We start from the raw sequence: 143,353 nt of genomic DNA, 5'->3' as shown, positions 1-143,353 counted from the left end.
CAGTGGGTGGCTCCCCTGCTTCTGGGCTGGGGGTGGGGGCCAAGCCAGTGAGTACTAGATTTGTGTTTGGGGCAATGCCAGGACACTGGTTGCTTCCTGCCACCTACAACTGCTTCTAGGAGCCCCAGGTAGTGAACACCCTGAGGAAGTCTGAATTAATCAGGACTGATGGGGCCTGCCAGCAGGGGACCTCTGACTACAGCCAAGCCAAATCCGGATTCATTTACAAAGGGGAGAGCCTCCAGCTCCTCCTCCTCCTCCCTCACATCTTTGCTCCCTGGTCTGGTCTTATAGACCCCAGAAAGTACAGATTGCCATGCTCCCAGCGGGAGCAGCTGTGTTCCCGCTCTCCCTCTGTGGCCTGGGGAGCCTCTGGTCAGGCTGGGAGCAGTCACATGCAGCTGACAGCTGGGGTGGCGCCAGGGCTCAGGCGCCCACCACATGGCTTCCTTTTGATTCTGACCCTCCCTGGGGAGGACTGCTCCTCCCCGACATCAGAGCAGCAAATGGCCAGTGGTATCCTTGGAGAAGGGGCAGGGAGGAGGGTGGGAAAGGGTTAACAACACCTGCTTCCCTCTTCACCCAGCCTCCTGTGACATTTGCTTCCAAGCCACAGGACAGAACTTCTCTTTGTTGCATCCCTGCAGATCCAGGATTCTGGTTTTCCAACTAGAAATTCAGAACTCAGTGGTTGGGATCTCAAAAAGAAGCCAGTTCAGATGGGAATTCAGGAAAGAAAGCCCAGATGGATTGAATGCCTGCCTAGCATCAAACCCACACAGCATCCCAGACCCAAGCTAGACAGCTCCAAGCCTACTCCAGGATAGAGAGGAGGGTCTTAGCCTGCTGCCCCATCCCTTTTGAGCCCCTGTCCCCCATTTTAACATCAGCCTCCCCTACTCCAGGATCCTTTGACAAGATCAGAGGTTTTTTTGTTGTTTTTGTTTTTGTTTTGTTTTGTTTTAGGAATAAAGGTTCTGCCTGATCCTGTGAAGTAGTTTTACCAACAGCCGCAGCCACAGTAAGCTCTGTGGGGCAGGAGCCCCGGAGCGGGAAACTCCAGCCAGAGGCCGCTGGGGGCAGGGAATCTTCCCTGCATTGTGGATCTGGGGCGCGTCTGGCCGGCCTCTTGTGACAGGAGAGCGCCCCCTGCTGCCCGAGCCCAGCTGGTGTCGCACATTCTGGACGCTCAGAGCGCTTCAGCGCAAAGGGACAGCTGGTTACCCAGGGAGTCTCAGCCCGGCAGAAGGAGGACGCAGTCTCTCTGTACCTACATCTGCCCTCAGTGACCACGATCTGGACCGGCTCGTCTTGTCAGGGATGGAGGGCAGAAGGTGGCAGTTCTCAAGAGCGTCTTCCTTACGCAGATGGGTCTAATTTGGAGCCTGGCTCCACCACCCACTGCCTGCTGGCCCCCAGGCATATGGTTTAACCTCTGAAACCTCAGTTTCTTTATCATTACACTGAAATAATCAATAGTACCTACATCACAGCGATATTTCACAGAGATAATTCATGGAAAGCACATACTAAACTTTCAATAATAGTAACTTGTTATCATTGATTGAACTCACACCTCTACAACTAAGTGATAAGAGAATAAGTAGCAAGGTCTCGTGCACAAAAGTCAGGGGATTTGATTTTTCAAAGCATATTCATCATTAAATGGATCTATTCTAGTTCCATGGGCATATTTGAGGGAAACAACTTTGCCTAAAGGGGAAATAAATGCCAGAGACGTTCACAGAAACATCAACAGCAAACAATTACTAAACACATTGATCAATGCTCCAAGCTGTACAATAATAGAAAAAAGAGAAAGTTATGTTTAGGGAATGTCTGTCCTGCACTATCAATTTTTCACATTTGCTAGATTATATCTATTAACTACAAACATGCAGAAGTATCTCCCATATGAAAAAAAAAAAACAACCAAACAGAAAAATCACCCCCCTCCAGCTGGCTGCCCGCCCCACATTCCTTTCTTCCCCTGTATGACCAGGTGTCTTGAGATCTGCCCAGAGACTCCACTTCTTCCCTTTCTGTTAGCTCTTGAACCTGCTCAGTCAGGTGTCTGTGCCCATTCCACTCCACCTGCCCTTGGCAAGGTCACCATGACCTCTATGCATCCCCTGCTCTATTTTCATCCAGCATTAGCAGCACTTATGTAGTTGTTGGGTCCCTCCCTCCCTGGGAGCACTGTCTTCCTTCTCCCTGCCCCTGGGTCTCCTATCTTCCTGGCCAGTCTTTCCCAGTCACCTTTGGCTAGATGGTCATCTTTGCAATCTTTGAATGTCCGGGTGCCCTGGGCTTAGTATCCAGGGCACCTCTCTAGTTACACCTACTCTCCAGTCCCATGCTTTAACTACTGTATAATGACACTGCCCACATGTATGTCTCCAGCTCCTCTTCTCCCTCACCTCCAGAATGGCCCATCCAGTGGCCTCTTCACCCTGTGCACTTGGATGACCCACAGTCCTCTAACTGGATACGTCCAGACTCAGCTCTCTATCCAGCTCTGCTCCTGCCTTTTCCAATGGCAACCTCAGACTTGCAGTAGCTCAGGCCAAAGAATGTGGTCATCCTTACTGACTCTGTTCCGCCTCCTCCATCAGCAAATCCAGTCAGTTTTACCTTCCAGATGAGCCTAGAATCTGCCTGCTTCGTGGTATCTCCACTGCTACTCCCAGTCTGAGCATATAGAATCATCTCCTGGGTGGTCTCCTAGCTCCTACCCGTGATCCCTTGTTGATATTTCCACATAGCAGCAGATGGAGTCTTAAAACAAAAGTCAAATCATGTCTGTGCTTTGCTCAAACTCTGAAGTTTCCTCTCTCCTCCTGAGAGTAGGATGCAAGAAGCTTCCCAGGTCTACTGGGCCGCCTGTGATCTTGCCCGTGGCTTCTTTTCTGACTTCATCTCCTACTCCCGTGCTCCTCACGCTCGACTCCCACCTGCCTCCTTCTGTTGCTAGAGTGTGCTGAGCAGGATTCCACCTCCAGGCCTTCACCCTTATGGTCTCTCTTCCTGGATTGCTTGGACCCCAGGCAACCTGGGGCTCCTTCCCTCACTTCATTCCGTCTCTGCCCATCTCAGCAACAGGTCTTCTCTGACCATTCTATATAAGACACAGTCTAGCTTCTCCGAGCTAGACTGATTTGTTTCTCCTTGGTGCTCTTGGACCCTGGGAATGCAAAATCCTCCCTGTTGTGGTTTGGGTGTAAGGTGCCCCCCAAAAGCCACGTGTGAGACAATGCAAGAAGGCTCAGAGGAAAAATTATTGGGTTGTGAGGGTCTTAACCCAATCAGTTTAACCCCTGAAGGGATTAACTGAGTGGTAACAAAAGACCCAAGGCCAGTCTCAGCACTGGCTTTGGAGATGTCTCATAACTGCTCTGCCTGTCACCAATGACCTATGAGACAGTCTTGCATCTAGAACAGGAGCAATAGCGCCTCAGCCTTTTTAGTCTCAAAAATAGTAAAGCTTGAGGGGCTGGGGTTGTGGATCAGTGGTAGAGCACTTGCCTAGCATGTGTGAGGCACTGAGTTCAATTCTCAGCACCACATAAAAATAAATAAAGGGCCATCAACAACTAATAAAATATTTTTAAAAAAAATAGTAAAGCTTGAAAGTTCTGATATAATATAATCTCTTCCACTTCTGCATTGGCCAATTCGATTCCATTTTTTTTCCCATCCTAGGAGCAGAGACCAACTTGTGAAAGAATCCATCCCAGATTTTCTCTCTGATGTATCGTGTCGTCCGTCTCTATCATTCACTGTTCAGTTATATGTTCAAAGAAATGAACGTTCAGAGCGACGCCAGCTGGGTCTGGGATGGTCTGGTGTTTCTAATAACACTCTTAAATAAAACAAGAGATGCACCTGACCTTGTGGGATCTTGGAGAGAAAGAGGAACAATGCTTCTAAATCTAAATCTCCTTTCTTGTTTCACCTAAAGATCAACTGCACATTGTGTGCACTACAAGAAAGCCAAGAAAATACTTAAAAATTGACAGGAGAGTGGCTGAGAAATCTCCTTTGCCACAAGTTTCTCCCTCCTCGAGTCGATCAGTTTCCCAACCATGTCGTTCTCCTGTGCTCTCGTTCATTAGGTGGATGAGGATGAGACGTCTTCAGATAAACGATGTTTCCGTCAACTCCTCACCTCCAGTTTTTTGGGTTTGTTTGCAGTCCTGATGATGGAACCCAGGGTTGCTCCACCTCTGAGCTACATCCCCACTCCTTTTTACTTTTTATTTTGAGACAGGGTCTTGCTAAGTTGCTGAGGCTGGCCTGAAACTTGAGATCCTCCTGCCTCAGCCTCTTGAGTGGCTGGAATTAGAGGTATGCACCACTGTGCCTGGTCCTTCCCTCGAGTTATTTTGGAGTATCTTGAGCTGCCACCCGACAAAGGATCCTACTCCTGATATTCACGGAACTTTTAATTTACCACATTTAGTGTTTTGTATCTTCAATTCATAGGGGCAAAGCGCTGACATCTTCCAGCAACACCCCGTTTCTAGTTCTGTCCCTAGCCTCTCAAACTAGACTGATTTGTTTCTCCTTGGTGCTCTTGGACCCTGGGAATGCAAAGTCCTTTTCTACAGAAGCCACAGGTTTATCCCTCTGGCTTCATATGCAAATTCACCATTGATGTGACCTCACTCTTTCACCCAAGGAACATTTGCCTAGATAGACAACCAAATAAATGCACAATTACCATTGATGTGCTAAATACCACATATAGGTATTTACGAAGCCCCTCAGGAAGGGGGAAGAGTACTCAGGAGCAGGTGGTGGTATAGAAGATGGGTGGGGGTGCCGGTGGCATCTTGTCAGTTTGGAGTTATGAAACAGGCAAGATGCTACTGGAACAATGGCCACAGGGTTAGTTGCTATGGACCAAAGGCACATTACCAGGAGTAACTGGAGAGGAGGGAGAGGTACAAATTCACGTCAACTCCCGAATTTGGGGTCTAGATAACATGGAGGCTTTTTTTTTGGTTTTTGTTTTGTTTTGTTTTGAGAGAGAGAGAGAGAGAGAGAATTTTTTAATATTTATTTTTTTAGTTTTTGGCGGACATAACACCTTGGTTTGCATGTGGTGCTGAGGATCGAACCCGGGCTGCACGCGTGCCAAGCGAGCTCGCTACCACTTGAGCCACATCCCCAGCCCAACATGGAGTTTTTTAAGAAAAAAAAAAAAATCATTTGCAAGACAGGCACAGTGGTGCACACCTGTAATCCCAATGGCTAGGGAGGCTGAGGCAGGAGGATGGCAATTTCAAAGTCAGCCTTAGCAATTTAGCGAGGCTGTAAGCAACTTAGTGAAACCCTGTCTCTGAAGAAAATATTAAAAGGGCTGGGGATGTGGCTCAGTGGTTAGGTGCCCCTGGGTTCAATCCATCTAACTGTCCCCAGTATACCCACAGCTCCAAACTACCAGTCTCAGCACACACCATCTCTGAGGCTCAGTCTCCTCATCCATAAATGGAGGCAATCACAGTCATTTCCACATACGTTTATAGTGAGGAATAAGGAGTTAATCCACGTATAGAGTTTTGGACCGCAGCTGGGGATAATAAGTACTCAGATGTGAGCTATAGTTATCATAGTCATCATTGTCATTGCCCTCGTCCTTGTCATCATCGTCCTTGTTACCGTCATTTATTTCCCAGTCTCCTACCCCAAATCTCTGTGCCCCTTTCTCTTCTCCAAGAGTTATTGTTGCTGAAAGCTTGGTCCTTGTCCCCGATGCCAATCCAATAATGAGAACACAGTTCAGCAGGAACAGGAGGCTTTCAAAGAGGTGACTCAGAGGCTACCTTCAACGAGTTCTCTGTTGGAGTTGTCATTCACCTGTTAATTTGGGAGATAGTCATTTCTGAGATCTGGCACCATCCCCGAAGTCTGGATTACTTCGTTCCTGTGTGTACTCTCTGCCTAATGTGGGGGAAGAAAGGTCATCCTGTTTCCCCTGAGATTAGGGAGCAGGGAGATTAGGGAGGAGCAGGAAGAGAGGAAGAGAAAGAAACATGTCCATTAAAACTAAGTTGCAGTGACAGAGCAGCAAGGGCTATGTTCAAAGCATCACGCAGACCCCTGTTACATTATCACTGTGTTCTTGGTTCCTGTCTTCAAGATCTATGTACGGTCTAACGTCATTTCAAGCTTCATTTTTTTCTGGCACTTTCCAGATCCCCCAAATTTCTGCGGCAAAGGAACTCTTGGCCCTGAGACTTTAACTTTCAATGTAAGTTGAACTAAACTTGGAGGTCCTCCCTCGCCCTGCAGCACTCCCCTCCTGAATCCACAGCAGCTCTCTGCTCCCAGTGAGCCCACAACACTACAATCAGATCAGAAATTCCCTCCCCTTGGGCGGGGGGGGGGGGGGACTGCCACCCTCCTGTGGGGCCCCCAGTGAAGCCTGCTTGTTTCTTTTTCTGCTGTCTAAGCGCTCACAGATGTCTGTCTGTTTTCCTCTATTACATGCCTTCCAAAAGAAGGAGGCCGATCAGATACTTGTAAATATTTTAATCTCTCCTTTTCTTTCTCTCTTAATATCAAAAGAAGCAGCGGGTAAGCGAGGGGGTGTTTTTCCTCTTTCGAGGTGGAGTTTAAGTTGGCAAAACCTGCAAGCAATTTCATTTCCTATCCTAGGGGGACAGGAATGGTGAATTCCTTGACCAGAGAGCTCGGCTGAGCTCTTAACCCCTTAGTGCTCATCCCTCCAGCTCCACCAAGACTCTGAAAAGCATCAGAAGGAACCAGAGCCAGGGAGTTGCCAACATGGCCAACAGACTGGAGGGGTAACTAGGCAGGGTCCAGCTCAGGCAGCTGGTTTCTAAATTGCTGCACAATCTTCAAATTAGGGAACAGTCCCCAGGACAGCAGGAAGGACCACCAGTGAGAACAGCAGAAGAACATGGATCTACTACAGGCCAAAATCACGGCCTAGGACTGCTTGACCGCATCCTTCAGGGAAGGATGAGAAGGAAGGAGCCAGTTGCCCTGTGCAAACCTATAATCCCAGTGATTCAGGAAGCTGAGGCAGGAGGATCCCAAGCTCAAGGCCAGCCCAGACAACTCAGCAAGATCTTGTCTCAAAATTAAAAAAAATATAGCTGGGTAAAGTGGCGTATACCTGTAATCCCAGAAGCTCAGGAGGCTGAGGCAGAAGGATCATGAGTTCAAAGCCAGCCTCAGCAAAAGCGAGGTGCTAAGCAACTCAGTGAGACCCTGTCTCTAAATAAAATACAAAACAGGGCTGGGGATGTGGCTCAGTGGTCGAGGGCCCCTGAGTTCAATCCCTGGTACTAAAAAAATAAAAGATGAATAAATAAAACCCGCTTTATGAAAAATATAATGGGGAATATATTTATTGTATAACCAGGCTGCAAACTATATATTCCTGGAAACTGGGGAATATAATTCAGTGGTAGAGCAACCCTAAATTCAATCCCCAGTACAACAAAAAAAAAAAAAAGAAGAAGAGGAAGGAAGGAAGGGAGGAAGGAAGGAAGGAAAGATGGACCAAAGATGTTAGATAAGAGGGGGATATTGTCTCGGGTATTGAAAGTTCTAAAGTTTATATCTGCATAGGAAAACATTTACTATAGAAAGTGTGGCACATGAGACGCTGTGGCTCCAAATTTAAAAACTCAAATGAGAGTCCCTGTGGGAGTGTAAATTCATGCAAAATCTGTGAAAAGCAAATTGGCCAAATGAGTCAAGAGTCATTAAAAATATCCCAAATTCTTGACTCAGAAATTCCGCTTCTGGGCCTGGATCCTAAAGAAATCACTCCAAATACAGAAAAAGATGTTTGCTGTGGTGTGTAATAACAAAAATGGAAACATCCCGTGTACCCATTTGTAGGGGAAGGGTGAGGAAAACCAGGAGGATCTTCCCGAGGAGCCATCTGCCAATGTGCCTCTTAGGAAGAGCATATGGAGGCATTTTATAACCAGGACGGAAATGACAATGACGTTCAAAGTCGTGTACACTGTGAATGTCGTGGTTGTAATAAGCCGTGAAGATTAAAAAAAAAAAAAAAAAATTGTGTGTACCTGGTAGACTCTCAGCCACTAGTACAAGATGATGGAGACTGCATTTTGGGGGGGGAAAAAACTAGCCAAATAAAATAGATGAAAATGTACTTATCCTTGTGTTTCCATGATGGACATGTCCCATACCTAGGTCTGTTTTCTGTTTATTTGGAGTTTTCTCTTTTTTTCCTCTTTTGTGTTTTTCAAGAGTTCTTTCATGAAGGGTTTCCCTTTTAAAGTGAAAAATAATTATAGCCCTTCCAATTAGAAAACCCATCAAGAGTTTTTGTTTTAACATCTAAATGAAAAGTTTTACATGGCAGTTTTTTTCTCAGAACTTTTTTTTTATTCCCTTCCAAAGTCTATGGGTGCTCAAATCCTGCCACCCCAAGCAGGTGAACACACCTTTGCTCCCTCAGAATGCCCATGTTCCCTTCCCTTTCAATCTCCAAGCAGGGAGGGTATCCAGTGGAGCAGAAGCAATTGTGGTACACACGGCTAAATATAGAACGCGGCTTATGCAGGAAGGCCCAGAGGAAGTTAGGATGAAACCTCCCACTGGATGACCTGATTTACCTAAAATACCACGCGCCCTTCCCTGCCAGTCCTGGGCAGGTCTTGCAGAACTTCCTGCCATCCGGGTTCTAGGGCAGGGGCTTGCAGATGCAGATGTGGGAGAACCACAGAAAAGGACAAGGAGGAGGAGTTTGAGAAACATTCCCCTCAGGCCTGCAAACAGTCCAAAACCCGTGTGCTGAGGATAGCAGGAGGAGCCAGGGTTGGGCCCTCATAACAGCCACTCAGAAGTCCCCTCCCAGGAGCCCCTGCAAAAAGGAGAAACCTCCGTCGGAAGAGACCAGTGTGCCACACACTGAATCCTGAAGACACAAGCTACTGTCAGGGATTGACCACCTGAGCCCCTGCTCAGACTTCCTGTCTCACAGGCCAACACTCCCTGAAAAAAGCAGAATCAGAGATTCTCTTGGGAGAGCCAGGGTGAGGGAGCTCCCAGCCAGGGCTCCTGTAGCTTCAAGGGCCCATTTTGCACACTGTTTGAGAAAAGCTGGGAGGCTCACCTGTTAATCAGGACATTCTGTGAAACTGAAGGGAATGAGTTGATAAATGCCTAAGGAAACAAACAAAGAAAAGGAGGCCCAGCCTCAGGAGGCCCCTCATTTTCTCAGAGCCAGCTCTGGTTTGGCAGCCTCCAGGTGACTTCTTGGAGAGTCCTGGGTCTTTGAACCTTCTGACTTTCTCCCCACTGATGTCTCTCCCCATCCTGAGCACCCAGCCCACTTCGGCTCTCCTACCTTTTATTTGTTTAGACAATCCAAGATGGAACTAATTTTTTAAATAAGGAAACAGATCCTCTCAGATTCAATAATGATCAACTCGTAGCCGGTTTTATTTCATCTGCACCCTCCCCACTTCCTCCTTCCCCACCAGTGAGTTGGAGGCACGTCCCAAACATTACATCATTTCATCTGTAAAAAGTTTGCCAAGTAGAAACTCTTTTGATAAAGTCTTTTTAAAAAACATTGTCACTATACCATACTTACCCTAAACAAAATTAATAATAATTCTTAAAGATCATCCAATATCCAGGCAGCCTTTAACTTTTCCTGATGATCTCATAAGTGTTTTCAAGTTTGTTTATTTCAATCAGAATCCAAGAAAGCTCCTTATCATGGTGATGGCTTGTTATGCCTTAAGACAAAGAACTGGACTCGGAAACCACAAAGAGCTGAATTCTGAAACCACAAAATACAAATTTAGGGCAGGTGGCAGAATGATAGTCTTAACAGGTGCCAGTTATTAAAGCCAAGCCTTGCTCATTCACTTACTCAACAAATATGGATTGAGGACCTCCAATGTGCCAGACCTGTGCCCCATATCGAGATGCAGTGATGGCAAACACATCAGAAAGGCTTGTTCGATTAATTTGCATCCAACCAGTGTATTATCATCCTTCTCCTTGAACATTATTCCAAATACCTTCTTGTGGGAAGCTAACTTCATGTTGCTGTTTTTCTTAGTAGGAGGAGTCCTTAAACAGCTCTTTGTATACCCTGACTTGGCACATGTGGCAGGCGCTACTGAAATGCCCTGCACCCTCTGGGAGCCCTTTCACCAGCTGGTGATTTTCCAAGATTGACACTGGGTACCCAAGCTGCTTCACACTGGGAATTTCACACTTTTCCCTGGGCAACTATAGCCAACCCCTGAGGAGTTTGAGAGTATAAAAGCCCAGCTCCTCGGATTCAAGATGATAAATTTCAAGGTGTCATTTATACCCCCCAGAACTCCCCAGGGGGTCAGGCTAAAGCAGGGAACCCAATCTGGCTTCTTCTCCTTCCTTATCCTGTTTACCCCATCCTACAGATTTCTCCTGAGGGCCATTTCTTTGTAAATCTTTTGCATTGGAGCTCTTCTTTTGCCGAAGTCAAAGCTTAAGAGAAAATTCCAAATTTCACCCCAGTTACTCAAAATAAATTCTTCCTACCACCCCCACACACCCGCTATCCTCTACCTTCCAAACTCCCCCAAAATGAGGGTGCTGGACTTTACAACTTGATATCTGAGCATTTAGTCTTGCTCTAAAAGAATAATAAGTTTTTATCTTCATTTCACAAAAAAAAAAAAAAAAATCCGCAACAGGGTTCTTAATATAGGGAGTCCCACTTATGTGTTTAAAATAAAATGACAAAATCTTACCCGAAAATTGACCTAAAGCAACTTTCCAGAAATAACATATCCCACATAAAGCAATGTCCCATGTAGCAACCCAATAATCGAGACTTTGAAATTCCTCAGTGTGAAAGTGGCTTTCTCCTGGACCCCCTGGTATGTCTCCTACGCTTTTTCTCAGCCCCCATGGTCATACTCTGAAGGGAGTTGCCATGGTGACCGTGTGACTGTGACCTCCAGGGTGGCTCAGGCTCAGAAGAAAGGGTTTCCCCCAGTGTGGCTGAGAAGCAGGGAGCCGAGAGGCAAATGGCATTCTCCTCGGTCAGCCGGGCAGATATTTAACTGGCTTAGCCTTGGAGACGTGAGCAAAGTGTTCAAATGCCTTCAGATGCCTGGAGCTGACACCAGCCTCACCCGCCACAGTGTGCAATGGCGCTAGCACCATGCGGCACCCTGGGCCTGGTTCAGAACCCAGTGAAAGTCCTCAGGGAGGTAGCTCAGGACTGAAGGACTCTAATTAATTTATTACCGAAGTTCACTGGTATAAAGAAAGGGTCACTACATATGTAAATGACTCTGTTTTTATCCTGGGATCTAAAAACCCACTTAACCAAGAAAAGAAAGTCATCTTAACTTTTGTTTAATTAGCTTATTTGAATAGAAGAGAAACTAAGAGGGGGAGGGAAGGACATCTAGGCCTGAACCAGGGACCTGCTCACTCTGGTCAACCCTGAGCCCTAACACAGGGGCCCTGCCCAATGCTTTCCTCACTCCTTTCCTCCAAGTTATTAATATTTGTAATTGTATAAGTAGTCCGTGTTCGTTGTAGTAAATCAAACAATACAGATCCTTTAAGTTATTGTCTCCCCTTCCTTCACTCCAATCCCAATCCCTTTAGGCAATCACATGGCCTTCCAGATCTTTCTTTGACATCTTTTATTATTTATTTATTTGGTACCCAGGATTGAACCCGGGGGTGCTTAACCACTGAGCCACATCCCCAGCCCTTCTTATTTTTTGAGACAGGGTCTCAAAAAATTGCTGAATTGCTTAGGGCTTTGTTAAGTTGGTGTGGCTGGCCTTGAACTCAGGATTCTCCTGCCTCAGCCTCCTGAGCTTCTGGGATGACAGGCCACTGTGTCTGGCTCTTTGGGATCTTTTAATCATACAATAACGATCCTGTCAGGTCTGTCCCACCCTCACCTTCTATTACATCGCCCTTGATGCTGCTTTTGTGCTTTTTTGCTACTTCATTGATACCATGGTATCTGGGGATGTCCTCCCAGGCAATGTGTGGGGGTCTGGTTCACTCTTCACTACCTCCACAACATTCTGTAATATACATGGACTAGAATTTATCCCACATTTACCTATTGATGAACAATTCAGATTCTACCCTGCTTTTTCTATGAGGAATAATCTTGCAATAAACAATATTGTGTATGTGTGTAAAGATACACACCTGTATAATAGAGAACTGTAGGCTGATGCCATTATTCCCACAGAGTACATTCCCAAAATTGGTGTTGTTGGACTAAAGACTGCGCTCATTTTTAATTCTAATAGTCACTTTCAGACTGCTTTCCCAAAAGAGTTTAAATACCCATTAGCAATGTATGAGAGCCCCTGTTTACCCACGTCCTTGACAACACTGGATGTTATCAATCTTTAATTTTTGCCTATCTGATGAGTGAAAAATGGTATTAATTGTTGTTTCATTTCACATTTCCCTGACTACATAGAGTTGAGTGTCTTTCATTTGTTTATCGGCTACTTGTATTCTATCTGTAAAATGTTGGTGTCCTGCGTCCTTTTTTTTTTCTTCTTTTTTTTAGTTTTTTTCTTTAGCAGGTTATGTATTAGGGTATTATTCCTTGTCTGTCATATGAATTACCATTAGTCTTCTGACTTAGTGAGACTTGATCATTTTTGTCCTTTCTCTGTCAGCTTCATTTGTGAATGTCAGTTTTCACTGCTTTTTTTTTTCCAATTTAATGGGAAAAGATGCGGAAATGCAAAAATAATAATAATAATAATATTATCCCTACAGAGTAGAGAAGAGGTGAAAGTAATCAGAGCAGAGGGCTGTTGCTAGGAGGCTGGGAAAAGAAAATTGAACAGCATTTAGCATCAATAATTCTTTTTTCCCCTCCAGATCAATTATTTTGTTTTATTCTATTAGTAACAACACTTAACATGAGATCTACCCTCTCAACAACTTCTCTTATTTTTGCAGTGCCAGGGATCGAACCCAGAGTCTTCATGCGCATGAGCCAAGCACTCTACCATTGAGCTACATCCTCAGCCTGTGAATGATTTTTCAAGTGTACAATACATTTTTATCAACTGTAGAATACTGTTGTACAGCAGATCTCTAGAGCTTATCCATCATGCTTGACCTATAATACTCATATCTGGTGGAGAGAGAGGCGAGTGGCTTTTCCAGAATTCGCTCTGTTTGCTGCTGCTTCAAATGTTCCGCCTCCTCTTGGAACAGAGCCCTTCTCCCTTATCTAGTCCACTCTCCCTCAGTCTTCAAAACTCAGCTCAAGCCTCACCTCCTCAGAAGAGCTTTCCTGGACCTGCAATGAGCTGAACTAGCGCATTAACTAGAGTGCCTGTCACATCCGCGACAGCAAACGCTCCTTTAGAGCAGGACCCCTGTTGGAATACATTTCTGTCCCCAGGGTCTAACACCATTTCTTCAAAGAATGACTTCAACAAATTCAGAAATGTTTCTCCAGCCCAGGTGATGTGGAAGGTGACAGAATTATAACACATGGTCCCTGACCTTGGAATGATTCAAAACTAGCTGTGACATAAGAACACACTGAAATTGAGACAGTAGCACCTGACAGCAATTATGCCTCAGTAGAATATTATGTAATTGAGAATTTTCAGGTTCCAGAAGCGCTGGGCTGGGGTGGGGATTGTAGCACGGAATCATGAAGACGCGGGACTCTATCTGGATCTTGGTAGGGGGGTGGGGAGATAGAGAGTAAAAAGCAGCCAGGCAGCAGGGGAAGGGGAAATGGGCAAAGGTTAGGGGCTAAAGGAGAGGACGGGGTGATTAAGAAACAGCAGGATGGGGGGGATAAAGTGATCCAGAGAGTTTGTGCTGGAAAGAGGAGGAAAACCAGGTTGGGCTGCATGTAGCTGCCCATCAAATAACTTCTGACTTATGTATAAATATGCCTGTTGCACCCACCCCCCAAAATCCTGATGCCCGGCCATGGCACGCTGCCATATGCCCTGAAAATGTGTTCATGTGTCTTTTCCCTTCAATTGTGAGCTCCTGGTCTGGAGTGTGGTTAGCAGAATTAGGCATCACACCCTCCACCAAAAAAAGAGAGAGAAAGGAGAGAGAGAGAGAGAGAGAGAGGTCTGTGTTCTAATCTCTGGAAACAGTGAATATGCCACATTACATGTCAAAGGGGAATTAAGGTTGCAGATGAATTTAAGGTTACTAGTTAACTGACCTTAAACAGGGAGATTACTTGGATTATCTGGGCGAGTCCAATGTTACCACATGGATCCTTAAACAACTGTCTGGTTGCAGTGGCTCACTCCTGTCATCCCAGCTACTCAGGAGGCTGAGGGTCTCAAGTTCAATGCCAGCCTGAGCAATTTAGCAAGCACCTGTCCCCAAATAAAAAACAAAAAGGGATAGCTCAGGGGTAAAGCACATCTGAGTTTAATCCCCAGCACCACACAAAACACAAAACACACACACACAAGCAGGGGAAGAGGAGCAGAAGCAAAGAGTTGGAAGGCAATATGACTAGGGCAGAAAGTCTGACAGCAGCGTGAGGAGGATCTGACATGTCCTTGTGCCTTTAAAAATGGAAAAAGAGGCCACAAGCCAAGGAATGAAGACAGGCTCTAGAAGCTGGACAAGGCAGGGAAAGAGATCCTCCCCTGGAGCCTCCAGAAGGAGAACAGCCCATCAACATCTTGATTTTAATCCTTTCAGACTTCTGACCTACAAAACCATCAGATAATAAATTTATATTGCTTAAGCCACAAAATTGGAAGTAATTTGTTTACAACAGAAACTGGAAACTAACATTGAGGGGCCTCTCTGGGCATGTGTCTCATATGTTTTTACATCCACGCACACCATGGCCCCAGTTACTGAGGTGCTCAATCAGAGCTTACTTAACAAAATTACATAATGAGTTCTTAGTGCATCAACATCCCACCCGGAAAACAAAAATGAAAGTCTAGCAATATCCATGTGCTCCAAATCAGTTTGTTCTGTAGCACGGCCTCTGCTTTTGCTATTATAGGTAACACCAAAGCAAACATCGCTCTGTTTTTGAAGCAATTTGCTTATGCAAGTGGAATTCTTGGGTCAAGATGATGCACGTATTTTATGGCCTTTTACTCATTTAGCCAACGGACTTTCCACGGTTTGTACTAATTGACACACCCACTCATGATGCAAGGGAACACCACCCTCGGACACAGCCAGGCCCTACAGGGGCCTCATGCACAGCTCCTCCCTACACATCAAACTTGATCCTGCTCCAACATCAACTGGTTCAGTTCCTGCCCCACAAACTCAAGTGGGGCCTCCAGGAGCAAAGACCCCCAGATGTGGTACTAACAGTAGCGGGAGTGACTTCTCAACAAGGAACATTCATGAGGGATAATGCTGGTCCAGGAGGGAGGATCCTGACATAATCCCTAGCTTACTTTCTTGGCAACTGCAATGAGATTTTTTTTTTTTTTTTTTTTGGTGTTGTTGATGGTGTTGTTTAAGTTGCAAGAAATGGCCTGCCGGTTTAGGAAGCTGGTAATTTTCCAATGTTCCCACATAGGTGGCCTGGGAATTGCCAATGACTGACCCAGTGGGAAAAACTGGTTTATTTAAAGGTTTGATTCTTTGTCTTCCTTTGCAATAGAGTGGTAGTTTTTTTGGCTTGTTCTTTTTGTTGTTGTTGTTGGAGTTTAGGGGTTTGTTTGGTTTTGTTTTTGTTTTTAATGAGTCCCCTGTTGACTGTGCTAATAAGAGCAGACTGGAAGCAAAAACAAGATCGGTAATTTCCCCACCTGCTTCCAGTCCACAGGACAGAGACTGGCCTAAGGCTTCAGCTTCTCTTAGGACTATCTTTCCGGTTTCAGGGAAGGAAAAAAAAAAAAAAATACATGTAATGACTCTGTTTGCCTCTGCCTCCCCTCTGGAAAAAGTCTCATTGTACTTGGGTGTGGGGGGACGCATCCAAGTGTAGAGAGGTGGCTAGGTAGGGGTGGAGGTCACTGGGCCTCCTAAGAGTCTGGAAACAGAGCATCCAGGGAGATAGGACTGTCGCTGTTCCAGGCTCCATAATGTACACAGTCTGGTGACCTTTTCCTCGCCCTTTTTCCTCTTCTCCCCCCCTACCCCAGACGGATGCTTCTACATGAAATAGGGTCATTAAGTCTAGTCCTTAAGAGGACAGAGAAATGTTCTCCAGCACTCAGAAGCACAGTGTGGGACTCTTGACAGGCCTAAAGTTCACTCAGTAGAGACTGAAAGTGTTTGACCCAAAGATTGGAAAAAGCCTTTGGACTTCGGAGATCTTCAACCGTAGTCCTGGCTTTTACCCAAACTTCCCCTGTGACTTGGGGCCTTCAGTGCCCTGGGCCTTAGGTTCTCTGTGAAACAGCCAAACAATCCTACTACCCAGGGAGCGATCATGGGGCATGCCTCAGGAAAGAAAGAGCCACAAATATTTATAAATCTATCACTGAGGTGGCCTCTGAAGCAGCTGGCCGAGCAAAACCAGACCCAATCAGGGCCTGGACCCTCCACGGGCCGCTTCCTCCCGCAGCCTCCCACCCACACCTGACAGGGAAGGGCAGGCCTCTCGCCTCCCGGTAGGGCCCCAGGCGACTTCACAGCCCGTGAATTTCCTTTGGCACTTTGAGGCTCCCCCAGGAGGATTCAGGCGACCGCAGCAGGAAATGAGGAACATATTTTTAAATCAGAAGGGGAAGCAATGTCTTTGTGTCAGATAAGTGGCCTGGATCCAGGGCTGAGAGACTGTGGCTCATTTCTCCTCGCAGACAGCAGGTGCTCTTCGAGATGTGGTTATGGCAACAAAATAAATGATGGATAATTGCTTTTGTGACAACTTGCCAATTAAATTAGACTCAGCAGAATAACATAATGACAATTTGTTATGCTCCGGTGGGCACTAACATACCAATCATAATTAAATGCTATGACTGAAATAGAATACTGCTCAACGCAGGAATATATAACCCCAATTCCCTCTCCGTGAAACATTATAGGTTGAGGCTTGATTTTAATTTCAGGAAGATAATGGCATTAGTGCATATCCGAGTGGGTTTGTGGAGAGGCCTGTGGTGAGAGGAGATGGGGGTGAGTGGAGGCTAGGCCTGTGAGGAACACCCCGGGGGCTGAACTGCAAGGTCACTGGGGAAGAGCCCAGGGGCCCTGTTGTGAAAACAGTGCTTCATGGGCTGGGGACATGCCTGCTCCTGCCCTCGGAGCTTGGGAGGCAAAGGAGGAGGCCTGTGCCAAAGGCCTCTGCAGCAGCGGGTTGGTGTTGTGGCAACTCCAAGGCTCCCAACCAGAACGTTCCGGGGGCATATCCTTGGGTGAGAAGACAGTCTCACGCCCTAGGATGAAGAGGCTTGCTTTTGCCAGGCATGTACTCACTGCTGTTCAACCATAATTCATTTTCTCCTCAGAACCCTCCAGACTCAGAGGCAAGGGTCCTCCTCAAAATCACAGCTGGGGGGTTGGGGCATATATATAGTGCAGTGGTGGGGCACGTGACTAACAGGCCAGACACAGGCCCTGATTCAATCCCCAGCACAAAAACAAACCAACCAACAAAAACCACAGGTCACCACTGGTCAATTGGAACCCAGAGTTCTCTGTGCTTCTACCTTGCTCTTCTCTCCACATTCTTGCTGCTGGTTGCATGAAGCATTATGTCAGTTAACATCAGGGAAGGAAATGCCAGGAGGGCATGGAGAAAAAGTTTTTTTTTGTTTTTTTTTTTTAATGAAACATCTGCCAAATTCACAGTCACCTGCCCTTCCTGACATCCCCTGCCCCACCTCCCTGGCCATAGCTGATTAGGCCAGGAGTGAACAGTGGACCCAAGGTGATCCAATCAAATTCTTCCTCTGGAAATTGCCCCTGAGCTGTCAAGCTAATTCCATGAAATGGTCATAAATTACACATTGATTTGTAAGAGCTTCTCTATAGTATGATTTCCATACCACAAACACAACTTGTAAAGGCTATAACAAAACCGTCAGAAACTTGACCCAACTGGATACCGTTAAGCACTAGTTACATATTCAAGTTTAATCCCAGACCGATCCATAAAAGAGTCGCAGTGAATTTTTTTTTTAAAACCAACTAACAATAATTTTGTTTCCTGTTTTTAAATCTTAAAAGTAGATTCTATTTAAATAAAAGGGATGGTTGAGCTTTCTCACTGTGTATCTTAACGGTCAGTGATGACCACCGATATCAAATTGGTATATGTTCTCTGGGCCTTTCTTCTGTCTTCAGGATCCTTTCCTATGAAGGTGGGCCTGATTACTATAGGCTCTTTGGGATTTATTTCAAAGCAATCCATGGGTGGGAAAAGCAAAGAAATAGAATACTTAAGAATACTTAAGAGTTAAAAATTGCTGCATCCAGGTGATGGGAATAGGGGGATGCAGACACTCTTTACTTTTTAAGCAGTTATAAATTTAGCTTAAATAAATAATAGCTTGTGTTTAAAAATACTCTTTTTAATATTTTTTAAAAATGGACATTTGGTTTAAGTATTATTAGTTTACTTTTTTTTTTTTTTTAAACTAACAGTGTGGCCAGGGGTGTGCAGCTCAGTGGTAAGTTGCTTGTGCCTGGCAATGCTCAGTCCCAGCACTGCCATCAGCCAATCAATAAACTAACAGCTTATTGTGAACATGGCTCCATATCTGTACAGCTATTCTTTTTAACAACTTTCCATTTTAGGGATTTTTCACAACTTTATCCAACCTTTCTTACACTGATGGATTATTTGCATTGTTTTTCTATAACACACAATATTAAAAAAATATATAATTAAACATATATCTCTTCTCTCTTGAAAGAAGGTTTCCATATGATAAAAACCCCAAAAATATTAATTTCTGAGTCAAAAGGCAAATTCATTTTAAATTAAATGCAATTGTCAAATTCTTCTTTAAAAATGGTACAGAAGGGCTGGGGCTGTAGCTCAGTGGCAGAGTGCTTGCCTAGCATGTGTGAGGTACTGGGTTCAATCCGAAGCACCACATAAAATTAAATAAAGGCATTCTGTCCAGCTACAACTACAAATTTAAAAATAAGTTACAGGAAGTTTTGGTTTTACCAGTATGTATGCCTTTTTGTCTGTATCCTTCCAAACACTGAATAGTAGCCATCTCTTTAATTTTGCCAATTTTGATAAGGAAAATATATCTTGGTTTGCTTTTATTTATATTGATTTGTTGTTGCTGAGATTGAATATCATTTTGTGCTTTATATATCACATCATGTATTTCTTCTGTAAATTGTTGGTTTGTCACCCTTGCTTGTGTATCTATATTTCTTCTTAGTAGTTTGTAGCAGCTCTTTGTATATTATGGATGTTAACCTATATTATGGATGTTAACCAAGTATATATAGTTTGGGTATATACACGAAAATACCGTTTATTCTTCAGAGAAGTAGAAAAAAAAAAAACAGTCCTAAAACAGTCATTTGAAAGAATAAAAGACCTAGAATAGACAAAGCAATTATAAGCCAATAAAGCAATGCTGGAGGCATCACAATATCTGAAATTTCAAAGTATCCTACAGAATTATAGGAGCAAAAACTGCATTGTACTGGCATAAAAACAGACTTATAGACTAATGCAACAAAATACATGACACAGAGACAACCCCACACAGATAGCCATCAGAGATGGGGCACAGTCACTGAGAAGGAAGTGGATCTGGGTAGCTACAAGAGTGGTCGTCATGGATACTGTCCACCAGATCCTCTCAGGGTCCACATACCCATCCCTCACCTGCTCAGAATACTGGTTTCTGATGGCTCAGAGCTTCCTCCCTCCAGTGGAAATTGTTTTACCCAAACTACATACTCTGCTAAGGCGGGGGTCCAGTCAGTCAACAACTGGCTGATGGGGGCCGGAGTGTGAAGACCCAGCTCTCTTACCTTAGGGCAACCATGAAGGGCCATCCCAACTCCAGAGCTCCCTGTGGGGTTAGCTGAGGTCTCCAAGCAAATTGTAGGGCAGCTTCTTCCTCTACCCACTCCGCCCTCCTTACCCCTTTGCAGGTACATATCCTGAGAACACTCCTAATTAATGTTCTGCATACAGCTTTCCAGCTGTTTTCAGGGAGCCCAAGCTCAGGCCAGGTTGTAGGGAAACCCAAATGATGCTGACTCAGCCCTTGACTCAAGGGACCCTGATGCTTATCAGCAATCTGTCATCAACAGTGGACCCTATGCCACACTTCACTGGTCACTTCCACTCATGTGTCCTTCTTCCCCACTTGAAAGCATATGACTGGAGAGAATTTTAAATAATAATCTTAAAGCCTTTGTAAGACAAGGACAAATCCAGGGACCTCTGCTAGAGAACAGGACCAAGCTTGTCCTTCAGAAGGGAAGGGAAAGGGCTATTAGCATTTATGAGGTCCACAGGATTCAGTGTTACACAAGAGTATTTTTAGTAAACGACAGAGAAAAATGTGGAAAACCGGTTGATTGATTGACAGACAACCCAATTTTTAATCTGGACATCTTTAATAAATTCTGCAATGCAGGATTATCCATCTTATCTCACCTGGATTTCTACCCTTCACAAGGAGATGGCCTTGATTTTAGAGGCCAGAGTAAGTGCATCTTTATCAAAAGGCTCAGTGTAAAGACCCAAGTTGGGCAGCTCTGAGTTCGTCCCCAGGAGCCAAGTTTCATCAACTTTTCATGGTGACTAGTTACACATGGGAAACCAGTAGCTTTCCATAAGGCCTTCCTGGGTTTAAATGCAAGCAAAATGCAAATGCCAACTTCTCCTGGATGCAGCCATGCTGTTCCAAGAAGCCAAAATCACAGTGGCGAATCTCATACTTAAGGATCACTTGTTCCTTCCCACCCTCAGAAGTAGGGGCAGTGCTATATCATCCTCATTTGGCAGATGAGCAAACTGAAGCCTGCAGAAGTTAAGCAATTTGCCTAAGGTTGCGAAATGTCATAGCTGGAACCCCAACCGAGTCTCATCTAATGCAGAGCTCATGTTCTTAACCATGCTGTCCTCCTCCAGGACCCAAAGGATTTTCAGCAATTTCTTCTACACATTACAACATCATAGTCACTTATGTTTCATACTAAATATATCAAATTGAATATTTTCTACAATGTTTTAAAATTTTATTTTTGAGTTTGTTTTTTGTTGTTTTTTAAGGTACCAGGGATTGAACCCAGAGGAGCTCTACCGCAGAGGTACACCCCAGCCTTTTAAAAATTTTATCTTAAGGGTCTCACTAAGTTGCCAAGCCCAATCTTAAGCCTGACATCCTCCTGCCTCAGCCTCCTGAGTCACTGACCTATGATTTAAATTTTTAAGGTTGAACAGTGTGGGTATGGTACCACCCTGGGGCCCAGCTTACTGTACAGAGGTGCTTCTTTCCTTGTGGCTGTCTCCTGTCTGTGCCTTCTCTTCCAGCCAGGCTGCAACCCCTTCGGGGGTCGCAACCCCTTCAGCCCACCCAGGCTCAAAGAGAAGCAACTTGCATACCCATTCCCCTCTCTGGTTCTTGCTCTTCCTTTTCTCTGTTAACCTAGTCATTTCTTACTGTCTTATGAGCAACTTAACACTATGGAAGATCTCGAAAATATTTTATGCAACTTTTATAGTTGTCTCCAGTAGAGAGTTGGTCCCAATAGTTTCACCTGCCATTGCTAAGAAGCCTTATCTACAAGCTTCTCAAGAAAGAATCACCTGCATCAAATTTGGGAACCCTAAAAACAGATGTTACGGAACACCTAAAGTTTGATTTATGTGTCTTAAAATAAAATAATCAAGTTTTCAACAAATGAATCTTTAATTGTGTTGATTGCGATCTGGAGTTCACAGAAGCTCTGCCTCCAAGAAAGGGGGGCTTTGGGGTGGAAAGAGAAGTGTCTGAGAATCACCTGCAGCATCAGGTGCACTGAGCAGCTATGCAACATCAGCCAATGAGGCCGGCTCTCAGCTGGTTTTCTCACCTGGAAAATGAAGACAATAATAATAATAATAATGTCTGTTTCGCAACATTGTCATGTGGATTAAGTGAGATTAAATAATACACGTAAAGCCGTTAGCACAATGGTAGGTACCTGTTAAGCATTCAATAAACATTATTACCCCTAAGATCCTGATGTCCTGACACACTGTGCCCCTCTCTTCTGCACACGTGCTCACAGATCTAGTTGATTAGTTGAGAACCTCCACCTTAGTTAATGACAATTTGAATAAATCACTTGGTTCTAGTGGCCCAGTTGCTAGGGACATTATTCTAAAGACCTGAAAGGCAGGCCTCCTGGATTTTATCTCCCTTAACTCATTCCGTGACCTACAAATTGAAAGGAGGACAATAATTCAGATGTGGAAGGGGACTGGCGATCTCCCCTGATAAAAGGTATCCCCGCAGCCACATGGCAAGTTGTGCTGTTGTGATAAAGCGGGAGGCTGTTTGAAAATAATCAAAAATTCTCTCGGGAAGCCCAATTATATTTTTACATCAAGAATCAAAATGCTGGTGCTGCAGACTTCAGCCTATCATTCACAAACCTTTTATCCTGTAATTAAGCCAGATCTGCCGCTGGGCTAATTCTTCCCTGAATGACACCACCCTTTGAGCCAGCCCGTATGTCGGGAGAAGACTTCACTCTGATGATCTATTACACCAATACATCACCGCGGTGAGCTGCCTCCTTAATGATTTATCCATAACACATCATCAGAGTGAGGCACACTCATAATATATTGCTCAATAAGTCTGCGGTGGCCAAGGGAGAAAGCCAGCAACAGCCGCCGAGTCTGTGCCCCGACATGGCTGGGGTCAGAGCATGGGCCCATGCTGGGTTCTCCTTTCCTAAACAAATGTTTTTATAGGCAGGAGGGCTCTCATGCCAACAGGCTTTTAAAACATGAAGAACCATGACCTTAAGAAAGTCCTATAAATCCAAAGCAGAAAGATTCCTCCATCGTGCGGTTTATCTTCTAAGCCAGCCATTTTTAAGCATTTTCTTTAAGCTCCTGCTTAGCAGAAGGCCAGGGCCACTGCTCAGTACAATCCCAAGGAGCACCATTCACACTGTAGTCTGAGCAAATGGTGCCAGTTGTGCAGGGTGCAGCCTGTGTCACCCCACAGTTCAGCCCTATGGTTAAAATAATAGACCATGGAATCAGAATGCCTCCTTTGAATCAAGGTTCTGGGAATAATCCTATTTCATGGTTTTGAAGTGAGATGGGAGAAAATGTACAGAGAGCACCTATTAGACAGTAAGCTCTCAGTCAGGGTTCGCCACTACTGATCGCTACCTTAATTTTGAGAGCCACAAAGCTTTTAGGTCAAAGGCGGGAGCAGAAGGGATCGCGTATACAGTATGTGCTTCATTCTGTAGAAGACTGTTGAATTTTTATGCATTTATATGCTACTTCATTCAATAGAAGGAGGGAGAGTGGATAAAACCATGCTTACAAAAGCACATACTAAGATACAAATAAATAGATGGGAACATTTGGGTAAAAGGGAAGAAAGAGTAAAAAAAAATTAACCAAAAGTAATACACAAAAGTGACTGCAAGAATCCGTAAGGGCGTGAGCCCCAGGCATGCTCATGGACTCAGGAGTGCAAATCAGTCAAAACACTTGGAGAGCAACTGGGCATCATCACCCAGAGAGCTAGGGGTGGGCTACCCCACATCCTAGCAGTCCCACTCCCCGGGGTATGCCCTGGCTCAGAGGAACTCCTTCCTGTATATGTGTTCAATGAAACATATGATAATGTTTCCTGAAACATCCTAAAGACAGCAAAAACCGGACACAACTTAAATTTCCACAATATCAGGAAAATAAATGTTTAATAAGGATAGTCAACTCTCAAATAGCACGTGTCCTGTACCATGAATACTTTTAATGCTTTACACCTATTAGATCCCTTAACCTTCTTATCAAGTCTACAAGGTAGGGAATAACCTCCATTTAATAACTGGAGAAACCGAAGCACAGGAGATGTCATTTTGCCCAAGGTCATAGAGCTAGGAAGAGGCAGAGCTGGAGTTTGAACCAAGGCAGACTGGCACCAGGGCTGTGCTCTTAAATCCTACATCTGCGGGATTTGGAAGGAGCTGCCCTGAGAGGACCCATTTCTTCTGCCAGCATCTGGGACATTTCAGAGAGAACATGACTTTCTGAAGCAGGTGGGAGGCAGGCCGATCCTAGGTGTGTTCTTGGGAATGTGAGACAACATAACTCTGGGCAGGACTCTCCTCGGATTCCTGGCCCTGACTCTAGGACCAGAGGCAATGGACACTCCATCAAGGCCTGCTACAAGGTCAGAATAGGAAGGCCAGGGCCACAGCTACAGCCCTGGGATCTGAAGGAATCCACTGTTTAGTGCTTCTTGGGATCACTCTAACTTCTCAAAGAACCTTTGCTTTAAAATACTTCAAAAAATAGGGCCAGGGATGTGGCTCAGTGTCAGAGGGTTTGTTTAATATATGCAAGGCCCTGTGTTCAATCCATGGCAGCAGCGTGCGTGCATGTGCGTGTATATACACACACACACACACACATGCAAATACTTCAACAAAAAAATAAATACTTCAGAAATATACAGATATATAAATATTGATGAGAAAACAAAATAGTTACAACTACAGGCTAAACATATGGAAAATCATCATACTTTTCTCTCTACCTTTGAGTGTTCATTCCCATAATCAAATTTTTAAAGTGCAAAGATTTTGTTATTTTTATTTACTAAGTCTTGGAATATTCTTGTTCTCCCAATCTTTGCAGTGCTTCTTAAACTTGCAGACTCCCAAAAAACAGGCTCTTATAGCTAGACAATTTAATTTTTTTAATTGCTTTTATTTTTTAAATACATGACAGTGGAATGCATCACTATTCTCATTACACATACAGAACACAAATTTTTTCATATCTCTATTTGTATATAAAGTATGTTCACACCAGTTCATGTCTTAATTCATGTACTTTGGATAATGATGTCCATCACATTCCACCATCATTGCTAACCCCCTGCCCCCTCCCTTTTCCTCTCACCCCTCTGCCCTATCTAGAATTCATCTATTCCTCCCATGCTCCCTCTCCCTACCCCACTATGAGTCAGTCACTTTAATCAGAGAAAACATTCGCCATTTGTTGTTTTTTTGGATTGGCTAACTTCACTTAGCATTATCTTCTCTAACTCCATCCATTTACCTGCAAATGCCATGATTTTATTCTCTTTTATTGCTGAGTAAGAAATATTCCATTGTGTATATATGCCACATTTTTTTAATCCATTCATCTACTGAAGGGCATCTAGTTTGGTTCCACAGTTTAGCCATTGTAAATTGTGCTGCTATAAACATTGATGTGGCTGTGTCCCTGTAGTATGCTGTTTTTAAGTCTTTTGGGTATAGACGGAGGAGAGGGATAGCAGGGTCAAATGGTTAGACAACCTAATTTTACAAGCAGCTAATAAAGTATAGCCAATTAGTGGATGAGTGGGGGCCTGGACCCTCATGCAACATCCCAGCTACTGCTTCATTTTGGACTAAAGGACTTATTTTTAAATGTCAACGAGTAACAGTGGCACACCCAGTTCAGTTCCTTTTTTGGTTTTTGGCTGGTTTAAGGCAGACATTGCCCATGTGTCATTGGGTTCTCATAAGAAATCTGGTCAGGTGAAGTCGTGGGCACCTGGAATCAGAGCTACTTGGGAGGCTGGGGGAGGAGGATTGCAAGCTGGAGGCCAATCTGGGCAATTTAGAGAGACCTTGTCTCAACAAATAAAAAGGGCTGGGGATATATATCAGTGGTAGAGCACTCCTGGGTTCAATCTCTGTACTACAAAAAAAAAAAAAAAAAAATTTATTTAAGAAAGAAATCTTGATTATACCCCAAAAGTTTTATTCTCTTCAACATAACTACCAAGTACATGCAAATCCTTTAGATCTTAAAGTAAACCCTTTGGGGTTTGGCAATACATGTCAGCTAAGTAATAAATATGTCAACGATCTTTTATTAATATTAATTATAAATAGCCAATGGCTCAGAGGACCTAAGCCCTACAGGTGAGATTTTTCCTAAATTTGAACTTCGTAGAATTCACAGGTGTTCAAAGTGGTTCTTTTAAGAAGCCAGTCTAGCTACTTCATTAAAAAATAGAGAAGAAATAAAACAGTTCCAGCCCTGAGAACATGCTGTGATGGATTTTAGGTTGCTTAGCAGGCCAGGAATGACACTGCTGGAATGTCACAGGACAGTGGATCCTTCAGGCACCCTTTGCCTGCCTGGAACTCAGGTTAGCTGACCCCTCCTGCTCATCTGGCCTTTGTCCCTCAGCCTCTTTCTCTTCTCTCACATCCTAAAGTAAGACAATTAGAATGGCACAGAGCTGCCAAAGACAAGCTTTACCTTCTTAGGATTTGAACTGGAGTTTTTCAGGGATTAAGCCGGCTGCCTGTTGCTCCAGCCTCAGGGAACCCATCCCTGGGAGATGTGGCCAGACACACTGAGGGGAACCAGCCCCGGGCACTGAGTGTGAAGATGGAGATTCTGCTCATGCTATGTGAGATGGCCTGGGGCGCCTGGCAGTAATGTCAAAGTAAGTCCATTGTCCCTGACATTGCATCCTTAGAGGGCTGGAAGTGATATCCATGCCAGGCTGGTTCAAGGCAGGAAGCCGGGCCTGAGGAAGGCGATGATGAGCTCCAGGAGGCTGAAGGAGGCCACGGGCAGCTGGAAGGATGGAGATGCAACAGGGCTTTTGCCTCTCACAGCAGGAACCAGAAGAAGCTGGTGATAAAGCGCTGGATCTCCTATGGAGGCAATTAATATTCAAGAGATAACCCTGAGCATTGCTGGGGTTTTAAATGGGGCACCCCAGAGAGAGTCTAAAGAGCAATAGGCCTTTCCTGCAGAATTCCTTAGTAGATAGAGACCCGAAAGCTGATGTTCTCACCAGTGGGCCCTGGCTTACCCCACTGGTCCACCTTTCCCAGGCCTCCATCCTGCATCCTGTCCCATCACCATCAGCTCCATTGCATTTTCTTCTTCCTCACATCTTTAGGTTTAGAAGTCTTAGGAGTTCACAAAGCTCTGCTGCAGCCAGTATCTTGTGCCGGTTTGTACCCCAAAATATACTTGTGCTGATACTATCATCCCCCTATGATGGATGATGGGGAGCCATTCATTTATTCATTTATTCACTAAGTAAATGAACTTTCAAGAATCTTTTAGGTGCACCCTGGCATGATGGTTCATACCTGTCATCCCAGCGGCTTGGGAGGCTGAGGCAGGAAGATCAAAGCCAGCCTCAGCAACTTAGTGAGGCCCTAAACAACTTTGCGAACCCTGTCTCAAATTTTTTAAAATTATTTTTAAAAAGTGCTAGGGAGGAGGCTGGGGTTGTGGCTCAGCAGTAGAGTGCTCACTTAGCATGCACAAGGCCCAGAGTTCAATCCTCAGCACCACATAAAAATAAATAAATAAAGGTTTTAAAAAAAAAGGTACTAGAGATGTGGTTCAGCGATTAAGCATCCCTGGGTTCAATCCCTAGTACCACCACCACCAAAAAAAAAAATCTATTTGCTTCTACATTCTGTGCTGGAACTGAATGACTAAGGCTCAGAATAACTGACTTGTTCAAAGTCACAGCCACACAGTACCAGCATCAGGAATCAAACCAAGCTCTTTCAACTAAGATTTACAGAAGAGGCCAGAACTCTCCCTTTAAGTGGTAGGAACCACTTGAACCAGCCTAGCATGTAAGGTCACCCCTCTAAATGATACCCATAGCTCTTGTACTCCTATGGCCTAGCATCCCAAGTAACTGGTCAGAAGGTCCTACCACCCACCTGCAGGTCAACCAGGGTAAAATGGAGGAAGAAGGGTAGGAGATAATGGGAAGAATAAGAATACACCTTTCTGAGGCAAATATGAGACAAAAAGTTAAATGCTGTCCAGTGGTTGCCAGGGGCCAGAGGTGGGCTGTAGAGATCTTATTGGAATGCTAAAACACTATAAAGCTAGTTATGTAGCAATGTAGTAAATGAATTAAAAATTGTACATTTAGAAGGAGTGAATCTTATGGTATGTAAATTATATTTCAATAAAGCTATTAAAAAAATAGAATAGACCTTTCTGGGCATCCAAGCCTCACCCCCACCCTGCCTACCACTACAGCCCTGGTAGCCCATGGCGTCCTTATTCCCTTCATAGGCAGAATGATCAGAGGGGTTCCAGAAATTCCTGCCTCAACTGCTGACCAGCTCTAGGCCCTAAGGCTAGACCCACTTTCTTCAGCTAGGCCTCTAGGTAGTGACCTTCCAGCTTTCCTCCATAATCTGGGGTGTAGGGTAGGGAGAGAAATTTTAAAAAAAAAGGTATACAAATATGGAGGGGGGAGAATTATAAGAAAGTAAAGGAGGGGCGAGGGAGTGCCACTAAGATATTGATGTCTACACATGTAATCTAAGAAATAACTAAGTAAAAGCAAGTTTGTCAGTAAAACCCACCAGTATTGGGTAAGTTCCAAGAGTAGAAAAGTTCCTAAGATGCTTGATTTTCTCCTTTGTTCTTTTTGCTTTTCATCTTTTAAAACGTTAATTAATTAATGTATTTATTTATTATTTGGTGCTAGAAGGAGATAGTAACTACTACAATGGGGGATTGAGAGAGTGGCCGGTGAAAGGGGACAAAGTGCCATTTTTGTTTCTCTCCATGTTAATCTAATGCCTGGTCCTCCCCCATGAAGCAGGATCACAGTTGCTGAGAGCCTTTGGGGCATGGAGAGCAAAGACTGACGACTGCCAAGAACTCAGTTCATGTTCTCATCTGATTCTTACAACTTGATGAGACAGATATTATTATTCCTATCTTAGATAAGCCCATTGAGGCTCAGGTTTTTCACTAACTCCCCAATATCACAAGACAAAGCACTAATGAGGGTTTCTGTTCCTCCCAGGCCTGGGTTTTTTCCAATGCTCCTCACTGCACTGTTCTCTCCCATCATCCTCCACTGCAAATTTGCAGATGTGTCATTGACTGGAGGTTAGGAAACACTGCTCTGGGCAGAGTCTCCAGGGGCTCAGCACAGTTAGTTCCTTCCTCTCCTGCTCCTATTAGGGTACAAAAGCAAGAGTACTGATACCACCTGCCCTCACCACACACACACACCAGCAGGCCTTTGTCATTTGTCCTATGGCCTGTCCCCTCCATCTTACCCCATCTCAAAAACACCCCAGGACCTCTGCTTCCTAAATCTCAGCCAGAATGTTATTTTACAAGGACACTCGCCAACCTTGAAAGGCAAGGTACCCTGAGGCAAGGAAATAAAATACTAGTTGAACAGCAGGAGTACAGTGCCATCTAGTGGTGCAGGAGCTGGATACTCCCAGGCCGTGACATTCTCAGATAATCAATACCTCATTATTAACCATAATCACAACCTGATGTTTACTTTTGGAGAAATGTTCAGCAGCAAGGGATGCACATGCACTTTTCTGCATGTTTCCAAGGCCTGCGATCCTAAATGCCACAAATGACTATTAAACAGTGTCCTGCCCGTGAGCAAACAGGAGGGAGCTGAGATTGATTGTATATCTTTTTCATCTAAACTGCTCACCAAAAACAAAGCATCCATTGAAGCCACTGACCTTTCACTAACTGCTGGAAGGAAAATGCTTGATAAATAATAAATAGACCACTACTTGATGTTGCTTAGAATCATCTTTTAATTAAAAGAACTGAGCAATTAGAAGGTCAGGGGACTGATGTTTACTTAAGTTACAGTCCAGGAAAAGCGTCAATCAAGGGTAAAAAACTACACTCGAAATGTAGTTTCATTGTCAGCTAGCAATGAAACTCTCTTTATTCATGGAAGGAAGGTGGTGATGGTGGTGACATTTTTAGGGGACATAACACCTTGTTTCCTGTTTCCTTCGCCCTCCCCTAGCAACCTTCTCATTATTGTGCCACAGTAACCACCTGCCTGGTTCAGCATCTCCACACAAACTGCCTCAGTGCAGGACTCATCCAATCAGAGACCTGCCTGCCACACTGAGGGCCACCCTAGGAGTGATATGAATGCCATTTCCTGTATTTCCACAGGAGGGCAGGTGCCCTTCCTCTGCCAGCCAAGGTGACCTGAAGCAAGTTGCTCTGAACCTGCTCAGAGCCTTCATCTCACTGAGCAGTCAGAGGCTGGAAACACGACTCACCAAGCCACAGCCAGTCTTCCACCTTTGGTTATTGTGGAATAGAGCTCGGAACACAGTAAAGGACCCATTTCCCTGCCCCACCCTGACCTGACTCACCTTTCCTTGTTCCTAGCTCCACAGTGCTCTGTGCTCTGGCTGCGACAGTGCCAGCTCACTTTCACTTTTATGTCTTATGTCCCAACCCGCATGGAATCAGCTGCCATCCCGGCTCTGAGTCAGCAGGCTTGGTTATAGCCTAGAGCTGAGGAGGATGCACGAGGCCCAAGGACTCCTGTATGCCACATCTGGACCCTCAGGAGCAGAGGCGGGCACCAGTACTAACCTCAGGTACTTTTATCATCCCTCTTGAATTTGTTTCAAAACAGGAAATCTGCTGGATGCTTTTAAGGGGCAAGTCATCATTTATTTAAAAAGAAAGGCATAATTTTAACAAAATTAAATCCTCTGGATTCAAAGAGTACAACACAATTAAAGAAAACTAAACTACATGGGCTGGGGTTGTAGCTCACTGGCAGGGTGCCTGCCTAGCACATGTGAGGCACTGGGTTCGATCTTCAGCACCACATAAAAATAAATAAAGCTATCAAAAAAGAAAGAAAGAAAACTACAAACAGGGCCTGGGGATGTGGCTCAGCAGTAATGTTTACCTGGCATGCACAAGGCCCTAGGATCAAGCCCCAGTCCTGGAGGGAAATTTTTTATTCTTTAATTGGACTAGTTTTCTAAGGACCCCCAAGCAAGAATCAGGTCTACCCAACGAAAGCAAAGACAGAACTCTGTACAACCCAGTGGATCCAGAACCACTTAAACAAGCGTTGATATTGGGATGATGGAAGATGTAGGAGTCGTTTTCTTTTGCTATTTTTGTCCTTCCTATCCTTTAATTAAGAGCACTCACCTGGCCAATCCCTATATCCTGTGTCTTTCCACCCTCCTTAGAGAGTTCAATCATTCTCCTTGCTCCAAACCTGACCCCCATATGAGAATTTCCTCCCTCTCTCCAGACACCTGTCCCATAGCTCGTCTGTCACTTGGACATTGCTGCATCATCACCTCCAACTTAGCAGAACTGAAGCTCTCTTCCTGAAAGCTCAGATTCCTCTTCCCTGTCTGATAATGACACTGCTAGATTTCTGGTCATTTGGGTTTGTAACTTGGAATAGCTGTCTCCTCCTTGGCCTCCCTGCCCACTCCCCCAACTGCATTCTTTATCCCAACTGAACTCCTCCATGTGTCTGTCAAGGCCACCATGATCTGATCCCACCTTATCCATCAAACCCGTTTTCCACTACTCAAAATACTAATGAAAGCACCAGTTACACGTGATGGGTGAACTTCGTACCCCTTATCTCAACCCTCACAACACTAACTGGTCACCAACAAAGCAATCACTCTCCTTATTTCATAGACTGAAGACTGACAGGGGCTACACCAGTAAAAACTGGATATCCACAAATACCCAGATTTTCTGACTTGTGCAAAATTCACTATAACCTGGATACACACTTCCTCTGCTTGGAGGAGGGTGTGTTCCTAAAAGACTGGCTGAGAATCTCTGCCCCTATTTATGCTCTTGATACGGAATGAAGGCCACAGTACATCAGGCAGGAGTAGAGATAGCAGACCAGGTCTACTAAGGGAAGTGCCTATGAGTGCTATCTGTGTGGGAGTTCAACAGGGACTTGACATTGGATACAAACAAGAGAAGGTTCTGAACAGACACCAACTGAAACACCACTTAAGTTACCCTCTGAAGTCCTTGGTGGCAAGGAGAGTGCCTCTGGCAGAAGAGACAGTGCACACACTTCATCCCCGCCCACCCTTCCCAGCTTACATGCAGGACACCTGGACTAGTGCAGGGCTGGTCTCTCGCCCAGGAGCCTCTACAGTATATTTATATCATGATTCAAAAGGTTCCCTGCTCGTCTTGCTGTTCTCAAGTCACCCTTGTCTTCCCAACTTGATTTTCAGCTTTTTAAAGGCAAGAATGTCACACTTGCATTCCCTTCAAGAACACTGTAGGGACCAGATAATGGCTTTTGCCCAAACTGTGGAAAAGGTTCTCAATTTCCCAAGTAAGCTTCATACCTTTCACACATTTCCACCACTGAGACTCCACGGGAAGAAGGCAGTATGTGACAGGAGCCTTCTTCCCCTCCAGAGGTTTGCTACCAGTCAGCCTCTCACCCCTCTACAGGCCCAGGCCCTCCTCATGAGCCCATCTCATTTAACAAGATCAGAATGTGGGGTGAATGAGCATTCTCTTAAATTGCTGGTAAGGACAGAACTGAGCACAGTTTCTATGAGAGAGATTACAAAAATTGAAGATGGGCTTTTCCTTGACCCCCGCACACTATACTACGCTGGCCCATTTGCAGTTCAGTAAAACAAACGATTATTCTCATCAGTTGGGCACTGGCTAAATCACGAAGCATCAGTGCAAAGGATCTCTAAGACATATTAACTGCAAAAACAACATACAAAACAGTGTGCATAGTGACTCCATATATACACTCAAATATTTCTGGAAGGTCACACAAGGAAATGTAGCCTGGGGAGAGGATGGGTGACTGAGCAATAGGGATGGGACTTTTTACCTTTAAATTTTATATCCCAATAATATGTAAGTTCTTAAAGAATTACATAACAACTTTTAAAAAAAAAGTTTTCAGCTGGGTGCAGTGGTGCACACCTGGAATCCCAGCAACTAGAGAGGCTGAGGCAGGAGGATTGCAAGTTCAAAGCCAGCCTCAGCAATGTAACGAGACCCTAATCAACTTAATGACACCCTATCTAAAAATAAAATAAAATTTAAAAGGGTTGAGGATGTGGGGGAGTGGTTAAGCCCCTCTGAATTCAATCAATCCCTGGTAGCAAAAGTCTTCATCATTTTGGTAAAGAAACTGCTTTTTCAAAACCCCCAAAACATGGGCTGGAGTTATATATAGCTCAATGGTAGAGTGTTTGCCTAACACACATGAGGTACTGGGTTCAATCCTCAGAACCACATAAAAATAAATAAAATAAAGGTATGGTGTCCATCTACAACTTAAAAATAAAAGCAAAAAAACAGAATCATGAGTTTTAGAGACATAGTGTGACTTCCCCTACTCCCCGAAGTGTTACTACCTTGTTCACCTGCTTGTTAGATCCTCTTCCCAAGGTCTGGCCAGATATTCAGTACCCAACTGCTCAGTCTTTGAATGAATGAAATTTACTCCCCCCATCTAAAAGTGAAGTATTCCTTAAACATAAGGAATTGGAAAACAGTGACAAATGTTGCGGGGTGAGGGGAACTCGGCTGAGAATTGTTTTTGCCTCATGGACTCAATGGCCTTCATGCACTGAGCACCCATATGCAAGGAGGCATTGAAGCTGTAAGAGGCAGACCCTCTTTCAGCCTACCAAGAGAAGACCACACACAGAACAATTGGGTGGAAATGCTACACCAGTTTTAAATCAAGAAATTTTGGAAGCAACTTAGTCACAAATAACAGAGGAATGTTTCATTTATTTAGTAAAATCCAGGGAAATGAGAAAGTCAATTCATATGTCCAGCCAGTGAGGATGAGGGAGGGAGGATGCTCATGGAGTACATCTGAATTAGATGCTCCCCACCACCTGGGCGATCCAGTGACCTCCAGAGACACCGTTTAAATTCAGTCTTGAGTTGGATGTAATCATTCATTCATTCACTCATTCAACAGACATTTTCCAAGCAGTCTACTATGCGCAGGCCTAAGCCAATTGTCTCCAACACACTTAATCCATGAGATTCAAGTTTTGATCTTTGTCTAAAGACAGGTCCTCACTCTCCCCACAAAGCACAGGTCAGCTCAGACTCTTGAGCTGAAATTAACAGTTTTATGGCAAAAAGTACCAAGATTATCTGCCAACAGAAACAGCTGTCAAGGGAGCACACTACGTGTGCAGGTAAAAACCTGAAAGATCCAGACAAGATTCATGTCAGGGAATCAAATGCAGCCAGCTACATGCTAACACACACCTCTGAGCAAACCTATTCAGAACAAGGCCCGTTCAAACAATCTTTACGAAGGTTTCTTCATGTTATTTACAAATTCAAAGTAAATTTACTTTATAAGCAGCCAGGGAATCCTTTATTTAGTAATGTCCTGAAAGTTCACAAAACTGCTTCTTTCAAACCATGATACTGAGCTTATAACAATCCGGAAATAGGAACTAAGACAAGGCAAACACAGTGCCTTAGAGATCAAGAAACATTTACATAGTTCAACTGTTAAAAATAGCTCAGCACTCATCCAGTGAGCACAGTGTGTCCGTCAGTGTTCACAGTACACCAGTCCATCAGGGAGGGGAGAGGCCTTTAGACTGCACTTCAGGTGTCTCCAAATTCGGGTCCTGGGCAACGTCTTTCTGAGGCTGGTTTCCTTCTAATGCAGTTTGAGATGTGATGCTTGCATGTTCAGATTTCCAGGAAATGTGACTACCTTCCTGCTGCTTAAAAGACCAGATATAAGTAACACAGATGTTATCATTTCCACTCAATTAACTGGCTAGAGCCATATGACTAGACACAGTCTGAAAAATTTAGCACTAACAAATTCTGTAATGACAAATAGTAAACATGATAAAAATCGATACAGAATCACAATTTCAAGAGCCCTAATGACAACTCACTTGTTCTAAATGGCAGTCATTACCACAAAATTCCAGTACATTCAATCTAACAGTATTTGACCTGAAGTTTTAGAATATGAGCCAAGGTTTCAAAAAAGAAAACAAACAAACTCCCCTTTAATTTCTGTCAAACAGGAACATAACCCATTTTAACACCAGCTTCTTTTTTTCAGTGCAGAGGGTAGAACCCCGGGCCTCACAAAGGCTGGGAAAGTGCTCCACCACTGAGCTATACCCCCAGCCCAACAGTAACAATCTTATAATAAAGTACTCACAGTCTTTGTTTCTCCTACTCGTCTTAAAATGACACCTTCTGCCAATAAAGCCTTCCCCGTTTCCACAAATAATTTATCTTCATCTATTTCTCCAAGCTTCTGCAGCTCAATGTACTTCTCCACAAACCTGGAATCCCAAGCAACCACACCTGAGGTCTGTGTGCAGGGCAGTCAGGATATGTGCTACACAGCACCAAGCACTACATCTTTTTCTGAAGTAAAGTTCAACAAAACTCCTCAGATTGATGACTAAATCCTTGTAGGGGGTAACTCAAAGCTTGAAAATGGCTTACCGTTGACAGTTTGACTTGAAGTTTGGGTTGAACAGATCAAAAGCTTTTTGGCCAGACCCATAGGCAGAATAAAATTTCCTGGAAAATACAAACAATATGATATAAATCTCCAATTATAGATTGTGGACAGCAGGGCGGAAGGAATACAGAATAATTTCTAGGCCATGGGGAGTGAAGAGTTAATACCCCTCTCCCTTCTGCACCCCAATTTCCCAGTTCCTCTCTCAGGAAGCAACATGAACCAGTTTCTTGCACATCCACCCAGAAATATCCCACACCAGCATCTATCATTCCCCGTCATAGTCACATTCCCAAAGAATGGGAGATCCTGCTCTATATCTTATTTTTTTAATTGCAGTAAAGTTCACATAAAAATTTACTCAACTAAGTGACATTTAGTATAATCACTATGACCGCTTTCTAATTCCAAAACATTTTCATCATCCTTAAAAGAGACCCTGTAACCATAATGCAGTTATTCATTTCCCCCTCCTAATGTCTTGTCTTATTAACAATTACCTCAAATCAGTACATACAGAATGTTTCCAGTTCTTTGCTGCTCTAGACAGTGCTACAAGAATTATCTGTATCTATAGTTCCTCCTGCGCTGTGCACATAAGTCTGTGAAATAAATTTACACAAAAATGGTATTTTGGGATCAAGATATATGCATTTGTAAATAAGCCTTCCAAACTGCCAAATGCTTTCCAAAGCAGCTGTACCAATTTATATTCACACCAGTCGTGTAGGAGTGCCTGTCTCCCTGTATCCAGACCAAGCTATTATATTCCAACTTTTTGATCTTTGCCAGCTTAATAGCTGAGAAATCATAACTCACTCTAGTTGTTTGTTGCAGTAGGGAAGACTGAACCCTGGCTCTGTACTTCCTAGGAAGCACTCCACCACACTACACCCTCCAGGCTTGCTCTTTAATTCTTTCTCTGTTTTCTCTCTCTCTCTCTTTCTAGACAGGGTCTTGTTAATTTACCCAGGCTGACCACAAACTTGTGATTCTCCTGCCTTAGACTCTCAAGTAGCAGGGATTATTAGTTTTGTTTTTGTTTTTTAATGATGAACTTTTCAAGTTTAAAGGCAAATTGAATTTCCTTTTCTGTGAACTATCTATGCTCTTTTCTATTTGGTGGTTGCTGTGGACTGAATGTTTGTGTCCCCTAAAATTCCTAGGATAAAACCCTAATTCCCAAGGTTTAATGATGGGACCATTGAGAGGTTATCAGGCCACGGGTACAACCTGCATGACAGGATTAGTGCCCTTAGAGGAGAGGGCTTGCTTCCTCACCCTGCTTGCCTCCATGTGAGGACAGCAAGAGGACCCTCTTTGAATTGGGAAGGGTCTCACCAGAACTCTGATCTCAGACTTTCCAATCTCCAAAACTATGAGTAATAAATTTCAGTTGTCTACAAGCCACCCAGGCCACAGAATTTCTTATAGCAACCCAAACTAAAATAGTGGTCTTTTGCTCACTGGTCTATGAGCAAACCCTGTAGTTACGTAAATAGAAAATTAGTCCTTTGTCATGTGTGCTACTAAATTTTTTCCCAGTTTCTTTGCTTGTCTTTTGACATTTGCCTTTCCACATTCTCCAATGACCTGTCATCCAGTTCCAATGCCATCCATAGAGGCACAAATTATGTCAATGTATAAATGAAGCACAAAGCATCCTGTGCAAGTACATGCAATGGATCTAAGCAAAAACATAATAAAAAAATCTGATTCCCCCAAATATCTCATTCCTATCTTGAAAATTTCCATATACTTGTTCTGCCACCTTAAGAAAACACTGTGGAAAAAAAAAGTCCTCAAATAAAAGATGCCTGGATCCTGCCAGACATTGGTGGCACAGGTCTGTGACCCCAGCAACTCAGGAGGCTGCAGCAGAATCCCAAGTTCAAGCCTTGCCACTTAGCAAGACCCTGCCTCAAAATAAAATAAACAGGACTGAAAATGTAGCCTGTAGTGAGGTACCCCTGGATTCAATCCCTAGTACAAAAAAAGAAAGGAAAGAAAAGCCGAGATCCCAATTAAGTAAAGACTTTATCAATCCATTTTCTTGCACTCAGGACTAATGATTAAGAATAAAGGATGTGTATTAACTTCAATTAGGCACAAACACCAATCTCAACATTTAAAATAAACTGTAGGTACTAAAACTGACATCAGTGTTTGAGGGGAAGAGCTGTGTCAGTAAATTCTCAGTGAGTGGTGCAGTGCAGATCTATGTCTGGGAAAGCTGAATATGGCCACAGAAGTGGCTTCTGATCCACTGTTCCAGGAGATGCTTCAGGGAGCTCACAAAACTCTGTTGGCTATTCTCCAAACAATTCTAATCTTGTTTCTTCACTCTTCCTCTTCAAGGACTTTCTCTTTTATTTACTTAGGTTATTGAGGTTTGAAGGGAAAGGAGAGGGAAGGAGGAATGGAGATTAATGAACAAATATCTCTACTACTTTCAACACCTAATTTGCACTTTCAAAGTAACTCTACTAGAGTGATTCTAATTAATCTATTAATTTCATTCATTAATCTATTAATTTCTTCATCTGGGCAAAACTAATGAGCAATTTCCATGTCAAGTACTGGGCACTAATTACAAGGATAAATCAGATAGTAACTGGCCCAGTGGTAGTGCTTAATAAATGTGAATTGTTGCCAGGCACAGTAGCACATGCCTCTAATCCCAGCGGCACGGGAAGCTGAGATGGGAGGACTGCAAGTTCAAAGCCAGCCTCAGCCTGGGCGAAGCACTAAGCAACTCAGTGAGATCCTGTTTCTAAATAAAATACGAAATAGGACTGGGGGTGTGGCTCAGTGGTTGAGTGCCCCTGAGTTCAATCCCCGGTAGCCTGCCCCTCACCCCCCACAAAACAAACCTAAATGTGTATTGTTGGATAAAGATGGTACTTGGCATGCAGAACTATTAAAGACAGGCTTCAGGGCTGGGGATGTGGCTCAAGCGGTAGCGCGCTCGCCTGGAATGCATGCGGCCCGGGTTCGATCCTCAGCACCACATACAAACAAAGATGTTGTGTCCGCCAAAAACAAACTAAAAAATAAATATTAAAAAAAATTCTCTGAAAGAAAGAAAGAAAGACAGGCTTCAGACCCTCACAGGGGCAATATGAATAAAGTACTCAGAATATTCTGGAAAGACACTAACATGGGGAGGCAGCAGAGAGCAATCTCTAAGAGTGTGACATCTGAATTGTTCTTTACTAAGAAAAAATAGAGGACTTTAAAATCATTTTTAAGAAGGTTGATGACAAACCATTAACAAGTACATGCTATTTAAGCTATTCAAGCTGCAGGGGTGAGGATACTCTAGCTTCATTTGCTTTTAGTTACTTAGGTTATTTAGGGTTTGGGGGTTTTTTAAGTTTTTTTTTTTTTTTAAGATACACACAATATCTTTATTTTATTTTATTTGTTTTTATGTGGTGCTGAGGATCAAACCCAATGCCTAACATGTGCAAGGCAAGCGCTCTGCCACTGAGTATAACCCCAACCCCAGTTATTTAGGTTTGAGGGAAAAGGAGAGGAAAGGAAAAATGGAGATTAAAGAACAAATATTTCTACTACTTTCAACACCTAATTTGCACTTTGAAAGTAACTCAGAAAAAGATAATTGAATTTACTGAAAAAGATCTTCCTAAACACTCTAAAACTAAGGGCAAAGAGGCCAACAGAAAGAAAAAAAATCGGTATATTTGAATACATAAAATATCCCAGTGCTCAGCACAATGTTTGGCACAATAGTTGGCACATAGAAAGCACCACAGAAAACATTCATGGAATAAAATAATCAATTTCTATACACTAAAAAAAGCATTATGGATAACAAATGTTTGCAACATTTATCTTTGTTTCTATAAAGAACTCTAATTGAAAGCTGAGTGTGGTTGCATGCACCTATGGTACCAGCTACTTGGGAGGGTGAGGCAGGAGGAGCTCTTGAGCCTAAGAGTTAGAGGCCAGCCTGGGCAACAAAGCAAGACCTCACCTCAAAAACAAAATAAAAATGATTAAAAAAAAAAAAAAAACTCTTACTGATAAGTAGTTATAATTATTGCTGGACATGGTGGATCATGACTATAATTCTAGCTACTCAGGAAGTTGAAAGAGAACAAGTTTGAAGCCAGCCTCAGCAAAAGAAGAATAAAATAAATAGACTAATAGCAATAATTGTTACAACAGATTAAAAAAAAAAAAGGTATTTCAAACAAAAATATAATGGCAAATTAACACCAAAGTGGGGAAACTTACTAATCAAGGAAACAAATTAAAATCTCTAGACAGTATTTTAAAAATAATCTAGATCAGAAAAAAACTTTTTAAAATAATTATCAGTGCTGGCAGGTAGAAAGAAAGAACTCTCAGATACTACTAACTCTCCACCCTACAGAGTGAAAGTAGGACAATCTTTTTAAAACAAACTGGGTATCAGCAGCAAAAACTTTAAAATTTTCACAATGTTTGACCTAATCAACTCTAGTGGTAGAAACACACCTTAAGGAAACAATCAGTGTTATAAAGATATACATTCAAAAATACTGCTATTTATTATAGCTAATAATATATAAACACCATAAATATCCAACTCTAAGGAAATGTTTATAGAATATTCACAATAAGCTATGTTTTTGAAAATGTGTAATATAAGAAATCACTCACAATATTAAGTAAAAGGACACAATTTATTTGTATCACATTACTGATTAAATATATAGACTCCACATACACAAAGAAAACACAAGGAAAGGGCTGGGGTTGTGGCTCAGTAGTAGACAGCTTGCCTAGCATGTGTGAGGCACTGGGTTCAATTCTCAGCACCATAAATAAATAAATAAATAAATAAAGGTTCATTGACAACTAAAAAATATATTTAAAAAACACAAGGAAAGACCCAAATGTTCTTAATAACAACAATCATTTATTAAAGGCTTACTTTGTGCCAGATAATGAACTAAAAAACTTTTATGCATTATCTTAATTCACCTTTAATAACTCCAGAAGTACTATTATTATATTTTACTGTATGGAAACTGAAGCTTACGGGGATAATTTACCCAGGCCACAAAGGTGAGTCAAGTAACAGGGCTTGCCTTCAAATCACTGTCTCTAGATGGTGAGATTTTGGGTGATTTGTGCTTTCCTCTTTATGCTTCTCCTTTGTTTTTAAATTTTCCATAATACACATGTTTTTACTTTTTTATTAAAAAGGAAACAGAGGCCAAGTAAATAAAACATGTAAGAACTTTCCTTCAAATTTAGTGATGATTGTTTTAAACCCCTTGGACATTTTTTTAATACATATTATGTCCATGTAGATGGACATAATACCTTTATTTTATTTATTTATTTTTATGTGGTGCCAGGATAGAACCCAGTGCCTCACCAAGCACTCTAAGCCACACCCCCGCCCCAATCCCTTGGACTTTTAAGCATCATTCTGAATGACTTCAAAGATCCCAACTACTAGATCCATAGACCACATATCCCCTATCTCCACTCCCGGAGAAGCAGACACAATGACCAACATGAGCTTGGAGTCAGCGATGTGATTCCCAGAGCTGCTGCCCTCCTGTATAACCACAGGAAGTTAACCTCCTTGACTCTCACAGTCCTCTTGGATAAAATGGAGATAAGGATACCCACCTTACAGGTATAGAGTGAGGCCTACAAGATACTAATTGAAAAGAGTTTAGCTGTGTCTGGAACACAGCAAATTGGCACAAAACAAGGCCGCTACAACTGCAATGATCTGTCAGTTGCTAGGCTCCACTTCTAAGTAAGAACTTCTGTTTCTTCTCACCATAGGGAAGGGAGGGCTGCTGATGCCCTAATTTGACTTTGATATACAAGATCACCTCCGCAACTTAACTTATTTTCGTTACCAGACTGCTACCTAAATCCTCCCTTTTTAACTTCTGGTGTGTTCTGATCACTACACAGGCTGCACACTCACGCTCTTATCCGATCCTCGTGGTACCAGATGTCCTGAATGAGAGCTTTGGCTTTGCCATATCGCAAGCGCGGTCTTTGGAAGACCGGCTCCCTCAATGGTGGGAAGGCCTCGTATACGTCATACCAGAGGGGCTTCTCCTTCAACACCCCAGCCCGAAGCAGATCCCGAGTCCTTAGAGAGGGAAGAGAAACAAGGTCAGTAGATTACAACAGCCTGCCAAAGACCTTGATCAGTCTAGCAAAGTCTGGAACACCAAAGGCACCAGGCAGTCCACCGCACGTAAGGTGGGAAGGACAACGCAGCAGGTGTTCTCCACCTACAGGGAAGGCACTGCCACGTACCACATCAACCCAGCAACACCCAGGAGTTAAATCCCTTTCGCGCGTCCCACCGGGTCCATCACGGAAAACGACGGTACAGTCAGACCCATCAGCCTGGATCTTCCTCCCTTCCTCTTCCTAGAGACCTCTACTGGGAAGGGAGGCAGTTTATAAAGTCAGTTAAAAATACTCCGAACCAGGAGAGAGCATTAGCGCTCCGCCTGACTTACACTTTCTGTCTTCTTGAGTAGGGACCTCGCCCTGCTCAAGCCCATCCAAGAACGGGGATGGCCCACCGAGACCGGTGCAGAGGTCCGCATCCTCTGCCCACGCCCGGCTGCAAGTACGCACCGCGAAAAGACGCTTCCTACGGTTTCCAGCCGGCTCCCAGCCATGACCGGTGCCTGGGAGAGAGTACGACCGGCCACTACCGGAACCGGAAGCGGCGCCTGCGCCGGCGACGGCAGATAAAGGGGACAAAAGTTGCTGGTCGAAAAGAGGATCCAAAGCCTACGCCACGGCCCCAACCGCGGGGCGGAGCCAGGCGGAAGCAAATGATGGTCCGAAGCGGCGCGCTCGGGGCTCTCACCGGGTTCAGACAGGAGCACTCGATAGGCGAGCCAAAAGAGAGAGAGCGAACCAAAGGCGAGTAGATTAAGTATGGAGCGATTAAGTATGATGTTTGCTTTACCTTTTCTGGCCTTCTTAGCCAGGTTTCCATCAGAAGTTAGGGCGCAAAGGGAATATGGTGGGGGAGAGTAGGAATGAGAAGCCCCCCAATGGAATAATAAAGAGACGAAGTCACTAGCTCTAGGGCGGACTGAGCCCACTCTAGGTCAGAGGGACAGGCTACGCAGAAGGAAACCGAGTCTGGGACGGGCAGTCACTTTCCCAGGTTACTTAGACCCCAGTCCTCTTTCAGCGCACGCCACCTAAGCCTTCCTCCCTGCAGTGGGTGTGTCCTCCGCTGGAGGCGTCACCGGCTTGCAATCGGAACCTGAAAAGTGAAAGTGTCAAGCATAACACATTCTGGGAAGGAAACTCGAAAATCCGGGGGAAATAACTTCTCGGTGCTAAACTGTTAACAAATAAGTGGTCGGGTGTGTAGCTCAGTTATCAGACTTCAGTACTCCCTAGAAATTAAAGCATACTTAATCTGGATGTTTGTACAAAAATCATCATTACGGTATTTTTGTAGTGGCAAAAAAAAAAAAAATCGTCAAATGGAAAGTAAATGGAAAACTTTGGTTCATAAATTGTATGGACACTTCTGCAGCTATTGAAATAAAAAAGCTAGATCCATATGTATTTATTTATATTAATTCCTGGGGCTTATGATTAAATAAAAAAGGAAGATGCAGAAACCACCTGGGATTCCAACCTGTTAGAGGAAAAAGAAAACATCCATCTGTGTGCTTGTGTTTATATGAGGAGAGAAACTCTGAGAGGACACAACCAGGCTGTGAACATTGGGTGTCTTGAAACAGAATTGGAAGAGGGGGATGAAGACTTTTTCCTTTACGAATGTCTTAGAGTTTGACTTGTAAAGAGTTTGTATTTATGTGTGAACTTTTTAATCCAATGAATGTCTTGAATCACACCTTAAGACTTTTTGATGAGCAGTTACTACTTGGTTGTGTTATCTCACTGAATCCACAGGCCTACTCACAAGGTAACTATTGTCATCCTCATTATAGATGAGAAGCAAGGCTGAGGGAGGTTAAGTAATCTGTATGATAAGCAACTGATAGAAGCAGGATCCAGTGGGCCTGAGCCCTTTCCAGGACCCCACAATGCTATTTAAACTATCTTAATTCTGGACACTGAAGAACTGAGGGGGGTGGAGCAAAACTGGCTCCAGAATCAGGGGGTACAGTGACTAAGGGCTAGGTCCCAACTGAGAAGTGGACTTCATTGCTGCCTCGGGACCTGCAGAAAAAGCAAAGCTCTGGCCTCTGGGCCAATTGTGGAGGCTCCAGTCTCCTAATCCTAAGGAGGTCTAGGATATGTTGCTCTGGGGACAGCAAACATGCCCCTAGCTAAATATAGTTTTCCTGGGCCTCATAACTTTCTAATTCTGTCTAAGCCAGAGCTATCTGCCAGCCAGTAGTACAGACACACTTCCCTTCTCCCACCAGAGCTTGACCCTGGAGGCTAGCACAGTCTTTGCTGCTAAAGAATTAGAAGGGTTTATTTATTCCAAATTTGGGAAGGGGAGCCAAAGACCCAAACCCTCAATGGGAGAGAAATTACAAAGCAGGAATTTTCTCTCTGAATTATCCTGGGGTGATCCCTTCCTCTTTTGAGTCTTTGAGGTTTCCTTTTCCAGCTTCATATTTAATGTTTCTGCAACTCAGAGAGCAGAATATTGGTGGGCAGAATGGGGAGACCAGGGTGGGAGCATGACTGACTGGAATCCCTCTGATTTGGTTCATAAATTGTATGGACACTTATGCAACACTCTTGAAGGTGCACCCAAGAAATGTTCACACATAATGCAGTGGGAAGTTGTTGGGCAGCTGGGGACAGAAAAAAATAGGCATTTGAAGCTTTCTGTCTTCTTGAGTAGGGACCATAGTCTCTCAAAGCTGAAAAAAGCTGGGGCATATAATGAGTGCTGGTGTGAGCAATAGGCTGATGATATTCCATAGATTACCTGATTGTTTTATTTTATTTTTTTTATAAATGTTCCATTCTTATCACAAGCATTTAAATGACTCTGTGCCGAGTCCTAGAGATATCAGCTGTCCAATAGGAGAGTTGAAGAGGCAGAGACATAATTAATACGTGATGCACTGAATCACTTGTCGATTGTGTTAGGTTTTCCAGGGCTGCCCATAACAAAGTATCACAGAGCAGGTGGCTAAAACAGCACTAATGCATTTTATCACAATTCCAGAGGCTAGAAATCCAAGATCAAGGTGTCAGCAAGACTGGTTTCTTCTGAGGCCTTGCTCCTTGCCTTGTAGATCTCCCTGTGTCTGTTCATGGTCTTTCCTCTGTGAGCAAAGATATATCCTATAGGGAACCAGTCATATTGGATTAAGTTCCACCATTATGATCCTACTTCAACTTAATTACCTTTTTAAAGACCATATTTCCATATACAATCAATTTTGAGGTATTGGGGGTTAGCCCTTCAAAATATGAATGGGAGGTTAACCCCTAACATTTATTGGCAAGTGTTTGTGCTGAGCAGCCCACATTTGTCCTCAAATCCACACCCACCCTCTGCCATTCTTTTCCTTGCTCTATGCCAGAGGAGGCTGACTTCTATGATAGCATCCTCTAACCCCTATACTGTTGGACTGGAGATGTAGCTCAGATACAGTGCTTGCCTAGGGCACATGAGGCCCTGGGTTCAATCCTCAGAGCTGCAAAAAAAGAAAAAGTGCTGATCCAACTGTTTGCTCCCTGCTTCCAGATGGACTCCAGTTGGTACTGCCAGTGGGAGGAGCTGGCAGAGGGCTAGAAAGGTAGGAGGAGGATACAGTCAGCCTATATTCCCCTGGCTCCCTCCCTGCTCTGTCCAGGAATATAAAGTCTCAGCCCCTGTGGGCAGTTCTTTATGCAGAGCTCTCTCACATCAGGTGCAGCTCATGCACTGTGCCCTCCATCATTAGCCATGGGGTCTAAGCCATCTCTCCCTTCTGGCTTCCCACATCTTTGTAAACAGCGCCCTATTTAAGTAGTGCATGCTAATTTATCAAACAAAAAGAAAAGCATCCCCAATAGTGGAAAACCTCTGAGAAGTCAAAATTCCAGCATATTGAGGAAATCATGAATACTGGTACTCACCTATCAGAGAGCTAGGATCCGGGAGCAATTAACTCATTGCTTTAAAAGGGAGGAAGCAATAGTATATACGTAATACATAGTGTAAAATTATGGGTCTGATTACAGGTCTGCTGAGTCCCGGGACAAAGAGGCAGAAGTGCCTTTTCTTTTTTTTTTTTTAAATATTTATTTTTTAATTTTCGGCAGACACAACATCTTTATTTGTATGTGGTGCTGAGGATCGAACCCAAGCCGCACGCATGGCAGGCGAGCGCGCTACCGCTTGAGCCACATCCCCAGCCCAGAAGAAGTGCCTTTTCTTATAGATAGAGATAGAGATAGAGATAGAGATAGACAGCATGCCTTTATTCTTTATTTTATTATTTTTTTTATGTGGTGCTTGGGATGGAACCCACTGTCTCACACATGCTAGGCAAGTGCTCTGCCACTGAGCTACAGCCCCAGCCCAGAAGTGCCTTCTCTTTTCTCCAAGCTGTTGAGCTCTGCTCCCTCTCCTGGATGAGCACTCCCTGTGGGACACTCAGTTCTACAGCCCTCTACATATTCAGCCAAGCTGCATGAATGCCCTGACCTGCTACCTCCTTCATTCCCCCACAACTCTGTTTCTTGTCTAAGTCTGTCTAACTGAGTCTCTTTGAAAATGCAAACTAGGGCCTTTATCTCTGCCTGCCTTAACCCAGCCTGCTGGTTGGCCTGGAGCTGGCTATTAGAGTTGCCCAGTGAACAGCAAGGATGCATCAAGCCAAGTTAGGACCAATGAGGATGCAATGATCCCAACACTGACTTGGTGCCTGCCCACAGCTGGCCCACCCTCTTAGGGTTTTCCTTTAAGGGCTTCCCCAGATGCACTGCCAGAGGGAAAGCTGTGGTTGGGTGGAAATAGTCACCCACCCCACCTTGCACTGGATATCAAGGTCTGGGTCTTCTCCACTTCTCCCTGTCCTCTGTGCCTCACGGATAGATCTTTTTGACAATCCTCTAGGCCTCAGCCTTGTCATCTGTAAAATGGAGATAATCATAGCACCTAGAAGAAAGCCTTGTTACAAGAAGTCAGTGGGTTAACACCTGCAAAGTGCTTAGAACAGTGCCTGGTGTCTAATAACAGTTCAATAAATACAAGGGATGATAACAATTCTGACTATGAGCAACAGTGTCCTACAGTTAAATCCCATCTAACAATTTGCAAGGTATTTTCACATGGCTGCTCACTCTTTTCTTCACCAAACAGGGGCTTGCCTCCAAGGAGAATTCAGTTGAGAGCTCAACACTTTAAGTCAACACATGCCCTGTAAGGTCTGTATCACCTTGGCTCCTTTCTGTATCGAAGGAGCCAGCTGGGCCTGGAGCAACCATTTGACCTTTTACTGTTAGAATTAAAAGTCAATTAGAATCATTCTGTGAATCATCTTTTGCATCCCACTAAGGATGAAACCCTCTAAGACAGATAATTTGGGGTTGCTGTGGACCCTTTTCTTCCTGCAGAAGTTAGATCTTTAGGGTGCATGTGAGCCCTCTTGATATCTTGAGAAACACAGAGTCTGATTCAATAGGTCTGGGGTGAGGCCTGGAACTCTGCGTTTCTAACAAGCATCCAAGTTGACACCAGTGCTGCTAGTCTGCAGTAAGGATACTAACTCACCTAAGTTTGCATTGAAAGTTTTAAGAGACTTTTTTTCATTTTAGCATTGAAAGTTGTGCATCTGGACCACACTAGGTAGGCCGCTTACACCGAGTCTATAGTGAGCTTCACAACTACTCACTTCAGATTCCCTGGAATAATCCTCTTGACATGACAGTGACTCTTAGGGTTGGGGTGTAGCTCAATAATACAACACTTGCCTGGTATGCCTGAAGACCTGAGTTTGGTCCCCAGAGCCATTAAGGAAAACAATAAGGTAAATAAAAAGTATTTTTAAAAAAGAATAGCAACGGCGCTTTACTACCTAAAAATGATAACCAACTCCAGGCCTCAGCCTTCCTGCCAGGGTAGACATTGGTTTTGTGGGGCCTAAGTAATATTAGTCTTATTTAACCTCTTAAGTTTAAACAAATCTTCGTTTTGCAAATTTTACAAAACATGACCATGTGAACAAATTCCCTTCTGTTTGGCCTAAGGTCAAAGGGGTACTCACATCTTCCTTCTGGAAAAATGGTTTTCTTTCATTGGCTAGTGACTGCCATTTCTGCAAAGTGACCTCCAGGTGGCAGTAGATTTACACAGCCACTTTTAATCCCCACAGTCTCCAGAAATTTCCACCGTCCCCCAGCTGGCCCAGCCTGTTAATCCAACAAATTAATCTATGCTGTGATAATGGGCATAAGGAGTTCATGTGCTTCTCTCTCAATAGCATATTTGCCATTTAGTGGAAATGCTAAGAGATTGTTTTTCAAACCAGATAAAGAATGCTAATGGGGGAGTTCCAGGCACACTGTTGGATCACAGATCACTGTGGAGCTGTTTTTGAGCATATGGATCCTTTTTCTGTTCCACAAATTGAATCCATGCCGGGCTTCTGGGTCTTATCACCTGCTCCCCACTTACCCACAACATATAGCATAGTATTTGAACATCAGTTTTGGAACTCAACTGCCTGGATTCAAATCCAGGTACTAGAACTTACTGAGGATAGATGTTGAACTTGAACAGGACTTGAACATCTCTGAGCCTCAGTTGCCTGACTTAGGTGTGTGAAAGGTAATACTGATTTCACATAATTGTTGTGGAGATTATGTAAAAAAATAATATGCATGTGAAGCACCCCCAAAGGATGACTGTCATGCCACAAACCCTCGCTAAGTTATTATCTTCATCATCCCATACCTTGCCTGCCTCCTTTTTCTTCAGACCAAATTCTCCTATTTTTTTCTCTAATCCCTATCCTGTACTCCCAAGTAAGGTGCTTCTAGAGAAACAAGAAAGGGTTAAGACCCCAGCATTGTAATAGCCAGGCCTGTTCTTCTGGGCTTAGTGTTTTCCAGACCCATGATCTCCTTGGGGCTGAACCCTGGGGATACAAAAACCTATAAAGGACCAAACTGCAGAGAACTTGGCTCAGCATTTTTGCAGAAGGTAAACACCTTATGGCTACCAGGAGCCTAGTAATTGCAGATGCATGTAGGGTGCAAAGGCAGGTGACAGGCAGTCATCTGGCCCAGCCTGTCTCTACTCCTGCATCCTATCCACACCTTTCAACCTAGTAATCTCTTTTTCCTTCTCTCCATCTGTGTGGTTACCATCATCTTCAGTCTCATCTACAGTAACAGGCAAAATGGCATATGGTTCTCAAACTTTTCAATCATCTGAGATTTTACAACTGGATTCTCAGGCTAAATCCCAAATCAATTGGATCAAGAACTCTGGGAATGCAACCAGTGCATCCAAATGATTGTACTGTGCATAGAGGTCATCTGAAGAATTGTTCAAATGCACATTCTGGTTCAATAGGTCTGGGACAGAGTCAAAGATTCTGTCTCTAACAAGCTTCCAGGTAATACCGCTGCTGCTGGACCACAAACCAAATATGAGTAGCCAAGTTGTGGAACTGCAGTTCTCAGAATTGTTCATGTATCAGAATCATCGGGAGGACTCGTTACACTGCACCCAAGTTGCAAGTTCAGCAGATGTGGATAAGGCCTGATAATAAGTGGTTTTTTGTTTTGTTTTTTTGAGGTAGAGATTGAACCCAGGGGTGCTCTACCACTCACTACACACTCAGCTCTTTTTCCTTTCTTTCTTTTCTCTCCCCACCCCCATTTTGAAACAAGGTCTCACTAAATTAGCTGAAGCTGCAGTTGAATTTGTGATCCTTCTGTCTCAGCCTTTTGAGTAGCTGGGATTATAGACATGCACCACCACAACCAGTGATTAACACACTCCCAGATGATGCTACACTTTGAGCAACAGAGGAATAGAAGGTGCTACACAAGCTCTGGCAAAAACAAAAACTTAAAAAAAATAAAAAGGGTTAGGGGCATAGGTCAGTGGTAGAGCACTACTGGGTTCAATCCCTAATACCACAAAACACACACACTCCCTATCAGTTTTGGGATCAATCAAGCAAGCCCTTGGTCTCCTTTTCTGACCTAATGCAGTACTAGCTCTGTAATCGTAAAGGAGTTACTTAAGCTTTCTAATTGTTATTTCAACATCTGTAGCTGTTTGGGGCAAGCTCAATTGGGCTAATATAAACACCTAACAGAAGGGCTGGTCTTTCAGTCCACAGATTTGAATTTCCTGGGGGAATTTATTTTAAAAAACGAATTTAAAATAATCCCAAGTCATTGATTTAACTGCTCTGGGGTACTGAGCATTGGAATTTTTAAAAAAACATTATATGTGGCCAGTACTAGGACTGGCCTATTACTGCAGCCTAATCTGCTTTGGTGTTCATAAGGATCATGGCTGGGCTCCAGGCCCCTGGTATTTCTGACTCAGTAGGTCTGGAATTAGACTGAGATTTGGCATTTCTAACAAGTTTCCAGGTGGTTCTGGGATATGCTCTGGGTATTACACTAGTCCATGGCAATCATCAAACAATGTGCAAAATTAGATTGTCAGAGAATCTTGTTTTGCTTACGACACAACACAGGCAGCACCACCAGTTGTCCCAGGTATGCCATTATTCAAGCCTACCTTGCATAGTGGGTCTGATGGGGGTGCAAACAGATGCTCATGGGGAACTTCTTTGTAGGAAGGGCAGGAGGAACAGTTGTTTGTCCTGGAACATGGCATCATGAGAAAGAGGAGCCACATTGGCCCAGGTGACCCAGAACTCAGGAACAAGATGTGTGCGTGGAAGTTACAAAGAGGCCTTTGGCTCAACACAAGGAAGCATTTTTAACCTTGAGAACTGCCCTGTCTGAAAATGGCATCAGCTTCCTCTTTTGGCAACCAGTTTTCCTGTCCCTGTGTGGGAGGTATTCCAGCTGAGCTGGGGACCTGGGGTAAGCTAGAGATGCATGAACTGGAAGGCCTCTGCATTCCTTTTTAAGTCTGAGGTTGTGCTCCAGTCTGCGTCTCTTAATCCACAAACTTTCAATTTAGGAAGGTGACCCTCTGGAGGTTTCCCAACAGACTAGCTTTCCCCATGGTGTTTCTGCCACTTATCAGCAAGCGGTTTACTTTCCCAGGGGAAACCCAAAGGCTACAACGCTGGATAGAGCGGGCAGCAGGTGTCACCTCCTAAGCACTGTGGGGAAAGTGCTGGAGCCCTTTGGGCCCTAGATAATGGGGTTAATGGGGGCAGGTGAAGCAGGTGGGCTGCAGACGCGACACAGATCTCCAGAGGCCAACCCCTGTCCTCAAGGGAGAAGAGCGGGTGGGGGGGGGAGGGGCGTCCAGCCCACGCAGCTGGCCACATCAGAGCACCAAGAGAACACGAAGTCTTTATTACAGGAATTCCTATGAAACCGCTCCAAGAAAAAAACCCACACATAGGAGGAGAAAAAAAAAAATAACAAAGCAACACACACACACACACACACACACACACACGGAGTTGCGGCTTCCTTGCGTGCACTTGGCCCCCGCGTGGGGAGGGGTCAGGGTCACAGCCCAGACCTCTTCCTCTGCCGCTCAGGGTCAGACCCATCTGGGCATCCCGCTGACAGCAGGCGGACTGGGGAGGGTTGCTCTTCCTCCCAACAGAGGGCGGGCGGCCCCACGCCAGGGCCCCTGGCACCGTGCGCTGCTTCCAAACTTGGTCACCCTCCTCGCGCAGTGCTTGCTGTTCTCGGGAGCTAGGGAAGCTCCGCGCCAGGAGTCGCGCAGGGGGCAGGAGGGACGAGGAGCTATCAGGCCCTCGCCATGCACACACTGTCTCTCGGCCCCTGGATGCCACCAGGGCCCAGCCAAAGATGGAAGCTCATTCCCAAACTTCCAAACCCGCGTCCCTCCTCCAATAACAGATGGCAACTCTGAAGTTCTAAGAGTCTCGTGCCTGCCCAGGCTTCCCAGCTCCCCGGAAAGGTCAGCGCGTTCCCATGTCCAGGGAGGGGCCGAAGAGACTCACGGCCTCTTTCCCCTTGGCAGTGGTTGGTGCCGGTTAAGCATTCGTAGAATCGGAGTTTCCTTCTTAGGTCACCTTCTGGACTTTAGCAAAGGGCACCCCGTGAGCCCTTCAGTCCTATAAGCCCTCACCCAGGCTGGCAGCCTCTTTGCCAGCTTCATCCCTGCACATTGTCAAAGGGGGTTCACTCCTGACCACCCCCTCCCACCACTGCTACCCACCCTAAGAGTCCAGCTGGGGAGGCAGGGTCCCTGGGAGCCACCACTGTGGTGTGTGACTCCAGACTGGCTTTTATCTTCTGCCAAACTAAAGACCCTGCCCACCAAAAGTCCTCCAGCTCCGGGGGGGAACCACCCTCCCCATCCCTGCTGGGTGAAGACAAGGCTGGGGGGGGGGACCCTGCCAGCCCTCAACAGAAGCAGCTTGATGAGCCAGGCCTGGGCCGGTGACAGATTCCTCCTTGTGGTGACCTAGCACTCCTCAGACGGTGCCTGAGTGACTGTCCAGGGCTCTCCCACACCAAACTCTGTACAAGAGTTGTGCAGAGGGTCAGGAAAAGGGTGGGATGCAGGAGACCTTGGGAAGAAAGGGCACGAGTGCCCAAAGGGAGCAGGGAATGGGGGTAAACCAGGCAGCCCATGGCCTGGCAGGAGAAATGGGGAAGAGAGAGAGGCAGAAGCTCTACCTGCAGGCCAGAGAGCCTCTGGTAGGATTATCCTGCCCTTTCCCAAACTCCAACCTAGGCCACCTGCTGGGATTTTTTTTTTTTTTTTTTTTTTTTAAGGAAAGGTTGGTTCCTGCATTCCCCATTGCCCAGAGAAAAGCCTGGCCACAAAAGGGTCTGTGACCAGCTGCTGGCTTAAGGGGCCCCAGGTCCCTCCTCCAATAACAGATGGCAACTCCAAAGTTCTAAGTCCCATGAAAAGTGGCAGTGGCTGGGCTGGACTGTGGCCGGAGAACCACTGGGCCTCGGTATGCAAGCACCATCTGTCCGGCTGCAGCTGGGCCCTTCAGCTGGGTGCCGGTGTTGCTCTCGCTGTCCCCACCGGGTCAGAGCATCTCTGGCAAGGAGGAGCTGCTGGCATCTGGCAGGGAAAAAGGATGGATAAAGTCTCTTTCAAAGAAGCCCCCTGGTTTTTCTTGGTCTCTAGTTCCTGAGGAGTGAGTCTGGGGTAGAAACAACCAAACACAGCAGCTCCTTTCTTTCTCCAGGGCCTCTGGATCGACCTGGAACTCTGCCTGGGGTCATTCCCGCACCCAAATTCCTAGAAATTGCACAACTGTAGCTAGTGATTGGGTGGAAATATGGGACAGGGAGGATAGAGCTGTATGGGAAAAGCTCAGAGGTAGGAAACTGTCTGACTCATTTTGTGATACACTGGTAGCTCGGGTGAGCTAGACCATAGGGTCCTGGAGGGGCAGAAATGTAAACTGGGGTCAGAATTTGGTGGGCCCCAGACATTGGGCTGAGGAGGTCATAGACTGTGCTCAGAAGATCCACTCAAAGGCAAGGGAGAGGAGCTGGGGATGTGGCTCAAGCGGTAGCGCGCTCGTCTGGCATGCGTGCGGCCCAGGTTCGATTCTCAGCACCACATACAAACAAAGATGCTGTGTCCACCGAAAACTAAAAAAATAAATAAAATTCTCTCTCTCTAAAAAAAAAAAGGCAAGGGAGAAATGGAACCAAAGGGATTTTTGGTGATGGGATGAAGACAGGTGGGGCAGCAAAGAGACCAGGGCTGCTAAGTAGATGATATGTCTAGCAGAGCAGTGATGGGAGGAACGGGGAAGAGAAATGGGATGGCCAAGTCAGGAGGAGAGACTCTGGCTTTCAGAGAGTTGACATCCAGGGCTGGAAAGATAATCAAGGGTGCAGCTGAGGATACAGAGCAGATCTGGAGGAGTAAGTGTGCTGGAGATTCCGATTTTGAAGCCAACTGCACACAAGTATTGCTGATGCTGTAAAAGAGGACGGTGGTGCTGCCAGAGAGTGGGGAGGGAGAAGGCTGAAGAGGGTCAAGGACAGAGCAACAAGTGGGTATTTAGGGAGTGGGAGGAGCAACAGAAGCCTGGGAGGGAGGAAAGAAAGCCAGGGCTCCCCAGGGTTACCAGAGCCCAGGGACGGTTTCAGGAAGGACTGTGGGCACATAATGTAGACGTGAGCACACAGTGTAGATGTGTGCACACCAGAAGAATGCAGGACAGGATGGGAAAAGGGTGTAGGGGGCAGAAGTAAATGGATGCAGGGCAAGGGGCTGAAAGAGGGGCAGATGTGCTCAAGTCCTGCAGGAGGGGTCTGCATTCTCTGTTCATTCCCAGAGAGGCGCACAGGGAGACAGGAAAAACAGTCTGGGACCAGGGGTGGCAGCCACCACAAACCCCAGATCATCCAACCCAAGCAGGGGACTGGACATAGTTGGGGGGGAGGAGGGTGGCACCTAGATTTTCTTCAACTGGCATCTCAGTATGCCACGTGTGTCCTGGTCTGTCTTCTCAACTGGGCTAGAAACTATTCGAGGTCAAAAGCTGATTTTGTTTTCCTAACATCTGTCAAAGGCAGGAATGATTGCCTTTTGTCAAATGAATAAAGAGCTAAATAAAAGAAATGCAAAAGACGGGTTTGCATGCAGAAGCCCATATCCCCTGCTGCCACCCGAGGGAAGAGACCCAGGATCTGCACTATCCAGCTACTTGAACCCAGCACCTCTGGACCCCTGGGAAGACAGGGGTTGTGGGGTGTGGTGGGTTCTGCCCTTGGGCAGTCCCAGGCAGCTGTGGCTCTAGGACTTACCTCTTACTGTCCTTCTCTCAGGGCTTCTTCCACCTTGGGCACCTCCTGCCGCTTTCCCCGGAAGTCTTCATCTAAAATGCAGAGGGACTGCCTCAGCGTCCACCCTGCAGGCCTCACTCATGATGTCCCCAGGATGCACAAGAGAGCAACCCTGACTCATTCTGCCCCCTCTGTCTGATGGGACACGTGCTAATTCCCGGGTGGCCAGTGCTTGGGTCTGATGAAAGAGGCAACAGGACACCCAGGGGTTGGTCTGACTCATCACTGAGCTCAGACCTTGGACAAGTTCTTCCCACTTCTTTGGGCCTCACTTTCCTTATCCATAAAATGGGTTGGGGAAGTTGGACTATCTAGATGACCTCCAAGGTCCTCTAGTCCTTCTTTCTAAGGCCCAATGGCATGGGGTTCAGCTATGTGCAGCCTGGTAGGGTCTGAGGCAGGGTCTTCTGGCCCCTGTTGCATTTGGAAGGGACTTAGTGAAAGTTGAAAAGTCTGTGGGCCCTCAGACTAAAGCTGCCTAGTGCTCAGTTCTTCATGTGGGCAGTCCTGTCTGTTCCCTCACACTCTGGAAATACTGCCCAGAATATTCCAGTGCCTGGTGCTTTATGCTATAGGTAGAAACAGGTGGAAGAGGGGCTGGATCCCCTTTCAGGGACTGTAACAAGGGGCAGGCATTGTGCACCACTCTTTTTTGGATCACCTGCCCACCAACTTTTGATGTGTCTGTCCCCTGGTTGGGTGCCCCCTCCCTGACATGGAACACCCAGGCTCCTCTTGTAGGATCACCCAGCACAGGCAAGACAGAGCTTAAGGGTCCCCTCCCTGCCTCACCACAAGCATGGCCCTCCACGTCTTCCAGAAGATTAGCTGTTGATGCAGCAGCCCCCAGCCTGTCCAGCTGTTCAGGAACACAGTCCCAGAGACGGACAAGTACTGCCACACCCCATCCCATCCCCAAACCCCAGAGGCTTATACCTATCTCTCCTACCCCACAATACCCCAATACTGCTAGTTCCTTTCTTGGGGTCAGCTGAGCAACCAGGCCCCAACCCTCTCATTTTGTTCCCATCTCTGGGAACAGGAGAGCAACTTTCTCTCTGCTCCCCTTTTGCTGTTTAGCTTTTAATATCCTGGGCCCTGTTTCACAAGAAAGGATAGGAGTTTAGGTAAAAATGTGGAAAAAATTTTTCTTTTCCCCTAGTACTAGGGATTGAACCCAGGGACACTTTACCACTGTGCTACATCCCTGCTCTTTTTAGACAAGGTCTATGTTAAGTTGCCCAGACTGAGCTTGAACTTGTGATCCTCCTGACTCAGCTTCCCAATTCATTGGGATTGCAGGCATGCGCCATCATGCCTGGCTTGAATTACTTAATTTCTACTCAAGGAACCAAAAGTGAGAAGGCAACTAAGATGAGGAGACAGGAAGACTGTGGACCAGTTCAACTAGAGAAATCAGGAAAAGGTTTGCTCATTTCAAATGAACTCAGTGATTCAATTTTTCTCCCAAGGAGAACTTTCCACAGAGGGAAGCCCAAAGCCACTCCCCCACTCCCCACGTCTGGCCCCTGGTGTTCCAAGTGATGGGCAGCCAGCTGGCGGCCTGGCTCCCAGAGCTAAAAGGAGGCTACAAAGCCAGGGCCCACTCCCGGGGAGGGCAGAGCCTGGGGGAGTCCAGCTGGGGTCTCAATCAGGGCCTTTGGCATCCACCACACCACCCAGAGCCAGGCTGGAAGGATACGATGGATGCTTCGGCAAGTGCTTCCTCTTGGACTTCCTCATTTTGGTCTTCTCGGAGAAGGCCCGGGCCAGTTCAAACAGCTTCCTCCGGGTAGCTGGGGCAGAGAGACCGAAAGACCTGTGAGCTGTTTTTTTCTCTTGGCATCCAGACCACCATAGGGTCTCCCCCCAGGCCTGGGGGAAGCCGGGCAACACCAGGACCCCCCCCCCCCGGGGGGTGGAAGCTGGAGAGAGGGAGGTGACGAGAATCCCAGACAGGAATGCCACCTCAGGAGCAAGGCTGCCATCCCAGGTCTGCCTGCAGGGGCAGCACAGGCCACCAAGAAACAGGCCCAGACCAGCCAGCAGTCCAAGATCCGGGTATTCCTTCCCTGGCTTTGACAGACAGCCACGCATCTTGGCTTTCTTTTCTGCCCGCGGCCCCTGCGTCTGCCTTTCCACCCTCCCCTAGCCATCGCCAGAGTCGGTCCTGGAATTTCCATGACTAATCCGAGATTTTCCTTGAAATAGAGCCTGAAAGAATCTTCATTCACACTGGATGTGGGTCTGCATGGTGGGGAGGTGAGGGACACGGGGACATTCAAGATTGGCAGGACTTTGTGGAACAAGGTCTGAAGGCCTCCCACTGCCACAGAAAGTGGGCTTAGGAAGGGCCTCCCGCGCTCCGGCCCCCCATCAGACCCAGCCAAGTGGCCGCAAGCCACAGAGAATGCGAACAGTGACACTGGGTGAGGGGATGCGCAGCACATTATTTTTCTGCAGACAGCTGGCTCAAGAGGATTTAAACTTAATTTGTCTCTAGACTCAGCTGTAGAGGGAAGTGAGGTAGGAAGGCTGAGAGAGCCAGGCTGCGATTAAAATGTCACTTCAGTTCACCAAGAGTCAGCAGCACTAAAAATTCTGGTGGGGGCTCCTTCCCTCCCATTAGGCCACAGGGCCTGCCTCCAAAGAGCTGGAGATGGGAGGGGACGTGGGCTAGACTCACATTTTCCCATGTGCTTCAACTTGTCCCTGAATAAGGCATCTTCAGACACAGCAGGGTTGGCATCACTGGTTCCTGGAAGGTGGAGACATGCTGAGGGATGGGCCCCCTTGGGTTTCTCAGGTCCCACTGGAGAGGGAGAGCAAGCTGCTACCAAGGCACTGCGGAGGTGGGTCAGGGCTGTTGCAGCCCTATCCTTCCATTTTAGCAAAGATGCAGGTTTCTTCCTTAACCAGGAGGGAGTTTAAAGCAAGGAGGATTTGGGGGGTTCTCCTTTCTCCTTGTAAGCCGTGTTTTTCTCCTCTGTGAAAATGGGGGTACTCTTATGGTCTGCTGTATGTATGGAGAGCCAGATGAAACAGGGTCCTGACTATCCACTTCTCTGACAAATTCCACACTGTGAAGTCATGTTGGAAGTTTGAAATGAGCGGTGTGTGGGGGGGGGGTTTACACTATGGGGGTCACCCGGCATTGCAAACTGGGCTGCCACTGCACGCATTCACCAGCTAACTGGGGGGCTGCCTGAATCCTGGAATGGGTATGAGTCAAAGGAGGAAGAGCACAGCCCAGAGTGCCTGGGGAGATTCCCTTTGTCCTTCCAGGGTTAGCCTCTCCAGGACTTCCTCCCAGACACTAAGCAAGAATGTGAATAGGGTTGGGCCAGCGTCGGAACTCAGCTACCCCTCAGAGATGCCCACTCACTCAGGTACCAGTTGGGTCTCCCACAGCCCTTCTAAAGCCACTGTTCTCCATCCTGCAACCTGGCTAATCCCAAGTCACCTTGCCTGCTAAGTCCCCTTTGAGTCATTCTGATCCATCTCAGCAGCTCTGGTTTCTCTAGTTAATTCGGGATCAAGGACAAGAGGCTCCGTGAAAACTCCCAGATGCGCATCTGGTGGGGCCTAAGCTCCTAGACTGTTGCTTATGAATCAGTTCCGTGGGATTTTCTCTCTCCAAGCTGGGATCAGCTGAGCCCCACCCCCACCCCATTCCTGCATGCCCCACTCTACTGTGCCATGGAAGGTCTGTTCAGGCAAAAGCTGCTGAGGCTTTCTGTGAGGCAGGCAGTTTGTGGATGTGTGTGGAGCGGGGGTAGTGACTGACTAGGGCCCACTGTGTGCACAGGCACGGCATCTAGCTGTTGGGTGTGAAGGCAGGGCACCTGGGCCTCAGCCCCACCTTCCTAGCTCCAGCTCAACCCTCTAGTCTGTGGATCCCAGCAGCACTGCTGCCCAGGCCCTCGTCCCCCTCAGCATCAGGCCTCCTGAGCAGTAGGGCCTGGCCCTCTGTGAGGCAATTCCTACTTCTCACCACCTTATACTCCAAACTCAAAATTTTCTTCCTTCAACACCAAGGGCAGATATTCCCCAAATACTTAATAAATGAATGAATGAACCCTTCCCAGGTTAACCTTGCCCTCCTTCTTGGCGTACATTTGCAATAATCAATAATATGTCCTCAGCCTTGCTGGTTTGCTCCACCTATCTCTTGGACATACCTCCTTACACGACCATAAGCTCCTCCAGGGTAGATACCAAGCCTTAGAATAAGGCTGAACGGGGTGGGGCGGCCTGGGGTTGTGGCTCAGCGGTAGAGCCACTCACCTAGCACATGCGAGGACCTGTGTTCGATCCTCAGCACCACATAAAAAAATTAATAAAATAAAGGTATTGTGTCCAACTACAATTAAAAAATAAATATATTTTTTTTAAAAGAATAAGTTTGAATCTTTCCCACACCCACTTGCTACCAAGGGACATTATGTGGAGTAGCATGTCCTCTGGAAGACACGCTCCAAGAATTAATTGGGAGTTCAGACAACCCATGTCAATCCCATAGCCTCTGGGTTAGTAAAGACCCAGTGAAGGGGACATCTCACTCCATGGCCCATGTGGAAGTGCAGCCAGAGTCATCCCCTCCAGCCTGCTGAGGGGTCTCTTTCCTCATCCTCCCCCAAACTCCAAATATCCAAGGCAAAGTTGGGGTGTAAGTCCCCCCCAACACCCCCTCCAGGCTTCCTTCTCAGGAAGGCAAGGTTACCTGGGACTGAAGAGGGAAAGCCAAAGTCGTTTCCGACAGCCACGCTGCTGGATTTGGATTTCTGGGACTCATATTTCAATCGATCTGGAAAAGGACCACGTTCCTGTCAGGACAGTTAGCTCCTGGGCTCTCCAAGACATGCTGGAGGTGACAGAGGCTGAACCCCCCAAATCACACACAAGTGCACACAAGAACACAAAATATGCAAGCACACAATATGTTCCCACTCTTAAAGAACCAGAGATAGTGGGTTGGGGTTGTAGCTCAGTGGTAGAGCCCTTGCCTGGCATGTGTGAGGCACTGGGTTTGATTCTCAGCACCACATATAAATAAATGAATAAAACTAAGGTCTATCAACACCTAAAAATATATTAAAAAAAAAAAAAAGAACCAGTGATAAGCCAGGTGTGGTGGCATATACCTATCATCCCAGCTAATTGGGAGGCTGAGGCAGGAGAATTACAAGTTGCCAGTAACTTAGTGAGACCCTGTCTCAAAATACAATAAAAGGACTGAGGGGGTAGCTCAGTGGTAGAGCATCCCTAGGCTCAGTACCACAAAAAGGAAAAAAAAAAAAGAACCAGCAATAATAGAAACTTCGGTCGACAACCATTTGGAATGTTACAATGTCAGAATTCAAAGGTCCTTGAGATGGTAGAGTCCAATGCCCCTAATATGAAAGAAAAGGCCCTGAGGCCTCCACCAGCTTGGCTGAGGAGCCAGGGCCAGCCTTCAGAACCGGTGTTCTCACAGCACAACTTGCTCCTCCTTCACCGACATGGGTCAGTCACACACACAAACATACACTCTCACACTGTGACCCTCACAAGACTACTTCCACAGCCCCTTCTTTATATGTCACCCTAAATACCATGCTATCCTGAAAGGATAAGACAGCCAGGCTGAGGAGCAGGACACCCCACCCAAACACCCTAATGTGCTAACTAATGTCCTTCGCTCAGACAGCCTCCTACTCTGGCACCCATGGAGCCAGTCACTCTGTTCCTGGGGCTCTAGATCCCTCATGTCTGCCCTGTGGCTGGGGCTTGGTGAGGAAAGGCAGTGCTCTGGTCCCTGCTGCTGAACACAGAGCGGATGTGCAAGGGGAGGGAGAGGCCTACGTGGGCACACCCCTCTCCTCTGAGTCCCAAGGTTCCCCAGGCCTCTGTAGGCAGAATTCCAGCCTCCCCCACGATAACATGATGAAGGTCGTGCCTCATCAGCACAGAAAGCACCTGGCACCTTGGTCTCCATCCCAGCCCTTCCTGAGCCCCAAGGCTAAAGCCTTCGGTGCCTCCGTAGTGCCCACCTCTCTCCAGGGCGAGGAGGAAGTCACGGTTGCGCTGCAGCTCCTTCATGAACTCCTCATTCTGCAGGAAGAGCGCAATCCTCTCGTCTTCCAGGTACTGCTTCCAGCGGCTGTCCTGGGCCCCAGGCCCGGCCACGGAGGGAGGGCCTCCCTCTCCACTCACAGGTTTGGAGCCCCCGGGGTTACCCTGAGGAGAGGGCGAACATGCTGAATGCCCACTGACACATGTCCTTTCCCAGGATCCTCCAGCCCCACACCTCCCAACGGGACCTAATGGTCAGTCAAAATCCACAGGAATAGGTCAGAGCCCTCTCTGCTGTGGAAACAGAGTGGTTTAAAAATGACTTTTCCTCCTGACCTTGGACCACCTCGTTCCTTCATCCACAACCTGAGTAGTCCTGAAAAGGATCTGCTGTTCAACAGCCCACCCAGGAACTCTCCAACTCAAACCTCTTCTGCACCATCTGCCTCAGGGTGAGACCCACGTACCACAGGGACACCTTGGGACATGCCAACACCTGGGGAGAAGCTGCCCCTGGCCCTTTCCCAAGAAAGGGGAGGGAGGTACCTTGGCCCTCTGCCATTGACTGCCAATGGCTGTAGCCAGAAAGCCTCGCAAGCTGTCTCCCTCCCTGGGTCAAACAGGAAACCTCCTGGCCCAGACAGGAAGTGAGGCTTTTGGTCCAGAGTTCTTTTCCTACAAACCCAGGGCAACAGAAATAGCTCAGCCTGGGCTTAAAAACTAGGAAACAAAACTGGCCGGCACCAATTGTGTGGGCAAAGAGAGATGCTGGACAGGCCGGGGGCATGGAGGGTGGGGACAGATCATTACCTGTATGCTGTCCAGCTGCTGGGGCAAGATGCGGAGAAAGTCATCAGGGAGGTTGCCCAGCAGTGGCGGGTTCCAGTTCCGATAGCGCCTCTGGCTTGCGGAGGGTCCAGAGCAGAGTACATCGATCCTGGAGAACGGGAGGTGAGGGAGCAGTGAGGCCCAGCGACAGCATAACAGATCCTCAAGCAGGTGGGATCCTACTCAGAGATTCCAGCACCTTCCACTGCCTCTGGACAAAGCTGGTACTCTTTCTCTCATCAGTAGCCTCAACTGACTCCCAGGCTGTGGCTGGCAGTCATTGCTCTCCAATCACTCAGTGACCTCACAGTCCTAATGCAGATATTGTGTGCATTAAGTGTGCTTTTGTGAATGGCCCCTAGAGAGGCAGGAGTTCTACCCTTCTGTGCTTATATCCCTAGCATCTAACACAGTGCCCAGCTCATGGCCGCTGGGTAACAGGTATGGTCCAAATGAATAGATGCAAAAGCCACCGACAGCCTGGTTTGCCTGCTCCTTGGTTTGTTGGGGAGGGAAGACTCCAGAACCCCCAGGGGCGGGGGGGGGGAAGCAGATCTGAGCTCCCATTCTGCCTCAGCCACAAGCCAGCAGGGTGGTCAAGACACATGAGCTGAGTCTTGAACAACTTTCTGAGAAGTTGGAGATGCCAGTGGAAGATTCTTGTTCCCAGGGACGCTCAGGGTCCACTATTCCTAAGCAAGGTGTGTGGCAGGAGGTCTGTGCCAGGGCAGAGGCCAGCTGAGAGGCAGGGGGCATGAGAGGAAGAGAGCGAGGCCAGCGGCCTCCCTGACCCCCAGCCTCCTGCTCTGACGCCCATGCCTGAGGGCAGCCTGGAGCCGGGCCAGGAGCTCCCCACAGCTCTTCGGCAGCCTGCAGCGTGGCAACCGCAGGACACGTGTTCTGCTGAATCAGGGAAATGACACACTGCGAAGGGCTCGCTCGCTCGCTCGCTGGGGCTGGGGCCTGGCTTTGATTTGGCCTCCAGCTCCAGGAATCCCGCCCGCCCCCTCACTGGAGGGGAGCTTTTCCGGGCTGCAGCTGACTGTGGAAATAACTTCCTTTCCTTTTCTATTTTGGGCGGGTGGCCGGCGGGGGCAGGGGAGGGCGGGGGCGGCAGCAGACGGATAACCAGCTGCTAAGTGCTCGGTGGGAGCTCGGTGCGCTCAGCCGGGAGCCAAGGGAACCCTGAGCGCCGTCCACCCTCTCGCTGCACGGGCGGCGAGGGAAGCCTTAAGGAGGAACCTGCATCATAACTGGGACTCCCCTTGCTAGACCAGGATTCCTTCTGCATCACTCCACCACCGTCCGCTCCTGGCAGAGGCTCCACTTCCCTCCCCAGTCCTGAAAGGCAGGGAGAGGATGCCCCATCTCTCAGGGCCTGGAAGACCACCTCCAACCACAGCGGACAGAAATCCTCTTTAGGGTCATTCCCCTTCCTTGGGTCTCAGGATCTTCATCTGGGACACAGGTGCCCACCCCCAACTCAACCACACCTCCAAGTCATCCAGGAAAGCTGCAGGGGGAAAGCCCAGAGTTCTATCTGGACCCCCCCCCCCTTCCCCAGCCCTTTGTTACTAAGATACCTAAATGGGGGGGGGCATGGTCAAGGTGGAGGACCCCTGCATTGTTTTCCTTGTTGGGGTCCTGGAGGAAGGACAGAACCAGCCCCCTCCTGGCCCTGGCCCTAGCAGAGATGAGGTCAGCCCATAACTGCTGGGTTGGGGAGGTGGGGGCATGGGCAGCCCAGGCAACGCCACTGTGGTCAGAAAGGAATGTCAGAAATGAGCTGAGAGGCAAATGAATAACTTCCAAGGCTGTAATTTCAGTGGAAAAACAACAGGCAGCAGCCTGTGTGGTGGGGTCCCCTGGGCTCCAGAGACTTGCAGACAGATGGAGGGAAGGACAGGCGGGGGGAGGGGAAGGAGACTGAGGCTGGGGAAGATCTCCTGGTGCTGAACCTCTAGTCCCCAAAACTAGACACCCCCCTACATACACATTCCAGGTTAACTCACAGAAAGTCAAACCTGGCTGAGAAGGATTGCCAAGACGGGTTTCCCTGGCAGGGTTTTGGATGAAGCTGGACACTGAGGTGTATAGTGCCTATGTCAGGGCAGAGAGGTCATCCAGGCAAAACCAGGGTGCAGGGCTCTGGGCATTCCAGGCTTGCTCCCCTGGATGGCCCTGCCTCTCTGGGTCCAGCAAAGCAATGTTCAAGCTCCCAAACTCCACCCCATCCACAGGCTCTTAGGTACCCAGTGACAAGGTGGCAGAAGGGAGCCAGACCATTTGCCCCTGAAAGTCTGATCTCCCTCAGCAGCCAGGGGGAGGTTCCTAAAACACAAAACGGGACCACACACCACTCTTCAGCTGAGACCCTTTCAGGGACTCCCCACGGCTGCAGGTAAGATGAAAGCTCCTTAGAAGGCCACGAGGCCCCTGAGATCTGCTGGCTGGCCTCTGCAGGCTCATCCAGCCATGTGACACTTCCAGGAGTTCCCTACACCCCTCTTCCCTGCCTCCAAGCCTGTGCTGTTTTCTTTTTCATCAGGCTAGAGCCAAAGTGAGTGGCCTCAGGTCATAGCTTGAATTGCAGTTCTTTTAGGCAGCCTTCCCACCCTGTGTCCGTGGCTCCCCTGGACTCTGCTCTCTTATGGGGGTAAAGGGACAGACCTACCCAGATCCATCCATTGACTCCTCACCTCCCACCCCAGCACAGCCTGCAGTTTCTGGGTATCACTTGTGATAGACCCCAGCTCTGCTCTTATCCCTAACTCAAAACACTAGCTATTCCCCACCCTATAACTTCCTACCACTCCATCAGCTCCCTAAGCTACAGTCAGAGATTTCTCATTAGGGAGGCAAAAGCACACAGCAGTGAAGAGTAAGTAGCTTTGAAGTCAGAAAGAAATGTTCAGGGCACAGTGGCACAGGTCTGCAATCCCAGCTACTGGGGAGGCTGAGACAGGTGGATTGCAAATTCAAGGCCAGCTTGGGCAACTTAGTGAAGCCCTGCCTCCAAATAAAATCAAATAGAACAATTTGAATCCCAACCTTGAGTCTTGGGGAAGTTTATTAAGTCTCTCTGAGACTTAGTTTCCCTCTCTGTAAAATGGGGGTAATGACAGTGCCCACCTTCTACGTAGTTAGGTAAAGAATGATACCTGTTCGTATTAGCTGTGCCTGTACAATAACACAAGTTTTCCACCACTGGTCTGGGGTTCCCAAGATCCCCAGACGGGAAGATCCACTGTGGCAAGTCGCCTTTCCTCCTCCCCCACTCCCACCCCCTGCATTATTCTAAGGAACAGCAGCCTGAGGTCCAAGAGACAACATCTGGGCTCCAGGAAGCCCACCACAAACATGGAGCCCAGAAAAACAGGGTCCTAGACCCATGGGACCCTGTTGGTAGCCTGCTTCATTTTAAGCTTCCAAATCACAGGCTCAAACCTGGAAGAAGTCTCTAGGGACCTTGAAGACTACTCTCCTACCTCCAGTTATCAAACTGTCCCAGAAAGGGAGACATACTCCTATTGCTTAAAAATCCCCACAACATCCCTACCCTGGGATGACAAACCAACAGCCATTCTATCAGTGACTGATGACTAGTTGGGGGTGCTGTGTTGAGGAGGATGCTAAGGTTCTGTCTTGACTCAGCAGGAAAGTACGTAGTAATTAATTAGTAATGTTTCCATGAGCCAGGTGTGGTGGCACATGCCCCAGCTACTGGGGAGGCTGAGGCAGGAGGACTGTAAAAGTTGAGGCCAGCTTGGGCAACTTAGCAAGACTCTGCCTCAAATTAAAATAAAACAGGCAGCACTTGCCTAACATTCATGATGCCCTAGTTCAATCCCCAGTATTGGGGGGTGGGGAGTAATATTTTCAAGGGCTCCAGAAGGGAAGTGTCAATATGTCTCCAGTGGTGGAGAACTTGTGTTATTGTACAGGCACAGCTAATAAGAACAGGTATTGTGCTCTCCCTTCCTACTCTGCATGTACCTTGAGAATAAGTCCCAGAAAGCAGAGGTTAAGCCATACTTCACTGCGTCCCAAATAGTAGGGGACATGCTACCTAGCCTAGACTAGGAATTAAGTAAATGTTTGCTTATGCAATCCTTAAACTTGGAAAGTTCTCCTTGGTATCTAGCTACAATGTTTCATGCCGGTCCTTGGTGGATTAATATACTGAGAGGTCCAGTCAAGCTTCCCTGTCCCTTCCCTGCTCCCCTGCACTCAGACAAGATGGATTCTCACCGGGGAGGTGGAGTGGGGGGAGCGAGAGGGTAAGGCCTGTCGAACATGTGCATGTGGTAGGCTGGCGGGGAGTACACAGGCGGGGGCTCTTCATCGGAGCTATCAGGTTCCAAAGTCCTTTCCAAGATCTAAATCAGAGACAACAGAGAAAGAAATATTAATAATCCTTCCCTGAATTTAAATGGCATTCAGACAAAACCAAGAGTGGGTGAGGACTGCTAATAAGGAACTCTGTGTATTGCTGGCGGGAGTGTGAATTGATCCAACCACTTCTTTGGAAAACTGGCTTTATCTGCTAAAGCCGGACACATGGCTACCCCTGCCCCTACTATCCCAGGATCCTCAGCAGACATGAAAGTACATGTACCCAAAGGCCAGGTCAGAGCAGCACTGGCCATCCAAGTCAGGTTCAAGAACCGGAAAAACACACACAGGGACAGAAGTTAGAGCAGCAAGAACTCTGTGAGGTGGCTAAGGGGGGGAAAGGGCACCAGGGGACTCCCAGGGGCACTTAACCACTGAGCCACAGCCACAGCCTGTTTTGTTTCCTTCCTTCCTTCCTTCTCTTTCTTTCTTTCTTTTTTCCTTTCTCTTTCTTTCTTCTTTTTAATTTTGAGACAAGTTCTCAAAAGCTTGCTAAGTTGCTGAGGCTGGCTTTGAACTCAGTCCTCCTGCCTCAGCCTCTCGAGCCTCTGGGACTACAGGTATGCGCCACTGCGCCCCAAGCTGATGATGTTTCTTGATCTAGACTTCACAGAGCTGCTGCGTGCTGGAACTTTGTATCCTCTTCTTCTTCTTAATTCTTCTTTTTTTGGTACTAGGGATTGAACTCAGGAGCACTCTGCCACTGAGCTACATCCCCAGTCCTTTTTTGTATTTTATTTAGAGACAGGGTCTCACTGAGTTGCTTAGTGCCTCACCATTACTGAAGCTGGCTTGGAACTCTCCATCTTCCTATCTCAGCCTCTGGAGCCCCTGGGATTATAGGCGTGCACCACCGCGCCCTGCCCTGTATCCTCTTCTTATGCATGTGCTGCGTGTCCTTTGATGAGAACATCATTCACATCCTTCTCAAAGTACTTCCATATCTGTTGTCTTAACCTCAGATTATGACACCCACTTTATAAATGAGGAAACTGAGGCCCAGGTTGACTAAATGACATAGCAAAAGCTACTACCCATGGTTTTTAGAACCGAGTCTTCAACTTGGATCATGGACTCCACAGCCAGAATCTGAACACCCAGGTTGAATTCCCAGGATGGACAGGGCCCAGATGCCTGCTCTCCCTTTGAACTCTTCTCTTCATCCAGGAGTGAGAAAGAGGGCAGGAAGAGGCCCAGGGTTGGGCAAAGGCTGGGTTCTGTTACACAGACTGACCCAGACCTTACCCCAGAGGTCCACAGAGGCATTTGGGGCAGATCCCTCAGCATACACCCCAATTGGCTACTCCTCAGCCTCCTGCTCCTCTCTCTTCCTCCTGCTAGCTCTTTTTCCATCTCCTCCAAGACCAAGGAAACTGGGAAGGGCTCTGAGGCTGTGAATCAGCCCAGAGTCGCCAGGCCTCACATTTACCTCCAAGTGAGTTTGCAGAAGTCACCCCTAAAGCAGCCTCTGTTTCTGCCTCTGCAGGTCTGGGCTGGGCTGCACTGGCTGGCACATCTCTGCTCTAGACCAGCCATGTTCTGCACGCAGAGCCTCACAGGGACACCTTGGCAGCGAGCATGCATATGTGAGCACGCACACACACTGCAGTGCTGTACGCGCACACAGCCAGACTGACCCAAGGCGGCCTCCACCCTGGAATGCACTAGCGTTTCTTCTTTTGAGGCAGAAAGTATTTAAACAGATGCTTTTGCAGGAAAAGAAGAGTGTAGCTGCTCTGCAGGCCACTGCTTTGCTTACCCCAGATTTTCACAAGAAGGAAGACAGAGACAGATAACAAACACTCAAGGGCTGTTCCTGTTCACTGACAAATCTCCGATGCCTGGCACAGGGTAATGGCTTCACAAGAGGACCTGCTGCTGCCATGCTCAGCTCACACATCCCATTTCTCAGACCCCTCTGCTCTGTGGGGTCCATCCTGGACTATCCTAGCTGAGACTGGTCTCATGAGATAGGTGAGGACAGGAGGAGGGCTCAGGGGGACTTTTCCCAGAAGAAGCCACTTGGGTTTCCTTTGGCTGTGGCCTGCAGCAGTCAGCCCCCCAGACTCAAGGACACTGCAGCTTCCTGGGACAGCAGGCCCAACCTTGCAGAGGCTCCTGGAGAGGAAATGGGTCTGTGTGGAGCCCGGAGACAGTGGGCCCGCAAGCTCCAGAAAGGCAGATCCCCAGCCCACAGAGAGGACTCCCCGTGCCTCCCCAGCCTCCCCTGCTGCTCTCCTCCAACCCCACTAGTCACAGGAGCTTGTTCTTCTGGCTCTGAAGGTGATGGGTTTTCAGCTCTGTGGCCTCCTGGCTTAAGTCATTGTGGGTGATGGATGCCTGCCAGGTGCTCTGGGGAGCAGGGTCTGGGCCATTTATCTGACAGGAGATATTTCTCTGTGGCAAGGATACCCCTCGGGCCAGCCCACCATCCATCAGCCCCCAGAAAGGGGGCTTTTTCCAGTCAGCAGTTATTGTCATTCCAGCTGCTGCTCATAAATTTTCTGCAGCACTTTCTGCTGGCTCAGGAGCTGCCTGCTGATGGGCCCAGGCAGGGCTCCAAAGGTAGGGGCTAGGGAAAGAGCCAAGGAAGGGCAGGGGTGCTGAGCAGGGGCTCCACCGAAGGGCAAGGGTCTTAGAAAACAAGTGAACACCGAGTGCAGGCAATTTGGGGGCTGGGGAAGCCATGCAGAGGCTCACCGGGGCGGTGCACTGTGGACAAGAAGGAAGCATCCTGCCTGCCTGCCTGTCAGGACAAATGGCGCTGTAGAAAGGGTCAGAGTTTGCAGGAAACTTTCCAGCTTACACTGAAAAAAAATGTATCTGTGCGCGCATGTGCGTGGGAGCACACACACACACACACACACACACCCCTCCTTTCCAGTAGCTAATCAAGGCAGATCAAAGGAATGGTCTCCCCTGGGAAAGAGATGATAGAAAGCTGGGCGAAGACAGCAGCAACGTTTGCTCATTCAACAAACATTCCCTGTGTGTTTGTTGTGTGCCGTGGTGTTGCAAGTAATACAGGAATAAACATCACTGTCTACACAATTTCTCCTCCACTGGAGAGAGAGAAATTTCATGGACACCCAATAAGAAAGGGGGAAGCAAGGAGGATGACCTGCAGGATGGCAGTGTTTGACGGGGAGCAGGTGCCTGCAGGGCTCTTGAGGACTCTGAGGCCATATCTGGGTTGTAATAATGCTCTTCACAAAATGTGTGTGGATTAGAAGAGAAAATACCCCCGAAGCACCCAGGATGGTGCCTGGCACAGATTCAGACTCAATAAAGAGTGGAGTTAAGTCCCATCTTACATGTCCCCCCGATGCCCCTGCAGCAGTGACCCTCTCACTGACAGACTGCGTGCCTTGCCCCTTCTGCAATGAGCACTACAGATCCTTTGGAGACTGGGTGGGAAGACAGATGTGCGCTGAACTCCCAAATGAGGCTGGAGAGGGCCAGACACTCCCAGCAGGTGGCCTTTGATGTATTGTGGCGGTTCTCTCTCCCCAGTCACTTCCCTGGACAGCCAGGAGCAGAGCTGCATGGGAATGGCTCATCACCACCTCTATCACGCCTCCTCAGGGGGACTGAACTGGCAGGTCTGAATGCCATTCTCCCTCCAGGCTTCCTGTGCTCTAGGGATCCAGCTCCACTCTTCTTCAGCTGCAGAGACTTGTGGCCTCCACAGTCTCTCTCTCTCTCTCTCTCTGGGATCCTGACATGGTCCTGGGGCCACTTCCTTAGTCAGTCGGGCACTCTTTCCCCTCTGAGTGTCTGCAAAGCTGCTTCCTTTACCCACACATCCTTTCCGGGCTCTTCACACTTCCTCAGGGTGTCAGGTGGGGAGGTCAGCCTCCCTCTGCCTGCGCTTGCATCTCTCCCCTGTAGCACTCACCACTCTGGGTGGTCAATGCCCCACTCTTGCCTCCCGTCCTCTCAGGACTGTGAGCTCCAGGAGGACAAAATTTCCAAGGTCCTGGGGGGTTGACCCAGAGGTTTTACCACTAAGCTACAACTCCAGCCCTCTGTGTTTTTTATTTTGAGACAGAATCTGGCTAAGTGCCTTGGGTCCTTGCTGAGTTGCAGAGGCTGCTGGCCTCGAACTTGCAGTCCTCCTGGTCTCAGTCTCGGAGTCTCTGGGATTACAGGCATGAGCCACCACGCCTGGCCATGTTTGCATTCTTAAAATGAGCACATTGATTCTGATGACCAGGACCCAGAGTCTAGTACTGTGCCTGGCACACCCTGGGCAGGTGCTCAGCGTTGACCGCCTGCAGGGTTTCTGCCCATAACATAAGGCCCCTGCCTGACCAGACGATTCCCGGGGGAAATGGAGGGCTGCTTGCTGGGTAGAACTCAGGCAGGGGACTAACCCAGATCCTCCTAAGAGGTTCAACCAGGTGGTTGAGCTACAGGTGAGTTCCGGGGCCGCGGCCCTACCTCCGGGGGAATGCTGTCCTCGGAGTCGGAGCTGTCCTCGTAGGCGCTGCCGCTGCCCCCCTCCAGGTTCATCTGCAGCAGCTGGTCAATGGTGGCGTCCACGGCGCCGCTGTTGGCGCGCAGCACGCACTCGATGATGTCGTAGTCCATGTTGGGGAACATGGTCTTGAAGTCGTCCATGGCCTGGTTGAACTCGAGGCGGCGCACCTGGCGGGCGGGCCGGCTGTTGTTGAGCTCCTGGGGGGCCGCGCCGCCGCCCCCGGCCCCCGCCCCGCGCGCCCCCGCCGCGCCGCCGCCGCCGCCGCCACTGCCGCCGCTGCTCCGGCGGAACAGGCTGGTCATCTTGCCGAGCCGCGTGGGGAGAATGTTTCCGAGCGGCCGCGAAGCCCTGGCCGGTCCCCCTGCCGTCGGCCGCGGGCTGGCTCCTCGGCTAGGGCCGCTCACGCCTGCGCCTCCTCCGCCCCCGGGCGTCCGTCTGTCCGGGATGGATGGGCGGCCGGCTCCGGGTCAGGAGTCTGCCGGCGCCGGGCCCCAGGCGGCCCTCGGGGAGCGGTCGTCGCGGGGAGGCGGCATGCGGGCCTGGGCCGTGCTGGGGCTGGACCGCAGGTCATCCGCACCACCGGAGCATCCTGCCCCCGGCTCCACGGAGGGTCCCACCTGAAACGAGGGAGACAGTCAAGGTCAGGGGCGGGCAAACCTGAGCTCAGGGTGGTGGCCAGAGGCTATGAGAAAACGAGGGCAGGTTGGGACAACCTCTCTCCTGCTGGAGGGAGACCTGCTTTTGTGTTTTCTCTCCAGTGCGATTCTTAACAGCCACAGGACACAGGAGAGCTTCAGTTAGCAAGGACTTCCTTTGTGCCAGGTACCATCCTAGTGCTCTGTGTGGCCTAACTCATGACAACACTCTGAGGTAGTGAGGCAGAAGCTAGCATCCCAGGAAACAGGGAGGCATTGAATAAAAGGACTGGAAGCAGAGAAGCCAGGATTCCAACCAAAGTCATGTCCCACCCCCACCCCCACCCCCACCCCCACCCCCACTCCCACCCCCACCCCCACCCCCACTCCCCCACCCCAAGCCACTAGTCTCAAACACTACACATACTGCCAAGGACCCCTGAGGACCCAGCTAGGCCAGAAGGGGCTTTGTATAGGTGCCCTGCCCCTCTAGTTTTGAGCCACAACTAGTTACTGCTTTCTTCATCTTGCCACCTCACCACCATACATCATGGTCCCACCTCCTTGTGCAGAGCCCCCAAAGAATCCTGAGGACTACCTAGCATCACCAAGAGTTTCCAACCTGAGAGAGGAAATGTCATGTTCATTCTTAAAGACCCTGGGGCTGATGGGGAGCCTGCTCCCACTCTTGGAGGGATCACATAGGGCCCTAAAACTCAGCCCTTGCTTCTGAGAAATACCAGCCCAACAGAGGGAATCACAAGGCTCCAGTCCAGTGTCCACCCCTGGATTCATTCTCCTCACCCCAGTGTTACACTGACATGTTTCATTTATATCAGAGGCGCAGATTTGTTTTTATGGAACACTGTGTCCCCATATCTTACAAAAAATAAAAATAAATTCTAGAAGTATCTTCTCAAAGTTGTCTTGAGGAACCAGGTATGTCTTAAGTTCTATTCTTATCCCCCAAGGAACCAGTTACCCTGACCCAGCCAACCTGGCCTTTGGTCTCATGCCAGGAGAGTGTACCTGAGGACATGGATGGAGAGGGGGACTGAAAGTCAAGCACAATTAGGGACCTAAGTCTGTAACCCAGCCCACTCAGGACCAGGCATGTAAATCTCTGCCAGTGTCACACCCTGTTAGTGCAGACAAGGGAGAGCAGAATGTGTCTACAAACATCAATTTCTGACTCTCCTTTTTTACCTCAAGATTTACAGTAATTTTGTTAATTGTAGAAAAGTGGCGGCTCTTTTAAGGGACTGTTCCATCAAAGGATATTCTTTTTGTTTGTGTGTGTGTGTGTGTGTGTGTGTGTAACCAGGGATTGAACCCAGGAGTGCTTAACCACTGAGCCTAACCCCCCCCCTTTTTTAATATAATTTATTTAGAGACAGGGTCTTGCTAAGTTGCTTAGAGCCTTACTAATTTGCTGAGACTGGCTCCTGCCTCAGCCTCCTGAGCCACTGGAATTACAGGTGTGCACCACTACATCCGGCCCAAGGATATTCTTAAATTTGATGAAACAGGTGCAAAGATCAAAGGGATCTTCCTTACCACTGTCTCAACATCACATGGCTGAAAGTGTGAGAAACACAGGACCAGAGGGGCGCAGGAATAGCTTCTCCACCCCAGAGTCAGAAGACCCTGTTCCTTTAGGTCATTCCCTATAGGTTTGTAGGGACCTCAGTGCACAGGTGGCTTCAAGTGCACCTTGCTGAGGTTCTTAAAACTTTAACACCTCTGCCTCCTTGGAGGGCTGGGAAATTGTCTAGGGCTCCTGTTCTGGTGTCTGCCTAGTCCCAGAGAGATGGGTTGTATTTGAGAACAGAAAACTAGAGGCACATGGACACCAAGGTTAGGAGACTGAAGTCCTCTCCCACCGGGAGGAGACTTGTTAGTATAATCCTGTACCTATGTGTAGGTATTTGTTCTTTGCATATACTACCCTGTGTATGAATCTATTTTACTAAACTGTGATCAAACCATAAATCCTACCATGCCTCTAATGTTTTCTACTTAATAGTGCACTGTGACCATCTTCCCATGTCAGAAAATACAGACCTACTTCATCATGCTTAATGCTTGAGTAGTGTTCTGTTAACTGGGTGAAGCATGATTTATTTCCAACTCCCTCTCCCCAACCTCTTCCGAGGTGAACCAGTCACAGCCCAGGAATACATCACCATTTCACAAGGGAAAACAGAGATGCAAGCTCAAATGATCAGCCTAAGCATTCAGTTATGAAAATGCACACAGGAGGGGCTGGGATGTGGCTCAAGCGGTAGCGCGCTCGCCTGGCATGCGTGCGGCCCGGGTTCGATCCTCAGCACCACATACAAACAAAGATGTTGTGTCCGCCAAATACTAAAAAATAAATATTAAAAAATTCTCTCTCTCTCTACCTCTATCTCTCTCACTCTCTCTTAAAAAAAAAAAAAAGAAAATGCACACAGGAAGTCAGCCCAGTATGACACGGCTTCCTAAGCTGGCTTCAGACACCCCAGCCTCTTGATATTCCCCACCTATCCCATCACATCAGAAGGTCAGGGGATGCTGCTGTGGCTTTGCCAAAATGCCCTCTTGACAGACACTTTTGCCCTGAAGCCTCTAACACAGACCTCTGTGGGTCAGGAGGCCCCGAAGCTAATGCCCTGGTCATCACACATAGGGGTCACAGTGTTACGTTAATGCCTCTGGAGTGAAGCCGCTATCTCCCTGCCCCCTAGTAATCAGTAAGAAGGTTGGGGGACCCGACTCTCGCTTTGCTAAGGGCAGTACCCCAGAGGAGGCCGCCAGGACCTGGCCCACCCCCAGAAGAGGAAGAAAGAAAATGGTGAGGCCCATATTTTCCCCATTAACAGCCCCCTGGACAGGTCCCTCAGGCTCTGGCCCCCTTAGTGTTGAGAAGCCCCTGAGAGGCACTCAAGAACTCTCCCATCAACAATGAGCAGGCACTGGTTCAGACCCAGGCTATGGTTCACGCAGCTGTGCCACTCCCCAGCAGCAGGGTTCGTGTAAGTCTCCTGTCCTCTCTGTGGCCCAGGACCTGTCTCCCTCATCTGCCTGCAGCCCTGAGGTGGCTTCAATGAGAGTGAAGCAGCACCGGGCATGGAATCCGGCGAGATGCATTCTCGGGTCTCTGCCCCGGGAGGCCGCTGAAGAGCCTGGAGCAGTTGGTGTGCTGGCCAAGATGCTCCCCGAGGCACATGGAGCCGCTGGAAGGAGTCTTCCCCACCATCTAGATGTGAACCCCTAGAATTCCTTCTGCTCTCTGCAAGGAAATGTGGCGGGGAGGCCTGGCTGGCCCGGGCAGCCAGAGACACCACGGTTCAGGCAGCCTCTTCCATTTACTCCGGGTGCAAAGCCTTGCGTGTGGGCCATGACCTGTAAACAGTTGACAGCAGTAACCCAGCCTCGCACACCCTCTCGGTGTTAAATGGCAAAGCCTCAGCCTGTCCATCAAAGGGCAGGTGTGTGGATGAGAGAAGAGAGGTCAGAAACAGCAACGGGAAACAAGGAAACTGGGTTTGATTCTAGAAATACCATCTCTACAGACCCTACAAGCACTCAGGGACTCCCCAAAGCAGGCTGCCTATAATTAGCACCGAGTAGGACTGTGAGGGCCCCCCCAATTCTCAGAGGACTGTTCTCTCTCCTCCTTGTTAAGCTTGAGCCACAGTTGGAGCCACAGTTGGAGACGAGGGCTGAGTGTGTCTAGCCACCGGGAAAGGAGAAGGACTGTCCTTAAGGTCAGTGTCATCCTTGTCAGGCTGCCTTTGCAACCAGCACTGCTCAAATAAGAAGCAATGTAAGCCAGGCCTGGTGGTACACGCTTACCTATAATCCCAGACATTTCGGAGGCTGAGGTAGGAGGATTGCAAGCTAGTGGCCAGCCTCAGCAATTTAGTGAGGTCCCAAACAACTTAATGAGACCCTATCTCAAAATAAAAAGGGCTGGGATCTGCCTCAATAGTAAAGTGCCCCTTGGTTAAATCCCTAGTACCGAAAAAAGAAAAAAAAATTAAATACATGGAAAAATTAAGACATGCAGGTAACCTAGGTTTACAAGCTTGTGCCAGGCACTGTCAGTCTTTTTATTTTTTTATTTTTTGGTAGTGCAAGGGCTCCAACTAGGGTTTATCACACTCTGCCACTGAGCCCCAGCCCCAGCCCCTACATGTAATCTTCATTACAACTCCACGAGATAGGTGCTGTTGTCTCCACTTTAGGGCTGTGGAAACTGACTCAGATAAGCTAGATGATTTGCCCAAAGTCGCACGGCAAGTCTGTAGAGAAACCAGAATTAACAACCTACTTCCCAAGAGCGGAAAATGCCAGGTAAGGTTGGGAGGGCTAGGAGCCAAGAGCCTGAGAAAGGCAGCCCTGTGTGCTCCAGGCTCGGGACACTCCAACAGAGAACAGACAGCACAAGGGAGGGCTACTGGCTCGGCCCCAGTCCTGGCTCTGTGACCTTGGAGAAACCATGCCACCTCTCTGAACCCCAGCTGCTGAGCACTGGCAGGGAATCAGAGGAGATAACCCCTGACTGACTTCTGACAAAGGAAATGAATCAAACCTGCTGAGCCCGTTAGACCTCTCCACGGATGCATGGTTGTGGGTGACCTGAGGACCTGGAAGCAGAAACGTCACACCTGTCCTCCCCCATGTCCCAGGGAGCCAGTCTCCACCTCCCTGTGAAGGAATGCAGGCCTGGCAGGGGGCGGCACAGAGCCAATCTCCACTCCTAGTGTGGGTATCAGCCAAGCCTGAGTCACTCCCGGCCTGGCTCAGGGAGGTGGGCAGACTGCCCCAGGGAGGCTCACCCGGCCTTGTCCAAGGTCAAACCAGGCAGCCTCTTCTTGCCTGAGGAAGGCCTTGGCATCAGGGCCAGGGTCAGGTCTGTACAGTGAGTTGGAGAGTCAGAGTCCTGGGTTCACATCTGACCCTAGGAAGGCTGTGCAACTCACTTCACTGCTCTGAACCTCAGTGTCCTCGTTGGTTGAAACAGGGATAAAATCTACCTGGAAGGAATACTGTAACGGAATTTACCTGGGTGCCTAGAGTCTAGTAGGCTCGAAATGAGACAGGCTAGTGTGGCCCAGGTGTAGGCCTTGGACAGTATGCCAGGCCACACTACTCTCAAGCGATCTCACCCAGCCCCGCGGCCTTAAGTACCATCTGCACTCTGCACACTGGCTCTCATGATCCTCTCACACTTCCTGACCTCTCCACCTCGACTCTTGCCTGCTGCTGTCACATGGATGTCCGTAGCAGATCCAACAAATGGGTCCATGGCACGTTACCTTGTCCTCTGACCCCAACCTGCCCCTCCCTGCCTTCTCCATCTTTGTTAATGGCAACTCCGTGTGGCTTTGGCCAAAGCTGTGCAGTCATTGCTGAGTGTTCTCATTCTCTTATACCCTACACCCAATCCTGTCTTCTCTGACTTCAAAATGACTTCAGAACTGGCTGCTCCTTACCATCTCCATGGCTACTACCTCTTGCCTATCTCTCTGCCTCCCCCTTGCCTCCCTACAGACTGTTCACTATGTGGCCATGTCACTCCTCAGCTCCAAAGCCCCCAGCGTTTCTTGTGTCCTCAGAATACAGACCAGAGCTTTAATGTGGCCAACCAGGACCCACAGGGTCCTGCTCCTGCCACCTCTTTGACCTTGCCATCGAACGTGCAGAGACTGACCTTCCAAACTCTGTCCCACTACCCAGCATCCTTGCCAGATTATCAGCAAGCCATGCATACTCCCATTCAGGGTCTCTGACGGCACTCTTCCCCCCATCTGCCCTGTCCTTCCCTCACAAATCCATGGGGTTCCCTCCCTCTTCCTTTTGGTTGCAGTCATATTATCAGGGAGGTAGCCCCCCCATCCTCCAAACTCTGCCCTCCTTTGTCCTGTGTACCGGACCACCTCAGATGGTACATGTGCCATTGACCATCTCCTCCACTAGCTCCAAGCTCCACGAGGGCATGCTGCATGCTGCATTCACTATGAGACCCCCAGTACCTAGCACAGTGCTGGGACGATCAACAGATGTTTGGTAAGCGGATCAGTAAAGATGGAGGCCTGCAATCACTATGGCTTTTCTTCTTTTCTGCCACCGTATTAAACTACCCTGAATTACATCCAATGTGCGCATGTGCAAATACACACAGGCCTTTTCATTTTTTGAGACAGGAGGCTGCCCCACTCCAGAGCTGACCTCAACTTATTCTGCCCCCTGGAGGACCAGGGTCAACCTGAGAGGTGGGGGTTAGGATAGGAAGCCTCAAGAGGAGGTGAGGCGGGAAAGCCAGAGGTCTCAGTGGCCAGCATTTTCTGCCCCTTCTGTCCCCTCCAAAAAAAAAAATCACCCTTCTGGAAGGAGGGATGGGATTGCCCCAGACAAGCTTTATTCCTTGTGCATCCTGGACTCCCTCTTGTGAACATCACTCAGGAATGCCCCTGGATCTTGTGGTCTGTCTCTAACGCTAAAATCCCTGCCTGCAGAGGGACTCTTCTTGCCCAGGATCTGGGCCCAGCCCAGTGGCACCACTAGGCTAGGCCACTAGGTGGTGTCTGGAGCGCTGGCCCTGGCTGCTCTAGGGAAAGGGCACACAGCAGCTTCTCTCCCAAGGACCCACGGATGTGCCCTGCCCCCACCCTGGGACGGCCCAAGGGAGCAAAGAATCTGCCAGTCGCCCCAGGAATCTCAGAAACCTGAGGTGGGAAATACGTAGCATTCTGCCACCACTTTCAACCCCTTGTCCTTGGCAGACCTGGCTGATCCACCCAGGTAGTGTCCCATGGAGCCCGCGGCCTCGGGACCCTTTGCAACAGGGCGTTCTAGGTGAGCCACTGGCCGGTGACTAGAACTGGCATGTGAGATGCAGCAGCTGCCAGGGCTGTCACTTCCCATCCAGGAAGCCTGGGCCCAGGCTTACTTGGTCTCATCAGGAGTCCAGGCTGCAAAAGCCAGTGGGGGGCCAGATGAGGTCATCTGACCCCTGGGAGGCTTGTGTAACCATGGTTAAGTCCTGGGGAACCTCAAGTGGGTAATGGCAGTGTGAAGGGAGAGGCTGCTGGACCCAGACAGCTGCATCCTCGACCAATTGTCACCTCCAACGCGATGGGGGTGGGGCACAGGGCAGTCTGCAGAGCTTCTTGGCTTCTGAGCTAAAGAGGCTCCAAAAGGGAGAGAAAGGAAGGAGGGAAGAGCAAGGGACAGAGCGGGGCTATCAGGATGCGTGTGTGTGTGTGTGTGTGTGTGTGTGTGTGTGCGCGCGCGCGCGCGCGCATGCACACGGAGGGGGGAGAGCACAAGAGGACAGCCCTGACAGAGCCTCCTTGTCCTCCTGCCCCTGCACAGGCTTGTTTTCTTCCCAAGCTATTAATGTCGCTGCGGCTTCAAAAGCCGGGTGACCTTTAAATGCTGAGCCTCCTGCTCCTGCCCAAGGCGCGGAAACGGCTTAATGGAAACTCGGCCCAAATGGCCACAGCTGCTGGGGCTGCCACAAAGCCAGCCTCATTCCCGAGGCTCTCGGAGCTGCTGAGCGGCCACACCTGTGCCCACCCAGGAGTGACCATTAAGGGCAGAGAGGACCCTCAACACAGCCATTGGAGAAAGAGGATGGGCTGGGCGTGAGAGAAGGAAGAGGAAGAAAAACAGGAGAGACACAAATCTGAGTCTCTTGCTGTGTGACCCTGGATTGGCCCCTTACCTCTCTGGGCTAGGAAGAGGGATAAAGAGAAGGAGGACATATGGCTTCCATGCAAGCCGGGGAGTGACACGGCCTGCAGGGGTGAGAGGCTGGGGGCAGTACCTGTCTTCCCAGGGCTACCACCTGTTCCAAAGTTGGCACCTGTGGACACCCCCACCCCCAACATGTAGTCAGATCTATCAAGCATTCTAATGGTCTTTATTTATTCATTTTTTAAATCTTTACAAAATCTGAAGAAGAAAAAAGAGAAAAAAAAATCTTTTGCTATTTTTTTTCCTTTCTCCTGTATCAGTGCTTGTGGCCAGGTCAGTAGCTAATGAGAGAAGTGGGGCAGGGACTGAGCAAAAGGATTCAAAGGAGGTTAATGTCCCTCTCCCATGGGAAGATGGGCCCTGGATCCTCAGTGGGGTGTGTGTGTGTGTGTGTGTGTGTGTGTGTGTGTGTGTGACTAGGGATTGAACCCAGGGGCTGAGCTACCACCCATCTCCCCCACCACCTTTTTTTTTTTTTTTAATTTTGAGGCAGGGTCTCACTCAGTTGCCCAGGCTGCCCTCAAACTTACAGTCTTCCTACTCCCCTCCTGAGTAGCTGGGATTACAGGTGTGGACCCCCAGGCCCAGCTGGGTCCTCAGTCCTAAGGACATTCATCTTTGCTCCTGATACCAGAATATGGTGGTTGGCTGCCATAAAAGACAACATTAAGAAGCCAAGTCTGTCCTGGCCGTAGTGGCGCATGTCTGTAATGCCAGTGACTCCAGAGGCTGAAGCAGGAGGATGGCAGGTTTGAGGCCAGCCTGGGCAACTTTGTGAGACCCTGTCTCAAAATTTAAAATAGAACAGACTGGGGATATAGCTCAGTAGGAAAGCGTCGCTGGGCTCCATCCCCAGGCCCCAAAAAGGAGATGCCAACTCTGCTTTCCAGTTGAAAAGATCCAAGATAAAGCTCATCAGACATAAATAATCTGTCATTTGTTTGTCTCATCATGGAAAGATAATGATAAGAATAGGAATAATGACAGTAGTTAGCACTGCCTGCTTCCTTAGGAGCCACTGTTCCCAGCGTGTTACGCCTGCTGTCTTCCCAGCCCTGAGGGGTTCACGTCACTCCAGCCCTTTCCAATGTATAGATAGAAATGCGAGGCACAGAGAGTGGAGTGACGCGTTCAAGCGGCCAAACTGAAATATGAACCCAGGCAGTCTGGTTCCAGATTCAACACTCTCCATCCATCAAGCTTGGGCAGCACTCTGCTCCCTGGAGCCAAGCACAGGGCCAGGCACACAGCAAGACTCGGGACCGTGTGCTGCACTAACTCCTAAAGGGTCTGGGTCATCCAGGGAGATGCTGGGGAACTGGGTGGGAAAGAGGGGAGGCCTAGGTACCTCCAGAGTTTGAGAGCCACGGAGCACTCATGCTCAGGAAGCAGGAAAGGAGGAGTCTGCAGGTGAAACCTCACCTACCAGGACAAAGAGAAACCTTGCAAAAATCCGTTTCCTTACAAAAAACTTTTTCTCCACCCCATGGAAGTTGTCCGGTTGCCTGAGCAACAAGCTGTTTAGTACCCCAGCCTGGGCCAGTTGGGGACTGTCTCCACAATTCCTCTCTCCAGCAGCAGACACCAGCAGCTCAGCCAAGATGCCTGGGAGGAGACCGAACCTCCATGCACAGAGGGGTGTTACTCCACTGCCTCTCCCCCCAGGTGCGGCAGCTCTGGGGAGCCCTGCTGGCCTGGCAGGAGCATATACATACCTGGGACCAAGTGGAATGGCCCAGACTGGAAGAAGAGGGCCACTGGCACCTCTGGTGCAGGGCCGGGAAGCTGGGCCGGCTCCAGGTGTGAGCTCATGCTGGCCTAGGCCCAGCTTCTGAGGAAAGAGGGGCCTGCTACTCCTCCCTGGGTCTCCCCTTCAGGCAGGCAGGCAGAGGCTGGAGCTGCAGGGTCTGTGCCTGAGGTCTGAAGTCCAGACAAGAGCAGGCAACATCTCTGGGCCCCCGGGATAGGTGGGCAGTCAATGCCCCACAAATTAGAATCTGAGCCTGCTGGGGAATCCAGGCCAAGGAACCTAAGATTAGGAGGTGTGTTCAGGATGGGCAGAGGAGGGTGCTAGGAACAGAATTCCCAAGCTCTGCCCCACCCTCATTAACACAATGCACCTAATTACCCACGGATTCCTGAATTCCATTTCTGTGAAATTTACCTATCATCTATTCGTACATGTGCCAAATATGTCCATAAGGATGTACTGTGTCACACTGTGACAGCGGAAGATTAGGAAAGTTCTAAATGTCCACCAATAGGAGGCTGGTGTAGTTATGGTACATTATCATCCCCATATATACAATGGAATATTATTCAACGGTGAAAAAAAAATGAGGCATTTCAACATTTCTCCTTTGATTGAGACCTATGGGAACAATACAAGGCACATGGAGTATATTTACTATACAATAGTGCATTATGGGGTGTGTGTGTGTGTGTGTGTGTGTGTGTCTATAGAAGGAGAAAAAACATTTGAAAAGAATTCATAAGAAATGAGTAGTATAGTATAAGTTTCCCCTAGGGAGAACTGAGCCATAAGAACAGATCGGAGAAATTTTCCCTGTAAATTTTTTATACCTTTTCAATTTTGGTTCATATCCATTTATTAATTTTAGAATAAAATATGCAAATAACCTAAAGAACATTAAAGTAATAGCACTGCCAGTGATTTTTATGTTCTTTTTGCATTTGTGTATGTCTATTATCTACAATGGACATGAGTTACTTTTTCTTTCTTTTGGTGATGGGGATTGATCCCAGGGCCTTGCACATAAAAATCATTACTCTATCCCTGAGTTATACCGCCAACCTCTTGAGTTATTTTTTCTTTTTTTAAAAAATAATATTTATTTTTTAGTTGTAGGTGGACATGATATCTTGATTTCATCTTTATGTGGTGCTGAGGTTTGAACCCAGTGCTTCACATGTGCTAAGCGAGCACTCTACCACTGAGCCACACCCCAGCCCCCCTTGAGTTATGTTTTTGGTAATAATTATAGCAAATACCCTCGAGTACTTGTTCATGTTATGTACTTTCTAAGTACTTGGCACGCACTATCTCACTGAATTCCCACAGATAAGGAAACTAAGGCTCAGAGAGGTTAAATGACTTACATAAGATCACACAGTTGGTAGCAGAACTACAGTATGAACCCAAACAATCTGGCCCGTAGCCCATGTTTTTCTTAACATCCACCTTACACTGTCTCTCCAATTAAAACAAAACAACAAAGAAAGAAAAAAAAAATCCTAAGAAACCAAGTTGCAGAGCCTTCAGGGCTTACACCTGTGGCCACCCTTAGACTCCCCCACCCAGTCTGTCCTGCTGTGATTCCTTAGGCAGATGGTCCAGTCCTGCCTCAGTGGGAACCAAGCGCGTCCCTGCACTCTGCATCTTCCACCCTGGCCAGGGACCTGCTTGCTCAAGGTAGGGATACAGGGGAGGAATAAAGGCCCAGGGGCAAGGGATGGCCCAGGTCGCAGCTTTTCAGGGGCAGAACATGGCCAGAGGCAGACACCATCACAAGCCGGTGTCCACTTTTGAAGAGTGTTTGGGATAAGAGGCAGCAGAACGGCTACGAGCAGGCAGATGTCCTGATAGCTCAGAAGCCCTGATTTTTCAGCTAACTGGGTGAGGCTGGAGTCTTTCTCAGCAAGTTTTCTTATCTGTAAAACACAGACACCTAGGCAGGCGTGCTGGTGTACACCTCTAGTCCCAGCAACTCAGGAGGCTGAGGCAGGAGGATCACAAGTTCAAAGCCAGCCTTAGCAATTTAGCAAAGCCCTAAGCAAATTGGTGAGGCCCTATCTCAAAATAAATAAATAAATAAAATAAACAGGGATGCCTAAGCCCTCTCCAGTAGGGCTAGTGAGGGGATTCACTGTGGTGGATACATATAGCACCCCACAACTGGGGGCAGCTGTTAGTAAGACTGGCATGGGCCCTTCACGCCCTAAGGCCACACAGTTCTCAGGAGTTGAGACTAGAACCTGGCCCACAAGTCCAATCAGGCCAGGGGATGTGATCTTGAATCCAGCCCTGCAGGGGGAGAGTCTAGAGCACAAAGCCCTCAGTTCAGGCTGGGGATCTGGGGCCCCTGAGGGAGAAGCAAGGAGCAGGCCAATAGTCCCTCTGTCCTTTCCTGCCCATACCCTGCTCTCAGCAAAGTTTCCAAGGGGAGAAGTGATTGGAATATTATCCAGGGCGTGGGTTGCCCTCCTCTACTCCAACTGGGGAGACAGCCTGCCACTTGGGGAGGGGTTCCCAGGCCCCAGGCAGCAGGAGCACAGGCAGAGTGGCCCTCTCAGAAATCTGGCCTCTGGCAGCCCAGGAATGCAGGCTGGGGGGGAGCTGAGGTTAGGAGGCGGGTGGCTGGCCATGGCTAAGCTTCAGAAGAGCAGGCAGCAGCTGTGGCTAGGAGGGCCACCCCCTCAGGCAGCCAAGACACCATCAGAAATCCCACCCAGAGTGAGAAGGGCCTGCCCAGACAGCAGATGGGACTTTTCGGAGCCGCTTCCTTGGGGCCAGCTACTCCCCCAGCCATAGGCCGTCCCCTCCACTCCTCCTGATCCAAGTAGCAGCAGAGCTCCCCACAGCCAGGGGCACCCAGAGGCCAGCACCCAGGGACCTCTCCGCCTTCCCTCACACACACTCCCACGTGCCCACACATGCACTCTGAAGTTCTGCGGTTAGGAAGGCGAGAGAAACCTCAGGTTCTCACTTCCAGAGGGTGCAGGTGGCCAAGGGTCACCAAGCTCAGTGACTGCAAGCTGTGATTTGAACCCAGATCAGGAGACTCCTGAACCCAGGGCACCCTCCTTGTGGAGATGCACACAGCGGCATGTCCCCACACACAGCTCACGTGCTCATCGGCTCCTGCTGGCTGCCACACACCAGCTCAACCGGCACAGTGCTGCACACTCGCCCCAGCCCCTCACAGCCACTGACACAGACGCTATCTTCATGAACCCTGCCCTCCAGCCCAGGCAAGCTGTTTTGAAAATCGTCACTCTCCTACACACACACACACACACACACACACACACACACACACACACACACGGTACACTGTGCTTCCCACAGCTGCCCTGCAAGTCTGGCCCTTCACTAGGCAGATGATGGGGCCAGATGAGGCCCAGGACCCCTCCCTCTCTCTTCCCCATCTGTGCTTGTGATGGTTTATTCAGCACTGAGGTCAGGCTGACCTGACTTGCAGCAAAACAGGCCAGAGCCAGGCAGGCCCACACAGTGAAGGCTTGGCTTCCTGGCTGCCTGCAAGCCCAACTCCCGCAGGCGGGCATGCAGGGAACCTCAAGCCAGCTGCGCTGAAGCCCTGGCCCTCCAATGTGACAGTCAGGAGGAAGGGGCAGGAGCTCCCAGGGGTCCCATAATGAGCTTCCTTCACCTCCCAGTGGCCTCCATCTCTACTTCTAGCAAATGGATATCAACAATCCTTGCTCAGTCTGATCACTGAAATCCTCTGGGAAGGCATGGATATAGAAGTGGGGGTGGGGCATTGGGGAAGTGGGTCAGGGCCAGAGAAAGCTACTACTGTGCTAGGCACAAGCCAGGATGACACCTCTGCAGAAGGTCACCGAATCCCAATCCCTCAGGGCCAGAAGGTCCTGTTTACTTCTTTAGCTTCAGAATCAAACCCTTTCCCTCAAGTGAGGCCCACAGAAGTCCATTATTAGAAGAGATCGAACCCAGGGGTGCTTAGCCACTGGGCCACATCACCAGCCCTTGCCCTTGCCCTTTTTATATTTTACAAGATCTTGCTAAATTGCTTAGGGCCTCACTAAGTTGCTGATGCTGGTCTTGAACTTGTGATCCTCCTGCCTCAGCCTCCAGAGTTACTGGGATTTTAAAGCCTGAGTTTAACCCCTCCTGTTCTCTCTCTCTCTCTCTCTCTCTCTCTCTCTGTGCTGAGGATTGAACCCATGGCCTTTTGCACTCTAGTGGCATATCAAAGGGTGGTGAAGACAGCTGTCATCAGACTCCCCTGAGGGGTTTGCTAGGAATGCACTCTCCACCCCACTGTTAAATCAGAATCTGTGGGGTTTGGCCAGGGAATCTGCATTTTTAACAAGCTCCCCAGTTCATTATGGTGCATAGTAAATTATGAGGACAACTAATGCAGTTTGGAGATGGGGACACTGGTTTTAGCTCCATCACTAACTAGCCAGCCTTTAGCCCTTGACCTTAGGCAAGTCCATTTACCTCTTGGACTTTCAGATTCCCATCTGGAAAATGGGCAGGTCTAGATGAACTGCAACATTCCTTCCACCCCTGGCATATCTGTGTCTGCTCTAAATCCCTAAATGGTCCAGATGTGTAGGAACTGAGTTTCAAGGACTGTTAGGTCAACATACAATTTGGCACTCATTACAAAGAGTTCCTGTCTAAACCAGGTACAGCAGCACACACCTGTAATACCAGGAAGCTGAGGCAGGAGGATCACAACTTTGAGGCCAGCTTGGGCAACGGTGAGACCTTGTCTCAAAATAAAGTAAAAAGGGCTGGGGATGTAGCTCAACGATAGAGCACACGCCTACCATGCACAAGACCCTGGATTCAATTCCCAGAACCAGGGGGAAAAAAGTTCTTGTCTGGGGTTTACTTAGGGAAATCCACAAAAATACCTTATCTTTAGCTCCAGGACCCTTCCTCCTCCCTGAACACCTATTTTCTTCATTCCATCCACAGCCCTAAGCCAACCAGGATTCTGTAAACATTGGGTCTGCACACCTGGGCTTAGTCAACAGTCATCAAACAAAGGCACTGCCAAATCACCTCACAAGCCCAAACTTGCACCAGCTCCATCTCTCATGGGAAGCAGCCAGCTTGGGATGTGCATATGGTGAGTTCCCGTCCCCCCAGCACAGGAGAAGCATGAGGGGCTGGGCTGGATAGAATGGCTCAAATCTACCAAAGGGTTGTGTTGTTATCCAGACTGAAGGGCTATGAGAAGACAGCATGAGGAGCAGCCAGAAGCTGTTTTCAGGAATGTTCTAGAAGCAGCTGGGCACTATTCAGTCCATGGTTCTTTTAATAATCACCGTTAAAACATGACATATTCAGCTTAAACATTTCTTGCTGGTGGCAAACGTAAGACTGACTGATCCCTTCAGGTCTGTGGACCCTTGACAGTGAAGTTGTAGGGATTATCAGACATGCAACCCAAATGCTTACCATTGCCTATGGTGAACCTGTGTATGCCAAATAACTAAAAGGGAAGAGCAGACAGGAAAGGCAAGAATGGGAACCCAGTTTCCACACTGGGAAACATCTGTGAATCGTAGCCAGGATCTGCTGATCCTTGTTGTTTAAGAAAAAGAAAATAGATCATCCTCTCCCTTTGACTATGCTGACTGCTCAACATGATTGCGCTGCACTTAACAGTATGCAATGCTGTTGGAAAGTTCATGAACTCTTTCCATCAGCCAGGCTCCAGGCAAGGCACTTTAGCTACATGGAATACTCCACAACAGTCCTAGAAAGTAGAACTGCTATTTTGCAGACAAGGGAAATCAAAGAATAGAAGAGTTCAATAACTTGCTCAAGGTCTCGTCTCATAGCCAGGAAGTGACTGGGTCAGCATTCTACCCCCAAAGCCCACACTCTTAACCCCACTTACAGTAATGAATCTCTGTATTCTGCAAGGAGCAAAGAGGAAAACTTGCCCAGAAGGGCTAGGCACATGGGGTGAGCCTTGCAAAAGTCTGCCCTCTAGCCCTCCTGGAGCAGGAGAGAAGCAACTGCATGGAGCATGTGGCTCCAGTGGGTGGACCCAGAAGTGGGGAGATGAAAGAGAAATGGAGGCATCCAGCTCAGAACCAAGCAGGTCCCCCATGTCTTACATCTCTTCTGTCAGGTCTGGAGGGGGACCTTGCCAGTCTCCATGGCTACTCCCAGCAGAACCTCCCTGTCCTGGTCTGAGCCCTCTTCTTATATTTCCAGTGCAACCACATAGGGGAACAGCTAGGGTGAGTCAGGCCAGGCAAGAGGAAGTGGCCACACTTGACAATCATTAACATGCAGGGCTGAGCTTGGATCCTTTGTTCTTAAGCAAGGACTGCAGCATTTCACTTTCAGGAAGGACCTAGGAGGGTGGGGCAGGCTCAGAATTGCACAACCAAAGCACAGGCTGAGACACACACAGGTCCCATGTTCAGGTTTGCTTAGACAGGCCACCTGCAGAAAGAGCACATGGCCCCTCCCACCCAGCAGGTCTAGAGAGAGCATGAGCAACCCTTCTCCACTGCTTTTTATTTTATTATGTATTTATTTGGGAGGGGGGTGCCCAGGAGGGCTCTACCACTGAGCTATACCCCAGCCCATTGTTATTGTTTTAATTTTTAAATTTTGAGATGGACTCACTAAGTTGCTTAGAGCCTTGACAAACTGCTGAGGCTGGCCTTGTACTTGCTGTCTTCCTACCTCAGCCTCCCACAAGTTGCTGAGATTACAGGAGTGCACCACCATATTGGCTCCACTGATTTTTAAACCAGAGAGGGCTTCCAAAAGGGGATAAAGGGCTGGAGTTGTGGCTCAGTGACACAGTGCATGCCTAGCCCTGGGTTCGATCCTCAGCACCCCATAAATATAAAAAAAATAAAATAAAGATATGGAAACCCAGTTTCCACACTGGGAAACATCTGTGAATCACAGCCAGGATCCAACGAGAACTAAAAAATAAATATATTTTTAAAAAGGCAGGGGGTGGATAAAATCGGAGCTTTGGGAGCAAGTCTTCCAAGTCAGAGAGGCCAAGACAAGAGGGGCAGCAGCAGAAGAAGGGGACCAGGCCAGCAGACCCTGAGGGAGCTCTGCGTCTGAGAGAGATGGACGACATCCCCTCATCCCCCCAGCTCTGAAAATCCTGCCTTCCTGCACCCTGCTTCCCCAAAGACAGCACATGCAGGTGTCATGCACCCCGACCCTGTGTCCCAGGTGAGAGAGAAACACTGGTGATAGTCCTCCGGGCACCTGGCAGCCCTGACACACTGTGGCTAGGGCAACTTGCCAGGGCTGCAGCTGTTCCCCGGAAGAGTCACATCTTGGCCCCCAGCAGAGGCCCAAAGGCTGTGAAACGAAATAGTTCATTTTGGGGAAGAAAGGATGAAGGTTGGGGAGGTAAGAGGGAAGGAAGGGAATATGGTTACCAGGGCAGGAAAACCCGCCTGCAAGGAGAAACCTGTTTCTAAAAATGTAATACAAACAATCATAAAAATAGACTTTGAGCAAGCCCCATAAGCCCCTTGGACCCAGGACTGTATCTAGGTCCCAGGGTATGTTAACTGCCCCCCCCACTGCCCACCCACGTCACAGGGGTCCACAGGAGGCTGAGATTTTACTCTGCTTCCCTCCTGCACCTCATTAGAGCTGAAACCCTGGGGCCCTCAAGGAAATTAGGAGAAACGGGACCCTTGCCCTTTGCCAATTACAAAGTAAACAGCTCTAGGGGACTGCCCTCCTTTGAGGGGGGCAGTCTGCTCACACTCTCAGACACCCCCACCCCCGGGACTTGGCCCCCCTCTCCCTAGACTCAGCTGGGTGGCAGCCGAGAGGTGGCAAGGAAAGGGCCTGTTTAGGGAAGCTGTTACTCGGTGCTATGTGGGCTGCCTGGCAGCAGCAGGCCACCCACCAGGTCTAACTCACCCCCCTCAAAGCCGTTCTGTTTGTAAAGGGCTTTCGGGGACAGGAAGCAATAAACAGAGTCAAGCGGCCAAGATGCAGGGGCTGATTATGCAGTTGGTGGATTTTCCAGGCCTCTGTGTCCTCTCCCACCAGCTGCCTGCGGCTCTGCAGAAAAAGGTACTGGCGAAAGACCGGCTGTCCCTGGCTTCACAGGTGGCCCTCTGCCAGGCCTAACTGGGTCTTTCTGAGCACAAGAGAAAACTGTGTGCTTTTGAGGGTCCCATGAGCCACCATGAACACCCTGCCGGTGACACTCCTGGAGCCCAGCCTGCTAAGGTCTCCAGCTCTGCACACGCTGGCCTGCAGCTGGCTCTCCACCCTGCTCTAAGTTCCTAGGTGGAGGGAGACTCCCCATATAACGGGGGGGGGGGGTGCCTGGCTGTGGCTTTCTCTTTGCTAAGGGCAGGTGGGTGGCCCTCCTTCACAAGGGAGCTCAACACTCAGCCTAGTTTGGCTGCTTGGGGAGTGGAGAGCCATTGGGGCAGGTGGCTCTGGCCTACCCCACGAGAGGCCCACTGGTCCTGCATTCCCCCAAATGGACTCTGACCCCGCAAAACAGTAGGTAACCCCACATGTGCAAAGCCATAAATACAAAGTGGTTTGGGAAATCAAAAAAAGGGGAAATCACCCACTTATCTCTCAATACCAGAAACTAATAACACAGGCTATCGCCACAGGCAGCTGCACCTTTAGGCGCTGACACAGAATCACACAAAAACACCAAGTGGCAGTGCCAGCTATATACTACCCTACTTTTGTTACTATGTGTGGGTGTGTATGTGTGGTCTAGATTGGCAGGGAGGATATCTGGGTGGATATGCACCAAGCACTGAGCAACAGTTACCTAGAGGGAGGGTTGCAGGAGGAGGGGATTTTGCTGTTTACCTTCTATACCTCTGCATCCTTAATGATTTTACAATATATTTGCTTTATTTTTGTAGTTTAAGAACTTAAAAAAAAAAAGTACATTGCTGGTAGGAATATAAAATGGGCCAGGCATGGGGCACAAGACTGTAATCCCAGGGACAGAGAAGGTTGAGGCAGATGGATTGTAAATTCAAGGCCGGCCTCAGCAACTTAGTGAGACCCTGTTTCAAAATAATAAGAAAGGACTGGGGATATTGCTTAGCTGGGTTCAATCCCCACTACCCACCCCACCCCCCAAAAAAGGAATGTAAAAATTATATAGTAATAGTGAAGAAGTTCGGTGGGTCCTCAAAAAGTTAAACACAGAATTCCCACATGGTCCAGTAATTCCACTCATGTATACACATCCCAAAGAGTTGAAAGCAGGACTCCGATGATTACACACTGGCATTTATAGCAACACTGTTCTCAACAGGCCACAGGCAGAAGCAACCCAAGTGTCTATCAACAGCTGAGTGGTAAAGTGTGTATTCAGAATAAAGAAGTATTACTCAGTCGCAAGAAGGAGTAGAATTCTGATATATGCTCTAATGGGGATGAACCCTGAAAACATGCTGAGTTAAATAAGCCAGAATAAAAGGACAAATATTATAGGATTCCACTTATAAAAGATACCTAGAATAGGCAAATTCATAAAGATGAAAAGTGGAATAGAGGTTTCCAGGGACTGGTGGGCAGGGAATGGGGAGTTATTGTTTAAGGGACACAGTTTCTCTTTGGGATGATGACCAAGTTCTGGAAATAGATAGTGGTGATGGCTGTACTGCAATGTAAATGCACTTAAAAATGGTTAAAATGGTAAATTTCACTACAAGAAAGAGAGGGAGGGAGGGAGGGAGGGAGGGAGGAAGGAAGAAAGCAGGGATTAAGGGCAGGATGAGCCACTGATTGCAGAAGACACTGAATCATGGGCAGAAGGGGGCACTGCTTGGGAAATTCAGAGAGAGGCAATCAGCACACAGGAAATCCTGGTGCACACAGAGGGGCTCTGTCCCCATCTGCACGGAGTGGGCCGGGACACAATGGCTCCCCTGTTGTCGAGGACTGTTCACATGGCCTGCAGTCACACATGCCACGGGGCTGGAGAGGTGGCAGGGCAGGCATACTTTCTGGACATTTGGAAGGGCTGGATCATGATAGATTGGGAAACAGCCTTTAAAAAGGTTCATATGCTGGAAAAAGAGGACTGCAGCTGAGCACCTCGGACAGAGGGAAGGGGAGGGGGTGGCTGGGGTAGGGAGGAAAGGGCAGAGTCAAGGCAAGAGGACAAGCCCAGTGTGGCTAGAGAGCGCCCGCCTGGCCAGACTCACACATGGAGCACACACTGCAGAGCACTCCCTGCCCTAGGCAGTGGGGAGTGTGACCAGCAGGGGATACAAATATCCTCAACTTTTATGGGGTCACATCCTGATAAACCCATTGTAAACTGAAAATATCATAAGTCAAAAATGCATTTAGAACCTTAGAGCTAGCCGGGTGCGGTGGCGCACACCTGTAATCCCAGCGGCTCGGGAGGTTGAGACAGGAGGATTGCAAGTTCAAAGCTAGTGAGTTCAGCGACGGCGAGGTGCTGAGCAACTCAGTGAGACCCTGTCTCTAAATAAAATAAAAAATAGGGCTGGGGATTTGGCTCAGTGGTCGAGTGCCCCTAAATTCAATCCCCAGTACCCAAAAAAAAAAAATTAGAACCTTAGAGCTTGGCCTAGCCTACTTTAAACATGCTCAGAAAGTTGCATCAACCCACAGGTGGGCAAAATCATCAACACAAAGTACATTTTGTACTAAAGAGTTGTGTGTCTCATGTAACTTATTAAATACTGTACTAAAGGTGAAAAATGGAGCAGGTATGCTTTCACACCAACATGAATATGAAAAATCCTAACTTGAAACATCACAAGTCAGGGACCATCTGTCCTTCTGTGCATCTTCAGTCCTGCCACCTGCCTTGCTCAAAAGTACGTACATCTACAAGACAAGAAAGAAAAGGCACCCTATCCCCCCCTATACTTTTTTTTTCTTTTGCAGGACTGGGGATAGAGCCCATGGACACTCTACCACAGAGCTACAGCCCCAGCCTTTTTTATTTTTTGAGACAGGGTCTTGCTAATTTGCTGAAGCTGGCCTCAAACTTGTGATTGTCTTGCCTCAGCCTCCTGAGTCACTGGGGTTACAGGCATGCACCACCACGCCCAGCCCACCCCCACATTTTTGCAGAAGGCTAAAATCCCTCTGACTTGGGAAAAGCTCTTCCTGAGGTTTTACCCTGCTTATCTCCACTCTGCAAGAACAAAGAGACAATTAGATCCAAAATAAGATCAAACTGCCAGCGTGGGCTGAGCACCCTCGTGGCTGGGCTTACATGATCGTGCCCGTCAGCCAGTTACCAGGCATCAAGGAACATTGCTTCTTCCTTTCTAGGAGGAACAAGCACAGGGGAGCCAAGGCACACCCCAGTGGGATGCCAGACTCTGAGGCCCAGGACCACTCGGGACAGACTTCTTGGAGCACAGTTTCCTGGGTTTCACGTTGCTATCTCCATCATACACAGACAAAGAAAAGCTGTGCATGGGGCACGTTTGTGGTCAGGGGCAGCTCTACCTCACTCGAGATAAGAATATTTCAACAGAGGACTTTTTATAAAAGGACATTGTATCCAGGGACTTCCTGAAATATGCCAGATATTATTTGTGCCTGTGTGTGCGTGTGTGTGCACCCTCACACACCCATAAGAAAGAAAAGAACGTGCAGTTCTGAAAGATCTTGACATGACACTATGACCTCCTCAGAGACCCACTTCTAGAACTGTGCTGTCCAAAAATGTAGCCACTAGTCACATGTGGCAATAAAAATTGAAGTTTTAATTAAAATTAAATAAGATTTAAAAAATGCAGTTTCTTGGGCTGGAGTTGTGGCTCAGTGGTAGAGCACTCACCTAGCCCGTGTGAGGTACTGGGTTCAATGCTCAGCACCACATAAAAATAAAATAGATTTTGTGTCCACCTATAACTAAAAAATGATTTTTTTTAATGCAGTTTCTTGGTCACACTACCACATTTCAAGTGCTCAACAGCCCTGGTGGCTAATGGCCATCATGATGAACAGTGCATATTTCAGAATATTTCCAACACTGCAGAAAGTTCTATCAGCACCGTTCTAGAAGCTAGAGGAGAGTCCTCCTCCTTAGTAAAACAAGGCCTTGGTTTTCTGTACCTGCAAGGGAGAAGACCAAGGAGGGTGGACAGCAATCCCCAATTAAGGACCCTTCCACCTCCCATCCTCCTGGCCAGGCAGAGCTAAGGTGAGCTCTGTGCCTTTCACCACCCCTAACTTTGGCCTCATCCAGGATCAAAGCTTTGGCCTATTTATTGCAAGCCTGACACCCCAGGCAGAGGCGACCCACAGTCTAGCTGAGAGCCCTGATTTCAGAAAGGGCCTTCCAGATTGCCTTGTGGGAAGGGTGTTCTTAGCATCCCAACGCTCCTCCACTGGGCACCCGTGTGCATAGCCCTGGCGCTGCCTACTTGGGGTTTCTCCAGTTCAATGAATGGGAAGGATTCAGAGGAAAAGGGCCCACAGGAGATGGGGTGGGCAAGTTCTTATTAAAAATAAAAACATTGTTTAAAAGAACACAAGTCAGGCCAAGAAAGAGGACCTGAAGAGGGTCTAACCACGAAGACCATGACTGGGTGTTTGGGCCTGTATCTATAAACTAACCAGAGAGATGGAGATAGATGGAAGTCCCTCCCGCCCCTCAATACACACCATCACCCCTGACTCTGCAGATCTTCTTCTTTTTTTTTTTTAAAGAGAGAGTGAGAGAGGAGAGAGAAAATTTTTTTAACATTTATTTTTTAGTTTTTGGCGGACACAACATCTTTGTTTGTATGTGGTGCTGAGGATCAAACCCGGGCCGCACGTATGCCAGGCGAGCGCGCTACCGCTTGAGCCACATCCCCAGCCCCTGCAGATCTTCTTAAGAAAGTTCCCATTTGAATCAAAGCAGCATCACTATCTCTCCCCCAAAAGTTGACAAAAATGACCTGTAAGCCTGTTTTTGTCACAAACAACACATTCGAAGTTGCTGGCTGAGCAGACAACACACCAAGTTTGGGCACAAGGAAGAATAAAGACTTTGAGGGCTGGGATTGTGGCTCAGTGGTAGAGCACTTGCCTTGCATGCACGAGGCCCTGGGTTCAATCCTCAGCACCACATAACAATAAAGAAATAAAATAAAGGTATTGTGTCCATTTACCAAAAAAAAGAAAAAGAAGAAGAAGAATGAAGACTTTAAGGAGAGACCTGTGAACCTAGCGAATCTTGTAACAGATTCCTTTTAAATTTCAAAATTTTTACATTAAAAATTACATGCATAAAACACACATAAGCTTAATAAAGTATTAGGCAAACACCCTCTAACTACCCATGTCAAGAAACAAGACTTTGACAGGCATGGTGGCACACAACTGTAATTCCCAGGGACTCAGGAGGTCTGTCTGAAGTTCAAGGTCAGCTTCAACAACTTAGCAAAACCCTATCTCAAAATTAAAAATTAAAAAAAGGGCTGGGGTATAGTTCAGCAGTAGAGAGCCCCTGGATTCAATTCCCAGAACTGCAAAAGAAAAAAAAAAAACCAACTCTGCCAGCCGCTCCCAAACCCCCTCACACCACAAACTGACTTTTGCAGAAATCACTTCCTTACATTTCTTTATCACTCAAATGTACATCCCTGAACACACTATACTTTACTCTTGCCTACTATTTGTTCTTAAATCTGCAATTTCTCTTTCATCCTTTTTTTTTCCTTCATAATTTATGAGTTGTAGAGCCCCGGCTGTAGCCGTCCGCCCAAGTCCGTGGACCAAGCTTCCTCTCCTCTCTGAACCTATTACCTGCCCTGCCCAACTCATGGGGCACCTGTGACAACAAAAAGAGACAGCCTGAAGGCGAAAAGGGAAGTGTTTATGACACTTTGTTAAGCAAAGAATGCAGGATGCATATTGAAAAATAAACAAAGTATACACATGTACCTGTGTATGTATACACAAAGAAAAGGATATATGAAAATATATCTTTATACATATATTTTTAATGATATACTTTAAAGCATATATAGATAAAAATACTAGGAAAGGTGACTAGAAAGAAATGTACCAATATATCAAAACTTGTCCTGGATGGTGGGATTCTGTATCACCCTGTTTCTCTTTCTTATGTTTTTCCACAATTAGAATATCATAATGTGATCATGAGGGGCCCAGTGGTTTCTAAACATTAAAAAAAAAAAAAAGAGGTTCTTAAAAACATGGCACCAGGTGGAATTTGTCTCCAGGCTTGCCCATTTTCCCTTCCCAGGGCCCACTGGCTCTGCTCTGGTTTCCCACAGCCACCAAGAATCTATCTAATCAAGACCCTGGGCATCCCAAGCTAACTTCCCTTGATGCCTACTAGCTGATCTGCCATCCTACACCCATCTTCTCTCTGTACTGGGTCACTTCCCAGCATCCCTTCCTTTGTGCCAGCAGACATCTGGTCACCTGGCACCTGCAGGGCCTATTAAACATGCACTGATGGGCTCTCCTCTTAGAGCTCCTGGTTCCCCAGGTCTGCAATGGGGCCCAAGAATGTACACATCCAAGTTTTAAGGGCTGCTGCTGCCTCTGGTTCAGGGACCACACTTTGAGAAGTGAGCATCTGATTTTCACCTCTCCTCAGAATACCTAAAGAAGCCCTGCCTATCCTAGCTCAGGTTCCCCTTTTCCATGAGGCGGTCCCTGAAAACTTTGGCCATTATTGACCTCTTTCTGCCCTTCCTCCACCCTTAGCGCTGAAGGATAGTCTGGTGAAAGGAGAGGGTACTTAGGGGCATTGATGGACAATGTAGCATTTTATCATCTGCTGTCTTTTGAGGTCAGCTCCCCTCCATCATATCAGCCCCTAAAGGCAGACTCTGGGGCAGACACTTCAGTGTCTCACATTATCCAGGAAGCATTGCTCATGTCCCGAATGACATAAACCTATCTCATTCACAGGCTCTCCAGTGACATCACGCACAGACTTCGAATAATTGCACTTACTGAGCACTGACTATATGTCAGGATGCATAAGACAAAATTCTCTTTTTAGGCCGGGCACAGCGGCATATGCCTGTAATCCCAATGGCTCAGGAGGATGAGGCAGGAAGATGGCAAGTTCAAAGCCAGCCTCAGCAAGGGTAAGGTGCTAAGCAACTCAGTGAGACCCTGTTTCTAAATAAAATACAAAATAGGGCTGGGGATGTGGCTCAATCCCAGTACACACAAAAAAAATTCTCTTTTCAGGCTGGGAGTATAGCTCAGTAGAGCACTTGCCTAGTATTTTTCAAGGCCCTGGGTTCCATCCTCAACACCATGGTGGGGGGAAAAAAATAAAAGGAAAATTAAAATGGAAATAAGTAAAATTTAAAATACATTAAAAAAAACACCTCTTTTTGGCTGGCTATAATGGGATGCTAAGGCAGGAAGCTTGCAAGTTTAAGGCCAGCTTGGGCAACTTATGGTGACCCTCTCTCAATATAAAAGAAAAGGGCTGAGAGTATAGTTCAGTGGTAGAGCACTTGCCTAGCACATTCAAGGTCCCATTTTCAATCCTCAGTACCACAAAGACAAAAAACAAACAAACAAAACTCTTTTCTTCCCAGAGCCCTAGAATTACAGAGCATAAATTACAGGAGAAACCTACTGAAAACACTCTATGAGGAATCCTTCCAACTGCAGCCAAATAGTCCGACCCTCTCGGCCAGAGACTGCGACAGACTTACAACTTGGCCCCATATGCAGGTGCTTGTGCCCACCAACAAGCACACACAGTAGCAGTCACACCCTCGTGTAACCATGGTGAGGGCTTGTCTGCTGGCCGTAGGCTCCATTGTTCCCCCAGCTAAACCTCTCAGGACTGGCCGGCAGGGTTTGTGGGCAGACATTGTTAGGAGAACAGATGTCTAGGCAGATGCTGTGACTGCGCAGGCCTGGAATGCACCAGAAGGAGGCGAGAAAACACTGCCTCCTAATGACAAGACGGTGACAGGTAGACCCAGGCCCCTTTTCATCATACATCTTGGAGTCCAGACACTTAGGCCTCTGCCCAACAAGACATTCCAAGTCCCAAACAAGCCAAGTAGGCTCTAGGGTATTGCAGGCCACCCCTAGTTAAGAGACACTACCCCAGAGGTGAGGTCTGTTAGGTAGCAGATACTCATCTGAGAAGGGACAGGGGCTGCAGGGGTTGTTGAGCACAGATGGAGCCCAGAGGCCAGCAGGGAGGAGAAACAATGTCAACATTGATACATTGCTTATTTCTGGCCCCCATCCCAAAGATGTTTCCAGGCAGGAAATAGCATCCTCCTCATACAAGAAAACCAGTCCTCCAAGAACCAGCTGTTTTGGCCAATGCACGATTGAGTCCTGAGCCACTCCTCCTTCTGGCCACCACAGACTACTGACCCATCCCTGCAAATTTCCCTGCTCCTAAGCCCTAATTCCCAGGTCCCAGCAGCCTCATCGTAACCAACTGCAGTTCTATTTCAGGATTCACATTGCAGTCCTTTTCTTCCAAGAAGTCTTCCCACATGCATATTTTTTTCCCCTTTTGTATGTGTGTTGAGAGGTATTGGGAATGGAACCCAGGGGCCCTCTAGCATTGAGTGACATCTCCAGCCCCTTTTATTGTGAGACAGGGTCTCACTAAGTTGCTGAAGTTGGCCTTGAACTTGAGATCCTCCTGCTTCGGCCTCCCAAGTTGCTGGAATTACCATCGCACCTGGCTCACATGCACTTCTTGCTCATTCCCACATGGCTTTGGCCTGTCAGACCCTCTCTTCTCCACCATCCACACAGCAGCACTGATCACATGATATCATAACTGCCCTAAGGACACTAAGGAGAGAGAGTAAAACCTGGAGTAAAATAGCTGCCTCCAAAGTCCTTATTTCCTGTGGCTTAGGGTCACAGTGACCCCATAACTTCACCCTTTGGATGAAACACAGATTCAGGTTGTTGTCCACAGGAGCAGGAGCAATCTCTCTCTCCTCAAGGCCCCTCTCCATGAGATCACAGGAAAACCATTGCATGGGTCTGGTGGGGCTGGGAATCAGCATTCCTAACCTGGCACTCTGGGAGATCAATGTAGATACAGGGAAAGGGATAATGTTATGCAGGGCCTTGCAGGAGAGGACTTTTCTCTGCCATGCCCAACACTCCCAGGTAAGGGAGAAGGGCCCAAGTCTCCTAGCTACAGGTTCCAAGACACCTGTCCACTGGGCCTCTCTGGGCCCAGGAATAGGCCAATGTGGATGATGTCCCACCAGCCCAGGGTGCTTTTCTCAGGAGAGGCTGCAAAGAGAAGCAGAAGTGATGAATGGCATAAAAGTGGGCAGGAAATAAAATGTATTCAGACTCAACCAGAGTAATTGAAAATGAACCATATGCCAGGCACTTGGCAAGGTGCAGCCCCACAGTCTTTATTTGATTTTCACACCAACCTAGTGAGGCAGCTACTATTCTCCTTGTTTTACCAACAGGGAACTCAGGCATTGTTCTGCTGGAAGGAGAGAAGCTGAAAAGGCAGCCCTCAAACATTAGATGTGTTTGGCCAAGGCTGAGGGGAGGTTTAAACATCTTTGAGTAAAGCATGAAGGATACTTGTCCTTTATTAGCTATCTTCCTTAAAGACAGAACAAAATAAAATGGGATTTAGGTTAGATCCTAGAAAAACTTCTTGACTGTAAAGAGGTGTTTGAATTCACTTCCCAGGAAAGATCTGGGAAGCTGCAGCTGAATCAATTGGTCGTTCTGCGGGCAGGAGACTGGACAACTTGGCCTTTACCACCACAGGAACATCTGAGGTCTTTTGAGGCAACTTGGCTCTACCTCCAGTTTCAATTGAGGCGTTTGGATACAGTGCAAAATCCAAGGTCACACACATCCTTTGCTAAATTTAACAAGCAGGTGGGCTGAGGATTCAGATATTAAAATAAAGTCTTTTTTTTTTTTTTCAACAAATGAGCCGAGTTTGGAGGTTGCTGATTTAATCAATGAGGTTAATGTGAATGCATTAAAGTTAGTATGCTTTTCACTAAAAGCCACCATTCATTTGTTGGACAATGTAGTTCATCAGAGCAGCAGTGACCGAGATGTCTAGGCAGGCAAGGAGACCAGGCAGGAAATTGCCACCCCACCTTAGGAAGCTGCCTGGCTGCCCTCCCCACTCCTGAAGTACTGGAGGACCCCAGGGACATAAAGCAGATCTGCTGCTGCCCCCGGCTGCTCAGGCCAACTCTGTGTAGGCCTGGAACAGAAAACTCCCTGGTAGGTTATGATTATCCCAGGAAGGCTGAACATTCTGGGCAGTAGGAGAGGGCTGTCGTAAAGCAAGATGCTATCCTGAATGCTTCCTTTCCAACCCACAACTTACTGAATTAAACAGAATTTACTATTGATCACTGGATAATTGTAAGACAAAAACTGCAGATGTAGATTTTTTCCTTCAGGCAAAAGAATTTCCATCACCAAAGCCCTGTCTTCTCCGGAGATGTAAACCTCTTAGGAGAAGCCTAGGCCTGGAAAGGTCACAGGGCTTGCCCTCAAGGTCACACTGAAGAAGCAGAACTGGTGCCAGCTCACTGACCCCTACCCAGCAACCCGCCCCAGGTGGCCAGCAGCTGCCTCTATGAATACAGAGGGCTGAGAGGGGCTGAGAGAATTTATAAATCACTGCACACCCCACTCCACCTCCATGGCCTCCTGATGCCGAGGACAGACTATGCAGGGCAGGCCAGGGCAGGAGCCATGCTGCAGGGATGCCCAGCTGGAGTACTGACCCAGGCCGCCACAAGGCCTCCTGCTATCAGTCCCTGCAATGCCCCCACCTCCCCCTTTGATCCCAAAGAGAGGAGGGGTGGGAAGCAAAAAAAAAAAAAAAAGTCCCCACTAGCATCGATTTACCCAAAGCAAAGGCAACACAAAGGCTGCACCTGTTTCCATGGAGACGCGATTGGCTAAGCAAAGGAACAAAACAGAGCAAGAAACACAAGCCCGTCACCACCTTCCGGGCCAGCGTGATGGATGTTGGCCAGCCAGAGCCCCGACAGGAAGGATGAAAGGTAATCAGCAGATCTCGGAAGCCACACCAGGAGCCCTTTCAGTTGTGGGGTGGGGGGGAGGGGGGGATGCAGAGGCCTCCCCCACTCCCAGGCCCACTAACTCACCTGCCTGGGCCCCACTCTTGAGAAAGATCCTGGACAAAAATCCAAAGGGAGAGATTATTCCCTTCACAAAAGAATTCTTTGCTTGACAAAGGGATTCCTCCAAAGGACATCCCAGGGTGGGTGGAAGCCTTTGTCTCATTACTACTTCTCTGAGGCTGAGGCTGAGGGAAGGGATAACTTCCAGTGGGAGGTTTGCAAGAAAAGATGACAAAATACCTAAGGGGAAGGGATGGAAGGGTGAAGATAGGTCTCTGCTTATGAACTACCTGCTGGGAGAGACCCACAAGGAAACTGAGACATGGCAGCTTTGAAACAGAGAGTGAGCAGAGTGCCCTGGGCCATTTGACAGAAAGGACACAGGAACAGAAAGAAAGAGTGGAGGAAGCTGGGCAGCAACAGGTGTCCAACAAGGGCCCTCAGGTGGCCACAGATCTCAGCAGGGTGCATGGACATTGGGCTGAGAGGAAATGTGGGGAGTATCCCTCATCTCCCCAGGGACCACAGGGAGGAGAGAGGCTTGAAATGTGCCCAGGGTGGAGGCCAGAAGAAGATGCCAACAGTGTGCTCAGCAGATGGCAGAGGCTCAAGGGCAGTCATAAGAGCCTGTTGGCTGGCTCTAGCTATTCATCAGGTGACATATATTAAGCACTTCTTTGCACATGGAAAAGGGGACAAGGCCACACACCCTGCCCTTGGAGAATCTCTCCAGAACTTCACTCTACTGGGTTTTCCCCTTGCTATAATTCCTACAGAGAACGAGGAGAAAAAAACAAGGATAACAGCATAATATTTACAGAGCATAAATAACCATGTGTCCTTCATGCCCTCAGCCACTCCAGGAGGAAGAAACTACTACTGTTGCCTCATTTGCTGATGCAGAGACAGGCACAGGGAGCTAAGTAACTCAGTCGAGGTCATGGAACTGAAAAGTAGAAAAACCTGGCTTCAAATACAGGTCTGCCTGCCTTCAGAGCCCCTGACCACCAGCAGAACACCAGCCATATCGGCCCATTACAGACACTGAGCATTCGAGAACACAAGGGGCATGCTCTGAAGCACAAGGAGAAGCTGGGGCGCAGGTGGACGCTGAGGACCAGGTCTCCTAACCGACACCAAGGCATTTTCCCTTATGACGCCTCCCCCAGGAAGGCCAGCTGGCTTTCTTGGTAGGGTACGTGACCAGCTCTGTGGTCATGAAGTCACTCTCCTGTTCTGGGCCTCAGTTTCCCCCTCTGCAACCAGAAGCCATCACTATAGCTTGAGCCCCCTACCACTGTCTTCTCATTGAGAAGAGTAACATGGGACATGCATCCAGGATGTCACCAGGGAGCCAGCAGAAGGAGCAGGCTCAGTACTGGCTGCAGCAAATATTCCCCAAGACCCACAGGTTCTAAAATGAGCAGCGTAATGTTTACAGAGAAAACCCTGAGCACCTCTCCAGCCTCTGGTTGGATGGACTTCCCACCAGGGTACATTTGGGGGAACTCAGGGACTTCCAAAGTTGTTCCACTATGGATGGCTTCCAGGGAATCAATTTCCACCCATACTCTGTCGTAAAATTGATCTGCTGAGAACCGTCTGGGTCTGCCAGTTCTCTCTTCACAGCTGCCCTCTTAACCAATTCCCAAAAGAAAACTTTAGCCCAGTCACCCCAACTTTACCCTGGTTCCCTGCCCCGAGGTGAAAAAGCCACCAAAGAATTCCATCCTCTGGAGAGAATTCCAGTAAGACAAAGAGAGAGTCCTTAAGACACTGAGGAAGACAAGCCTGGTGTGGTCGGGCACTTGGGGCTGAGTCAGGAGGATCACATGTTTGAGACCAGCCCTGGAAATTTAGCAAGACCCTGTCCCCAAATAAAAATTTAAAAAGGCTAGGAATTTAGTTCAGTGCTATGCATTTTCTTAACATGTGTGAGGTCCTGGGTTCAATTCCCAGTACGGGAGGGAAAAAAAAACCCAACAACAAACTCATCCTGAAGAGGGACTGGTTTTATTTTTACCTTCAATTCATCAGTCATCTTCTTATTTTAGGGTTAGAATTAGGGAACAAGAAAGTGAAACAGGGACACCTATGCAACACAATTCTTTGAATAAAAAAAAAAAAATGAAGTCAGACTTTTTCTGACCCAAAGGATGACTGGCTGGCTGGTCTCACAACGAGATCCAGTTTCGCCAGTTAGGAATCACAACAGACATTTTCCATCACTGCTGAGTTTGCAGCTCTAGGACTTTAACAAAAATATATCTGAAGCAAATATATGACATATTAAAAAGTCTGGTAAATGGTCTACTTAAAATTATGATAAAAATTCTATGTCAGCTTAAAAATGTGTGAGAGGATCCAGTTTTTCAAAATTCCTTGTGGCAGTGAAAAAGTTTTAAGCCTGTTGCTTTACTTCCACGGAGCCTCGTTCAAGGGCTCTTGCTCCCTCACGGACAGAGCCACTGGGCCACAGCTGTAGAAAGTTCTCAAAAGAAGGCAGAAGCACACTAAAAAATCAAAAACAAAACAAAACAACATCAAAAATCCCAATCAATAAACGGGCAAATCAAATAAGCAGACACTTCTCAAAAGAAGACATACAAATGGCCAACAGATATATGAAAAAAATATTCAACACCTTTAGCATTCAGGGATCTGCAAATTAAAACTACACTAAAATTTCATCTCGTTCCATTCGAATGGCAATCATCAAGAATACAAATTACAATAAATGCTGGTGAGGATGTGGGGGGAAAGGAAGACACTGTTGGTGGGGTTGTACATTCGTAGAACCACTGTGGAAATTAGTACAAGTACTACAGAGGTTCCTCGAAAGATGAGGAATGGAACCAACCATGTGACCTGTTTATACCACTCCTTGGTATTGATCAAAAAGAACTGAAGGAGCGTGCTATAGTGATACATGCATACCAGTGTTCATAACAGCACAATTCACAGTAGCCAAGTCATGGAAACAGTCTAGGGGTCTGTCAACAGATAAACTGATAAATAAAATGTATATATACACACACACAATGGTGTTTTATTGAGTCATAAGGAAGGACAAAATTGCGTCATTTGCAGGAAAATGGATGGAATTTGAGAGTGTTATGTTGGGCAAAATAAAGCAGATTCAGAAAGTCAAGGGTTCTATGTGGAAGGTAGAGAGAAAAAGAGAATAAAAAGAAAGCAGGAAAAAAAATGGAAACATTTTTTTCATAAAAATAGAAGGAAGACCAGAGGAGTACAGGAAGAAGACCAGGGGCAGAAAAGGGAAGTACTGGGGAATGAAACTGACCAAATTATGTTCCGTGCATGTACAAACATATCACAGTGAATCTCACTATTATGTATGATATACCAATAGAAAAGAGGTTAAATGTTTATATATATCAGTTTTAGGTGGACACAATATCTTTATTTTACATTTATGTGGTGCTGAGGATCAAACCCCGTGTCTTGTGCATGCTAGTCGAGCACTCTTCCACTGAGCCCCAGCCTCAGCTCAAGTTAAATGTTTTTAATTAAAGAGAGAGAGAAAGCATACAATAAGTACTAGATCTAGATCCTGGGTATGAATTTGCTTCTGATGCTTCTTAACTGTGTTGATCTGAGTGAGTCCCCCAACCTCCTTGAGCCTCAACTTCCCCATAAGTACACGAGTATAATACAAGCCATGTTTAAATTCTGATGATGCCAGGTGCAGTGGTGTACACCTGTGATCCTAGGGACTCTGGAGGCTGAAGCAGAATTACTAAGTTTGAGGCCAGTCTTAGCAACTTAGCCAGACCTTACCTCAAAATAAAAATAAAAAGGGCTAAGGGTGTAGCCTTGTGGTAGAAAGCCCCTGGGTTCGATTCCCAGGACTGAAAAACAACATCGTCATCCTGGAGATGACGATGACATTAAATGAATAATAGAGGAGTGCGTCAGCACAACAGCCCCAAATAGGTAGCCAACAGCCAGGGTTCTCTGGTTTGGGCCACTTTATGTCATTGGTCTCGCGGTGATATTAACAAGGGTCTTTACTGTGCACTCACTGTGTGCCAGGCATGGAGTGAGTGCTCCATGGGTCTTTACTGTGCACTCACTGTGTGCCAGGCATGGAGTGAGTGCTCCATGGGTCTTTACTGTGCACTCACTGTGTGCCAGGCATGGAGTGAGTGCTTCTCAGGCCCCAGTGCATTTTGTTTTCCCGCAGCCCTGAGTCAGGTGCCCTTCTTATTCCCGATTCACCAGCACAGAGAGCTTGTGTACTTACTTAGCTCACTCGGCTCTCAACTAAGAGCCCATGGGTCTGTTTATTTCCAAACCCCAAGCTCTAGAAGCCTCTCTACTCGTGGCGCAGCCCTTCAACCAACAGCACACCACATCAACTCATTAGCAAAGCAGGATCCCAGGACCTTGTCCAAACATATTGAATCAGTAGCTGCATTTTAGCAAAATCTATGAGGGATTCATATGCACATCCACGTTTGAGAACTGCTGCTCCAAACCATCAGTCCGGCAGGCTAACCATCCTGGTTTTATCTTGCTGAAGGTAATATTAGAATATTTGCTTTCTCCATGCACACAAACACAGCTGGCAATTAGAGCAAGCAAGATGGTTAGGGATTATAATAATCCATCAGTAACACGCGCCAAATGCATTTTTTAAAAAGGGTTAGGAAGATTCACACAAAACTGTCCTCATTGGTTTCCTCTGAGGAGTGATATGGAATGGAGGGTGGAGGGAATTAAAAGGAGCTTTATATTATTTGAAAATTTTCATAAAAAGATGTGGCTGTATATTAGTGATACAATTTAAAAGGAAAAGTATGCTTTTATTTTATTTTATTTATTTTTGGGTACCAGGGTGCTCAACCCCTGAAATACATCCCCAGTCCTATTTTTTAAATTTTATTTTGAGACAGGGTTTCACTAAGTTACTTAGGGCCCTGCTAATTTGCTAAAGCTGGCTTTGAACTTGCAATCCTCCTGCCGCAGCCTCCCGAACTGCTGGGATTACAGGTGTGTGAGAAAGCATGTTTTAAAACACAAGTAAGATCACTGGAAATGGATCGTATGAGCTCTGTCTACCCAAGGGGGTGTTGCCAGTATCTAGCCTTAGTCCCTAGAAGGCCAAAGTAGTCAACAAGGAGATGTCAGTAAAACAAAAGCAGAGCTGTGCCTGGAGCTGGGAGACCCCAATTCAAGTCCAGGCTCTGCCCTTAATTTTCTGTGGAACCTCAAGGCTCTCACCCTGAGCCCATGTTGCCTCTGTTGTAGGAGAGGGGTCACCCGGCACCACCCTCGGCCTCATAGCGTGGGCACAGGAGCGAACAACACAGGGAAGTACATAAAAGGCCCTTGTGAACTGCACAGTGCTGTACAATGCCAAGTGCTTTCATGAAAAGAAGAGATGAAAAAAAGCAGTGAGACATTTACCCTCACTCATTCCATTCCCTAACACGGATATTCCATGACTTTATAAGGAAGACATACAGAGTAACCTGGATTTAGATTCCGTGGGAGCCTCAGGCTGATTTCCAAATCCTTATTCCAACTAAGAAGTTAGGTTTGGAAATAGTTCAAAACATGAAAAGAAAGGTCTATTTCTCAATGTCTGGCCTGTTTTCTTTGTGCTTCCCGCCTGGTCTTTCTGCAGGCTCACAGGTCCTCAGGAGTTCCATTTGAGGGTTCTGGGTACCTCCTGCTGCACTCCACGTTGCTTTCTTAACTCCTGACAGGTCACCATCTCCAGCACTGCCTCCCAGTTGCCTCTAGGTCAGTTCACTTCTGGCCAATGCCTCGATTCCCACTTTTTAATCTTAGAATTCAGATTTGCTCATGTGGGGGTGGGCGCAGAAGGATAGAGACTTGCTTGAACCCATAGAGCTAACTTAAAATAAACAGAGTTGGTTTGGGTTCTCTGGCTCCAAAGTCCATATCTCTGTATAGCCTTGGGAAATACCTCCTTCCCTTCGGACTGCTCTGTCATTTGTCTGGAACTAGTCTGTCACTGATCTCACCCCTCCACTTCTCATTCTAAGAGACATGACTCTGAGGACTAAAAGCTGCTGTACTTTTCCTCAGACTGAACAATCCTAAGACTACATTGTCTGGAGGTATCATTGCAACTGATTCAGGAAAGAATCCCCAGCCAGATTTTCCAAGGAGAACCAGACCCATCTCAACCATCATGAGCATCATTATAGGAAAGTAATGCCAAATGAAGCCTTGGAGCAGACAATTCCAGCCCCACTAACTATGCCACCTTAGACAACTCAGTTCACCTCCTGGGCCAGTTTTCTCCCTGTCTTTACAGGGAGAGCACTAGTACCTCTCACGTTTGGAATGCAGACAACAGACTAGGATAAAGTTCTTTGTGCACAGTAGGAGCTCAATAAAGAGCAACTATTACCATCATGATCATCCATATTTGAACCACCCACCCAAAACAGGGGTCTAAATCAGTTCTCCAGCCCAACTGCACATTAGAACCACCTAGGGAACTCTTTTTTTCTCTTTTCAAAACCAAAGCCAGGTGGGCTGGGGTACTGGCTCAGCGGTAGAGAACTTGCCTATCATATGTGAGGCACTGGGTTCGATTCTCAGCACTGCTTATAAATAAATGAATAAAATTAAGGTCCATCAACAACTATATATATATATATTTTTTTTTTCCTCCAGATCTTATTCTCTGATTCTGATTTATTGGTCTGAAGGTGGGTCCTAAGGAACTAGTATTTTTTTTTTAATGGTACTAGGGATTGAACCCAGGAGCACTTAACCACTGAGCCACATCCCCTGGCTTTTAAAAATTTTTTTGAGACAGAATCTTGCTAAGGTGCTTAGGGCCTCACCAAGTTGCTGAGGCTGGCCTCCACCACTTGTAAATCTCTTGCCTCAGCCTCCAAAGGTTGGGATTACAGTTGTGCACCACCACTCCTGCTGGAGACAGTTTTTTTTGTTGTTATTGTTTGTTTTTTTTAGAGAGAGAATTTTTTAATATTTATTTTTTAGTTTTCAGTGGACACAACATCTTTATTTTATTTTTATGTGGTGCTAAGGATCGAACCCAGCGCCCCGGGCATGCCAGGTGAGCGCATTACTACTTGAGCCACATCCCCAGCCCCGAGACGGTACATTTTTAAGAAACTCTCCAGGTGATTCTGATGTGCACCAGCAGCTGAAAACTGTGGTCTAAATCAGAACCCCTCACCCTTTAACGTGCACATGAATTTTCTAGGGATCATCCCAGAATGCAGGTTCTGATTCAGTAGGTTTGGTATGAAGCCCTGAGAGTCAGCATTTCCAACTAGCACCCAGGTGATGTTAATGGCACTGGTCCCTGGCCTCAGGAAGAATGGTGCCCAAAACTCCAGGTTGTAGGAGGGTGGCTGGAAAGGTTACAGGATTCTTCTTCCTGCACAGTCTCAAAGGCCAGCTCTGTCAAGCCAGACTGCAATGCCTGGAAGTCAACTCTGTGACTTCATACTGGGGCACAAAGACCCAGAACCAAAGCCTGTCCCCAGATGACTCTCTTTGGTTTCTTGTTGGCTTTTTGGCCATAAGTGTAGCCACAAAGACACACTAGCAAAGTAGGAACTGCATTCATGCAAGTTGCCTTCTGAAGATCTCCAAGGGAGAAGTCGGAGGAAAGGGCCCTAGTTACTTTCACTCTCTTGAGCAGGCTGTAGGAGATCATGGCCTGACTTGGCAGGATGTCCCAGCCAGAAGGAGTTGGAACAATAGCAACTCTGGCCAGCCAGACTCCTCTGATCAGTCAAGCGGGAAAGCTTCCTGCCTGGACCTGGCTTGGTAAAGTCACAGTTGAAGGGACTCTGGGAGGGATCTGGGTGGGCCCTGCCTTTGAGGTCGGTACATTTTTTTTTTTTTTTAGCTAATTAAATCTAATTTTATTTTTGTTTATTTTAACATTTTCTATGAGATTTTTAGGATACATATTTATTTTATTACAGAATTTTCTCAATGTTACATTATAACATTTGAGGTCGGTACATTTTGTGACACTGACTGGGCACCTACTGTATGCCAGGCATTTTAAAAAAAATAACTTCATGGCGGGTACAGTGGTGCATGCCTGTATGCCCAGCGCTTCCGGAGGCTGAGGCAGGAGGATCACACATTCAAAGCCAGCCTCAGCAAAAGCGAGGCACTAAACAACTCAGTGAGACCCTGTCTTAAATAAAATACAAAATAGGGCTGGGGATGTGGATCAGTGGTCGAGTGACCCTGTGTTCAATCCCTGGTACCAAAAAAAAAAAAAAGAATTTCATTTGCCAGGCGTGGTGCTGCACACCTGTAACCCCAGCTACTCGGGAAGCTGAGGCAAGAGAATTGCAATTTTGAGGCCAGCCTGGGCAATGTGGCAAGATCCTATCTCAAAACAAAATAAAATAAAAAGGTCTGAGGTTATTATACCTCAGTGGTAGAGCATTTAGCATGCATGAGGCCCTGAGTTCAATCCCTGATACCAAAAAAAAAAAAAAAAAGAGGAAGAAATACTTTCATTTGATCTTCACATCAACTTTGCAATTCAGGGATTGCTGTTTTCATTGTACACTGAAAAGTGAGTGAAACTGGTTGTATGACGTCAGAGACTGAGATTCAACAGGTACATGACAAGGGAACACACACAGGTCAGAGTTAGGATCACAATCTAATCCTGTCCAATTCCTGCTGCTAGAAATTCTTAAATCCCTCAGTGACTCAATTTACCCTTTCACTGGGATAGAGAAAAAAGGGGAAAAGTGTAAAATCAACAGAACTGGCAGTGGCTTTGGGTCCCCAAAAGCAAAGAATAAGGCTTATTATAATTATTATTAATCATTACCATCATCAAGTATAATTAAGAGATGCTGAGACAAAAGGTGGGTTGTCTATCCAGTGTTTAGGGAGGCTAGGCAAGACCCTGGCCCCAAGCGGTTTCCAACAGACCAGTCCCTCTGGAAAGCTGGACACCACCTGAGGCCTTCAGGGTGAACACCAGTCTTTGTGAGAAAAGTCTGTCGGTGGGATTAATCAGAAGCCAAGCAATCCAACAGCTCAAGGAAGGAGGTGGCGTGAGTCAGAGAAGCACGCTCCTGGCACCTGAGCCACCACCTAGGCCCAACACTAGGACAGCAACTCAGTCAATGTGCTGCTGGGCCCCAGGAGCCAATCTCAACCTGCATTCCATTACTCCACCTCTGCAAAAGCCACAGGAAGCTTTTTGAAGCAGTCAGAGGACACTCAAATGAGTGTCCCCTCTAAGGAGTACAGAGCTGAGGGCAAAGAGGCCATGCTTGGAACCTCTGTCCCATGATGGCCCCAGACCTATCTGTACCATAGCCCAGTCTTTCTTCCTAGTGCCTTAGCAAGAAGGGATCTTGGCAGAGGCCCCAGTCCTGGATTAATATTACACCTGTAGAACCCAACAAGTGGCTCCTGACTTTCATGCTCCATAAAGTTCTGAGGCTTAAAATGGAGAAGTGTGTGATTGTAAGAGCCTGGGGGGGAGACAAGAGTAAAGAATGGAGGAAATGCTTTACATTTAGCATAATTTTTTTCTTAAAAAATAAACTATTTAATTTTAAATGCTCATGTAGTATTACATGAAAAAAAGCTAGATTCAAAGTATGTAATCACAACTAGTTTCTTTTTTTGGTCAGTGCTAGGGATTGAACCCAAGGGTACTCTACCACTGAGCCACATCCCCAGTCCTAGTTTGTATTTTATTTAGAGACAGGGTCTCCCTAAGTTGCTTAGTGCCTCCCTTTGCTGAGGCTGGCTTTGAAATCACTATCCTCCTGCCTCAGCCTCCCAAAATGCTGGGATTACAGGCGTGTGCCACGATGCCCAACTATTTTTTTTTCCTTCAATTTTGAGACAGGATTTTGCTAAACTGCCCAAGCTGGCTTTGAATTTGTGATCCTCCTGCCTCTGTCACGTGAGTTGCTAGGATTAGAGGCAGGTGCCCCCACATCCAATTCATAACAAGTTTTTGAAATCTATGTACATTTGAAGAAAACAAAAAATGAAGGGAAATACAACCAAATGCTACCAGGGGCAGTATTTTAATGATCACAGTGACCCATCTTTATTGGAAATGAAGCATTTTCCAGTTTTTCTTTAATGAGCATGTAAACTACCCAGAGGTAAGAACAACGTATCCTGGAGGAGTCGGGATGGAGACCTGTTGAGGTGGCACAAACCCTCAGGAAGCCCGTAGCTGGGAAAGCACAGCTGCAGTCCAAAGGTCCGGGAGCCCTGTTGTGGTCAGTCAAGGCCCTGGGTGCCTTCCCCAGAGGCCCAAATTCTCCAGGGAACAAAACAAAAAGCCCATTCGCCTTTCAAGTGCTCTAAAAGAGTTTGGCAAGACACCAGAAAGAAACAGCGCAGTCAGGTGCTCTGCCCCAGGCAGAGGCAGAAAACAGCTGCCCTGCAGGGTCCAGCTTCCCTCAGAGACCCCCAGTACATGAGGATTCCTGCCTGTACTGCCACCCCCCCAGTACAGGGCCATAAAAGAGACCAGCTTCGCCATATGGGGCCCAGGAGCCTCCTGAGGACGACAGCATGAGGGAGAATGGCAGGTCCCCCACCATGTGCACATGTGAGGAAGGAAGGGGGTTAACAGACAGGAGCCGCAGCAGCTGTCTCCAAAGAACACTAATTACCGGGGCTGTGCCGCCTGAGCGAGGCCTGGGACTGCCAGCAGAGGCCCCAGAGCTGGGGGCACTCATAGGCCACCTGTGCTTGGCTGCCTGCGGCTGGCCCTGGGGTGGCAGGAGGTCTGGCTGGGGCTCAGGGCCCCTCGTGCTTCCCCATGTGGGCAGGGAAGCCCCTGGTCCAGCTTCCTGTCCTCATCAGAGGGTTAAGAGGCCTGTTCTGGGGGCCGGGGCTGGGAGCTCCTGGAACACGGGGATAGCTAGAGAATTTCCTTCCCTGGAGACATTAAAGACCTCAGCATCTGGAACAGCTCAGCCCTGGAATAGGAAAAAGGAAGGTCCCAGCCCCTGGAAGCTGGAGAAGCAGGCAGGGTCCAGTGGCAAGGCAAGAAGGCAGTTCTCTAGCCTCCCTCACCACATCATCGAAGGTGCCCCTCCTGGATGGCCTCTTGTGGTGGCATTCCAGCTGAGATACAGGACTGAAAAAGGCCACCCTTATAATACCAAGGAGACAAGCACAGTAAAGTGCTGGCCCGGGAGGCAGAACTGCTGGGTCCTGTGCCTGTTCAATCCTCCTCTCCCTGAAACAGGGTTAGTGACTCCCATCCCCAACTGCTGCACCAACCTGCTCACAGATCCACGTGTGGCTCCGTATGGGGTGGCATTTTGAAAAACCATTCAACTGGGGCCAGAGTTGCGGCTCAGTGGCAGAGCGCTTGCCTGGCACGTGTGAGGCACTGGGTTCGATCCTCAGCACCACATAAAAATGAGTTAATAAAGTGAAGATAGTAAGAAAAAACTTTTTTAAAAAATCAATTCTAAAAATAATGGAAGGCGATTCCTGGACATCATTATAACTTGGGAAGTTTTGTTTCCTCTTAGGACAATACACAAATTAGAAGCAAAACCAGATGAGCGCATTTGTTATTTTTCCAAAGCACTCAAGCAAACGCCCTGAAACAGGGTTGATGGGGCTGCTTCAGGAACCCAAGAGATGGGCTCGGAGGCTGCCGCCTTGCTGGGCCTCCTGGGCCAGGGGGCAAAGGAAAACACACAACCAAAGAAACCAGGGAAGAAGTGAGGTGGTTAAAGCCCCACATCCTGGGAATGAGGCTGGGATGAAAGAGAGGCACAGCTGGGGGAAACAGCCCAGAGAACAGACCGGCAATTGTTCCTGGGACGGCCGCGATGCACCAGGGGCTGGCATGAGCTTTGTGCGTTAATGTAATTAAGGGCCCTGTGGGGGCCAATGTTTGGAATCTTTTAACTCCCGCCATTCTCACAGCACAACGGAAAGAGCAGAACACAGCACTGTGAGAGGTGGCGATGGGTTTCTAAGCAGCTCAGCTAAAAGAGGGCAATAAGGGGCAGGCGGGCCTGGACAGTGGGAGGCCAACCCCCATCGCAGGATGCCTGAGAGGCACTTTCTCCTCTTGTGCATGGTCCCAAGGCCCCTGACTCCTCGGCCTAAGCCTTGCCACTGCCATAGCCCCAGTTAACATTCTCCCCAATAATTGGGGCTGCAGAGAGTCTGAAAGCCCAGGGAGCAAGAGTCAAAGTTAATTAAGGGAAGGAAAAATGTCTCTGCTCTTCTTTGAAGCTCCCTTTCTTCCCACACCTCCTGGCTTGAGCATCTAGTTTCAGAAAGCTCCCAGGGCGAGGTTCTCCATGTCTGGAGCAGAAAGAAACAACAGCACATGGACTTGCTGGACAGGAGCAGCAGGGTCAAGAGGGCTTCTAGAAACCTTGCTCCCTGGAACTCTGAATTTCCCAGAGGTATGGCAAGGAGTCCACCCCCTGCCCATTCAAAGGAGAGCCTCATCTTCACCTACAGTCCAGGTACCTGTTGCTCAGCAACAAAGGCAGGATGAGTTCCTGCTACCAAGGTGGGATTCCCCCAGATGGCACGGGGACATTCTGTAGGCTAAAAGACAATAAATTACACAATGCAAGCATTTTACAAACATCATCTGATCTAAACTCCTAACTACCCTATGTGGTAGGTATAGTTGTTACCCCACTTTACAGATGAGGAACCTGGGGCTTAGAGAGGATAATTAACGGCACCCAAGGTCAACAAGCCAGCAAGCAGCAGAGGAAGGATACAAAGCCCAGCACCCTGACTCCAAAGCCGGTACACATAACCCTTGTCCTCTCCTGAGGGCCTCTCTGTCACTGGACAGCAGAAACAAGCCTCATGGAGCTTGCAGCCTGGTATGAGGTTCTTAGCTGAGGGTCTGTGAGGTTTCTGGGAGACCTGCGGCACCCCTGTGAAATTGAATGCACAATTTAATATGTTTGTGTGTGCCTGCGTTAAGGTGGGAAGAGCTTCGAAGTTCTCTGAAGACTATCAAAAAGGGTCTGGGACTAGAAAAAGGGTTAAGAACCAAGGGTCAATTTATAGGTATCCTCAATGTCTTGCTAAGTTGATTCTAGAACACAGATCTTCTGACTTGAGTTGAATCCTCTACTTTTTCACTTGACCTATATCCTCTCCTAACAAGGGGGCAGTCTGAATTCCTCTAGAAAGGGAAGGCATATTAGCCTTTGAGAGTTTTGGGCAACTGACTTTGAAAACCCACCAAGCCTGGTAGTATATCCAGGAGGTATACTGGGTGACAGGAGGGAAAAAGTTAACAGCCAGGTCCGGTGGAATTAAAGGATTTCCTACTTCTTTCCAACACTTAAAACCAAGTTCCAACATTGTTACCAATTCTGGTCCTGGGTTTTTTTTAGATCTACATAGAGAAAAATTTATTCTGAAGCCCCCAAACTATCAGAAATTAGCAGAGAGGAACAAGTTTCTGTTCTAAACTAATTTGCTACCATTTTAAAGATCACAGGATATCCTTTAGCTGAAGCTATCTTTCTCATTTTCAGATGTTCCAAGACAGTACACAATCACAATGATGCTGCTGCCAACTTTTGATCCCCAGCATTGTCAAGCACAAATTCTGTGTGCTGGGCTCCAATGCTCTGCTCACCCCTACCCTAGGGGTCAGAGGCATTATTATCTCCAATTTCAAGATGACCAAATTAAGGAGCAGAGAGGCTAAACAGCCGCCCAAGTATACACAGCAAGTACATGGCAGTGCCAGGATTCAAATCTGCATCTATTTGACCCCAAAGATAGGGTTCTCAACCAGGGGCATTAAAAGTGCATCTGTAAACCACCCACAAAAGGTTAGTTGTGGGTCCTTGGCAAAATTAGCATAGGAAAAGAAAGTAGGGAAGAATTCAAAAATCTTTCTAGCAAGTTGGCTGTAGCACAACATCCAAGCACATGACCTGCAGACTTGCCTCCCTGGTAGGATATACAGTAATTCAGATGTTGTCAGACTCACATGAACTGCTCATTGGTCCCTCAACAAATTGGGGGGAAAAGATGTCTTTCAACTCAGTCTAAAGCCAGAGGCATGTAAGATGCTCAGATGAGCCCTCAGCTATCCTTCAGCTTCCAATGGACTCTACTGTGCACATGAATCACCTTGTTAAAATGCATTCCTATTCCATGCCCCCACCCCACTCCTCTCCACCCAACCACATCCTTCCCTATCTCCAAATTCTGCTGGAAACACATTCCCAGAAGGTCTGGTCCAGGCACAAGAGCAGGGGTTTCCCATCTTGGCCACTATAGATATTTTGAGTCAGATGGTTCTCTGTTGGGGGTGGAGGGCTGTCCTGTACCTTGGCAGACACTGAACAGCATCCTTGGCCTCTACCCAAAAATGCCAATAGCATCACCACTCCCAGCTGTGACAACCAGAACCGACTCAGACACTGTCAATGTCTCCTTAGAGGCAAGATTGTCCCTGTTTGTGATCCACTGCACTAGAGGGGATGGTTCTTCACCCTGGGGCACATTAGAAGCACCTGGGGGCACCTATAATCTTAGGTATGCCTGGCCCCACCCCACACAGGCAGAATCAGCTATTCTAATAGGCAGCAAGGGGAGACCACCGCACGGAAGTACTCTCTGTCTGATCCAAGCTTCTACAAGTAAACAGAAATGCCTTGTCACTTTAGATACTCTAATGCTCTTCTAACGTGTTGGTTGGCTCCTCTGTTAGACCAGATCTCTCCAGATGCAGGAACTGTAGTATCTAATTTTCCCTCCCCGAGTCCCCCGACTCCCGCACAAAACCCAATATAGTGACCAGAATGGAGGGCATGAGGCTGGGGTCATCAGCAGTGAACTCCAGTCTAGCAGACCAGATGCTACCTTCCTCAGGCTGACGGTGACTTGAGGATTAGTGAACACAGGCCCCGACCAGCTCCTTTCTGGGTTCAGCTTCTGGGCTGGGATCTTTTCCCATACCTCCCTCAAGGGTCTCCAGGAGCAACGGGGACCTGACTGAGAGGTCAGCCCAGCGTTCAGACACAGAGTCACCCTACATGGAGGCTGCCCCTGCCCACCACCCCTTCAGACAAGACTAAAGAGAAACAGAGCATCAAAGCAGGGTATCTGGGTGCGGACGTGGCTCTTCCCTGAGAAGTCGCAGTGCACTCATCAGTCGCTCATTCACCAGGAGACAGAGAACACCTCGCATGTGATCTAGGCGCTCAGAGAGAGGACACGCCCTCCTTACTGACTGCCATATTCAGGCACCTTAAAGACAAAAGGTTGAGCAGGGGAATTCAGGGACCAAGCTTCCTCAGAGACAGCAATGACTCTCCAAGTACCCACGATCAGCTGGCTAATCCAGAAGAATGCAAATTGCCACTGTGGTCACCTTACATTTAATGAATGGGTTAGTGTTCTTTCTGGGATGTTACTTATTTGGTATTCAGTGCCAACAGGATGAGCAGTGCTTAAAGCTCTGCTTCAGGTGGCCCTGGCCAGCTTGCCAAAGTCATGCAGGGCAGAAGGCCTTCCACTCGGTGGTGGCCAGAGTTGACAATGATCTTTCTTCCCTCCCCTCAATTACACGCACACTCACAGCCTGTTGCCTAGAGACGGACGCATTCCTGGTGCTTACTCTTCTTTTCAGTCCTCAGAAGCAGGAGCTCTGGAAACAGGGGCCTCCAGGAAATATGCCTGGGGCCAGGGGGAAGGGGGAAGCCAGCCCCATCCCCGCTGCCCTCCCTATCCTCCCCAGGTTTGAAAGCCCCAGTAGGCTAGAACTGAAGGGCTCCCACAGGGAACAAGGCCCCCTTTGAAAGCCTGTGTTTACCCCAGCTGCCTGCAGCCAGGGGTTGCTATGGCCACAGTCCACCTTTGCCAGCCAAGCCTAGGCAGACTGGGGCCTGACCAGTGTCAGCACCCACTCACCCCACCTTGAACCCCTTCTAATGGACTCTACTCCTGGACCCTCACTACTGCTGGAAGCTCCCCAGGCTGAAAACATAAGCCTGGAGAGTAAAAGGGACCTGCCGGAGAAAGTCCAGGGCTGCCTCCCTCCAGGGTCCCTGAGAGAAAGACCAGGCAACTCAAGTAGCCGGGCTGGGGAGGAGATGCTGGCCAGGTCCACACATGCCTCCCCAGGAACCACCCTGCCCCCTGGGCAGCCATTGGCCCAGCTGCTGATGGGAATGACTTATTTATGTAATTCATTATCACTGTGTCCTGGAGCCAAGCGGGATCTGGCAGAGGCAAGACCTCAGCCGCTGAGGGAGGGAAGGGAGGGACTCTCCTCCCCGCCTCAGCCTGAACCAGGCAGCCCAGACGCTGCTGCTGCTGCTGGAAACTGCTGGGCCCTCCCTGCCCAGGGACAAAGGTGGGAAGCCGAGGTCTGGCAGTGTGGGCTCCACTGGGCTCCTGAGCCAGAAGGCCCCTGAACAGAGGCCCTCCTTGGCTCCCCAGATCTCCCTAGGCCCTTCCCCCTAAGGAGGCAGAGAGCAGAGGCTCTGAATAATTCAGCCCTCAACTGCTCTGTGGTCAGAAGGGCTTCTTCATTTATTTTTTAACTCTGGGCTCTGCAGTTGCAGGACCGGAAGCACTCTAATCCCAAACCTGAGGCCTGGTGGGAGAGCCAGCACCCAGGATTTTGCAGAGTCACCCCTAAAGGCTCCAGCCAAGGGGCAGGGAAGCAGATGGGGGAGGGAGGAGAGATGGTCAGCACTGGCTCAGAGGCTGTGGCTCCACCTGAGTGTGGACAGCTCTGAAAGAACCGGATTAATAGGAAGACCTGAGAAGCAGAGTGGATAAGGCCCAAATCCCTCCATTGGCAGGCTCTCCATGCCTCCCTGCTCTCCCTCCAGCTTCCTGTCCTCTCTCAGGGCTTCTTCTTGCACCCCCAACCCCAAATAGACCTCCAAGTGTATTTCACTTGTGAAGGGCCTGAGCGCTGACCACCTGCCTATAGATCCCTGGAGTTGGCATGGTCTCGGTTTCTATTAGTAATATTACTTAATATTTTACTGGGAACTCATTCATGTAACCCTCACAACACCACCTGAGGTCAGTAAGGAAACTGAGACTCAGGGAGTTAAGAAATCTGCCCTGGTCACACAGCTGACAGGCAAAGAACAAGGATTCAAACCCAGCCGTCCCATCCCAGCCTCCATGCCTGCACCCGCATTTGTTTGGACATAGGCTGCACGCACAGAGTCTGCATAGGACAGAACTAACTAAGCTCCGGAGAGGAGGCTTGCTCATAGGTACACAGTTCAGTGTGGGGACAAGGACTGAAGTGCTAAATCCGGGTTAACATCCCTTCCACGTCACACAGGTTCAACCATAGAAGCATTTGTATTTGTGATGTTATGCTCTAACAGCCCATAAACCTAGCTGAACCCTTGGCAACAGCTGGGCTGGCTTGACCACTCCCTCCCATACCCATTTCCTGACCTTCCAACAAACAACTCCTCTATCTCCACCAAGAGTTTTATATTCTGGTTTACACCATTATAATCCATCCTACGCCCTTTTAGGGCAGTGCAATCTCCAAATTTCCTAACAAGAGGTCCCACACCACCATACCAGTTCATATGTAAGCAGCTCCTTACAGTGTTCAAAGCTTCTAGAGACGTTATCCAACCAACCCAACAACCCTTGGACCAGCTCAGCATGGCCAGGTTTCTGAGGTGTCTGCCCAGCTCACATCCTTTCTGTGAGGACTGGCTCCACCCCCATTCACAGAGGAAGACCCTCAGTGCCATGGGGGTACTATAGGACCATGTTTCCTAGCCATAGCTAATTGAACCAGCAGTAGAAGCTGACCCAAACTAGCCAATCAGATACTCTCCCAGGAAATTCAAATCAAAGTTCAGACACTTATTTTGTCTCTGATGGTTACTAGAAAGAGGATGGGTCTACTTGGGAGCCAAGGGACCATGACATCTGACACATGTCCTCAAAAGCAGTGGCAACCTGCAGGTGCATTAGAGGCACCGAGAGCAGCTGCCTTCATCCCAAGCACCCAGGAGGCCAGCTGCATTTCCTGTCCTTGATTCTTCAATTCCCCCATGGCTTCAAGTAGCTGGTTTCTGTTCCTTACACCCAATCAAGTCTGAACAGAGATGGCTGGTCTTACTATCCCCATGTACAAAGGAATAAAGAGATTCCAGAAATGGAGTATGTGAATATCGCATGATGCGATCACAGAGCAGTTATAAAGCCTGCCCTTCAGGGCCACCTCTTGCCTCCTTCCTCAGGCCAAAGGGAGGGGCAGGTATTCCCTTCCTGTCTGGGATGCTCCAGTGTGATAAGGCCAGGGACGAGAAACACAGAAATCCTCTCCTTTGAAACTGTGAAGACAGCCCTCTGCTCCTCTACAGGAGCATGTCCCAGCCTCCCTCGAAGGGAGGTCCATGCCATGTGGCTAGTTCTGACCAGTGAAGTGAGAGCGGCAGGTAGTGTCCTGCCAAAGCAGTTCAAATCCAGGATGCTGCTCTTCCCTTCCTGCAGTCCCCTTGAAGGCTCCATATTCCAGGAGGACTGACGACAGATGGAGAACTGCCTCAGCCATGTCAGAACTCCCGGGAGCTAAAGACAAACCTTGACTGTGTCAGGCCCCCAGGAAGCAGGGTTTTGAGTGCTCCTGTGGCACAGTCTGGCCTCTCCTGAGGGAAGCACAAAAATGACCCTCACATGCCCTTCAGCACATCCTGGTCTGCAGGATGCTGCATTCAATTGGCTAATGTTCACCTGTGTAGCAAGTATTTCTGGAGCATCAGTGCCAGATGTCATAATGGGTACAGCCAAGGGCACAGTACTAAGGGGAAAAAAACAAAAACACCCCAAAAGCTACCCTGAAGAAGCTCCCTCTATGTTGACCCATAGGCCCCACTGGGGACTCAAAGAAATAGTTCTACAGGTGCAAAAGCAGTGCTTCCACAGGACCCCTGGCTGACAGAGTCCTGAGATATGCCAAGTTACAGGAGGCAAAGACAGCGTGTCCCAAGAACTCCAGGAAGGTGGCAGCTAACAGCAGTTCATACCAGGCTTTCCCACCCTGGACTCCACCTCTCCCAGCCTTGTGGCCGTGGCTGCAAAGTGCCTCCCTGGCCCTGGGCACAGGTCAGAGGGGGGAAGACATCAAGGAGAAGTTGTCAAGAGAGTATGAGGCTGTAGAAACTGGGAACAGCGAACAGCGAAAGACGTGGTGCATCTGCCTCCACCCTCCTCTGCAACAGAAGGAAATTCTTCTTCTGGGATCATCTCCCTGTTTAATTTTTAAGTGGACAAGTCCTCAACTTCTGAATTTTTACCCCATCAACCCACATAGCTGAGAATTGACCAGAGAAGTCATCACTTTGTCAAGTGTCCAGCTACATAGTCTCCTTTTCTTATGCCAAAAGCTAGTTGAAAAGAGGAAAAGTTAGGCAGGCAAGGTCACTGTAGACAGTCGTGCAGGCTGTTGGCTGCACAAGGTGCCCCTCCAGAGGAGCCAACAGAGCAGGAATCCAGCCCACACTCTGCTTACCAGGCTGTGGGCCCTGGAGGAAGGGACCTTCTAATTCACCCCACATTGTCTGCTCGGGCTTCTCCATAAGAAGTGAAGAAGCTTGGAGATGGGTACCTAGAAATTTACTATATTAGACACTCTACTTTTGTGTAGGTCTGAAATTTATCACAACAAAAGATTAAAACAACAACAACAAGCGATCCCATCCAGTAAGTGGATATGTTACTTGGACAAGTTACTCAGGCTCAGTTCCCAGATCCCAAAAGATAACAATCCCTGGCTCTTCGAGCGGGTGTAGAGACTAAATTAAATTACATAAATAAAATGCTTGATACAGAATTTGTCCTCTTCCAAAAGGGAGCTATTAACCGTAGCTGCTGCTGATGGCTGGGGCAGGAAGAAAACAGGCAAACAGTAGGAAAGGGACACTGTCAAGAAAAGTAAGCAGCCTGCGAAATGCATGACCAGAAGTCAGAGTCTGAAAAAAGGACCACCTTATTAATGTTCCTAATTGAGCCTGGGGCCCAGGCTGGGCTGAGATTTCTCATGCACGCACTCCCTCCTTGGCAGTATTCAAGTCCCTTGGGGAGCCCCAGCCTCAGCTCAGAATCCAAGCTAAGGTCACTGGCCTACAGAAAGGTCATGAAGAGTGGCCCTGCAAAGGATGTGCTCCCATCCTCCCAGCAAACCTGAGGTGGGCTGGCCAGGCTGGAAGGCTCATGGCTGGAGTCCTGGAAGAGAACCAGACGACCCCACAGATGTCCCAGGGGGTCAGTCACAAATAGGACCCTGAGTATGAGTGATCATTCACATCCAAGAAAGTCCAAAACTGTTTTCAACTGTTTAGTCTTATGAGATATATTCTTATGCTAATGTCTTCAACATGACCATGGCTGAGGATGACTTTCACCAGCAGTCTACTTTTAAAGACACATCCCCTCTGTGTTTCCCTTTAAGGCCTAAGGTCCCAGAACCTCACCAGGATGAAGAGGGCCGAGGGTGGCAGTGACGGAAGCTGGAAACCCTTCTGAAAGCCCCTGGAGGGACCTTACCCTTGGCAAAAGCCACCAGGAACCTGGTACCCACCCTAAGAGGCAGGTATAGAAGGCTCTGGCTTCAGTCAAATGCCATGTCACTTGGCTCTTGCGCGCTGTCTCTCTCTCTCTCTCTCTCTCTCTCTCTTTCAGGATGAAAACTAATAGGATGATTCATTCTCTTATTAAATCAACTCCTTAGAAAAAGGGAAGTCACCCAAGTTCCCAACCTTCCGTAGAATACAAGCTACTTCATGGCTCACCCCCCGGACATTGACTTAACAGAAAAGCCACTAGAATACCACCCTTCACCTTTCCTTTCCTGTCTCAAGCTGTTGAGAGCCACAGCCCAGTCAGAATGATGCCTGGCATTTGCCAGAGGGAATGGTTGAAAGGTGACGCCAGCGAACCACTGAGATGATGATTTGAGTTAAGCTATATATAATTGCTGTGATGCTGGATTGATTGTATTGTATATTTGACCTTTACTGTCAGGCAATAGGGCGGCTCTTGCTGCCTCGGGTGCCCGCTACTTTGGAACTCCCGTTCGCGGGGGTTCTGAGAGACTGGACGAGCCCGGGTGAGGGAGTGTGTTCCCGTGTGGTGTGTGCAGTGCCGGTGAGAGTTGGGGAATAAAGAGTTGCTGTTTGAATCTACAAGGCTTTGTGGGGGCTCGGTTATTTGTGCCCAGCCAGACTGCGGCATCAAGCATTCACTATCTTTGGCCATTTTCTATGTTCCCACGGCTGCTGCCGCTGGGGTCAAGTCATGGTTTAAAGATAGGTTTCCAGGGGCTAGGGATGTGGCTCAAGTGGTAGCGTGCTCGCCTAGCATGCTTGAGGCACTGGGTTCGGTTCTCAGCATCACATAAAAATAAAGATATTGTGTCCACCTAAAACTAAAAATTAAATATTAAAAAAAAGACAGGTTTCCAATAAAAATGGGATAGGAGGGAAGGGGATGTGCAGCTTTGAAAGCCACAGGTATGCAATCCCTCCCAGCAGATAGTAAAAACCCATCCAGAAAATGTCCTTCTCTGTCCCTGCCGAATCTCCTCAGCTCTGTCCCAAACTTAGAAACAGCTGTTTCACTATAACTCCAAAATAAGCTCTCAGATGCTCTGTCTCCTCGTTCCAACACTGTGATCTGTACACTTAATCTGCCTGCAGGCTCAGTTTATCCCTCCCTCAGCTTGTCCAGTAAGAAGAGTAACAGTCACAGAAGAATCGCAACACTACAGTGTTACAGAGCACTCTGGTGAACACACAGACATAGTTGCCGAATTTTTTAGTTCAAACCCCACTTCCTCAGCTAACTAGTGGTATGATCTTAGGCAAATTCACTTAATCTCTGGGTGCCTCAGTCTCCTCCTGTGTAAAGTGGTGGTAATACTATCTCCTAGAAAGTTGATTAACTCCATTAATATTCCTACATGCTTAGGCAACTGACTGGTGTGCAATAAGTGTGCAATAAATATCAGCTGTTATTACTAGACTATTACAACAATCCTGTGCAGTTGGGATCATGATTTGCAGCTCTATTTAACAGATGTGTTCAAAAGTCCCTTGCTGTAATGGGGTAAAACCATAGACTAGCCTCAAGAAAAGTACAAATTAACAAGTTAAGTGACCTGCCCACACGGCAGAGCTAAGACTAGATCTCTGGTCATGGACTTTAATTTGCACGCTCACAAATTTCACACTATAACACGCTCCCTCCTTCAGGCGTGGAAACTTGAGCCGTCCAATGGATCTGCATCCAAAACAGCTTTCAATTCCACATCCCCTAAAGAGAGGCAGAATCTCAAGGGAATGATGCAGGATTTGCCAAACAAAAGTAATTTCCCTTCTTTTTCATATTCCCAAGAAAACACTCCAAAACATCCTCAGGGAAAGGGTGTCACCCCATCAAAGGTGTCTAAGACTGCTCAAGACCAGGGATTACACCGGCTCCAACACTGTTGCAGCCTAAAACAGCTCCCTTGGGAGGCTCCTGGGCTGTCAGCAATTTTGCAAAAGGTCAGTGCAAATCATTTGGGAACACATTTGGGTAGGCATGGTCTAAGACTGGTGGACTTCTGCCAAGCCCATATTTTTTTTTTAAAGCATCTGCACTGTCTTCACCCTTGATACATTGCAGCCAAGTTTTACAGGAATATTTCCATTACACTCAAAAGTCTGCTTTGCCATCGCTACTCATGGAAATGGATGTTTCCAATTTGAGAACTCCTCCTCAACAAAAACATCTAGAAACACCCAGACTTTCCAGCAGAGACAACGAATGTGGCATTTAGAAGACCTCTAAATGCTAGTGAATGATATATGTGGAAGCAAATGATTTGGTAATCATATACCCTCATGTCCAGAGTCCAAGTATATCTAAAAAAGGGCTTACTCCCATTTCTTCTAGTTCTTTTATGAGCATTCATTAGAAGTCTTCTGCACAAACACTTTCATAAAGCTCTTCATATGTTTCATAACTAAGGTAAAATCACCTTATGGTCATGCAGAAGAGAACTAGGATTAAAAAAAAGTTTAACCATAGGGGTCTGGGGTTGTGGTTAAGCTATACAGTGCTTACCCCAGACTTGTGAGGCACTGGGTTTGATCCTCAGCACCACATAAAAATAAATAAACAAAATAAAGGTATATTAAAAAAAAACATTGAAATTCTTAAAAAAAAATTAACACTACAGCCCTGGCTCTATCACAAAGTAGCCATGCAATTTCATGAAAAAAAAATTTTAAAGTAATAATAATAACATTAACATTGAGAACTTACAATATATACAAAGCATTGTGCTAAGGGCTTAATAATTATTTGATCCTCATTAGCAACCATTCGTAATATTACTACTTTCAATATATGAATTAGGAAGCTAAGACTCAGAGAGGTTGAGTAACTTGCCCCCAAAACAAAGCATCAACTAGCAGAGGCTGAATTCAAACACAGGGAGTCTGATTCTGTGCTCTTAACCACATACCATCCGTCTTTTCAAGGTGCTTAATGACCCGGGACCACAAATTCCTCTAGGAGCAGACTGAAAAAATCTTCAAAATCCTTTCAGGCTTTAAAATTCGGGGCTCCTCTCCTTTAGAAATAAAATAAATTTATGACTTCGAAACATCCAATGCAATGATGCTCTAGTTCTGCTAAGATGGAATGAAACATCTGTGTATGCCTCACCCAGAACCAGTCAGGGGAGGAAAACCACTGATTTTCTGGGGTAATGATGCCCTGTGAAGCAACCCGACTGGCCCCAACCAGGAAAAATGACAGCTTGAAGTTCTTTGAGGGTGCACCAACATGCAAAGGTCTGCAAGTTCACAACCATTGGTTCTCAAACTTTCATTTACTTTTTTTTTTTTTAAGGAAAGCCAAATGCAAGAAAATGCTGCTCATTTTGGCAGTCTACAGGATGCCAGCACAAAATGTATTTGGTCTTGTGCCAAGTGCAGTTTGCTTTCCTTTCCCGTCTACAGCTGCTCTTGGAAAATCCACCCTCTCCCAGGTAATCTGTGTATTAAGACTTCCCTGTGACCTAGCCACAGCTCAGTAGTCCTGTAATCACGTGGGGTTTTGTCCTAGGCACACCTGATATCCTCATACGCTCCACCACCCAGCCTCCGAGGCTCACTCAATCGCTGCCTTCCCCAGCTCCATCTGGGATTCGCCTCCTTCCTCTCCCTGCTCAGCACAGGAGTTCCCTCTCCACCCACCTTGCCACTTGCCCACACAGCCCGCGGTGAAACTCTCTCCCAGCTCATCCCTCCCCTGGCTCTCACCAGCTCTCAGCTCCTGGTACAGCCTGAAACTGAAACTAATCTCAGACCTGAACAAAGTGAAGCCATTTCCTGAGCCGGATCACCCTACATGACCACAGAGCATCTTCACCTCAGCAGAGCTCCAAATCCAGCTTTGGAAAAATACAAAGGTTGGCAGGCTCCCTCCTAAAACCAAATGCCTCCTTAATGAATGGGGTGTCATGGGGCTAGAGGAGGAAGCACGAGCTTTTGCCATGGTGGTTTCTGCTACTTCTCTTTAATTTGCACAAGTCAATTTAAATTCATCCTGGGAGCTAGAGTTCACCACTTGGTATTTTAAATTCCTTGTCCAGCATGTGTTCATATTTGATTCAATCTTAATCAGAGTCCCTTCTGAGAGCAAGCTTGCTCTCTTCTGAGACCTCTGGAGCCATCTTATCGAATGCAGTTGAGATGGTCGTACATTTTCCCCCCTAAATTTTGAAGCCTTTTTACTTTTGTGCTTGGAACAACAAAAAAAGAAAAAGCCATTATTAATGTACATGTCAGCCCTTGATGATCTTTCAAAGAATTATAAATCTTAAGAAAGATTGGTAATCTTACCCATGCCCCTCTGCATAGCTGTTGGCCCCTCTCCCTATTGCTGAAGGTAATTTAAAATGATTTCACTGTTGGTTTAAGCAAAAAAAAAAAAAAAAAAAAAAGAATAGGAAGGGTAAGTACATTGGCCTAGCAAGCATATGGTCAAAGAGAAATATCTTGGATTATCTGTTATTTACTCATTCATTCAACAAAGTTACTGGGTTTACTGCCTATAGGTCCTGTAGGTGATGGGCCAGAAGGTGCTGGTCCACCTGGGAACGCCATTCACAGAAATGTCTTCTGAGTGGGAATGGATGCTTTTTGAAGCTAAAACCCAGAGAAATGCTCAACTACTTCCAGTTCTCCTGTCTCTCTTCTGCTAAGGTTTGGATCTCATCCTGGAAAGCTGTGGGTCACTCCTGTTAGTACCCCCACTGGCTGGGATTCACTCAGGGCCAGAGCCCCAGCTGCTAAGATGATGGGCCACCCAATGTTCCTGTGCATTTTTTTTTTTTTTTTTTTTTTGTCACTTCATGGTCAAATGAGGGCTTGGGCCAGATATAAGCAACCTTCTAGTCCAAAACTTCATGTCCTTTTATCCCCCTATCACTGAGCTGACATGCACCTCTAGGGGCCTCTACTTCATCTTCCTGTCTCCAGAGGAAACAAACCTCTTAAGCCACAAAGATAAACGAAACTCGTTCCATTTCCAAAGACCTTTGTGGGGAGGCCATTCCCCTCTGCTCCTATGAGTCACTTGTCTTACATCTCACATCCTATCTGGAACGTCCTCCTCAGATCTTAAATTTGAGTCCCTCCTCCGCAGTTTAAATGCATTTGCCTCGGGTTCTTCTTCTAGGGCGCAGAGAGACAAGAGTGAATCACTGCCTTCTGAGTGGCAACCCTTAAGAGACTTCTGTTTCTTCAGCACAGGAGGTGACAGTGACACTCAGCTATTAAAAACCACAAAGGCATCGAGGAAGCTAACCACACTGCCCAGTTCCTGCCTCACCCAGCCAAGGGTGCTGCAGGATCAAGAAAACCTGACCTCCTCTGAGGCCCACGCATCGGCCACTCCACTTTACTTGGAGTTCATGGAGCAGGAGAGTTATGTCCTCCTGTGGCCAAATTAAGAACCTAGAAGACAGCAGCCACCTTACTCACTCAGTTCAAGTGCCCCCTTCTCCAGGAGCCTACCTTGATCCAGTTCCTCCTCAAAGTAGCCCATTCTTCAGGGCTTCATTGGGTTTTTTTCTTCTTTGTAGCACTGGGAATTAAACCCAAGATGTCCACACGTGCTAAGCAAGTGCTCTACCACTGAGCCACATCCCCAGCCCCAGGGCTTCATCTTGTCACAGCACTTACCATGATGATAGGAACTCTAGGCTAAATTGTTTGTCTTGCTTCTGAACTACAGGCCTCTTCAGGGCGACCTTTGTGCCCTGGGTCAGGCATCAGCAGAGTGCCCAGCACTTGGCCAGTGGCTCTCAGCAGACTGTATTCAGCGGAAGCCTCCAGTCCTGTTCCTGAACACTGAACACACCTAACACTGCCCCCATCGGCAGCCCTTCAACAGAGCACAGCCCCCCATTTCCAGAGACACCACAGTTTGGCAAAGGCCTCTTCAAGAATGTCTGAAAGGGTGTGAGCCTAAAGCAGGCCACTTGAATTCCAAATCCTGCCTCTGGCACCTCCATGATCTTCGGCAAGTTATTTAACCTCTTGTTGTCTCTTAGGTTTCTGTTTCTTCATCTGACAAATGGATGTATCTCACAGGGTCTTGTGAGGCTTAAATGAGCTAATCCATGGAAGCACTAAGGACAGGGTCCCATCCACAGCAGTGATCTGACCTCTCTATGAGTGTTGGAATTAGGTGTCCCAAGCCTAGTCTCCCATGGAAACCCCTCACCACCCACTTCCACTAGACTGCATATTGGGTCGCCCCCATCCCCTCACTAGGCACCCTGTCCCTCTGGACCGACGTTAGCATTATTCCCATGCACCCTAGTCTCCAGCTAATACGGCAAACTCTCCAAGAAAGGGAAGGAGAGTTGCTTCCACAGGAGGGATACAACTGCTGAGTTATTGTATTCCTAACTATGCTTAGCTCTCAGCCCTGACATTTCAACACCTGCCCCCCTGCATACACCACCAGATTCAAGAGCCTCACCCCACCTCCTCCCATCCCTCCAAAGCCAGCCTCAGCTACTACAGTATTTTGTTTGTTTTGGTTGGGTTGTGTGTGTGTGTGTGTGTGTGTGTGGTACTGGAAATTGAACCCAGTGGTACTCTACCACTGAGCTACATCCCCAGCCCTTTTTTATTTTTATTTACTATTTATTTGTTTGAGTACTAAGATTGAACACAGGGGCACTTTACCACTACATCCCCAGCCTTTTGTATATTTTGTTTAAAGATGTGGTCCTACTAAGTTACCCAAGCTGGCCTTGAACTTTAGATCCTCCTGCCTCAGCTTCCTGAGTAGCTGGGATTACAGGTGTGAGGCACTGCACCTGGCTTTACTCTTTAATTTTGATATTGGGTCCATGCTACTGCATCTATATGGTTTTGACCAAAGGTTTTCCTTAATAACAAATCTCCAAACTTTTTCACCCACATGCAGAAATAATAATAATAATAATAATAATAATAATAGCTTCTAACAAATGACAACTTACTTTTCAGATCTCTTTCAACTCCTTCTAAGCATGAATACTTCTAAACATGAGGCACTTACAAAGATTTAGAATAAGATGAAGAGCTGGGATTCTACCTGGGGAGCCCTAACTTCAGATCCTATGCCCTAAACCATTAAGCTGTGGGGCTGACCGGAGCTCAGTGGTAGAGCACACACAGGCACTGAGTTTAATCCCCAACACACACACACACACACACACACACACACACACGGAAACCAAAAAACCACTAAAGCCTGATGGAAATGGGAGCAAAACGGCTGGATTGCTTCCTTGGGGTGCAGGTTAGGCCACTAGAGTTAGATCTTTCATATCCCACCAAAAATTCCTTTAAAACCTTTGGTGCTGTCATAATAGAAATGCGGTGATCACATTGTATGAGAAAGGATTTATGTTTATAAGCATTGCTATTGCATTTATTATTTATGACCTGTTTTAAAGATAAGAACTTTAAAGGCATCATTAAGAGTCCATTATATTGTTCTGACACATCCAAGAGGTTGGAAACAGGCAGATAGGGGAGGAGAGTGAGCCAACACAGAGGTCACCAACTCAAGGCAGCAAGAGCCACAGAAGTCACACACTGGGGAAGATGAATTTTCAGTGGTTGCCATCTTAAGTGCTACTAAGATGACTTCCAAATCCAAAGTCAGGGACCACTGGACAGCCCTTGCCAGTGTCCTTTTTTATTTATTTATTTTGAACCCAGAGGTACTTTAACACTGAGCTACATCCCCAGCCCTTTTTCTTTTCTATTTATTTATTTATTTTATATTTTTGGTACCAGGGATTGAACTCAGTGGCACTCAACCACTAAGCCACATCCCCTGCCTATTTTATATTTTATTTAGAGACAGCGTCTCACAAAGTTGCTCAGGGCCTCAGAATTGCTGATACTGACTTTAAACTCGTGATCCTCTTGTCTCAACCTCCTGGGCCACTGGGATTACAGGCATGAGCCACAGTGCCCAGCTTTATTTTCTTATTTTGAGACAGGGTCTTGCTAAGTCACCAAGGCTGGTCTCAAGCTTGCAATGCTCCTGCCTCAGCCCCCCAAGTCACTGGAATTACAGGAATGTACCCCCACGCCTTCTCCAGGGTCCTTTAAGGCTCTTACTTCCCATAAATGTAGGAGACAGCAGACCAGAGACACCACCTTCTTCAGGTCACTTTGTATAGTCAGAAGTGATCCCAGTCTGAAGCCCAGTTTCCTGTGCCCAAGGGTTCTAAAAACTCCCAGCTCTGTTGTTTAGTGCCAGAAAGAGTAACTGTACAATAGGCTCAAGGAAGAAACTGGAGTGAGTGGTCCATATGCCAAACACTGTGTTCAAGAGTTCAACAAAGAGAAGTCCCCATGAGCTGCTATAGTCAGGGGATGGGAGGAACTTGAGATGAAGGAGGGCTTATCATTACCAAGGCAGAAAAGTTACACATAGCAGATCCTCCTAAAGGCTCTTCTAGATCCCTAGTAAGTGCAGACTCCACAAACACCTGTGCCGCAGCCTAGGGCCCAGTGAGCTGTGGGTAAGAAAGAAAAGGCAGGCCAGGCCTTTGGGCTGCACTATCTCTGGCTTCTACTTGCCTTATAAAATCCTGAGGGATGGAAGGAAGCTATAATACTCAGATCCTATTCTTGGGCAATTCTGCCCCAAGGTCTCCTTAAGAAAGTCTTTCACTTTTTTTTTTTTTTTTTTTTTTTTTTGGTACCAGGGGCACTTAACCACTGAGCCACATTCCCAGAATATTTTAAAAATATTTTGTTTAGAGACAGAGTCTCAATAAGTTGCTCAGGGCCTCACTAAGTTGCTGAGGCTGGCTTTGAACTCAAAATCCTCTTTCCTACCTCAGTCTCCTGAGCTGCTGAGATCACAGGCATGTACTACCACTGGCTGGCAGTCTTTGACACTTAGCACTCTCCACTTAGGCACCTCAACACCATTTCCCCAAGATGTGAAGGGGCTCCTAGAGGGCCTAGCTTCTGCACCTAGTTAAAAACCCCAGTATACCCACCCCACACTAGTGCATTTATTTTGCTCTAATTTAGTAGCCCAATTGCCCCAGCCCAGGGCCTCCACACCACAAAGACAGTAAACTCAGCCCCTGGAGAACGGTCACCTCAGCTGTCCCCATCCTCTAGTTAGCTGTAGGGAGCTGGGAGCCAAACCAGAACCTCCAGGTCCCCAGAGTCCAAAGTTGCATGGGAAGGTCATGAGAAAAGACCTCACAAGAGGTATACTTTTTGCACCCTGGGATTATTCACTACTAGCAGCAAAGGAGGGAACTGTTTCAAATGGACTAGGCTAGACCACAAACTCTAGAGTAAGGATCTAATCAGAATCCTGCATGTGTGCATGTTTGGGGGATAAGAGGGTAGAACATTCACCAGATTCTCAACAAGACCCATGACCTTAACTTCTAGCTTTAATTCCTTCCTCCCATAGTCATTTCACCATATCTGGGCTATCCTAGCTGTCCAGGATCTGTTCCTCTGCCTCCTGCTCCTTCCAGTGGCAGAAAGTAGACAGAAGTTCAAACCCATCCCCTCTGCAGACATCCTCCAGCTTCCTGTTGGATGAGAGATGCTCCCATCCCCGAGATACCACTCTCCATTCAAAGGGAGGTCCCAACTTCACAGTTGTTCTAGCAAGGGCCAAACCGAGTGATGAGATGACTTCCTCCATCAGAGAATTCCCACTCACCTCCTTCAGGCAGCCAGGCTAACTCCACCAAGCTACAAAGAAATGGTCAGTGAGGCCCAGATCATCCTTTCTCCTGGGCCAGGTGGCTCGAGGGCTGCAAGATAACCAAGGGAAAGGCTTTTCCCCCAACTCTCTGTTGCTGCCTGAGGAGCAGGTGGGGAGTGGGATGGATGGTCTTCTATCCAGTATCACCTCTAAGACGTCTTATTTCTAAACTCCCAGTTAGCCCCTTCAATCTCTACTGCCACCAAAGGAAGGAAAATCTAAAACCTCCCTCCCCTTAAAACAAATTCCTTCCTGGAATTTAGCTCCTTTCTTGGAGTTAAAACTTTTTAAAAGAGGAAATGAAATGGCTAAGCCAATGCTGGGTGCATGGCAACAATGCACAAGAGAAAATGAAGAGGACAGAAGGAATAAAGGCAACCGCCAACCCCCTGGAGCTTAGCGCCCTGAGCACTTAAGAGCCAGAGGGGCGGGGTGGGGGGCAGCAGGGGCGGGGACAGCGCATTCTGAACTTTCCCTAGCCCAGTCTCCGGGAGATGCAGCTCCCAGGGGACGGGGTGGGACCAGAAACGGCTAAGCCGACCTGTGACATCGGCGGGAGCAGGAAGCGAGTCTCCCCTCCCCCTAAAAGGAGCTCTGCTCCCAGCCGGCACCCCAGCCTACTGTCGCCACCCTGCCTGCACCCCCAGGCCGGGACAAAACGGGGAGGGGCGCCCACACAAAAGGGGGAGCGGCGGGAGAGGGGACTCAGGCGGCGCCGGCTCCGGGAGGCCTCCGTTCCCTCCCCCGCCGCGCCGGCCGGCGACCACCCCTCTAATAGCGCGCCGAGCTCCCAGCCCCAGGTGCCCGCACGCCCCCCGCGATCAGGGCCCGGGATGAGGTGGGGTTCGGGAAGAAGAGGCGGGCGGGGACCTGCCACATGCGACTGGCGCGGCGCGGGCTCCGGGGAAGCCGCGGCGACAGCACGGGGAATCAAACTCGCGACGGCCCGGCCCTCGCGGCGGCGCCTAGGCAATGGGTCCGCGAGAAGGTGGGGCCGCCGGGCCGGGACCGGGATTGCGCGGGGCGCCCGGTGGGGTCCGCGCCCAGGCCCGGGCGGAAGCCGGCGAGAACGAAGGAGGGTCTTACCGAGCAGCCGCCGCGCGCCTCCGCTGCCCGCGGGCCGGTGGGGCCGGGCGCGCCGGCGGGCGGGGGAGGGGCGGCGATCCCGCGGCGGCGGCGGCGGCGGCGGCGGCTGCGGCGGCGGGCCGGGCTCCGCGGCGCGGCTGGGCGCGGGGAGGCGGAGAATGCGAGGCGAGGCCAGCTTCCTAGCGGCGGGCGGCGAGAAATGCAGCTGTCCCTGCGCGGCTGCCGGCGGGGCCACAAGTGGGGCCGTGCAGGGAGGAGCGGGGCTGCAAGGGGGGCGGGAGCCAGGGTGAGGTGCCCCCAGACCCACCCAGGTGCCCGACCCCTCTCCAGAGAAGAGTGAAGCAGAAATGGGGGTCCCGAAACCAGCGCGGTGGCGGGAGGCTGGGGGTACCGGGTGAAGATCAGGACAATCCCCTCCGTGTCCACCCCACACCAGCTGCGTGATTCCCTGGCTTGCAGGGAGCCTCAGTCTCCCGGTTAGAGCGGGGTGCGGAGCGCACTGCCCCTCCCGGTAAGGGAGCAGCGCGTGGAGGTGGTGGGGAGGGGAGACACAGAACCTCGGAAACTTGGATGGGGGGAGCCTAGGAGCAGAGCTGATCCATGAGATTGGAGGTGTAGACCAGAAACCCACGGTAAGGGTGCAGCATGTGGACGCATACCTGGGGCTGGGGACAGGAGGAGTGTTGGGGAGGGACGGCTCCCTGGGAGTTAGGGCCCTGACAAGGAAAACAAAACGCTGAGGTCAGAGGAGATGGTGGGGTGGGGCAGGAAATCAAAGCTATTCCGCATTCACATTCTCGGGTACCACTTGCCATCTTCTCTGGCGCCCACCTCCTCACTTAAGGGACTTTTGAGCCCTAGAAAGATTTGTTTAATAAACGGGAAAACTACTTTGACTGTTCTTTTTCCACGTGCTTTGGTTTCCAACTCCAATTTAGTGGTGGTAGGATGGGGCAGGGGGTGACTACCAAGCAAGAGGAACTACTTAGGAATCTGAGGAGGGTGAAGGCCAGATCAATTCCAGCTCTGCCTCCCAACAATTTGCAAAGGATTGGGTCTCTTCTGGGAAAGCCTGTCTTAGAGACCCATTTGCCCCTCTAGACAGGGACTTAGAGGAATAGCTCCCTCTCCCCTCCTCTAAAGGCTTTCAAACTGCTAGCCTTCCTGAGAAGAATCAACATGCTCAGCCACAGAATCATCTGATGGTAAAAACCACAAACCAAAGTACCACAGACACCAATGTGTTTCCATCATTTGCATGTCAAGGGTAAATTTCAGCAAGTTGGGAACCTGGAGAAACAGGGAGAAACCTCAGAGGCCCAATATTAGGTTAGCATGTTGAGCTGAGCTCCAGGACCCGATTCCCATACCCCTCTGAGAATCTCCTGCGTTCCTTTGCTGGTGCTCCTTCACTTGGCTGTGTATTCAATTTCTGGGAGCCTCAAAAGTCCAGGAGATGATCCCTAGAGCCCAGATTAGAGATTCTTATTCTAGAGGTACTGACCCATGCCTCTTTGCTGACTCCTGGCTCCTCTCCCATGTTGTGTGCAGTTCATCTGCCACTTTTCTGCTTACTGGTAAGATCCCCCTGGGGTTCATCCCTGCCACATTGGCATTTCAAGACTGCAAAAATGCATCTGTGAACTTGGAGATTTCCCTGTTTGCACCTGCCACTAAATTGCTCATAAAATGTACAAATATCATTATAGTCGTCAATAAAACCAGTCTCTGTGATAGACACTCTTGCTTGTGTAAGTTTATGGGTATTACCTCTTGTAATCACCACGAGTGTATTACCACTTGTGTAACCTCTCCCACCTCCAACGGCTGCCTCTGAGCCCCCAGGGTTCCAGGCCTGATCTCCCTCCCACACTCCAGCCCCTCGTGCCAACTGGCACAGCTTCTCCACCTGAGAATCCTTTGGACACCAGGAACTGAAGGAAGCTAAAAGCACACTTACAGCTGTTCTGTCCCAAGCCTCCTTCTTGTCTCAGTGCCACTCTGGCCCCAGAAGTAGGAAGCCTCAACCCTTTACCCCACCCCTTCCTGGACATTCTGTCAGTTTCCAAGTCCTGTTTATCAGTCCCTCCTTTCCCTCTACTTCCATCTATCCCCCAGCTCCTGCCTGATTCAGGTCCCTACCATCTGTGCTCTTCTCAGAGGGTGAGATGTCCCTATTGCTTTCTAGCCAAACCTCCTGTCTGCCCTCAGAAGACTCTTAGTTCTTGTTCTTCCTGTTTCAGACCTACCAACATTTGAAGAGGTCTTGCTGTCAAACCACTGCCCTGTTGCTGTCTTCCTTGTTCATCAATAGACCCTCCAAGATGCGCCCACTTATATGCTCCCTGTTTCCTCAGCTTCCTGCAATTGGGCCTTCTTCCCCATCATTCCAGGGGCAGCTGTCAATGGGAGGCACTGGCACCTCATTGTTTTAACTCATGGGCCTCTTGCTTACCCCACTCCTTGGCTCCTTCATGGCCCTAGATCCTATTAATGCCTCTAAGAAATTACTCCCACCCCCATGGCCTCCTAGTTGCTTGGTTTTTCTACCTACTCCTTCATTTCTTTAGCTCTGACTCTCCAGGTCTCAGTCCTCTGTCTTACAAACCCCTCTTCCCAGGTTGTGCTCACAGAGTTTAATAGCATGGAGCAGGTACCAAGCTCTGACAGCTTTTCCTGTATGCTGCAAGACCTTAGGATAGTTACTTAACTCTCTCTGTGCCTCAGACTCCTCTTCTGTATTTGGGCTAACACTAGTACTTAACCTCAAAAAATTGTGTTAAGAATAAAACAATCCACACATGTGAAGAGCTCAAAACAGCACCTGTCCTGTAACATAACTGCTGGTATTGTTATCTGTGTGTGTGTATATGTGTGTGTGTGTGTGTGTTGCTGGGGACTGAACCCAGGGCCTTGTGCATGCAAGGCAAGCACTCAGCTATATCCCCAGCCCTGGTATTGTTATTAATAATTATATATATACCCTCAGGTAAAATGTACTGATGACCCCTCTCTGCATTCCATTCCCTTTCTCAAGTCCCCTGTCTAGAATTTGAACATTCCAGCCATTGGAAATGCTGTCCCACAGCGACCTCATTTTTAGCGTGACAAGCCTGGAGCTCATCATCTCCACACCCTCCTTTGCCAGAATCTCCATCCTGGATGAGGACACTTGCCATTCACCTGAGCTCCTGACCTACATGCTGCCTTCCCCATCTCTCACATGCAAACTCCACAGTAAACATAGGGCTTTCTAATTTCTGATTTTTTTTTCTGGAATCCACCCCCTATTCGTTCCCACATCCTGTCCTATTTCAGGCCCTGCCACCAGGGTCCCGCCTGTCAACTCATCCTCTTCACCATTAGTAGCTGTTTTTCTTAGCCAGATGTGGCGGCTCATGCCTGTAATCCCAGCTACTTGAGAATCTGAGGCAGGAGGACTGCAAGTTCAAAGCCACCTCAGCAACTTAGTGAGGCCCTAAACAACTTTATAAGACCCTGTCTCAAAATAAAAAATAAAAAGGGCTAAGAATGTAGGCTGGGGTTGTGGCTCAGAGGTAGAGCACTCACCTACTATGCATGAGGCACTGGGTTCGATCTTCAGCACCACGTAAAAATAAAATAAAGATATTGTGTCCGCCTATAACTAAAAAGTAAATATTTTTTAAAAAGGGCTAACGATGTGGCTCAGTGCTTAAGCACCCTTGGGTTCAATCCCCAGTACCAGATAGATAAATGATAGATAGATAGATAGATAGACAGACAAATAGATAGATAGATAGATGTTGAGGGCCACAGCCAAGTCGGGATGAGGCATGGCATTTTGCCAGAAGGGAGTGGTTGAGAGGTGAAGCCAGTGAGCCATTGAGATGATGATGGTTAAGTTAAGCTGTGTATTCAGTTGTATATAGACCTTTGCAGTCCGGCAATAGGGCGGCTCTTGCTGCCTCGGGTGCCCACTACTTTGGAGTTCCCGTTGAGTTCTCGCCGAGGTTCCGGGGGAGTGCACGCAGAGCCCGGTGGAGGGTGAGAGGGTTCCCGGGGAGTGTGTGTGGAGTGCCAGTGAGAGTTCGGGAATAAAGAGTTGCTGTTTGAACCTACAAGTGCTTCGTGGCGGCTCAGTTATTTGTGCCCAGCCAGACTGCGACAAGATAGATAGATAGATAGATGTTGGATGACTCCCCATTGCTTGGAAAATAAAATTAAAATTCTATTATAGTTTGGATCTGGAATGTCCCCCCAAGGCCTATGTGTTAAAAGTTTGGTGCCTGAGGAGGCGAGGCCTAGCGGGAGATCTTCAGGTCACTGAGAACATGCGATGAACAGCCCTCTTTTCTTCCTGTCTTTCACTTTCATCCAGTTTTGCTCTGCAATGTACTCCCTGCCAAGACGTGTTGCCTTGCCACAGGCTCAAAAGCAATGGGGGGGACTGGGGTTGTGGCTCAGCAGTAAAGCGCTTGCCTTGCACTTGCAAGACCCTGAGTTCAATCCTCAGCACCACATAAAATATATATGAATAAAATAAAGGTATTGTGTCCAGCTACAATTAAAAAATAAATATTTTTTTAAAGAGAGAGAGAGAGAGAATTTTTTTTTAATATTTATTTTTTAGTTTTCGGTGGACACAACATCTTTGTGTGTATGTGGTGCTGAGGATCGAAACCGGGTCACACGCATGCCAGGCGAGCGTGCTACTGCTTGAGCCACATCCCCAGCCCCAAAAATAAATATTTAAAAAAAAAATTTTTAAAAAGCAATGGGGCCAATTGATCATGAACAGGAACCTCTGAAACATGAGTCTAAAAAAACCCTTATAAATTGATTATCTCAGTTATTTGTTACAGTATCAGAAAGCTGACTCTTTTGATTTTTAATATGCTTTTTAGTTGGTAGTGGACCTTTATTTTTATTTTTTATGTGGTGCTGAGGATCGAACCCAGTGCCTCACACATACTACTAGGCAAGTGCTCTACCACTGAGCCACAACTCTAGCACATACACAAACTCTTTACAGGGTCGTTCCTAGCCAGTCCCTCACCTAACTCCCAGTTCCTTTCCTTTCCTGTCCTCATCCTGCCCACACACCCACGCTCTAGAACCCACTAAGAACACTGTGGGTTTCCATAGAGTAAACAGGAAGGTGAAAGGAGCCTTTTGTTGAGTCTGGGCCTCTGCTAAACTCAGACGATTGGGAATGCACATCATTATCCACTGTGAAGATGAGGACGATGGAGAGCTGTTAGGCTCAGGATTATAAAGGGTGGGCTGAGCAGGACCATAGGGAAGATAGGATATTTCCCTTCCAGATTTCCCCAGCTCTGGGCAAATGCCAGGGCATGAATGGTGCAGATTTGGAACCGACCACATTGTCCCTGCCACCATGAGAGCCACTCCTCCTAGCACCCAGGTAAGGCAGCTTAACAAGGCCCAAGGTAGAAAAGCAAAATGTAAACACCAGAGCATGTGGATAATCCTGTCCCTTTCTCCATCTTGACTGATTTAACCAAAAAACTCAGGAAACTTTTAAAGAATCAGTAACATCATTAGGAGATTTGAAAGAACACCTTGGTGAAACATGGAAGCAGTGGGGATGGTGGGGGTAGGGGGTGGGGCGGTGGAAGGGCAGTTCCTTTTGGGGATAATAATTAAGTGGATGCTTGGGGTTTGCAATCCCATGGCCACCAGAAGGGGTCCCCTGCCCTTCTGCACTGAGGCTGCCAGCTTGTTCTCTAAAAGGCATTGGAGGGGTAGAGATTCGCAGAGATAAATGGAATCCCATGTAACCAGTAACATTGGCTTCCCTGGGGACAGTGCCTCATGACTGTGATGCATACCTGTGATCCCAGCAACTCAAGCGGCTGAGGCAGAAGTGGGAGAATCACAAGTTTGAGGCCAGTTTTAGCAACTTAGCAAACCCTGCCTCAGAATAAAAAATTAAAAGGGTTGGGTTTGTGGCTCAGTGGTAAAGCACACCTGGGTTCAATCCTAAGTACCACAAAAAAAATAAAATAAAATAAAATAAAAAATCAGTTTCAAAGTATATTTAATGTATGTAAAAGCAATCACAATATAATATTATAGGTGTGGGAGACCAACCTTACACGTGACTGAGTTACACTCCCCGGCTGGGTGCTAAGGCTCTCAGTCACAGAAATGTGGCACCCTTCTTGGGTGCGAGGGTCAGTGTCTCGTGCATGGGTGTGTCTTGCTACAGCCCCATGGGTGAAGCTATGCTCAACTGTTCCTTTGTAATATAATCCCTTGCCCTGTTTAGGATAGAATCTTCCATGGAAGTGCCTTTGTGTGTGTTCCCTTCTCTTACTGTGCCCTTGGGTGTGGCCTACCAGGTGTCAGTCAACCTGCTGATAGTGGACATCATGAAGATCCTCAGCCCCCTGAAACCTGACCACTTGCCTCATTTGAATAGCTTCCCTCAATAAAAGGGGTCAGCACGTGCTCTCGCTCTCTCTCTCTCTTTCTGCGGAGCCTTAAGGTCAGAGGAGCCATCACAGCGACCCCAAAGAAAAAGGTATTTGTGTCTCTTGTGTGGTTATTTCATGCAGCCCAGTTAGCCCAGTTTAACTGGAGTGACCCCTGAGCCTTTTAGTCGAGAGATTAGAAACCCGGAATATAGGAAAGGAAAGCTACAAAAGAGTCTATGTAATATGATCCTATTTATTTTTATTTAGTTAGTTATAAACATAGAAAAGACTAGAAGATATGCCAAAATGTTAACAATTGTTGAATGAGGATTTTATGTATAACTTTTAGTTTGTTATTAATTTTTTTCTAGATTTTACAAATTTCCTAATTTGGACGTACATTTCTTTACAATCACATGTATATCTACATTCAGTCTTCAAAATCGTTATGACTAGAAGGACAAAGATTAAACATAAGTAACTTTCTTCCTTAATTATGTTTAACAGACTTTCAATCCAGTTCCATGACTTTTTCTTTTCCGTATGGGGAATTGAACCCACAAGCGTTCCACCTCTGAGCTGCATTCCCAGCTCAGAGGGCCTTACTGAGTTGCTGAGGCTGGCCTGAAACTTGAGATCCTCCTGCCTCAGCCTCCTGAGTCACTGGGATTACAGGCATGCGCGCCGGCTCCTGGATTCTTATTAAACATTTTTATTCACCTTCCCTGTGCTTACACTAAGATCCCAAAGACAAAAATAGGCAGCACCTTCACACCCACTACCACCAAGTCTAAGGGGAAAGTAGATGTGAAGCAGCTGAAAAATAATACAAGGTAGCGTGGGATGCTTGCTAAAATGTGACACGTGGAGCTCTGGGGCTCCGCAGAGAGGAAGTGGTTAGTTCTGGTAGGGGAGGAGCCACAGAGGGCACCTTAGAAGAGCTGGCATGTGAGCTGAACCTTGAACAGTGAAAATGATTCAAACGAGGGAGAAGAGTGTTCCCCTCCAGAGCACAGCTTAAGCAAAGGCAAGCGGGTAGGGATTTGAATGTAAGTGAGTGACTATCTTCTGTGGCCAGAATGGTGGGGTAGATGGCGATGACAGGGTGGGTGGAGGGTAGCAGCTAGGTAAGCCTGGAAAGATAAGGAAGGCAAGACAGTGAACTATTTGGAACAAAGGGAAGAACTGCAGCAGGTGGTGGGGAGGCATCGAGGGCTTTTTAAGGACAGTAATCACAAATTGACAGTCAAATGTACTTTAATTTCCCAAACAATACCAAGAACTGAGGCAGTGAAGAACCCCAGCCACTCAACGGAGCAGTTTGTGAGTAAAGATGGCCTGGAGTTAAGTGTTTGCTACAAACACTTTCAGAGGCTTGAGGCAGGCTTGCTGGTCCATGGTTAAGAGTTTCAGTCTGGCCGGCAACAGCGGCTGCCTCTTTGGTTCTGAACTCCCTCTAAACCCCCAGAACATAAAGTAGTGGCTAAGTGCCGGGACCTTAGAGCCAATAAGACCATGGTACAAATAAATCCCTGTTGCACCAGTTCCTAACTCGGTGACCTACCGTGGGCTCATTATTTAATCTCTCTGAATCTCATTTTCCTTATCTCTAAAATGGCAAAGAGAATATTGACTGGGCTCTCACTAGATTTAAAATGATAATAGTAGATGATAAAGTTTCTTGAACATTTACAATGTGTCTGGCCCTGTTTTAAGGACTTCTGCATGTCTTACTCATTTAATCTTCAGAAAAACCCTAAGAGCCAGGCTTTAGAGATTCGGAAATTGAGTCACACAGGTGTCAAATAAGTTGCCTAAGGTCCCACAATAAGTATGGAGCGAGTTATAAACCTTACCCTGCCTCAGTCTCTTGAGTAGCTGGTATACAGGAATGTGCCCCTACGCCTGGCTGGTGCCTGTTTTCCTTATTGTCCTTCTTTTAGTTCTGAGTAATCTTTGAGATCAAGAGTCAAGAAGTTCAGACCCACAGAGGAGGTTGGGAGTGGGGAAGGATGAAAATTCCTGAGTGGGACTTGGGGGAGCAGATTCCATAAGTACTGTGGTGTCCTGGGGAGGGGTCCTTTTGGCTTGGAGAGGAGCCCTCTGCTGGGTCACTACTGGCCAGGGAAAGAAGAAGAAGAGGAAGGGGGTCTCTGGGCACTAGTGGAAACAGCAAAAATGTCCTACTCTTTGGTGAAATAACTTCACTCTGGTTGTAAAACAACGTTTCAAAATGGTAAATGAAGAATCCTGAGGGCTGAGCAACAGCTTTGAGCTTTTCATTTATCAGGTCTCTCTCTCTCTCTCTGTCTCTCTGTCTCTCTCTCTCTCTCTGCACCAAGGATTGAACTCAGGGGCACTTGACCACTAAGCCACATCCCCAGCCATGTTTTATGTTTTATTTAGAGACAGGGTCTCACTGAGTTGCTTAGCTCCTTGCTTTTGCTGAGGCTGCTTTGAACTCACCATCCTCCTGCCTCAGTCTCCCAAACCGCAGGGATTACAGGCATTTGCCACCGTGCCCAGCTCAGGTGTCTCTTTAAAAGAGAAAACAGGGCTGGGGTTGTGACTCAGTGGTAGAGCGCTCACCTAGCATGCACGAGGCACTGGGTTCAAGCCTCAGCACCACATAAATGTCAAATAAAGATATTGTGTCCACCTAAGACTTAAAAAAAATAAATATTTTTTTTTCAAAGAGAGAAAACAGATCCCCCTCCCTTGTGTTCCTTAGGGCAAGAGGACCCTGCGGCTATGGCTGGACTGAGTTTCTGGGGGCCAGATCCTCAGCCTTGAACCATCCACTTGAACTTGAAGGTCTTGCTCCCTTTGGGACAGGAGGAGATAGAGCCCAGGGCTCAGTTCAGCTCTTTCCCTAGCCAGACAAATGTTACATTAGTGTGGCAGGTCAGGGAACAAGCATAGATGGACCTACCTTCCACTGTGGGGCTGGTTCACAGAGGCTGGACTGAGATTTAAAGAAGCAGGAGGATTTAAGCATTCATTTATGCGTGGTTTCATGGATTATCATTTTTCTTCAACAGTTTAACATTTATTATTATTATTTATTTCAGTGCTTAGATTGTGGTGGATTGGGCTATTTGCTGTCTCTTGATGTTCTGATATGTTCCTGTCTTCTTTTTCTCTTTTAATATTTTTTTTTAGTTGTAGTTGGACCAATGCCCTTATTTTATTTATTTTTATATGGTGCTGAGGATCGAACCCAGCACCTCGACGTGCTAGGTGAGCGCTCTATCACTAAGCCACAACCCCAGCCCCTGTTTCTATCTTCTTTAAGCTCCTCCTTACTTTCTTTTTGATCATCATGGTAAAGATTGAATCAGAACATTAATGGATGCTACTTCTCAGGAAAAATCTTTTTTTTTTTTTGGCAGGGGTGGGTACTGGGGATTGAACTCAGGGGCATTTAACCACTGAGCCACATCCCTAGCCCTATTTTGCATTTTATTTAGAGACAGGGTCTCACTGAGTTGTTTAACACCTTGCTTTTGCTGAGACTGGCTTTGAACTCGAGATCCTCCTGCCTCAGCCTCCCGCTACTGGGATTACAGGCATGCACCACCACACCTGGCCCAGGGGAAATCTTAATGAAGAATAGGATATTTGGAAGTTCTTAGTGTCTCCCTTCGGATTGCTGATTAGTTATGTGTAGGGGGAGGCTTTCATATGGTGGGGAAATTAGAAAACACTTTGATTAGATGGTCCAAATTCATGTCATATGAGGGAGTCAGGGACATCACATGCCTCCAGATGGGATATCCTGGGGACACATTGCTATGCAGTATTCCAGCTAATGCATAATAATGCATAACTTCATGAGGAAATGTCAGACAAACACAAAATGAGGAATGTTCTAGTAAAAAAATAAGGCAGGGATATCTTTAAAATTCTTCAGATATATAAATGTTCCAGAATTAAGAAGACTAAAGAAACATGACAATGACATGTGGTACCTGGCCCTAGACTTGATCTTATACTTGAGGAGAAAAGAAATGTTGATAAAATTGGATTATGGATGGTAGATTAAATACAATAAATATAAATATATAAAATTAATAAATGGGCTATGTAAGAGTATTTCCCCATTTTTTAAACTTTTTTTTAGTTGTTGATAGACCTTTATTTTATTTATTTATATGTGGTGCTGAGAATCGAACCCAGTGCCTCACACATGCCAGGCAAGTGCGCTACCACTGAGCCCCAGCCCCAACCCACAAGTATTTCCCTATTTTTAGTAAAGATTGAATCAGAACATTAATGGATGCTACTTCTCAGGAGAAATCTTTTTTTTTTTTGGGGGGGGCGTTGTGGCTCAGTGGTAGAGCACTCATCTAGCATGCACGAGGCACTGGGTTCAATCCTCAGCACCACATAAATGTAAAATAAAGATATTGTGTCTTTATTTTTAGTAAACACACAGGAAAGTATTTAGGGGAGGGACTATAGATACAGAACTCTGAAATAGTCCTGAAAAAAATTAGGTTTATAGAGCCCACAAGTGATTAAGCAAGGGATAAAGTGTCAACTCATTAAATCTGGATAAAGGGTACATATGTGTTAACTGTAGTATTTTCAATTTTGCAAATTTGGAAACATTTCCAAATAAAAACAATTTTCTTTCCCTAATGTTCACTTTGTGTTTTCTCTGCCTAAGCCCGGCCATCAGCTTTTTCCTCTAAGGGAGATCCTAGTTAAAATAGCATTTAACTGCATTTTGGAAGTAGATGAAGGCCAGCCAGTTATGCCCACCTGTAATCCCAGCAACTTGGAAACCCGAGGCAGGGGGATCCCAAGTTTGAGGCCAGCCTCAGTCAGCATCTTAGCAAGGCCCTAAGCAACTTTAGTGAGACCCTTTCTCAAAATAAAAAAAATAAAAAGGGCAGGAGATGTAACTCAGTGACAAAGTGCCCCCCCCCCCCGGGTTCCAACCCCGGAAAATTAATAAATAAAATGTAGTAGGTGATAGGTGAATGAGAAGAAAAAGCATTCCTAACACGTGGAACAGTGTGATCAAAGGCAAGAAATGTGACATAAGTATAGATAGTAGAAAGGACTGGTGCTGACAAAAAAAAAAAAAAAAAAAGCCACCCTAGCGAACCACCGACCTCCCAGGATAAGCCATAGCCTTGCCTGGGTGTGCAAAACGCAGCCCTCCACAGTTTCCCAGAGGCCTCTTCCAGATCTCTTGCACACGAGGGATTTGGAGGTAGGATGCACTAAACGGACAGATTCAGTCATCCTTGAGGGAACCAACTTTGCATTTGACAGCACATGATCTGCGAAAACAATGGAACTGAATCTTGCCTATTTACATAGAATGAGTACAACTATTGTCGGAGCGCAGAAGGTAGACACAGTAGTAAAGCTGTGAATGAGCAGCCTGACCGACATCCGACCAATCACAACCCAGGAGATAGCAGCCAATCCCAGCTCGGCGATGCTCCAGTCGGGGCGGGGCCGACACGCCCAAGAGTTGTTTGTCTGCCCTCCCTACCCCACCCCTGCCCCGGGCCCAAGCCCTGGCTCCAAGATCTAGGGAGAAGGAGACTGAGAGGATGCCCAGAAGCTGGCAAAAGGAGGTTAGGCCCCCAAAGTGGAGAGCAGCGAATGCTAGGCCTGCATGATCCAGCCATGACAACACCCGCATTTGTCTTGCGCTCTGTGGGACTCCTCCCTCAGACCCTGAGTCCAAGACCCCCCCGTGAGAGCAGATGCAATTATGAGGACAGCTTCTGGAGCGACCTGGTCTAGAAGGATGTCAGGCCTCTTCTCCAAACAACCTTGGTAGGTGGTGGTGCCCTCCCCTTTCTTCTTGGAAATGAAAGAAGAAGTTTGCAGCTAGCTATTCGGAAGAACTAACTCCCTGATTATCAGGAGGATGAAATTGCAGCTATACAGGAGCCTTCTCTGGAAGCAGTTAATATGGGGAAGAGAAGTGCGATGGAACACTTCTCCAAGCAGGATGTACCATCCCCAGATAGGCACGAGTCTTCCAGCTTGGTGGTTCTTCCCAGGGTTTAACCGAAAACCTCCCTGTCATATCTAGATCCAACCTTCCATTAGCTGCTTCTCAGATGTTTCCCGTCAAATTTTCTCATTTCGGTAATGAAG

At 47.6% G+C, this 143,353-nt stretch overlaps 2 protein-coding genes across 3 annotated transcripts; both read right to left on the bottom strand.

The window, feature by feature from the left end:
* Nucleotides 1–33,719: 33,719 nt before the first annotated feature.
* Nucleotides 33,720–42,219, bottom strand: Mrps23 (mitochondrial ribosomal protein S23). 2 transcript variants are annotated; one of them, XM_027950338.2, is made up of 5 exons: nt 42,111–42,219; nt 41,440–41,610; nt 35,456–35,533; nt 35,163–35,289; nt 33,720–34,707 (listed from the first exon to the last, which is right to left on the bottom strand). In XM_027950338.2, the coding sequence occupies exons 1-5, from the start codon at nt 42,152–42,154 to the stop codon at nt 34,555–34,557; spliced, it is 573 nt and encodes a 190-aa protein (XP_027806139.2). In that variant the 5' UTR covers nt 42,155–42,219; the 3' UTR covers nt 33,720–34,554. The 2 variants fall into 2 exon arrangements, with proteins under 2 accessions (XP_027806139.2, XP_027806140.2); XM_027950339.2 differs by having other exon boundaries at nt 33,720–34,704.
* An 8,711-nt stretch (nt 42,220–50,930) lies between these two features.
* Nucleotides 50,931–130,885, bottom strand: Cuedc1 (CUE domain containing 1). Its single transcript, XM_027950309.2, has 11 exons — nt 130,803–130,885; nt 70,116–70,772; nt 65,529–65,656; nt 61,260–61,386; nt 60,428–60,614; nt 59,119–59,202; nt 57,082–57,153; nt 56,098–56,191; nt 55,188–55,246; nt 54,357–54,427; nt 50,931–52,650 (listed from the first exon to the last, which is right to left on the bottom strand). The coding sequence occupies exons 2-10, from the start codon at nt 70,455–70,457 to the stop codon at nt 54,360–54,362; spliced, it is 1,161 nt and encodes a 386-aa protein (XP_027806110.1). The 5' UTR covers nt 70,458–70,772; nt 130,803–130,885; the 3' UTR covers nt 50,931–52,650; nt 54,357–54,359.
* Nucleotides 130,886–143,353: the final 12,468 nt, after the last annotated feature.

This window comes from Marmota flaviventris, chromosome 17 (genome assembly GCF_047511675.1).
Source record: "Marmota flaviventris isolate mMarFla1 chromosome 17, mMarFla1.hap1, whole genome shotgun sequence".
NCBI lineage: Eukaryota > Metazoa > Chordata > Mammalia > Rodentia > Sciuridae > Marmota > Marmota flaviventris.
This window is presented reverse-complemented; position numbering and strand designations above follow the sequence as displayed.

Excerpts from the sequence above, each read along its gene's own strand:
- Mrps23 (XM_027950338.2), bottom strand. The coding sequence starts at position 42,154 with ATGGCTGGGAGCCGGCTGGAAACCGTAGGAAGCGTCTTTTCGCG. Across the intron at positions 35,290-35,455 it reads TTCAAGTCAAACTGTCAACG|GTTTGTGGAGAAGTACATTG; the intron begins GTAAGCCATTTT and ends TTGGGATTCCAG. Across the intron at positions 34,708-35,162 it reads GAGTAGGAGAAACAAAGACT|CAGCAGGAAGGTAGTCACAT; the intron begins GTGAGTACTTTA and ends TGGTCTTTTAAG.
- Cuedc1 (XM_027950309.2), bottom strand. The coding sequence starts at position 70,457 with ATGACCAGCCTGTTCCGCCGGAGCAGCGGCGGCAGTGGCGGCGGCGGC. Across the intron at positions 61,387-65,528 it reads CCCCCCACTCCACCTCCCCG|GATCGATGTACTCTGCTCTG; the intron begins GTGAGAATCCAT and ends CCCGTTCTCCAG. Across the intron at positions 55,247-56,097 it reads CACTTGCCGAAGCATCCATC|GCTGGGGGCTGCTGCATCAA; the intron begins GTATCCTTCCAG and ends ACAGCTGGACAG.